The sequence below is a fragment of the Neomonachus schauinslandi genome, chromosome 1, assembly GCF_002201575.2.
Source record: "Neomonachus schauinslandi chromosome 1, ASM220157v2, whole genome shotgun sequence".
In the NCBI taxonomy this organism is placed as follows: Eukaryota; Metazoa; Chordata; class Mammalia; order Carnivora; family Phocidae; genus Neomonachus; species Neomonachus schauinslandi.
This window is the reverse complement of record NC_058403.1, coordinates 66,588,254-66,732,432: the sequence shown is the minus strand read 5'-3', so window position 1 is coordinate 66,732,432 and position 144,179 is coordinate 66,588,254. Positions and strand designations below refer to the sequence as shown.

General features: G+C 41.9%; 2 protein-coding genes across 2 annotated transcripts in view; one reads left to right on the top strand and one right to left on the bottom strand.

Annotated features, from left to right (window-relative positions):
• Positions 1 to 30,826, top strand: part of ADCY5 (adenylate cyclase 5) — a 148,451-nt gene extending 117,625 nt beyond the window's left edge. The window contains exons 12-22 of the mRNA XM_044920387.1: positions 951 to 1,048; positions 4,198 to 4,285; positions 16,608 to 16,724; positions 17,113 to 17,277; positions 18,881 to 19,056; positions 21,018 to 21,047; positions 22,419 to 22,551; positions 26,384 to 26,647; positions 27,627 to 27,831; positions 28,765 to 28,889; positions 30,559 to 30,826. Of these exons, the coding sequence (XP_044776322.1) occupies positions 951 to 1,048; positions 4,198 to 4,285; positions 16,608 to 16,724; positions 17,113 to 17,277; positions 18,881 to 19,056; positions 21,018 to 21,047; positions 22,419 to 22,551; positions 26,384 to 26,647; positions 27,627 to 27,831; positions 28,765 to 28,889; positions 30,559 to 30,687 (1,530 nt within the window). The 3' untranslated portion in view covers positions 30,688 to 30,826. The remainder of the gene's footprint in view (positions 1 to 950; positions 1,049 to 4,197; positions 4,286 to 16,607; positions 16,725 to 17,112; positions 17,278 to 18,880; positions 19,057 to 21,017; positions 21,048 to 22,418; positions 22,552 to 26,383; positions 26,648 to 27,626; positions 27,832 to 28,764; positions 28,890 to 30,558) is intronic.
• A 10,759-nt stretch (positions 30,827 to 41,585) lies between these two features.
• SEC22A (SEC22 homolog A, vesicle trafficking protein) lies at positions 41,586 to 114,345 on the bottom strand. Its single transcript, XM_021692364.1, has 8 exons — positions 114,339 to 114,345; positions 113,499 to 113,633; positions 107,081 to 107,281; positions 94,396 to 94,559; positions 93,052 to 93,246; positions 68,279 to 68,394; positions 54,490 to 54,555; positions 41,586 to 43,990 (listed from the first exon to the last, which is right to left on the bottom strand). The coding sequence occupies exons 3-8, from the start codon at positions 107,260 to 107,262 to the stop codon at positions 43,790 to 43,792; spliced, it is 924 nt and encodes a 307-aa protein (XP_021548039.1). The 5' UTR covers positions 107,263 to 107,281; positions 113,499 to 113,633; positions 114,339 to 114,345; the 3' UTR covers positions 41,586 to 43,789.
• Between the last annotated feature and the right edge of the window lie 29,834 nt (positions 114,346 to 144,179).

The window sequence follows — 144,179 nt, the reverse complement described above, 5'->3', positions numbered from 1 at the left end:
AATGCCACACTATTCAGGAGATGGAGATTTTAGGGAGGCTTTTCACGGTCAGAAGGGATAAGTCTTAACTTCCTCATGCCTCAGTTTCCTTATCTGGAAAATGGGGTTCCTTACCATTCCTTCTTCAGAGGGTCATAGTGAGGGTTAAGCAAGTCCATATGTGTAAAACACATAAAACAGTATCTGCCACATAGATGTTCAGTGATGTTAGTTGCTATCGATTTTATTTTTATTGTTGTTACCATTATGAACATCGTCACCAGTGGACCTCCCAGCTGCCTTTGGCACACTGGCGAAAAGTCGGGACAGTCGAGATCTCTCTGTCCCATCTCCTGACGTTGTGACTGAGAGGCTGGGCAACTTGCTGTAGGCCACCAGTGAAGTCGTGACAGAGCCAGACCCGACCTCCGTCCTGTGAGGCAAACTCGTTGACCAGTGAGAAAGGGACCTGAGCCGAGAGTGCCCTCTCTGGTGACTTGGTGCCAGTGCGGCCTCTGTGGGTGACGCTGCTTGGCGTCGCAGGAGGAACTGGGGGCTGGGAGATGAGCTCCGTGATTTGGGGCTGGGGCGAGCCTCCTGTCCACCCTGAGCCCCAGCCCGGGCTCCTCTGTGAAGTAGCAGTTACATAGGTTCTGTTTCCGGGGCTTTGTGAGGATGCAGGACAACTCGGACCGGTCGCGTGTCCTAGCGGGTAGATGGTGCTCCGTGATTTGAGCCAGGATCATTATGAATGACTCTTGTAGTGACCCGACCTGCAGAAAGTGTCTGGTTTGACACATTTCAGCTGCCGTCCCCACAGGCACCACGTTAGGGTGCTTTGAACTGGTTTTCTTGAGCACGAAGGCTAGTGCTGGTTCTTCCAGGTGTTGGGAGTGGGCTGCCCGCATGTGTCTGGGGTGGAGCGCGGCTGGAGCACACAGGGCCCCTCTCACCCCGTGCCCTCCTCTCAGTACTCCAAGCAGGTGGATGACCGATTCGGTGCCTACGTGGCATGTGCCTCGCTTGTCTTCCTCTTCATCTGCTTTGTCCAGATCACCATCGTGCCCCAGTGAGTACCGTCCCTCTGGCTGTGGGGCTCCAGGGGTGGGAACGGAGGTCATGGAGCAAGCAGAGGCAGGGGTCGGACTTGCTCAGACAAGGAGAGGCTTCCCCATGTGTCCTCGGTGGGACTGGGAAGCCACGAGTCTGAGTCCCCTGTGACAGGGCGGGAAACCTCCCTGGGCCTGCCTTGCTGCATGAGAGACTCAGCACTTTATCATCTCGCCCCATTGTCACCCACACAGTGGTTGCCCTTAAATCACCTGAAGTATTCACCAGGTTTGCTTCCGTGTGACCTTCGGTTCTTGCAAAACCATTAACACATCTTCAAAAGATAAAGGTTTTCTGCTACTCTGGGTATTTCAAAGAATGGATTTCTGGTTCTAAAGGCTTTTCTCAGAGATATTCCTGAACGCTTCCAAGGACTGGCCGCGTCCCTGAGAGAGGCCTGTGGCTTCCGAGGGGACCACTCTGAAGTGGGCAGTGGGCTTCCAGAAATGAAGTGTTAGGTAGATAGTCAGAGTCACATGTAGACAAGGAAGATAATTGCTTGTGTTATCTTTGTTATGTTTGTGTGTGTGTATATACATTTGTATGTGCACGTGTGCATGTATCTACACATTTGTGACTTTATTATGCAATATTGCAAACACACAGAAAAGCAAAGTAATTAATATAATCAGCACCCATCCCCTAGATGTAACTGTTGTTGATGTTTTACTATTGTTTCATCTATTTTTTTCTGATTATTTAAATTTTATTTTATTTTATTTTTTAAAGATTTTATTTATTTATTTGACAGAGAAAGACACAGCAAGAGAGGGAACACAAGCAGGAGGAGTGGGAGAGGGAGAAGCAGGCTTCCTGCTGAGCAGGGAGCCCGATGTGGGGCTCGATCCCAGGACCCTGGGATCACGACCTGAGCCAAAGGCAGACGCTTAATGACTGAGCCACCCAGGCGTCCCTGATTATTTAAATTTTAGATGAAAGGACATTTTCCCCCAAAAGCCCTCAATATATATCTATTTTCAGGGCATTTTCCTTCTTAACCACAATGCTTTATATACCAAACAAAATTAACACCAATTCTCTGCAATCATGTAACACCAAATCCATGTTCACATTTCCAGAATTGTCTCCAAATGTCTCCTACTTTTAGTTTATTCATAGCCAGGATTTACTCAAGATCCACTGGTTGTGTTTGGTTATGTCTCCTAAGTCCAACTGAATCTAGTAGAGTCCCCTCACCCCGACACCTTCTACTTTTCATTTTGAAGTAATTGTGGACTTAAAGAAAAGTTACAGAAATACCAGAGAGAGTCTCTGTACAGCCTTCATCTAGTTTTCCCTAATGTTGACACTTAGGTAACTGCAGTACGAGGGTCAATGGCACGAGATTAACCCTGGAATGGCACTATTACCTAACTGACTGTAATCTATTTCCATCAGCGTTGCCCCTAATGGCCTTTTTGTGTCCCAGGGGCCAGGCTAGGATCCCGCATTGCGTTTAGCTGTTCTTTCTCCTCAGTGTGATCTAATCTGTGATGCTTCCTCAGCCTTTATTTGTCTTTTGTGGCCTTGGAGCTTCTGATGAGTGCTGGCCAATTAATTTGTAGAATGTCTCCATTTGGGTTTGTCTGATGTGTACTCACAGGTTGAGGTTATGCAGTTTTGACAAGAATCCCACAGAAGTGATGTGTCCTTCTTAGTGCATGTTATCGGGAGGTACGTGATGCCTACCTGTCGTAGTACTCAGTGCCTTTTATTTTTGATGACACATTGTTGCAGAGATGGTCCTGACATTTGTGTCCGCTGTGACTCTGTAGGATACCACAGACACCAGCCCTCTGGTTGTGCAGCTAATCCCCATTGCCCCCCACGCTGAGGTGGTGCAGAGCTGGTGGGACTGTGGGTCCTTATTGACACAGGACCCCATTTTTTTCTATATGGAAATGGAGCTACAGGTATAAATAAGCGACCTAGCCTTTCTGTCCCCTTGCTGCTCTTGACAGTCTGGTTAGCCTGGGTGCCTCTAACCCTGCCTCCGTGCCACTTGCCTTTCTGTTTCTGCAGCATGGCTGGTGGGCTGGGTTTCCCTTGGTCCCTGCTCGGCCTGCAGTGGCTCCCTTCCCCCTGGCCACAGCTCCAAGCTGCTAAGGCATTGACGGAAGTCTTTCTCCAGCAGTCCTCTCTCTACGGAAGCATTCAAAGCTACTTTAAAGGTCTTTCTTTCCCTCTGAAGAGAGTTCTCTACCCTTGTTCTGCTTGTTTAAAGCATCTAAGTGCTGGCTTCTGGGGGTGCCTGGAACAAAGACGCCCTTTGAACGCCTCTCTAGAGGTATTCCCCTGCCTTGTCAAGCCCTCTGCTTGCCTTTAACCTGCTAACGACGCCTGACATCTCCAGGCCACTCTCACTCCCCGGAAGGGAAAAGGGATTTCTGTGACCTCCTGATATGATGGGGTGTACCTTAGGCCAGTCCCGGCCCCAGGAGGGCCAGTGGGAGGCTCCAGATGGAAAGTCACTGGCAGCTCTTTTGTCTGAGGATTCTGGCCCTTGGTGAACGTTAAGATCACCTGTGATCTGCCCCTGGCAGCAGGGACAGGGGGAGTTCCTTGCATTTTCGTGTTGAACTGGCAAGTTGAGTAGGACTTGTCGTGGGGCCTGGCAGGGTACAGGGTTTAGGGACTCTGCCTCCAAAGGGACGCATCTCTGCTGTTTCTCAGAGTGTCTGCTTGGGCTGCTGACAAATGCGTTTTAGAAATGATGGCCCTTTATCCCGTTTTCAGCCTTCACAGTTCCTCACCTAGCCGTGAGTAACTGCTGGGAGGGAATAACGAGGTGACTTTTAAAATAGGTCCTTCCAAGCTAAATGAAGTGAGTCTGTGGATAGCTAAGAATTAGGCAAAACATTGAGCAGGTGACACTCACTTCTCAGTTCAGCCCCTTGCGGGTTTCTGCTCCATGCCGGGAGATGGCAAGGACAGGAGCCGGACCACCATGGAGGGGCTCCTGAATCAGTTCACAAGGCTGTGTAAGCCCCCTTCTCAGTGAGGGGCTAGGAGAGACTGGACAGTGGGTTCAGGGGAAATGGAGCAACCTCTCTTTCCTTCCAGAGGCTTTCAGAGCCCCAGAATTCCCCACCTCCTCTCTTTTTCCAGCTCCGTGTTCATGTTGAGTTTCTACCTGACCTGTTTCCTGCTGCTGACGTTGGTGGTATTTGTGTCCGTGATCTATTCCTGCGTGAAGGTGAGTCTAGCTCGCACCTGAGCCCCCTGTCGCCTTCTTCCTTCCCTTCCCAGACCACGGATAGGAGCTCCTCCCAGAGCCTGATGGGATCGGGGTGCATGATGCTGGGGTACCACCCTTGATTGGCATCGGCAGCAAGCTAGACTGCAGGGAGTGCTTTGTCAGTGGAGACTTGGTGGTATCGGCTATTGTAATCTGCCTTTGCAAATCTTTGCAATGAGAAGATCGTGTCACTGCCTCTCCTGTCTGTCCCCTTGGTGTCAGGTAGGATGAAGGAAGGGCATCTAGCACAAAGCAGTGGTCAATAAACATTTGCTGAATGAGTGAGTATGGAAGAGATCTCTCTCCACACCCCCTTCAGTGTCCCCATGTGCCTGGAATTGGCCCTGGAGGGGACCAGAGGGATGATGGCTTTTGAGCCAATCATCATAGAGATGAGGAGAGTGGCCCAGAGTGGTTCAGTGTTTCAGACAGGGCCACACAGCTAAGAATGTGGGCATGAGACCCTGTTCTGTGTTTTTCTCCCATATCTCCTCTTAGGCATGCTGTGCGCTACCCCCCCCACCCCCCTGCAAGGCTTCAGGGGGACCTGGCCACAAGGCATTCTGGTCTGTGGTGGAAGCCACTCAGGTTCCCCTTTGCCTTGTCCACCAAGCCTTTCCCTCATTTCCTTCCCTAGTGGTTTCAGACTTCCCTGACAGGCCAGCCTGGTCCCAGAAAGCGCCCTGTCCCCAGGCAGGTACGAGCCCCTCCAGCTTGTGCTGGAACCATTTCTGTGTTCCTCCTTGATTCTCACTTGGAGCCAAACCCCAGGAAGTGTGGGGGGTAGGCTCTGCCATCATTCTCTACTGTGGGCACCACGTTCTTCTTCTGGGGGGATTAGACCTTGGTCACCTCCAAAGTCACCGTTCTCTTTCTACCCTCCAAGCAGGGTATTTCATTAGACTGATCATTGTTTAATTATCTGATGGTCGAGGTCTTGGTGGACTGATTGTCAGAACGGGAAGGTCCCCCGGGAATCATCTGGAGTGGTAGAGGATTTAATCCTGGTTTCCAGCTCCTTCCTCAAGGCTCTGTGTTCAGTCATAGCCTGTCTTTTGGTCTTGCTGTTGTCATCCCCCCTACCCCCCTTCCCCCCCAAAAAGGCTGCTTTGTCCCCAGGGGGCCGTTCCACTTTCTTCATCTCATGGCTATCGAAGCACATGGTACATTCACAACAGCCAAAAGGTGGAAACGACCCAAATATCCATGCACAGATGAACAAACAAAAATGATACATCTTTGTGATGGAATATTATCCATGGAAGGCAATAAAGTTCTGACACACACTACAAAATGGACGAACCTTGAAAACATGCTGAGTGAAAGACATCAGACCCAAAAGGACATAGACTATGTGATTCCACTTATATGGAAGATCTGGAATAGGCAACTTCATAGAGACAGGAAGTAGACTAGATGGTCCTGGGGTTGGCAGGAAAAGGGATGGAGAGTTATTGCTTCACAGGTGCGGAGTTTCTGTATGGGGTGAGTGACGGAAGGGTCTTGGAACTAGAGCATTTTGGAAATGGAGCGGTGATGGTTGTTTGACGGTATGCATAGAATTAATGCCACTAAATTGTATGCTTAAAAATGGTTAAAATGCTGGGCGCCTGGGTGGCTCAGTTGGTTAAGCGACTGCCTTCAGCTCAGGTCATGATCCTGGAGTCCCGGGATCGAGTCCCACATCAGGCTCCCTGCTCAGCAGGGAGTCTGCTTCTCCCTCTGACCCTCCTCCCTCTCATGCTCTCTGTCTCTCATTCTCTCTCTCGCAAATAAATAAAAAATTTAAAAGAAAAATTAAAAAAAAAAAGGTTAAAATGCTAACCTTATGGCACATATGTTTTACCACCATAAAAGAAGTCACAACAACCAACCAAACAACAACAAATGGTACACCGTAGTTAAAAGGGCCTTGTAAGCATTCTTTTTTGAACGTCCAGAAGACTCTTTTCTCTTTTTAAGTTATAAACTGAGGCAAAGTCATTGTCTCTTTGAGGTACTTAATTAGCTTATTCAAGTCAGAATCAAAGCTATATGTGGTCTACAATTTTAAAACTAGAACCTAGATTTCTCTCTTTCCTGTTAGCTGCTTTGGTAGGCCTGAGCTACCCTGACTTCACCTGGTTTGTGTTCCCTGATTGGCACGTATATCTGGGGGTAGGGGAGGAGGAGGAGAGGGGGAAAGGCTCATCCCACTACCACCCTGGCCATTTTGAGTCCATACCTTGGTCCAGTGACTTCTCTTTGCTACTGTTCAAGATTATTTATGAAAATCATACCTGGCTCCTTGTGTTTCATTGGATCTATCTATTCTGTAATCAGTGTCACATTCAATAAGCTTATTCTCAATTCCTTTATCCAGCCCACTGCTTTTTCTGACGGTTCTGAGGAGGCCAGGGTCCCCGCAGCGGAGGCTGGGGAAGGGAGTGCCTACCTCCTGCCCCCACTCCATCCCTCGCCCCTCCGCGCACACACACCCCTCACCCAGGGGAGGCTGCTGCTTCTATCTTGCAGTGGGGAGCTTCTGTAAACTATTTATTTAGGAAAAAAGTGCTCCCTGGCTTATCAAGTCTGGCACCTGCTAATTTGGGCCAGGAGTCAAGTAGACTCTAATACCCGCCTTGAGGTCCTGGCTGCATCCTTGCGCCCAGCCCCCGCCCGCCCCCCACCTCTGATGCGCCATCTCAGCCTTTCTCCACCTTCTGCGAAGTAGACCCCAACCTGAGAAGTTGCTTGTAGTATGAATCCCTCTCCCATTTCATTATTCTTTCCTCCTCCGTGTTGTGGATGAACTGTTTGCACACTAAGACATGAAGGGGGTAATTGTCCTCTGGCTTCTGTGTCCCCACCGCGCAGCCCGTCATGGAGCACTGCCGCCCCCCACCGCCTGCAGGCGGACGGATCACCTTTGCGGGGACGGCCGTGATGCTGACTAGACTGGGACTTCCCGGGTCATTCTGTTTTCCCTTTGAAAACATTTGCCCTGTGCCAGAACGCAGACATCTCTCATCTTCCTTCCACGGTTTTTCAGGAGTCACAGGTGGTGGCTTTCTGAGGAGATACGACAGTCCCTAAATTACCCGCGGCCTGGGCTCAGCGGACCCGCAGCCGGGCGGCTCTGTCAGCCACAGTGGCTTTCTCTATTCCATTTGTTTTCCCATGTCCCCCAAACAGCATGGACGTAGTTGCTCAAATGTCCATAGTTTACCCTTTTTGAAGAGAGAACTGTGAAGAAAGTGTCGACTGAGTTAGTTGAAAGGAGCCAACTCAGTGGTCTTAGCTGTCTGGCAGGCGGCAGCTGCCTGGGTCCTTCCTGTGGGAAGGTGTTGGGAAACTCACTCCTGAGGGCTCTGATGGCCCCTGCGTCCTGGGCCTGTTTGATCTGACATGCGAGGCCCAGTTCACACTCCCGCCTCGACGTGAGGCTAACCGGGCGCCCACGTCTCCTGTTCCCGCTGCTCCCGCCCTTCAGGGCCCCGCTGTCTCTGCGCTGCTTTGCCCAAAGTCTCCTCCCTCAAGCACTTCTTTTCTTCTGGGGCTGGGCTGAATGAACACCTGCACACGTCATTCCTCCCTTCCCTCAGCATCTGCGCTGACCTGGGCACCAGAGCTGCTCGTCTTAGAAAAAGCCATGCTGAATCCCTCCTTGCCATCACACGGGGTCCACAGACTCTGGTAATCTCAGATTGGAAATGGCTGGAGCAGTGAAGCAGCCCAGATACCCACCTGAGGTTGGACTCTCTCAGCCTCTGCTTGATTACCTCCAGGGATGGTGAGTTCACTCACATCTCCTGAGTACAGCCTCTTCTCTTTTGGGGCACCTCTGACTGTTCCATCAGCTTCCCTATGGCTTCTGCCCCATCATCCAGTGAAGCAGCCCAGGCCTACTACTTCTTCTTCTTCTTCTTCTTTTTTTTTTTTTTCTTTTTAAGATTCTATTTATATGTTTTGAGAGAGAGAGAGCATGAGCAGAGGGAGAGGGAGAAGCAGACTCGCTGCTGAGTGGGGAGCCCCACTTAGGACTTGATCCCAGGACTCTGGGATCATGACCTGAGCCAGAGGCAGATGCTTAACCGACTGCGCCCCCCCAGGCCTGCTTCTGACAGTGCCAGCATTTTTGCTACCACCACCCAGATGGGTAGAAGAGGGTGGCTCCCTCCTTTCCCCACGTTCTGGCCTGGACCCCCCTGTCTTCAGTGTGGCTCATTAGCACTTCCTTGCTTGGAAGCCCAGCCTCCTCTCCTTCATTTTGAGGCTTGGGAGTAGTAGATAGGCACAGAAGGAGGACGTGGCACCATAGTTCTCGGTGTGTGTGTGTGTGTGTGTGTATGTGTGTGTGTGAGTGTGCGTGCACACACTCGTGTGCACAGGTACATACATGTGTATATTTAAATCTTCCTCCTCCTGACTGCTGGCTCCCTCTTAGTTGCCTCCCATGGACTTCTGGGACCCGGCTGTCTGAGCTCCTGGGAACTGTGAGCAGAGCTGCATCTAGGCTCTGTATGCTCTGTGCAGTCACTAGAAACCTCTTCTCCCTCCCTGCAGCCTGAATGTCCTCACCAAGTCCCCCCGCTGTGCTGACTCTCCTTTCCACCACCGCAGCCTGACTGCTGTCCCCGGTTTCTGAAATAGGGTCTTACTACACAGCAGTACCTCTGACCTCTTAGGTATCTTCTGTCCTGTGAGGACTGTAGAACCCCCACACTCAGCTTCCACCAGCATGCTCGGGGTCACACTCTATTAGCGGGAGGGGGTGTTGTGGCCAGACACATGTTCCTTTGGGGATAGAGAATTCTTCATTCCGGGAGGCATGTCTCAGTTCCTCCCATGGCTTCTGAGTCCATCAGTCTAGGGTCTGGATCCCAGCTCTGCCCCTTTGAGCTCTGTTTCCTAAGCGTCTGAGGTGGCTTTTATTACATCCACCCTGCAGATGATGACGATGAGGCTCAGAGGTCAGGCAGCATTCCCGAAGCCTTGAGGCTAGGAAGTGGTATAGCTGGGATTTAAATCCCAGTGGTTCTTGACTTCCGAGCCCATAATCCTTCTCAAAGACACTGCCTTTGTTAATATGTCCATTTAAGCCCTGGGAGAGCAGTGGTGTGGGGCTGGGTCAGCTTCTGCCTGCCTTGGTCAGCCTCTGAAGTTTTCATATCTCTAAAAAAAATTTTATGTAGTAGGAGCTACTGCTTTTTCACATTGTTTTTTGTCAAAAAGACAGTTTTAAGATTTTTTTCCCATCAGATTTCTTTCTTTTTTTTTTTTAAGATTTTTTTTTTAATTTATTTTTATTTGAGAGAGAGGGAGTACATGAGAGGGGGGAGGGTCAGAGGGAGAAGCAGACCCCCTGCCGAGCAGGGAGCCCGATGCGGGACTCGATCCCCGGGACTCCAGGATCATGACCCGAGCCGAAGGCAGTCGCCCAACCAACTGAGCCACCCAGGCGCCCCCCATCAGATTTCTTTTTTTAAGATTTTATTTATTTATTAGAGAGCAAAAGTCGGGGGGCAGAGGGAGAGGGAGAAGCAGACTCCCTGCTGAGTGCAGAGCCTGACATGGGGCTCGATCCCAGGACCCTGAGATCATGACCTGAGCCGAAGGCAGATGCTTAACCCACTGAGCCACCCAGGTGCCCTCTCCCTCCCATCAGATTTCATCACTTTTTTTTCATCTGTGCAATCCCCTGACCCCACATCACAGACAAGGAACCAGAGCCCCAGGCTGGTCATTGATTTGCCTGGAGGCTTTCAGAGAGGCCAGGATCAAAACTGTCCTTCACCCCAGTCATGATTTATTAATTATGTCCCCACTCCTGTTTTTCATGTTGAATTGATTTGAATTAATCAGACTGGGAATGTACTGGTTGGGAATTTTTAAAAAATCAATTCTTTTTCTGAGCTGTAATTGTGAGTGAGCAGCATCGAACAATTGGTTTGCACGGGCACAATTATCCTGTTGCAAAAAATGGTCTCCAGGATCGCTGCAGCTGTGGTGCGTCCCCGTGAGAGATGTGCCCCCGGTGAAGAGTTTCACCATCCACACTGGGGTTAGTGAAGATGGGATTTAGGGCAAACATACAGATGAACTTTTTGATTCCAGGTGATGAGATACTCTATAAAGTGTTACTAGAGCAGGATCTCAAATCTTCTGGAAATTTCAAAACCGCAATTTTTGGGTTCCTGCCTGAGGTTTTAAAGTCAAGAGCGGGTCTTTTTAAAGGGTGACAAAAGGGATGCCTGGCTGGCTCAGTTGGTTAAGCATCTGCCTTCGGCTCAGGTCATGGTTCCAGGGTCCTGGGATCAAGCCCTGCATTGGGCTCCTTGCTCAGCAGGGAGCCTGCTTCGCCCTCTGCCTCCTACTCTCCCTGCTTGTGTTCACTCTCTCTCTGTCTCTGACAAATAAATAAATAAAATCTTTAAAAATAAATAAATAAATAAACAGGGTGACGAGAGAAATCGGCTTGTAGCAAGCCAGTGCATTAAGTTGAAAATAGAGCTACCCTATGGCCCAGCAATTGCACTGCTAGGTATTTATCCAAAGGATACAAATGTAGTGATCCGAAGGGGCACATGCACCCCAATGTTTATCACAGCAATGTCCACAATAGCCCAGCTATGGGAAGAGCCCAGATGTCCATCGACTAATGAATGGATAAAGAAAATGTGGTACATATAGACAATGGAATATTACTCAGCCATCAAAAAGAATGAAATCTTACCATTTGCAATGACATAGATGAAACTAGAGAGTATTATGCTAAGTGAAATAGAGAAAGACAAATACCATATTATTTCATTTGTGGAATTTAAGAAACAAAAGAGATGAACATAAGGGAAGAGAAGGAAAAATAAAATAAGATGAAAATTGGGAGGGAGGCAAACCATGAGAGATGCTGAACTCTAGGAAACAAACTTAGGGTTGCTGGAGGGGAGGGGGTTGGGGGTAAGGGATAATTGGGTGATGGGCATTAAGGAGGGCACTTGATGGAATGACACCAGATGTTATATGCAACTGATAAATCACTAAATCCTAACTCTGAAACTAATAAAAATAAATTAATTAAAATTTTTTATATATATACCGCGGCGCCCCCCCCCCCCCCCCCCCCGGAAGTCAATCATTCTTTAGAACTACATTCTGGATTGAATTTTAAAAATAGCCTGCAGTTCTTCTCCTGACCTCTAGGTGGCGCCATGGGGCCCCTGCTCCCACCATCACCAGGAAGCCCATGTGCATAGCCTGTCCCCCAGCCACCTTCCCTTTAGCATCTACTAATCACCTTTGCTTGAATTTTACTGGTGGGTGCAAAATGATAAAAGCAACCCTTCAACTGATGGATGGGATGATCAGAACTGAAACGATTTAAGTAACATGGGTTAAGGGGGTAGGATGGAATGGCAAAGTTTTAGTTGGACACAAATTAGGAACCATCTGTCATACCTTTTCAGAGCAAGCTCCTCAGGCTAGTGCCAGAACAGTTTCCCCAGCTGTGACACAGAAAAATTCCTTTAATAGGAAACAAGGACTTTCATTCCTATTGGCAACAGAGCTCTTTAAAAAATGCAAATATTAACTGAATTTTCTGTTGAATTTCACAGCTTATAAAGCACTTTAAAATGCATCATTTCTTTGAGTCTTCATAGCCACCTTGGGAGAGAGAGATCCCCCAAGTATCGATAAGAAAACTGCGCTCAGAGCCCTTGATAGCTTCCCCAGGGTCACACAGCTAGTAAGAGCTTGCGCAGGGATTTTTAGTAAGTGCTTTATTGAGATACAATTCACATAGAGAAGATTCACCTTCATAAAGGTGGATGAAGTTGTAATATGGATGTAGTTGTAAGAGTTTTTAGTATATTCATGCAGTTATGCAACTATTACCACTAATTCCAGCACACTGCCCTCATCCTGAAAAGGAACCCCAGACCTCTTAGGCGTCACTATTTCTTCCCTGCTCCCCACAGCTCCTGGCAGCCTCAAACTCCGCTTTCTATATGAATTTGCCTGAAATCATACAATATGTGGCCTTTTGAGATTGTTTTCTTTCACTTAGCATGATACTTTCAGGGTTCACGCATGTTGTACCATGTGACAACATCTCATTCCGTTTTATGGCCAAATGATGTTCCGTTGTGTGGATATAAACCACTTTGTCTATCCATTTATCAGTTGATGGACACTGGAGTAGTTTCCACTTTCAGGCTATTATGAACAGTACTGCTATGAACTTTTGTATACAAGCTTTTATGTGCACTTGGTTTTCAGTACTCTTGGGTAAATACCTAGGAGTATAGTTGTTGGGTCATCTGGTAACTGTTTATCATTTTGAGGAACCACCAACCTGTTTTCCAGAGCAGCTGCGCTACTTTGCATTCCCACCAGCAATGTATGAGGGTTCTCATTTCTCTACATCCTCACCAACCCTTGTTATTATCTGACTTTTGATTATAGCCATCCTAGGGAGTGTGAAGGGGTATGTCGTGTTTTTGAATTGCATTTCCCTGATGACTAATGCCAAACATCCTTTCATGTGCTTATTGGCCATTTATAGAGATTCTTTGGAGAAATATCTATTCAAATCATTGTCCCATTTTTAAATTGGGTTTTTTGTCTTTTTGTCGAGTCGTAAGAGCTCTTTGTATACAGTAAACCTTATCAGTGGTTTCACTTTCTGTGGTTTTAGTTCCTGTGGTCAGCTGCAGACTGGAAGCAGATAATCCTCCTCCTGACGTATTGTCAGAAGGTCAGGAGGAGCCTAACGCTGCGTCCCAGTGCTGATGTCACTATGTCCCATCATGTAGGCACTTTATCTTACATCACCAGCAGAAGGGTGAATCCTGTAAGCTATTTTGAGAGAGAGAGAGAGAGACCACATTCACATAACTTCTGTTACACTATATTGTTGTAATTGCCCTATTTTATTATTATTGTTATTAATCTCTTACTGTGCCTAATTTATAAATTAAACTTTATCATAAGTGTGCATGTATAGGAAAAAGTATAGGACAGTCTGCAATTTCAGGCATCCAGTGGGGGGTCTTAGAATAAGACAGATAAGAGGAGACCACTATATTCTGGTTATAAGACCCTTATTAGATATACAGTTTGCAACAATTTTCTCCCATGCTCTGGGTTTCACTTTCCTTTTTAAATGTACATAATACAGAATTTTCCATTGTAGCCTTTTTTAAATGTGCAGTTCAGCGGCATGAAATGCATTCACATTGTTGTTCAAAGGTCACCATCATCCACCTCCAGAACTTCATCTTCCCAAACTGAAACTTTAGACCCATTAAACAGTAATTTCCCATGCTGCCTTCACCCCTGGAAACCACCATTCCACTTTCTGTCTCTTTGAATTTGACTGTTCTAGGTGTCTCATAAAAGTGGAATCCTATATTGGGGTGCCTGCGTGGCAGTTGGTTACGTGTCTGACTCTTGGTTTCAGCTCAGGTCGTGATCTCAGGGTTGAGGGATCCAGCCCCGCATTGGGCTCTGTGCTCAGTGCGGAGTCTGCTTGAGATTCTCTCCCTCTCCCCCTTCCACTCAATGTCTCTCTCTCAAATAAATAAACAAATCTTTTTTTTTAAAAAAAGTGGAATCCTATAGTACTTATCCTTTTGTGATTGTCTTCTTTCACTCAGCATACTGTCTTGCAGTGTTATCCATGTTGTGGCAGGTGTCAACATTTCATTCCTGGAGGCGGAATAATACTCCATTGGATGTATATTCCCCGTTTTGTTTATCCATTCATCCATAGATGGACACTTGGGTGTTCCACCTTTTGGCCCTTGTGAATAATACTGCTATGAACATGATTCTGCAAATAGGTGTACAAACCTCTGTTTTCTGTTCTTTTGGGTGTATATCCAGAAGTGGAATTGCTGGATTATATGGTAATTCTGCTTTTAATTTTTTTGAAGAGCCTCCATACTGTTTTCCACATCGGCTGCATCATTTTTTGTGCCCGCCAGCAATGCATACAGGTTCCAATTTTTCTATATCCTTACCTTTTTTTTTTTACTTTCTTGGTGGTGGTATTTGAAGCACAAAAATTTTTAAATTTTGATGACATCCAACTAATCTTTTCTTTTTACCTTTCTTTTTTTTTTTTTGCTTGTGCTTTTGGTGTTCTAAGAACCATTGCTCAACCCAAAGTCACAAAGTTTGGCTTGCATATTTTCTTCTGCAAGTTTTGTAGTTTTAGCTCTTACATTTATGTCTCTGATCCATTTCAAGTTAATTTTTGTATATGGTATGAAGTAGGGGCCCAGCCTCATTCTTTTGCATGTGGATATCCAGGTGCCTCAGCAACTTCTTTCTGCATTGAATTATCTTGGCAACCTTGTCAAAATCAATTGATCAGAAATGTAAGGGATTATTTCTGGATTCACTCTGTTCCATTGAGTGGAATATCCTAGTGTCTATGTCTGTTAAGCAGGATTTTCATTAAAGCTTATGCTCTCCAAATCACACATAGCTCTCCTTCTACCATATAAATGGGTTTAATCTGAGTGTTCTTTCTTACTCCAAAAGGAAGTGTTTCAGAATAATGCCACAGACTTGATGATACATGAACACAGGTTGGGGGGCGCCCCTGCTGGAATCCAAGGTCTTCACTGGCCCACATATAGCGTGAGGTTGTCAGGCTTCTACAACTGCTGTGGTGTGTCCTTCCCTGTGGTCCTCTCTTTCCCTCTGCTGAATAGGGAGTGGCCTTGTTGGAAGGCTGGAAGGGGATTTGGGTAGAAAAGATATACTTCCCAGCATGTACACCCAGCTCAAAGCCCAACACCAAAGGGTGAGCCAGGGCACTTACTTGATGGCAAGAACAGTGAAGGGTCTGAGATTTGGTTTCACCCTACTTGCAAGCTAGCAAGTGAGCCTTACTATGTCATGGATGCTGGCAGGAGACATGAGACTCCTGGGTCAGAGACAAAGGACGCTATGACTCCTAGCACAGCAAGCAGCATATTAGTGTCGGCTTCCCAAAGCCCCGCGGGGTTAGATGTGATGGGCCCACGTGGATGCTTTGCATATAGTGAGTGGGGGTCACAGCTGGGGAACGGGAGACCAAGGTCCCCATATGTGCCAGCAGGAAACACTATAGCACACAAGCCAGTCTCCTGCACAGTGGGAACGAGCAGTCACCTAGTGATCACGCGGTGTCCTTTTGCCTGTTTATTGTGTGTGTGACCATCCTGTCACTATCAGAGGAGGGATAAGCCTTGTAGTCTGGTGTACTCAGCCGGAATGTGCACAGATGCTCAGGGCCCCGAGAGTCCTACAGATGGGGAGCCTTCAGAGAAGGGATGTGACTTGCTGAGGGCCACACAGGAAAAGCCATGTCTCGAAATTTCCAGGCTCCTGGTCCAGTGCTTTTTCCACCACCCTCCTCTGCCCTTCTGGGTTTCCATAGGACACCTGGCATTTGTGCAGCAGACCAGCCTCACCGGGAATCATCGAGGTGGGGGGACAGGGGAAGCCCAAGTCCACCCCTTTGTTTCTCTGTGTCTGCCAACATCTTTTTAAATCTAGGCTGCTTTGGAGATGAGGAGGGCATGATGGACAAAGCCAACCGTGTCAGATATGGTGGAGCGGGTCATTTAATTAGCAGAACTGCAGTGGGTCTTTGAGTGGCCGTGTAGTTTGTCTAGTTGAAGGAAATGTCGGAAGGGTTAGGTGAGGAAACAGGAGATCAGTGAGAGTCCTGGAATAAAGGTTCACTGAACTCACTTGTCCAGGGCCCCACCCTCCTGCTCACACGCTACTCTGCCCTTTCTCACAAGCCTGTCCCCTCCCTCCAGACCCCAGGTCCCTTCCGAATCCTCAGACCCACAGCTCCCTACTGCCCAGAAGCTCTGACCCTCCCTGGGAAAGTTCTGGGCCCCTCCAGCAGGCTTCCCCACCTGCCATCTCCTGCCCCCCCCCCCCCATTGTAATCCTGACCAGCTCAGCATTCACACGGCAGATTCATGTGTTTTCCTCCACTCCGCTGGGGTTAAGAGAGCCTCTTTGCTTCCATCCTGCCTCTCTCTCGTGCAGGCTCCCCAGGCAGATGGGCCTGCTGTGGATTCTGTGCTGTTGTCGCTGGAGGCAGGGGTGCATGGTGTGAGCCTGGAGTCTTGCACCCTGTGAGGGTGTTCAGGGAGGCCCTGGGGTGAGGCTGGCCAGAGGCAAGGGGGGGCGGGTTCAACCAGCTCCCCTATGGCGCTTGCAGAGTCCCCACTGAATTCTGTTCTCTCTCTCTCTCTCTCTTCTCACCCGCCCCCGTACCTTGGGGCAGCTCTTCCCGGCCCCCCTGCAGACCCTCTCCAGGAAGATTGTGCGGTCTAAGATGAATAGCACTCTGGTCGGAGTGTTCACCATCACCCTAGTGTTCCTGTCGGCTTTTGTCAACATGGTAGGTGGCTCCACCTCCCAGAACCTTCCCAGACTCTGGAGTTCTCCCTCCCCAGGATTTCTTATTAGGGCTTCACCTCAGGTCTCTGGAATCAGATTTGATTCCTAAAGCCTCTCACACAGACTTTTAGTTCCCTGCTCTCAAGGCTGCGGATCCAGACTCCGAGAAGTCCCCAAGGGAAGTTTGCGAGCCTATGCCCTCCCCTGGGCAGCCGGGCGGACCTCGTCAGTTCCTCAGCCTCCGCCAGGCTCCTCTCCTGTCCCCGCTCTGTGGCAGGGGGCACCCGAGCCCGGGGTCGGGGGGTGAGGGGATGAGCACCCACCGCCCTGCGGAGACGGGCTGCCCCGGCCTGGCCCCTGCGGCTGACCCTGCCCTCCCCTGCCCCCAGTTCATGTGTAACTCCAGGGACCTGTTCGGCTGCCTGGCGGATGAGCACAACATCAGCGCCGGCCAGGTCAACGCGTGCCACGTGGTGGAGTCGGCCACCAACTACAGCCTGGGGGACGAGCGGGGCTTCTGCAGCAGCCCATGGCCCAACTGCAACTTCCCTGAGGTGCTGGCAGGGGGAGGCGTGGGGGGTGGTTCCGGGCGCAGACAGACACCCTCCCACTGCACTCCCCCTCTGCCTTCGGCGGCTCTGAGGGGGTCAGGGGCTCTCAAGCTCGCAGCCATCCCAGAGACCTCCTTTCCCGTCTCTCACTCCATGTGTGGGACACCAGTGAACAAGGCCAGCCTTCTCGTAGAACAGTACAACAGCAGGGCTGTCGTTTATATAGTGTCGCAGGCACTGTGCCGAGGACTTGACGGCTTCCCTCATTCAGTCCTCAGACACAGTATCTTTTTTATACAGGTGACCCTGAGGCACAGAGAGGGTAAGTAATTTGCCCAGAGTCACACAGCTAATAAGGGATAGAGCCAGAACTCTCACGCAGGTCGTCTGGCTGTAGAATGCTTGGTCTCAGCCTGAGGGCAGAGCTGTTTCTGGACCCTCAGCTTTGGCAGCAGGCCTGCCTCAGGAGAAACGGCCCGAGCTCCTCTGCTGTGGGCCAGAGAGCAGGGAGGGAAGAAGGGAACCCTTTTTGCCATCAAGGTCACCCATTCAAAGTGTACAATTCCGTAGTTTTTAGTATATTCACAGATGTGTGCCACCATCAGCATCCTCATCTAATTAGAACATTTTCATCGCCCCCCCGAAGGAAATCTACCCCTAGGTTACTGGGTTTAAGAACCATTGCCGAGAATCCTTAGAGAGCGGCATGCATTAAGCGCCTATGGTATGCGAGGTGCTTCATTCACCTTTTTCTTGGGGAGCGGCTTTCAAGCGACCAACTGAGCCAGCCCAGGGCGTCTACTCCATGCACGGGGCAATCCCCACACCCCAGCTGCCTGGGGGTGAGACCAGAAGGGACTTCCCTAAACTAAATCATATAGGGCCACAGTCCCTCATCTGAAGGCTTCCAGGTCAAATGTATTTTGAATTTTGGAATTTTTCAGAGTTTAAAAGGGTGTTTCACACCCCCAGTGTAGTTTGGGCAGCACCTGATAATGACATACAGTAATATTTCTGCAGCAAAATGTATGCAGAGTCACAAGAAGCAGGACAAAGATGCTAATTAGTAGCACACAGTTGGGGCGGTTTTTGCCACCAAATCAGGTCAGCTCAGGTGTTGCCACCCTATCAGTCATGAAATACTTCGGTTTTCAGAACTTTGGATTTAAAGTTGCAGACCCGGGGGCTGGGGCACCTGGGCTCCCCACAGTTCCTGAGGGCACCAGGCCCAAGCCACCAGGTGCTTTCATGTCATGGAACTGTAGCCGTGAGCCCATGACATAGGAGCTTTTGCAGATGGGGAAACTGGGGCTTCGAAGGGTTGAATAAATGGCCCAAGTCCCACAACCAGTCCATAGTAAATCAGGGGTGAAACTCAGGTCTGCCCGAGCCTGGAGCCCTGCTCTAACCATGGGGCTGTATTGCCAACTGGCCAGACAGCCTGGAGACCCATCTCCTGGTTCCTACCGGGGCCCTTCACTTTCCCTCGCAAGTTTGCATCAGCAGAAACACCGGCAGAGTGGGCTTCGCCTGCGGCCAGCTCCGATTTGGGGGGGATGCTGGAGGGTGGGCCGGGCTGCTGAGGCTCGCCAACCTCTCTCCACAGTACTTCACCTACAGCGTGCTGCTCAGCCTGCTGGCCTGCTCCGTGTTCCTGCAGATCAGCTGCATTGGGAAGCTGGTGCTCATGCTGGCCATTGAGCTCACATACGTGCTCATCGTCGAGGTGCCCCGTGTCATGCTCTTTGACAATGCTGACCTGCTGGTCACTGCCAACGCCATGTAGGTGGCACCGCCCCCATCCCCCACTGGGTCTGGGGCATTGCAGAGAGGCCGGAAGAGTGGGTGGCTGGGAGACTGGGCCACGGGGGGCTTGCAAGGAGAGTGTTCTGTTGCTCTCCAGCTGACCGCCTGGGTAAAGCACCACAGTGTCTTACTTCCCTCTCTCCCTTCCCCAGTATGGGGGGGGTGGCCTCGGGGTGACTAGGTCCTGCTGTCCTTCTGCTTCCAGTTTGCTACTCAGTCCTGCCCTCAGGCCTCAGTGAATTGTTCCTCATTTGTTCAGGGCAGCCTCTGATGAGCTGTTTTCACTTAACTCCATCTGCCTGTGGCACCTCAGGCCCAGAGAGGGGTCAAGATTGAACAGAGCTGAATAGCAAGGTCTGTGGGAGCAGAAAAACAGACTTTGTTCTTCTTGAGCTCTGTGTCCTGCCTTGAGCTAGGCACTGGGACATACATTATCCCTTTTCATCCTCATAGCAACCCAGTGAAGTAGGCAGGGCTGCCACGGATGGTTGTGTAGTTTGTGCACTGCTCAAAGGCTCCTAGTTACGATGGTGAGCCATTAGGTCCCACATCTAGGTAGCAGGCTTGGGAGTTGTACCCCAAGCTATCTAGCTCCCAGTAAAATGGGAATAATATCCGTAGTAGTAAAATGTTCATAAAGTGCCTGATGTCAATACCCTTCTCTTCCCATCACCCCACTACACACACACACACACACACACACACACACACACACACCAGGAAGTGCAAAAATGTGACAGGTCTGTGTCCCCTGAGAAAATGCAGCAAACTGTGTTTTCTCCAAGTTGTAGGAAGGGATCCATTCATCCTTCTATCCATCCATCCAAAGATATTTATTGAGGGCCTCCCATGTTCCAGGCACTGAGCCAGTGGTGGAACAGTCATGGATAAAACAGGCCATAACTCTGGTGTCAGATATGTCACTTTCTGGTGAAGAGAGTGTCACCTGAGCAGAAGAAGGGGTAATGAAGGATCTACGGCTTAAGGCCGGCCTTCCCAGCGGCTGCGCAGTGCTGTGGGCAGACAGCCGGGACACCCAGTAGCCCCAGGAGCGGGGCAGCCTGCAGTCCTGTGAGGACCAGGAGAGGGAGGAGGTCCAGGCCTTTCTACTCCCCGATCAGGGCAGGAGCTGGGAGCTTTGCCTCCTTTTCTTATGTGCTCCTTCCCCGACCCCCAGCTTCTCCTCTCCTCCCGCCGGAGCAGCAGTAGAGAACGGAGATAATTTCTGGTTTCGGAGACCCTGGCTTGGCCCTAGGGCAGCACTGTCCAAGAGATAAATAATGCAAGCGACGTAGGTCATTTAAAATTTTCTAGTAGCTGTATTAAAAAGGCAAGACATGTATTTTAATCTTAATATTTAACCAATATATTCAAAATATTGTTTCAATTGTCAATATAAAATTATTAATGAAACATATTACATTTTTTCCCACACTAATTCTTCAAAACCTAGTATCTATCTTACACTTCCGGGACATTTTAACTTGCACTAGCCACATGTGAAGGCTCAGGAGCCCCACGTGGCTGTGGCAACCACACCGGACAGCACAGGGGTAGTGTTTCTCCTCCTCTGCATGCAGCAAAGGGCTGGGGTGGGAGGTGGGCTGGCTTCTGCCCAGGTGGATGTGCTGGGGGCCCCCAGGGTCCCAGGTAAGGGCTGGTGATTTGTGGTCATGGTGACCAGACGCCAGTTGGGGCTGGGCTTTCTGCAAGCCTCCCATCCTGAAAATATCCCTGGATCCCGAGGGGTGCTGGGGGTGGGGGATGAAGGAGCAACAGTAGCGGGGGCGCTAGGAGTGGGCGTGGGGTGGCAGGGCTAGGAGTGGGGGGCATGGCAGTGCGAGGGGGGCAGAGCAGGGTAGGGGAGCGCAGCGGGCATGGAGACTGCCCATGCAGAAGAGCAGCTCCAAACAGCCCTCCCCACTTCCTGTTCACAGAGACTTCAACAACAACGGGACCTCCCAGTGGTGAGTGGATACTCTCCAAGTTTGATACAGCCGCGCCCTGCCCTTGGCCTGGTGCAGCCAGAGGCCAGCCGCCCTGGGCCCAGCAGAGAAAGCAGTGGTGCCCGGTGGGGAGGGGGCCTTGGCGGCAAGGTGGGCAGTGAAGGAGGAGGCTGGAGGGGGCCAGGAAGCCCTTTCCTCACTGGGTACCAAGGGGGCCTCACTGGGTAGATGCCCTTCTTTTCTCGTATGATTCCCACCACTCCAAGATGACCTACAGACTCAGTAGCTGGGTCATCAGGACCTGCAGGCCATTCCACAGGCCTCATCTAAAACATGTGGCCTCAAGCTCTTCCCCAGGGGCATGTGTGAGATCCCAGGCACCAGAGAACGGGAACTGGTGACCTCACCCCCCTGCCCCCTGCCCTCGCTGCGGAAGAAAGGAGCCAAGGCAAGGCCTGTGGGGTTTGTAGCGTAAGCCCCGCACTGGGCTGCTGCTGGGCAGGGAGTCTGCAGAGTTCAAGGTTTGGGCTCTTTGCTGGGACAGGGAGCAGGGTTTGGGATAGCTGCTTGGTTTTGTGTGGGCTTTTTGTTTGGGTTTTTTTTTTTTTGAAACAGAGAGCATGTGCACATGCGTGCATGTGGGAGGGGAGGGACAGGGGAGAGGAAGAGAGAATCTTAAGCAGACGCCACACCCAGCTCGGAGTCTGACATGGGGCTCAATCTCCCGACCCTGAGATCGTGACCTGAGCCGAAATCAAGAGTCAGCCGTTTAACCAACTGAGCCACACAGGCGCCCCAGGATAGCTGCTTTTATTAAGAGTATTTATTAATAATGTTATTAGGAATGTAATTAGCCATTATTAGCTACCAGTTTTGGAGTTCCTACTGTTTATCAGATGCTATACAAGGAATTTTATATACAGTATCTTTAATTCTTAAAATGTGGGTGTCATTATCCCATTTTACAGATTAGGAAACTAAGGTTCAGAAAGGTTAAGAGACTTGCCCAAAGCCCAGAGCTGGTCAGTATGGCCTGCCTGGCTCCCTTGTTACTGCGCCCCACGGCCCCTATCTTGTCCACTGAGAGAGACCTGGGATGTACATACTGCCTTTTACAAGCGCCTCATTGATCCCTTGATGTGACCAGAGAGAAGTTTCCCAGTGATGGGGAAGAGGGGGGCATCAGGAGAGGAGTCATGACTGCTGAGCTGCTCGTGGGAGCAGGGGCTGCGATGGGGCTGCCAACCAAGAAGGCTTCCTGGAGAAGGCCCTACCTCAGGCAAAACTTGAGCAGGAGGGTGAAGAGAAGGGGGAGTAGTAGAAGGAGGCAAAAGGCCTGAGGGGGCCTTGGAGCCTGCCATGAAGTGCCAAGGCATCTACCTCCCCCCGCAGCCCTGAGCACGCGACCAAGGTGGCACTGAAGGTGGTGACGCCCATCATCATCTCCGTCTTTGTGCTGGCCCTATACCTGCATGCCCAGCAAGTGGAGTCCACCGCCCGCCTGGACTTCCTCTGGAAACTGCAGGTGGGTGGCCTTGGGGCTTGGGTGGGGAGGCACCCAGACCTCACAGCATTTTGTGAGTGAAAAAGTTTGTCACCTGGGCTGGCTGGGCCTTAGTTCTGCACTGATGGGGCATCCTGCTCAGGCCACAGCCCAATTACCCAGTGCTCCATGTCCCAGCAGGTCTGCTCCCTGCTTTTGGGAGCCCAGACACAGAATCCCAGAGCTTATGCCAAACAAACCCACCCTTGACAGTGCTGGGACTTTGGTGGGTCCCAAATATCGACCAGACATTACTGTGTGCGTCCAGAGGCAGGGACGGGGGCTAGGCATGGCCAGCTGCGGTTTGTGGTGTGGGCAGCAAGGAGTCAGGAGGGTGGGGAGGAAAGAGTGGCAGGAGGTGAGGAGTATGGGGAGCGCAGGCGCCGTGTCATGGAGGCCGCAGTGCGGGAGCTGGCCCACCAGGCTGCTGAGCAGGGCTTGATGTGACCAGAAGTGGCTCTTCCAGGGGAGAATGGACGGAAGGGGCATCAAAGACCCATCGACAGGAAGCCTAAGCAGGTGGATGTGCCCCGGCCCTGGGGAGAGGTGGCCCAGGCAGGGGCAGAGGCAGTGGGGTGCTGGGAGCCCCGCACTCCACCCTCCAGGCTTTGTGCCCTGTGTCCCGATAGTGTCCACCTGGAAGAGGGGATGCCCCTGGGCCACACGGAGGATAATGCTCCAGGTGCTAGCAGGAGACCGAGTTGCTCCTTGTTACCTGCTAGATGGCTTCAGAAGGTCTGGGGAGGGCACCCAAGGGCATTCATGGTGAGAAAGCCACCTTCCCTGTGGGCAGCCTCAGACCGGTTATTCCAGCCCAGCCTCTTTGCCTCGCCTGGTCTGGCCTCCATCTCCAGACCCCTTCTCCAGCTCACCTGCAACTCACTTAGGCCTCCTCCATCCTCAGCTTCTTACTAACACTGAGATTCAAGTCTTCAGGCTGGGGCAGGAGGTCCTGAGTTTTTGTTAAAGATGCGGGCATCCAGTTGCCCCTGTTGCTGGATGTCTTGCATGAGGTTGACTGAGGTCCCCACTGAGCAGATGCCCTGAGGTTGGAGGGAACTGTTTTGCATGTGGAAGGCCCCTGGTCAGCCCTGGCTTGGGAGGGACCTGGGAGATATCCAGCGTGAGGCTCTACCTTCTTGGCTCAGACTGCTGCCTCCCTGCCTTCTCTTGGCTCTCTCACACCCCTCTCCTCTGGGGAAGCTCCCCGGAGGTGCCAGCTCCCCTAGGGGCTGACCAGGCTCCGTGGGCTCTAGGGCTGATGTCCCTCCACTTCTCTGCACACACACACCCCACCTCCCACATGAGCTCTGAGGAGGTCCCCTGCGCCCTAGACTGTTGCTGTTGTGCAAGTCAGTTGTGTTGCAGAGATCTCTAGAAAGGGGTGGAAGCAAGGGAAGGGTGAGCCTGCCACTCAGCCTGCCTGTGACCTGCTGCCCTGTCACCCCCGCCCCTGTCTTTGTCTAGCTCCTGAGTGCCCAGGGTCAAAGTGAAGCTGCCTGCCAGGGCTGAGCCGAGCAGCCTGAGGCTTCCTCACAACCCCACCCCAGTGCCCAGGCAACAGCAGCTCCTCTCCCACTTTGAAAACGATTAAGAAGGCCTGTGCACAGATGTGTGGGGGTGGGGCGGTGAGCATGTCTACCTGCCAGGTGTGTTGGCCTCTCTCCACTGAACCCCTGCAACAGGCTTAGGATGCTTATACATCCCTCCATCTCCCGTCCTCCTCCAGGACTTTTGGGAGGGGGGAACAAGATACCAATAAGCAAAAACTTGAACACAGGCTCTTGGGATGGGTGAGTGATAATCTGTTGCCCCACCCCTAGACTAACCCAGAAGCCAGTTTTGCTGTTGGATCTTTGGTCCTGGTGGGTGGGTGTGGTGCTGACAGGGAGGTGGGGAAGCCCGAGGTCCTTAGCGTCCCTGAAGCATCTGCATGGGGCATCAAGTCTGCTCCTGGCCAAACCCGTGGGTCTCCGTTCTTGGGAGAGCCCACTCCCGTCCCTCTCCCACAGCACTGACCTTATTGGGCTCAGCAGCGGGGCTGTGGCACCTGAGTCTTCCTGCCTGGCCAGAGCCCAGTCCTAGAAACAGCTGGCTGTGTTGGGAGCTGCCCAACATCATGTCTCAGGGCAGAGTTGTCCCGATGTGGCAGGAGTTCCTGGGCAGGACTTGGTCTGTGTTCCCAGCAGTCGCCGTGCTCCCAGCGTCCCAACCCTAGCCTCCACCACCACCTGCCTGCCACTGGGTGGATGCGCTAAGGGAGGGCATGTGTTAGGTTTCTGCCACCTGCTGGGCTGATCAAAGGAGCTGCAGGGCCCCTGGGTGCCCAGGCACGGGGTCTCAGCGGGCAGGACTGTAGGCGGCCAGCGCACTTGCAGAGGCAAATGCACCAGCTGGGGCTCCTCCAGGGCGCAGCCCTCCAGAAGCACAGAGATTCCCACTCCAGGTGCTCTGGCACCTCTTTCAGAGCTAGGAGCAGGTGGCCCCGTTTAGGAGTCTCACCTCACCGGGGCCGGAAGGTAGCACGTGCCCACTGGGCCCACCTGGCATCCAGGAACTTCCTTAGGCGTGACCCCATTCTCGAGGCCGTTTCCAGTTGCTCTAGGCGTAATGGGTCCTCTCACTTCAGGTGTAAGGCTAGGCCAGGTCTCTGAGCCTTGGGGTCCCTGCTGGACCCGGGTCCTGTGGCCTTGGCTGGTGTGCCAGCAGTTTCCCCACGAGCAGCCACTACCTGCCGGGAGCACCAGGGACGTAGTCCTGGCCCTTGCGGAGATCCTTGGTGCGGCCAGGGACGTAGTCCTGGCCCTCGCGGAGATCCTTGGTGCAGCCAAATAGAAAGGCCTCCACATTTAATTAGAGAAGGCCCAAGCAGGCTGGCTGGATCTTTTCAACGGCCCTGGTAATGATCCTTTACCTGCCTGTTTTACCAACGTGGTCACTCCCCGTTAAAGGGGCCATTTTGTTTGTCGTCGAGGGGGAGGAAGCCAGCAGACTGCACTCTGTCCCTCCTGTGTCACATGGCTCCTTGCACACCTTAGTGCAGGACTATCTCTGTGTTTCAGCCTGCGGGCCACTGTTGGCCTCTTGATTCGAGGGCTCTGCACTGTCCCTCGTGAGTGACCACAGACCTCAATTTCCCAGACCCAGGACCCAAACTGGGGGAGAACCAAAGTCACTGGTGGTGTCCCCATCCCGCCCCAGGGAGCACTTTGGGGCATCCGCACCTCCTGGCTTTGGGATGTGTGCGTGATAATCCATTGCCCCACCCCTAAACTAATCCAGAAGCCAGTTTTGGCTACATTCCCACACCCCAGTGGGAATGTAGGGCCTGGGGTGAAGGATGATGGAGCTGGGCTGGGGCTGTGCTGGAACTGGGGAGAGTGGGCAGGGCTTTAGGACGTTTTCCCGTGGAGTCAGTCTGTTAAAGTCATCTTATCAAACTGCATTTCCTGATGTGAAGAGGAAAATGGACAGTTGAGGAGCGCTTGGTAGCTGGAGGGCCGTTGGTGGGGGATGTGTGGTTTTGGACCATCCCTGTAACCCCGTGCCTCGGTCTAGCATTGGGCAGACAGGGTGCTTTCAACCTGTCCTCCAGGAGGTTTCCAGTCGGGGGCTCCCTCCTTCGGGGCCCGCGCCCTCCGGTGCGTCACATTCCTGAGGGGCAGGCAGGGCAGAGGCGGAGGCATACACGTCTCTCCCTTTTCTCATGGTCGGAGGCGCTAGCTGCTCCCTGCGGAGAGCCGCAGGTGGGGACGGGGGGATGGAGGTGCGGGGGGCAGAAAGCCCCTCCCACTGACCGGGCGCCGCGTCCTAGGCCACGGAGGAGAAGGAGGAGATGGAGGAGCTGCAGGCCTACAACCGGCGGCTGCTGCACAACATCCTGCCCAAGGACGTGGCCGCCCACTTCCTGGCCCGCGAGCGGCGCAACGACGAGCTCTACTACCAGTCGTGCGAGTGCGTGGCCGTCATGTTCGCCTCCATCGCCAACTTTTCCGAGTTCTACGTGGAGCTGGAGGCCAACAATGAGGGCGTCGAGTGCCTGCGGCTGCTCAACGAGATCATCGCCGACTTTGATGAGGTGCGGCCAGCGGGGAGCTTGGGCCCCTGGAGTGGGAGGGACGCCAGGGCACCTGAGCGTAGGCCCCTTGCCTGCATTTCCTCCCCTAGCCTGTTACAAAGGAGGAAGCAGGCACACAGATGGGGCTTAGCTCATGGGCAGTAGGTGGCAGGGCGGGCATCAGCCCGGGCCGCTGGGATGTCAAGTCTCTGCGCCCTGGCTGCCCCCTTGAGACCTTGCGCGGCCGTCTCGCCAGTCCTCCCCATTCGCTGCCGCTCCTCTCGTGCCACCTAAGGCTGGGCAGGCCCCAGGGTGGGGCCCAGCTTTTGTGAGAGTCCAAGGAAGGAGGGACTCCCAGGCTAAGGGAGGAGGAAGGACAAAGATGCAAAGCCCTGAACAGCAGGGGCAGAAATACAAACATGCACCCTCGCCAAGTCCCCAGTGTGTGCCAGGCACCGGGTACACTGTGCCCAATAAGGCATTTCGACCCTGGGAGCTCACCGAGTGAGGAGTGTGAGGGGGTCAACCCCAGTGGGAATGTAGGGCCTGGGGTGAAGGATGATGGAGCTGGGCTGGGGCTGTGCTGGAAGCAGCCCATGAGGCTCCTGGGGCAGGGGGTAACTGAAGTTGGCTGAAATGGGTCTGGGCAGGCTTCTGGCTGGCGGGGCCTGGAGACAGAAGAAGGGGGTCCCTGGGAGGGATGGGGATGTGAGCCAGAGAAGGGGGGAGATGGCCACCAGCCCCTGTTGGGGGCAAGAGGCTCTGAAGTGACTAGAGAGCTGGCCCGGGGCTCTGGGTGCAGGGCGGAGGGTAGCACCCAGCCACCACACATGGGTGAGTACTGGAGGCGGCCTGCTCTGTCTTGTACCGAGTTGGTGTGCAGATGGGCCCCCTGTGTGAACGAGGGGGGGGCACATGGGGGGCCATGCTGCCACCCTTCCCTGTAGACCTCAGTGCGCCAGCCTTGGTGGAGACCCAGGTTTGGCCTCCTTCCATCCAGATCATCAGCGAGGATCGGTTCAGGCAGCTGGAAAAGATCAAGACCATTGGCAGCACCTACATGGCTGCCTCAGGCCTCAATGATTCTACGTATGACAAGGTGGGCAAGACCCACATCAAAGCCCTGGCTGACTTTGCCATGAAGCTCATGGATCAAATGAAGTACATCAATGAACACTCCTTCAACAACTTCCAGATGAAGATCGGTGAGCTTGGCTTCCGACCAGTCGGGCCTGGGAATAATAGCAGGTGGGGTGAAAAGCTCCATGTGGCTTGGCAGGACCGAAGAGGAGGGCTGTGGAGGACAGAGTCTTATGGATGGACAAAACTGCTATTTGGGAGATTCTGCAGTGTGTGTGGTCCCACGTCTCACGCCACAGTGAGGCTTCATGCAGCCCCCTGTGAGAGAGGCCATTTCTGTGCTAAGAGGGAGCACCCAGGGGCGTGGAGACGTGGCAGAGAATGTCTAGATGATGTCAGTTGAGCCAGGTGTGTTGGGGAAGGCGCTTGCCTGGAGCAGAGGGGAAGCAGCAGAGCGAAAGTGGAGTGGCAGGGTGATCGGGTTGGTGTGGGTAAGACTGGGACGTGGATAGACTAGAGCAGATGTGCCAGGAGCGAGACAGGGAGCCCGCGTGGAGGGCAGCAGCCTTGCTTCCTGGAGCTGGGTCCCGGCGACATCCCTGCGCTGGCTCAGACTGACACCAGGGGGAGGAGCACTTGGACAGAGGAGACTGTGGGCTAGGAGCTAGGTTCTGAGAAGAAGAGGAGAAGGGCGGTGCCCGACAGAAACAGAGGCGGTAGGAGGAAGAGAGTCTGAACGGACAGTGCAAACGTAAACGCCACTGAGTTTAACCACTGGGTGGTTAAGGAGAGGCAACTGGATGATGCCGCAGGTCACTGGACACTTGAAGAGGGCGGTCCTGGTGATGGACTGCAGGAGCTGCCAGCTGACTGGGTGGCAAGTACTCAGGAGCAGTGCTGTGTGAACGCACCTCTGTGGTCTGGGTTAGCGGGCACTTGATGGCAGCCGCAGGGCCAAGCATGGCCTCAGGCCCAGAGGACCTTGAGCGTCAGGGAGGAATGACAGGGTGAGCGCTGGTCTGAGCCCTGACAAACGTGCTGACGTCTGTCCCCTACAGGGCTCAACATCGGCCCCGTGGTGGCCGGGGTGATCGGGGCTCGCAAGCCTCAGTACGACATCTGGGGCAACACGGTGAACGTGGCCAGCCGCATGGACAGCACCGGTGTGCCTGACCGCATCCAGGTGAGTGCCGGCGCATCCACATGGCGGGGGGGGGGGCTCTGTCTGATGCTGCATGGGCTTGGGGGCAGGCCGCCCACAGTTCCCAGCCAGAATTTCTGCAGCCAAATTTGAAGGTGGTTGCGCCTACGTCTTGGGAGCTCGGAAAACACAATTGTGTTTCAAGCCCTCAGGACCTTGGACAGATCTTCACTCCTGTGCCAAGCCCTCTACTGGCCACAGAAGGAAAGGGGGGCGTCTAGGCGGGAGCCACCGCCGATGCTAAGCCAGGAGTGCTCATGCCACAACCCACACATACAAGGGGACACAAAGATGGCTGCAGGGAGCAAGGTCTTGCCGAATGGAGCACTCGGGGCCTGGTTCAGGAGAACCAGGCAAGGCCACTCGTCCCCCTGGGATGGTACCCCCAGCAGCCAAGGGGGCTGGCCAGAGACCCAGAGACTTTGGCTCCTCTCTATCCTTTGCAAGCTGGCTCTTGTGATGCCCAGGCCTGCCTCTCTTCAGCTGCTTTTTCTCAGGCCTTCCTCGATTTCCTCTGCTCCAATCTGACAACAGCGAGGCCCTGGACGGGGCTCTCTTCCTGTACCCTCCACCCGCCCAGTGCCCCATGAGGCCGTGGGTAGGTCACTTAGTTTTCCTGGCCTCCATTTTCCCAAGTTTGAACTATGCTCTCTTTACAGCCCTCTGCTCGCACTGACACTGCTTAAATGTCCCTTAAATTCTCTCTCCTGCGGGACCTCTGAACAAAGGGTCAGCCCAAAGCATTGCCCTAGCCAGATCAGCCAGGCCTGGCTGGCGTGCCGATGCTGTCGGAGGGACCGACCAAATGGCTTTCTTGTGCCAAGAGGAGAAGGGACAACAAGATAGGAGAGGCACGTGTGTGCAGAGCTTCTGACCCCACCCACAGACAAGTGAAGGACTCTGTGCAACCACACAGTGGCCTGGCACCTCCCCTTCGCATAGGGCATTCCCTTGATCACACAGCAGGGTCACCTTCCAGCAGCCCAGCCAGAGATTCACGGCCTGCCAGCCAGGCGGGGCCAGGATCCTCAGCAGGGGTGTTGCGGGGTGTGCTCAGATAGCTGTTGGGTCACCTCGCGAGACGCGCGCTTGTCTTGCTGCTCTGGTCAGCCTGCTTTCTCCTCCGCCCGGCAAGAGTGCAGTGATGACTGGAGCCACCGGTGGGGTTCCCCTCTCTGTTCCAAAAGCTACAGCAGATGGTTGTCTGAGCCTGAGATAAAAGCGCTTTCCTCACAGATTAAATGAGGTAAGCAGTGGCTCTCAACCTACCTGCCATGGAGTGAGACTTGAGTGAGCACACTGGTCGCATGCTCTGTCTCGATGGCAGCAGGGTCAGATTGCTATGGACGCGCCCAAGCGCTTCCGCCCAGCTTCTGCGCTTCTCAGTGGGGACAGGCAGTTCAGGGACCATGAGCCACACTTTGAGCAGCAGAATAGCACAGGTGAGTGGCTGGCCACACTGCCTGGCACGGAGTAGGTGCTGCCACTCTTCTGGTTTCCAACAGGCAGTACGAGCGGCTGTCAGTCCCTGGGAGCCCCTGCCCGGGAGGTGCTGCCCACCGTCTGTGGTGGGGACAGTCAGGGAGAGCCACCGGTCAGTGGACTCACGGCTTAACCATGACCTATCCTTTCTCCTCCGTTGCCTCCTCAGGTCACCACGGACATGTACCAGGTGCTGGTTGCCAACACATACCAGCTGGAGTGCAGGGGTGTGGTCAAGGTCAAGGGCAAAGGCGAGATGATGACCTACTTCCTCAACGGGGGGCCCCCGCTCAGTTAGCAGCTGCCACCTGGTGATGCCAGGCAGCCTGGCCTCCAGAGAAATGGAAATGGCTTCTTTGGGTGCCAGTGGGCAGGTGGAAGCCTGCGCTCCAGCCCACGTGGCTGCACCGGTGAGATTTTCCACTTTGACTCCAGAAGCAGCTTCTGGTTTGTGGGCAGGCAGCCGCCTCCGTCCCAGGCCCCGGGGTGCCAGCGTCCTGCAAGCACCAAGCTGACCAAAGATGTTTCCTCCGTAGAAGACTCCACTAGGCGTGATCTGAATCTCGAGTTTTCTAACGGGCGCTGCTGCTGCATGGGTAGAAAGGGGCTGCCAGAGCTCTTACGGTGCGGGGCAGCCCGGCGTGTGACGACAGGGCTGAGGGGGAGGCCTCGGCCTGGGGCGGGTGGGATAAGGCGCGACTCCGGCCCCCGGGAACCTAGGGGCCTCGGGGGTCCGCTTTCCCGTGTGAGCCTTTCAACTGCCGACAGAGGCCACAGCGCCTGCCCCATGGAGGGGCTTTCTGGCAGGAGTGCGGGCTGTGGACGGACTTCGGCCTTCTCCACAGTCCTCCTCCCGCACCTCTTCGAGGGGAACAGAGCGAATTGCGAAGGGGAGGCGAGAGGACTCGAGGCAAGGAGGGGTGGTTCTGAGAAAAAGAATATTTATTAAATAAAACAACTTTCTGTGTCCTTTAGACTATGCTAGTTGTATGCGTATGAGAGACCCACAAGCAAACGAAGATGCCACTGGGGTGGGAGGGCAGGGATCCCAACGTGTCTTTTTTGTATTTTTTTTTATTATTGAAATCCTTGGAGATCTAACAAATATACTGAATTCTATATTTTGTAAATGATATTAGAAAACAGCTGTGCCCAGCATTTGTACTGTACGTATGTCAGCGTGTGGACTGGTGTAGGTGTGTGTGCGCTTAGGCTGTGGAACTGGTCACATACAGGATGCCTGGTGCCCTCACCGCAGACGAGGCAGTTTGGGCTTTTCCCAGGTCCAGCCAGAGCAGCAGCATGTGTCCTTTTGGGGTGCCCTACATTCAGATTAAGTGGGAAGATGCACGCATACATTACCCCATCTCTCTAACACATCACTTCCCTTCAGTTAAATGCAAGTGGATAATAAAACAAAAAGCTGTTTTCCCATCTCAGGCCCCGCTGGAGCCTGCGGCAAACCACTGTCCCCTCTTCCGTTCCCGGAGATGTCAGCCATTTGCTGCCTGCAGAGACGCAGCCCTGAGAGCTCAGGGACGGCCACGGGCGCTCAGCTGCTGTGGGGGTGGTAGGAAGCCTTACCTGCCTGCCTTGCTCGGCTGGCTACTGTGCAGGTGGCTCTCCCAGAGATAAGGCCTCAGACTTGGGGTAACAGTGCAGCCCTCAGGTTCAGGGAGGGTGGTGGCTTTGCTCTCCATCTGCAGACCAGACAGAGAAAAGGGGAGAGCCCAGCTTCAACGTCCAAAGGGCAAAGCTAGCAGAAATTTTGTCTGGTTTTTGTTTGTTTTGGGGGGAGGGGGCAGTTAAATATATAGGAAAAAATTATTTCTTATACCCTACAAGGGTATAAAATGGAAATGGGCATGAAAGTGAAAAACGATCATCACAGAGATATATTCAAACAGAATCCTTGGGTTCTGTGCCCAGATCTTTCTGTTGCTTCTCAGGGCAGAATTCTTCTCACCTCCAACATGAGCCTGAAGGGGGGGGGGGGGCGCAGCTATATACCAGCTGCGAGATGTTACTTTGATGCCGCCCTGCACCGCCTCTCACTGCACCCTAGCGCCGGCCTCCCCGTTCCACACACCATCTCTCACCCCAGCTTGAGCACCTCTCTGAGAAGCAAAGCTTACAGACCTAAAACTGCCAGCCCAAGTCTGTCCACGCTTTTGCTGCTCCATCCTTTAAGTTCTGCATCGCCCCCCCTTTGCATCTGTTGGGCGGGCTGGTTTTCTCCATGGTGGTGTTCTCAAGTCCCCTGCCCCTCCATAGTGCCTGCCAGTGGTGCCAGGTGTTAATTTTGCTTCCAACCTGAGTAACGTATGTGTGCTGCGTTCCTCCGGTGGTCCCCCTGTTGGTTACGGTCTCCTCGGCCTCTTGGGGGCCCATCCCTCCTATCCCAGCAGTGACTGGTGACACCGTGCAGTGCTAGCTCTTCATTCCCTCCAAGGGTGTGCACTCTTTTTATTCCTGCTCTTGCAAAAACAGATACGATTATGATTTCCCATGGAAATTTAAAAAGTCTATTTAAATAATTTAACTATTAAACACTTTCACTGGTAACGTGTCCTGGTCTGATTTGCGGCTTGGGCCATGGGCCTGGTTCCAGTCCGAAGAACAGTGCACTCGGCCCTTGGTGGGGCACTGGGGAGGGAGCCCCAGAAGGCAGAGACCTACTCTGGGTGGGGAACGGTACACTGCTACGGAGAGAATGTTGGCTAAGGACCGCGGTCATTGAGAGAGGACGTTCGTGTTCTTGGCAAGAGGTAGTTCACTGGACTGAGGAGCAGGTATCAGGATGCAGGAGGCTGAGGAATGAGGAGAGACACCAGGAGTGAAAGGGGACAAGGGATCAAGGATGGTACCAGAAAAGATCCAGGGATGAGAAGAGGATGTTTTAAAACAGGTGAGCCAACCTTGTTTCTATGCTAAGGGGGGAAAGAAAGTAGAAAAGACAAGGACACCGATCCCGGAAGGGACCCAAGTAGCAGGGAGAGGAGAAGAGATGCTGGCTGGAGGCATACTGATTTGACCTGGATAGCTAATAACCATGGCTACCATCTATTGGACACTCTGTGTGGCAGACACCGGGATAAGCACCATACAAACTTTATCTCCTTTGTTCCTCCTGGCCACCACATGTCACTGATGAACACACAGAGATTGAATTATTTGCCTAATTCACACAACTGGTAATTAAGAGATGAGATTCAAAGCAGGCCTGTCTGCTAAGCTCATGCAGGTAACTTCGTGAGTTGTCCTCCGTGCCCCAGGACGACTCTTACCTCGCTCGAAGAAAGGAAAGGTGGTAGAAAAGCAGTGCCTGCCTGCCACACCCATCAAATGCAGGGTTCTATTTGGGTTCAGGAAATAAGACCAGGGCGCTTGGTGACGTGAAAATGAAGGAGCCAGGGAAAAAGACTTCACTGGGTTCATTGCAACAATGGCCACATGGGGGCACAGATATGGCAGTCCTGCTCATAGGCAGGCCCCCTGCTCCAAGGAATTGGGACAGCATTGGTGAGGATTCCACTGTCTATGGTGTAGGATGCAATTGTATAGAGCTCATGTTTGACTCTGAGAACTTTTCAGGCTAGGGTCCATCAATTAGAAAAGGAAACCAAATGAAAAGGCCAACCTTTAGGGGCTGATTAGACTAAGGTAGCATGTCAGCTCCTGAAGAATCCCCACCCTGCTGTGACGAGTGGGGGGGCAAGCCTCAGGCAGGCCCAGGAAACCGCATGCACATATGTGCACACCCAGTGCACACCAGGGCAGCCAAGGAATGCAACTCAGAACTTCCATGAGCCCGACCCCTTCCCATCTCCATTGAGCTCATTCCAGAGAACACATCTGTTTCTTTTTTGCAAAAGCATATCCATACCTGGGATGTTAATTAGCAAAACTTACTAGCAAAGACACCATTGATAGGTGTAGTGAGTTCCGGACAGCGCTTAAACATCCACTGACAGCAAAGACTGGACTTCAGCCAGCATGGTGATGATTTGATTGTAGAGCGGGGTTAGCAACATTGTGGGAAGGCACGGTGAAGCCTGGCGCACTGAGGAAGCTGAAGCTACATATTCACCAGGCAGTCGTGTTAAAGACTTTGAAAAAACATTTACAGAACTTTTCCAAAAGCAAGTATCACCTGAGTGGCATATAGTCGAATGATGCCCAGAGCTGTGGTTTTTACATGATAAAAATTATTTTCCATCACGTTGCAACCTCACCACGAGTTGCTAATTAGCAGAAACTGAGCCTCTAGAGCTTGGAAAAGATGCTGAGCCCGAATCACTGCAGGGCAGGACAGTATTCTCGGGCGCTGGGATGTACGATGCTCAGAAGGAAGGTGCCGAGCAGATCCTCGCCGCCACCTGAACAAGAGGAGGCAGTGGCGGGGACACACTGTGGAAAACCCACAGCTTTTCAATTTGTCTAAATCAAAACAATTCCTCACTGAAGACAACAAATGCTGTACAGACTGTTTCCTGAAGGAAGGGGCTGTTAGTCTGGGCCGTGCTGGCCGTGGCTAGGTACCACTTAGCGCAGGGGTCAGCAGGAGTGGGAAGGGCTGGTGTGATCTGTGGGGATGGGTCAGGGGAGGGCACAACAGACCGGAGAACACCATGCCCCCACACCCTGCCTCCGGACGAACTTCATCCAGTGTATAAAGAGCTTTCCCATACACGTTCTCACTTGTGCTTGCCCCCAGGCCCAGGAGGCAGTGGGAGAAAGGACGGGCCCATCTCCTAGGCTGCTCTGATCCCCCCGGGCAAAAGCTACGGCTCTAGCCCACAGGCACTTCTGCCCATTGTGCCTACCTGGCTGGGCACTCATGTTCCTGCAGGGACAGAGGGCCTGCCACTTCTCAAGGTTGACAACAGATGAACTGAGGTCCACTTACTATACTACTATAGCTTTTCTGAGCCTTTCAGATTTTCAAAAAAGCCCTTTGGTGGGGTGCCCCCCCGCCACCGTCTTAGAATGAAAAAACATGGTATTTGCTGTCCTCTTCTTGCGTCTCTTTCCTTCCCACTGGCAGGGTCACTGCTTCTCAAGACAGACACAAGAACAAAGCCAAGTCAGGCCACTGGAATGGCTGACCTCCGAGGCTCCTTTCTCCTCTGGCATTCTCGGATTCTAAATATTTGTGGGACCCGGTCCAAATCTTCAAGTGCCAGACCACAAGTATGGCACAAACATAAACACAATCGAATTAGGATTTTAAGATTTTAAAGCCGAAGGCAGACAAATGAGATAAGCAGCATCACACCAGGGGGGATCTGCGGGAAGGTCACCTGCAAGCCAAAGGGGCCAAGCCTTCGCTCAGGCCCCCTCCGGGCAGCGCGCCAGCAGGAGCGGCCGGCGGCCTTGCCCACCACGGGCCCCGGGCCATGCAGTGCGGAGGGCCAGGTGCTCAGTCTCGGTTCACAGGCCCAGCAGGAGGGCCGGAAGGTGGGATGCAGGGGAAAGACAATAAAGAGAAGGAAGAGCATTGTCTAGGGCTGAGGGTAAAGTAGGCACCCCGTCCCAGTGCTACACCTCACCCACCCGTCTGTTTCTAGTGAACGCAACGGAGCCACCCCCTCACTTGCTGAATGCATCTTCATCCTCAAGGCCCCTTTCCTATTGCTGGTCTATTAGGCCTGTGAATTAAAGAGTTTTTACTGGAGTCCATGAGGGGCCTCATCACTTTTTCTCCCTCTCAGCCAATTTCTAATTTAGACCTGCCTGGAATCTCTGGTTTGTCAGCATCTCTATTTTCCAATTTTGCAAAATTTGCTTCTGTGCTTTGACTCTGTCAGTTAGCTAGACTGGCACTTCCTGGCTCATGTGGAATTTTTTTTTTTGGAGGGCTGCATTTTGCATCAGACTAATCTTTTAAAAGCCATGTTGCATTTGCACTTTTTAAGAGTGCCTTGAGCTTCACATCCCCAGCACTATATGTTATTTCTGTATCATGGGTTGGAGGCTGCTGGCTTCATTCTGCCACCCTCTGCTTCCCATCAGAGCAGAGACCATGAGACCACACACACATGCACACTCATGAAGGCCCTTACACAGTGGTGGGCCCTAGGGCAGCCACCGTTCAAGAGTACCCACTAGATCAGAGTGTTCAAAGCAAACAATGATGGGGCCACAGCGCTAGGGCCACACTGAACAAGTGAGGCTCCCAGAGGCACCTTCCCCCTTGGACAGCGCTCCAGCGCCTGGGAGACTGTGGGCTCCTGGAGAGCGCAGTCTGCCACTGCCAGGCTGTGTGACACTGGACGACGTCATCCTGCTCATTGACCTCAGATGGATTCTGTCAAGCTCACATAACCTGTACAGAAAGCACCTGATGTGCAGCAGGTGCCTGGCAAGCATGAGTCTCTCCAAACCCTTCTCCTCTCTTGGAATGCATCCTCACTGCCCTGCCCAGAAGTCTGCACCCAAGGGCTTGCCAGGGCAGGTAACATGCCTGCTAGACAGTTCAACAGAATCCTCACTTAGCTGATCTCTGAAAACTCTGTACAGTGACTTCTATTTAGGGGCATTTACAGCGTAAGAGACTTACTATCTTAAAAGTAGTAGTAGCACCAACAAGACAGACCATAATGCTATGGACCATGCTGTCCTAGTACTCACTGTGCCAGGCTCTAAGTACTCTATATTTATTGACTCATTTAAATACTCACGGCAACACTTTGCCCAAGGTAACTATTATCATCCCCACTTTACAGACGAGGAAATGGAGGCAAAGAGGTTACGTGGCTTGCAGAGGTCACAATGCTAGTACAAGGGAGAGCCAGGGAGTCTGACTCCAAATTCATAATCACTATTCAAAATTGCAAATAGTAAATGTTCTATTTTTCGTTTAGCGTTTTCAGATATAGGGACCATTTAATGCAGACTTCCCATAAAATTACTTTATATCAAAGAACCAATCGATTCTGTCCTTCAGTTAGAAAAAGTAAATGTTTGAGGGGCGCCTGGGTGGCTCAGTCAGTTAAGTGTCTGACTCTTGGTTTCAGCTTGGGTCATGGTCTTGGGAATCGTGGGATTGAGCCCCATGTCGGGCTCTGTGCTCAGTGGGGAGTCTGCTTGGGATTCTCTCTCTCCCTCTCTGCCCCTGCTTATGCGCTAAATAAATGATTCATAAAATGGGTCCTTAAAAAAAATAAAAAGGGAAAGTAAATGTTTATAACAAATGAATCACCAGTGAAGCTTTAACATTCTACATCAAGAATCATTAATTCATGAGTTAGTCTTACTACAAAGACCAGACTGTATAGCTCCTTGCCCTAAAATCTAAGGCGCGTTTAAGTTTCACTATACCTCCTGCAGCCCCATGTCCCCCCATGTACCGTTACAGATGCAGGAATTTTAGGAAACTACTCAGTCTAGAAAATCCACACTGCAGGAGTTAGCACTGACCAATCTCTTATTTAAAAAGTAATGTAGATTACTTATATATACATTCCAACATATATTCCTTATATATTTCAACATATTTCCATTTTGTCTAGCTTAATATTACATGGTGGTTAAGAACATGAGTTCTGGGTAAGGCTGATCTGGATTAAAATCTTGGTGCCACCACATGAGCTAGATTGTGACTGAGGTCAAGTCCTTAAACCTCTTTAGGCCTCAGATGCTTCGTCTATAAAAAAGAGAGCCTAGGGGCGCCTGGGTGGCTCAGTCGTTAAGCGTCTGCCTTTGGCTCAGGTCATGATCTCAGGGTCCTGGGATCAAGCCCCACATCGGGCTCCCTGCTCAGTGGGAAGTCTGCTTCTCCCTCTCCCACTCCCATTGCTTGTGTTCCCTCTCTCGCTGTGTCTCTGTCAAAAAATAAAATCTTTAAAAAAAAAAAAAAAGAGAGCCTACAGAAAGGCTTTCTGGGAGGATGATGTGCTTATCATACACAGTGCCATTTCCCCTCCACGTCGGCTTTGTCTGTTCTCACTGCTGCTAGAATAGTAAGAGCCCAGTGGTTGTCGGGAACACACAGACAAACTCACAAGGAATATTCTTCCTGAGATTCTGTGGCACAGAAATATGACCCCAACTTTTGAATCATTTAAGCCTGAATCTCAGGTTTGAACGTGAAGTTTCCTCAGGTGAACATGAGAGAGTGCTAGCCCATCCCCCAGGCTGCCATAAGGATTAACCACGTCGGAGGACCTAGCCCTGGCCCACAGACGGCGCTAAGAATTCATATCATTAGTCCCAGGCACTGGAGGAATTCAAAGTAGAAGGCCACGTACTGTTTGCTCACCTTTAGGCAAGGTCCTTGACAACCCAGCTTCACAGAAAAGCACTGGCACAAAACCAGCAAACAATCGGGGCAGAGCTGGGGAGGGGCTGCCAGGACTGAATGGGAGAGAGAAATGTTGAGCCCTGCTTCCTACTCTCAGACGGAGCCTGACTGCGCTTCCATGCACTGACACTTGCACGCTATGCTGTGGGATGCGGGAGCCAAGCGCAAACAGGACCCGTGTGTAAGGTGGGGCTGAGAATACGGTTTGTTACCAAGGGAAGAGCAGGAACAACTGATTTCAGGAACTCTCTGAGAGCTAAGCCTGTTCTCTCCTTGAGTTTCCTATAGTCTCCGCTGTGCTAAGTAAGACTATTTATTACACACCGGCACTGCCAACGCAGAAGAAAACACGTACACACGACAACAGCAATCACTGCTCACGAGCGAGGAGGATACCAGCCGCATGGCTTGTAACCACACAGCGCTTCAACACTGTGACTTCACCTGTGAAGTAAAGTAACCTAGAGAGCCTGGCCACTCAAGGAAGAGGTTTCAGTAGTGGCAGCCACAGTTGCTCTTTGAAAAGTTCACTGCTCAAACGGGAGGCTGCGATACGCCAACATTCAACAGCAGTCCCAGAGCACCGATGGAGATGACCAGACACCCCCAGCCCTCATCAACAGAACCATTCGAGTTTCAATTCTCAGCCAACACAGCCTTTACAACACAAACTCATTCATCACCCTTGGAGTAACTTTTAGGTAGCATATTACTAAAGCCAATTAAAACTAAAAATCAGATTTGATCAGCATTTCCTTAGAGCTGATGAAGCAGAAAAACACAAAGAAGGCTTGCCCACAGACAAAGATGGCAGCCCTGAGGAGTCACCTATAACTGGTGGTAAGGCCGAGTGTTCAATTCGATCCGCGTGCTGGCTTCTCTGGAAGTACAGTTGATCCTTGAACAACACAGGTTTGAGCTGTGCAGAGCCACTTACATGTGGACTTTTTTATAATTACAGTATTACAAATGCATTTTTCTTAAGATTTAAAAAAAATTTTCTCTTACTTTATTGTAAGAATACAGCATATTATACATATAACATATAAAATATGTGCTAATTGCTTATCAGTAAGGCTTCCAGTAAGCTGCAGGCTATTACTAGTTAAGTAGTTATACATAGATTTTTGACTGCACGAGGAGGGGTGGGTGCCCCTAACCCCTGCACTTGATGTTCGAGGTCAACTGCAATTTATTCGTTCTTTTACTACATACTCCATGATAGCTCTAACTTTTAAAATGAAAAGTTTCTTAAAATAAAAATCACTCACATACACACGCGCGCACGTGCGTTCTGTTGTATCTCTTGGAAATCCAACAGCTCAGAGTGGGGTCCCCAGTTTCCTTAGTAAAACTTTTGGAATAAAGGCCAAGCAACTCCCTTTTTGGTGGGCCGCTAATCTGAGCAGGAAGCACTTCCATGACACGGAGCTGAGGCTCATACAACAAATGTGCTCCGTGGAGCCTTGACAAATCAAATCTAATGAGATTCCAGACATGGCCTAACAGAAATGGAGCCAGACATTTGTCCAGACTGGATTCTACTATGAAAAAGACCACAATTAATACAAAATAAATGTGCTAATCCAGGGACAGCACATTCACTTTATATAAATTATAAAATTACAAAATTAGGTAAAGGTTCTCCATGTCTCCAGACATTTGTCTCAAATGGATTTTCAAGCTTTAACACATACCTAATTTTAGCTTAGGATAAGAATTTTTCCTAATGGAAACAAAATCCTCTATTAACCACACCAAAAATTCTTAAATGTACCTCTGAAAGCTGGTACAAGTTGAGGATTCAAGGCACAATCACAATATGCAAAAACAGCTGAGGCTTCTGTTCATTTTAACATTTCACAGGAGCCCCAAGTGCCAACATTTTTACGAGAATCCCTCAGGAAGAAGTCCCCCCTGAGGAAGTGGTGTACTCTGACTTACAGAGCAAGCTAGTGCGATGCAAAATTTATTCCCCTTCTTCTAAGCCGTGACTTGCAGGAAGTTCAAGAGTCAAATTTTACACTTGATAACAGCAACATGTTCCCTTTTCCTTTCATTTTCACTGATCTTGTTTTTCTCCCTTTCTGTTCATATTATTACCATTGCTGTATAGGTCTTATTTTGGTATCGTGCTTCAAGTTCTTTTGGGAAAGAGGCCAGGTATAAATACATTTCAAATACAGACCAAAAAAGCAAGCAAATACTGTAATTATTTTTAGGATATAAAAGACAGCATCTATGCCTTCACAGCACACCTTAATAAAAAAGCAGTATTTCTGAATTACCTTAAGAGACCCCTAGGTTTGACACTACCAGGCCTGAGCTCATTAAGTCCCCAATTCCCTGATTTTACCAAGAACAGACCTATTCCCTGAGTACAACCTTAGTTATCTTCATCAGTTCCCACTCTGGTGGGGAAGAGCCCCAAAGCTAAGGGATAAGAAGTTGTATGTGCTTAGCTCTGTGGCCCTAGATAAGTCATTAACATGTGACAAGAAAGCAACTGGGGCGCTTGGGTGGCTCAGTTGTTAAGGGTCTGCCTTTGGCTTGGGTCATGATCCCAGGGTCCTGAGACTGAGCCCCGCATCGGGCTCCCTGCTCGGTGGAGAGCCTGCTTCTCCCTCTCCCACTCCCCCTGCTTGGGTTCCCTCTCTCGCTGTGTCTGTCTCTGTCAAATAAATAAATAAAATCTTAAAAAAAAAAAAAAAGGCAACTAATTCTCCTACACTACAAAACTCATTATAATTAGGTAAATGCAGACTTGTTCTTAAAAGTATAGTATAAATGGAAGATATTACTATCATACATACATATTAGAAGCCTAATGAGCTTAAGAACTTTACACTCATGGCAAAAATTTTTCATTCCAAATTCATAATAGTTTCTTTGGCAACAACATGATAGAGGCAGAGAAGTCATATAAACACTCAGCGATGCAGACACCAAATAATGAAAGAAAGCATTTCTGTACATAAACATTATTTATGCCTATTTTCATTTTTTACACTAAGATGTAAACATCCCATTATCCAAAATAGCGGTGAAAAAACAACAAAAACAAAAAACAAATTAAGCCTTTAAAGACAGCTGGTGAGTTTTAAAGTGTCCTTGTTGAATGATCCAAACACCAAACACTATAATTCAATAATTCAGTAATATGGAGAACCAAACTGAACCAACTGGTAAGAGAGCTATAAAGTATCAATATATAGCAAAATCGCAGAATGCTCCAACTTCTTGGTTAACTGGATATTTACAAGAAAACTCTTCCTGTTTTAACCATTAGTTCAGAAAAATTTTTCTAAACTGAACCACTTCACTCTCCTGGCTCAGTAAGTACAAAATGCCAAACATAAATCAACTTTATTTTGCTGATTTAGGATCATGTAGTATATCTCTTGGGGTAGTTCTCAGAAAATACATAATTTCTGTGCGGTTTTGTTAGAGTCAGAAAACTGAAATGGAATTTCCCGTTTTAATTAAATCACTGACATTACAAGCTTATTGTCTTCCTTTTGCCTCATTCTCCTAAAAGGTTCTAGTTAAGCAAGATTTTACAGTTGCAGACGTATCTGCATATACAGGTTCAGGCAAACGTGGTGGTTCAATGACTTTACCACTCTGGATTCCTCTGCTTAATAAATACACTTAGTAACATGAATTATACGTATTGGGTTCACCGTCTTCTGGGTATCAAATTTTAGTACCTTATATATACTTTGCTTGGAATCTTTTCTTTCAAAACAAAAGAAAATCATTAATGAAGTTACCTTCCAAAACCAGGAGAGTTGCAGATTTTGCTAATGGAATCAAACTGTGCTTCCTATATTATTAATTCATAACTGCTTGAACAACCTTTATAATGTTATCAAAAAGCAAACAAATTCTCTAAAAGATACTAGGAGCTGAACTCCTCAAAGACACAAAATAGTAAGAGCTGCTGGAAGAAGTTACCTTCTGATTCTCTCAGTACAGTTCAGTGTTTCCACAGAGCAGGACTCACACCACTGGTAGCACACAAGAGTATTTAAGGTGGTACACAACACAGCAGTAAATAATACAGAATCACAGTGAAAATGTCATTCCCTTTACAATTTCATCCTTCTGATAATGCCACAGAAAGCACCCCATTTTGGTGCTGGGTAACATCTATCTCACTGCACCAAGCAGGCTTCTTGGATTCAGAGCCTCGGGAGGCATTAGGATCTAGTTAGAATTTAATAACATCTTTTGTTTTATTTTGTAGTTATTCCTGCTAAATCGATGCTGGTTTTCCTCTCGGAGTAGAGATTAGTTTGTTTTTTAAACTATTTGAAGATTTAAAAGATAAATACTAAGAAATAACAGTATAGGTAATACTCAAGTGATTGAAGTATGGGGCACAATGGCTATAGAATCTAACAAATCACATGTTTAAAAAGTAATTTCAAAAGGAACTACAAACATGGTCTAGAAAGGAAACATATGTTACTGTGTTTTCAATACTTGTGATGTTCTAGAGATAAGCTCAAAAAAGCCTTCTCCTGTATCAAGTGGTTTCCAGATTAGATTCAAGCGAAAATATAAAAGGAAAAAGAACCAATTCCACACCATCCTGGACTTCATAAACTCCTGGTACCAGAAATGTGCAAATAATCGGATATTTAGCAAGTTGTCTGAAACATAAACTCCACGGCATCTTTTTATTTAGGCTCTACTTATGTCTCACAAAGGCGAACCCAGGCTGCAGAGTTCCCGCTTGGTCCTCAGAGCATGTACCACACACGTTTTGATCGAACTCTTCAGAAGGATTCCGGACCGCTGGCCAATTCTTCCAATGGCTTCTGACCGTTCCTCCACTGTCGTGGCCCTGTAGAGGGAAGTCTCCTCCTCCTCTGAATCATCATCTCACGGCTAACATGAGGAGTCTGCCTAGCAGGTACTGCACGCTCCCAGGCACGCCATGCTGACTTAAAACAAACGGGACGGTTGGACAGAAAGAAAGCAGAGCTTCTCGAATGTGGGGAACAGTTTCTTCATCACAGTGGCAGTTAAGATATGCTCCCTCTTCCTTTTTCCCCGGGAGCCAGGGCAACATGTCTGAAGGATAGTGTCAGACATCATAATCAGGAGCCTTGCCCTGGGCTTGCCTGAGCCAGATCTGCAGTGTAACAAACGCCCCCACAGTCACATGAAAGAAAAGCTGCCACAGGTTGCGCAGTTCATAGAGATACATGTTGCACAGACAGATTAAACCAAAAGTCAAAAAAGATTTGACATTCCGCCAGTTGGTGTAGTAGACAAGTAAATAACACTGTTCAAAATATAAAATGAAAGATGATTAGGCTTACAAGAAAAGAAATAGATGCTTCTACTATCAAATTTTAACAGGCCACAGAGTAAAATTTAAGAGTGGAATAAAGGGATTTTTCATCTACAGATAAGATAATGTAGCCTCTTTAAGACATTCAGCTATGAAAGCTCTACAGCTTGAAAGGAAAACAGATTTTTCCTTTTATGTTTGTCATTTGTCAAAAGACACACCACTTTGTATCATATTTAAAATGGAGTTACAACTGGATGACTCCCCTGCAAACAGGCTGAACACATTCCTCAAGGTGACAGGCAACTATGAAGCATTCTCAGGGTCTGAGGGGATTCCATTGCTCATTCTCACCCCAGAAAAGTACAAAAAAACCTCAAACAAACCATGGCAAAATGGTCTCATATAATCTGAGTCTGCATATTAATGAAATCCACAAATATTTACTGATCCCCCATTAAGTGCCTAGGAACTAATAAGCAAGGTAGAGTATCTGAGATAGATAGAATTCATTCAACAGATGTTTATTGAGGGCCAGCTACAAGTTAGGCATTGTTCTTTAGCTTCCAGTAAACAAATAAAGCCCTTGCTCACATGGAGCTTAAATTCTAATGGAGGGAGAAAGATTATATATATAAAAGATCATATATATGTATATAAAATACCAAATAGTTATGTCTTAAAATAAAAGATGGAACAAGGGGACAGAGAATGTAGTAAGTGCTATTTTAGAAAATATAATAAAGAAACTACCCCCCACACGCCCCAAATCCTGGCATTCACCTTTTCCTGCTTTATTTTTCTCCACAATATAACCATAAACACACTTCAAAAATATGCTTGTTTTGTTATATATATATATATTCTTCCAATAGGATCTAAGCTTCATGAAAGGAGAGATTTTTTTACTGTCTTGTTCACTCATTTATCCAGGGCCCAGAACAGTGCATGGCACACAGTAAGTGCTCAATAAAAATTTGTTGAATGAAAGAACTGTTTTCCAGAAGGTATCTAAAATTCACAATCTGCTAAATACAGGAATTATATGTGATTACAGTCTTAAGAAAGAAGCAGAGTCTTTGTGTGAAATTCTATCCAGGCTTCAGTACAGGAAGGACTTCAAGGTGTTTGCAACAATGCTGAAAGAACGTGGAAATGTTCTCTTAAATCTTTTTATTTCTTATACAAATTAGGACTTTGCTTACTTAAAAAGAAGACTGCTATCCGAACAAAATGAACTGTAAGGACTTATTTTGACTGATTTTCATTGTGTAAAAAAAGTTGGAAAAATAATTTTTCCTTTTGAAATAATTTTAGACCTAGAAAAGAGTTGTAAAAATTGTAGAGTTTTTTTTTTTTTTTTTTTTTTAAGATTTATTGGACAGAGAGAGAGACGCAGCGAGAGAGGGAACATAACAGGGAGAGTGGGAGAGGGAGAAGCAGGCTTCCCGTCGAGCAGGGAGCCCGATGCGGAGCTCGATCCCAGGACCCTGGGATCATGACCTGAGCTGAAGGCAGACGCTTAACAACTGAGCCACCCAGGCGCCCCAAATTGTAGAGTTCTTATACATCCTTCATCCCGCTCCCCCTAATGTTATCTTCTTGTATAACCACAGTATAATCATCAAACTACAAAATTAACATTGATACAATACTGTAGACTAATCTACAGACTTTATTGGAATTTTGCCAGTTGTCCTAAGGCTCTTTTTCTGATCCAGAATCCAATCCAGGATTCCCTATTGCATTTAGCTGTTATATCTCTTCAAATCTGTCATAGTTCCTCAAGTCTGTTTTTCATGACCTTGACAGTCTAAAGAATATCAATCGGTTATTCTGTAGACTGCCCCTTAATTTTGGTTTGTCTGATATTGTCTCAAGACTGAAGTGAGGACATGCAGTTTGGGCAAGAATACTACAGAGGTGATGTGCAGTGTGTCTTACAATTGGTGATGTTAACTTTGATCTCTTGGTAAGGTGGTGTCTGACAGGTTTCTCCACTGTGAAGTAACTATTTTTCCCTTTGTAGTTAGTAAGTTGTCTTGTGGGAGGAGAAATAAAGACATTCTCAGGTGAAAGACTAACAGAATTTGACATCTACAGATACACCTTAAAAGAATGGCTAAAGGAAGATCTCTAAGCAGAAAGGAAACAATAAAAGAAGAAACCCTGGAACACTGAGAAAGCAAAAAGAACAGTCAGCAAGGGGCGCCTGGGTGGCTCAGTCGTTAAGCGTCTGCCTTTGGCTTGGGTCATGATCCCAGGGTCCTGGGATCGAGCCCCGCATCGGGCTCCCTGCTCTGTGGGAGGCCTGCTTCTCCCTCTCCCCCTCCCCCTGCTTGTGTTCCCTCTCTCGCTGTGTCTCTCTCTGTCAAATGAATAAATAAAAATCTTCAATAAAAAAAAAAAAGAACAGTCAGCAAAATAATGTAATAGGTTCTCCTTCCCCTCTTCAGATTTCTAAATTGATGACTGAAGTAAAAATTCGTAACACTGTCTGATGTGGTTCTAAATATACGTAGAGGAACTATTTAAGACAATTATAAACAGAGGAGGGCAAAGGGACATAAAAGGAGATACAATTTCTATGTTCCACTTGAACTAGTAAAATGACAACACCAAAAAACTGATAAGTATGCCTAACGCAATACCTAGAGCAACCACTTAAAAACTATACAAAGAGGGGTATGGGTGTCAGTCAGTCAAGCGTCCCACTGTTGATTTTGGCTCAGGTCATGATCTCAGGGTTGTAAGACTGAGCCCGCGTCGGGACCCAGGCTGGGTGTGAAGCCTGCTTGGGATTCTCTCTCCTTCTCCCTCTGCCCCTCCTTCCCAATCTTGCGCACACGTGTATACTCTCTCAAAAAAAAAAAAAAAAACCAAAAAAAAACTATGCAAAGAAATAAACTCAAAAACACTACAGATAAATCAAAATGGAGTTCTACAAAATGTTCAAGTAACCCACAGAAAGAAAACATAAAAATGAAAACCAGAAAACAAAAAATAAGATGGCAAACTTAAACCCTAATATATTAATGTTACATTAAATGTAATGGCCTAAATACAACAATTAAAAAACAGAGATCAGCAGAATGGATTAAAAACAGCTTTTAATCTGTCTACGAGAAATTCACGTCAACTGATATAGGCAAGGTGAAAGTAAAAAGATGGAGAATATATTATGCAAACATTAAACAGAAGAAAGCAGAAGTGGCTATATTAATATCAGATAAATATATTTCCAAAAAAGAATGGGCTAGAGAGGGATATCATTATATAAGATATTATATAATGATATATAGTGATAAATGGATCAGTCCACTAAGAAGGCAATATATCCTAAATGCATATGAGCCAAATAACAAAGCTACAAAAACTGATAGAACTGAAATGAGAAACATACCAATCCACAATCATAGTTGAAAACTTCTAATACTCCTCTCTCAACTGACAGAACTAGACAGAAAATCAACAAGGATAGAGAAAAACTGAACATCAACCATCGCAACCTAATTGACATTTATAGAGCACTTACTCAGCTACAGTAGAATACACATTCTGTTTAAGTGCTCATGGAACATATACCAAGACAGACCATATTCTGAGCCACAAAATAAATTACAACAAATTTAAAAGAACTGAAATCACACAAAGTGTTTTCCAACCACAATGGAATCAAACTAGGTATCAATAATGGAAAGAAAACTGGAAAATCTCCAAACTCTTGGACGCAAAACACAATTCCAAATAATCCATAATCCATAGGTCAAAGAGGAAGCCACAAGGAAAAAAATTTTTAAATACACTGAATTAAATGAAAATAAAATGCAACATATCAGCCAATGGAAAGAGCCAAATATCAACTGACTGATGAATGGATAAAAATGACATGGGGTGTGTGTGTATCCCATTTTATATATATATATTCATTCCATTATATATATATTCCATTATATTCCAATATATATATTCCATTATATATATATTCTATTATATTCCTATATATATTCCATTATGTGTATGTAATATTCCATTTTTATATATATATAAATTTAAATATGTGTGTATATATATATATATATATATTTATAATGGAATATTACTCAGCCTTAAAAAAAGAACGAAATCTGACCATTTGCAATGACATGGAGGGAGCCAGAAAGTATTATGCTAAGCAAAGTAAGTCAGAAAAAGGCAAATACCGTATGATCTCATTCATATGTAGAATTTAAGAAACAAAATAGAAGAGATGGAGGGGGTGAAGAGAGGCAAACCGGGAAACAGACTCTTAACCACAGAGAACAAACTGAGGGTTGCTGGAAGGGAGGTGGGCAGAGGGACGGGTGAAATAGGTGATGGGTATTAAGGAGGGAACTTATTGTGATGAGCACTGGGTGTTGTATTTAAGTGATGAATCACTAAATTCTACACCTGAAACTAATATTACACTATGTTAACTAACTGGAATTTAATAATAACTTGGAAAGAAAAAAAAAAATGAAAAAAATGCAACATATCAAAATTTATGGGACACAGATAATGAAGTGCTCAAAGAGAGAAATGTATAACACTAAAAGTATATATTACAAGAGAAAAATTCAAATCAGTTATCAAAGCTCCCATCTCAAGAACCTAGAACAAGAGCCAAATAAACCCAAAGCAAGCATGAAGAAGGAAATAATAAAGAGCAGAAATCAGTAAAAATTAAATATATGAAAAAACAAAACAAAGAGCAGGTTCTTTGAAAAGATCAATGAAATTAACAAGGAAGTCTGACAAAGAAAAAGAGCAGATACAAATTATCAATATGAGGAATGAAGTAGAGGATATCACTACAGATCATACAGACACCAAAAAGAGAGATAGTAAGGGGATACTACAACCAACTCTACACACACAAACTTGGTAAGATGAAATAGACCACTTCCTCATAAAATACAAACTATCATAATTCACATATTATGAGAAAGATAATTTGAATAACTATTAAGAAAATGGAACTTAATACAGATTATATAGTCACAGTAATCAATACTATGTGGTACTGGCAGAGAGACTAGGTACATAGATCAATAAAACAGAATACAAAACTCAGAGATAGACTTACACAAATATGTCCAACTGATGTTTGACAAAGATGCAAAAGCAATTCAGGGGAGGAAAAAAGCCTTTTCAAAAAATGGAGCAACTGGCCATTCATTCACAAGCAAACAAAACAAAACAACACAAAACCAAAAAAACCAAAACTCAAAACCAAAAACACAAACACCCCTCAATCTAATCATCTAAGTCTCACATTTCATACAACCTTATACAAAATTTAATTAAAAATGGATCATGATTTTCAAAGGTGTTTTTTTATAATTTTTTTAGTATGTTAGTCACCATACAGTACAACATTAGTTTTTCATGTAGTGTTCCATGATTCATTGTTTGTGTATAACACCCAGTGCTCCATGCAACACATGCCCTCCTTAATACCCATCACCAGGCTCACCCATCCCCTGTCCCCCTCTAAAACCCTCAGTTTGATTCCCGGAGTCCATAGTCTCTCATGGTTCGTCTCCCCCTGTGATTTCCCCCCTTTATTTTCCCCTTCCTTCTAATGTCCGCCAGGCTATAGCTGATGCCAGAGCATTTATCTAAAGACAGTCTCTTTGGAGTCTCTGGCCAGTGCTAGGATGACTTCCTGCCTGGAAACAAGACAGGGAAGTGCTGGAAGGGGTGCATGCCAAAAGGGCTGGGGCCTGAAAGCAGTAGGGCTCAGTTAGTGAAACCACCAGAGTCAGCTAGGGAGCTTTAGAGAACACATCAGTGCTGTCCTGCCTTAGACCAATTAAATTCTAAACCTCTGAGCAGGGTGGGAGAAGGAAGAGAGCAAGCAGTTATATTTTTCAAAGCTCCCCAAATGCTTATAATAGGTAGCCAGGGTTGAGAACCCCACCATTCCAGGGCTTCCTTTAAAACTTGCTTCTGCCACTGGACTGGGCCTCCTCGTGAGAGGCTTCCGGAAAGAACAGGGGAAAGAAGAGGACATTGCCCAGGAACCTGCTCCTCATAGCACCCTCCTCAGGAGTTGGCCAGGGCTTTCCCTCTGCTCAGCACTTGGCAGAAACCAAGTGGGAAGAGAAAAGAAGATTATGGTTAGCATTGCCTGCCCTCACAGAGCTCTCAAAACAGCTGGGGAGTCCATATTAGCACATGAGAAACGGTGGCAGAACCATGAGGCATTAGGCTGCAGCCAGGGTTCAAAGGACAGATTCTGAGAGGTCCACGGGGCGGGGGGGGGGGGGGGGGGCAGGAGGTCGACATGGAGGAGATGGAGCCTCCTAAAGATGTGTAAGAGAGGGGCACAAAGGGAGTACGAGGAAGGCAGTTACGAGAACAGTGCACAGAATGAGCAGAGTCACAGAAAAGGCCTGGGGTGGCACAGTGACGAGACCACTCTAGGGTGCAGGATGTCCCTGGAGAGTAGCAGGAAATCCACTTCGATGATTTAAGCAGAGTGGGGCCAAATTATGGAGGGCTGATGTACTAGCCTGAGTAATGTAAGCATCATACGGTAGAGAGTACAAAGACACTGTGGAGTCTTGAGTAATGATAGTGTTTTCCAGTAATCTAACAGAGTATTCAAAGAAACCAGAGGTGGCAAGACTGAGTAATACAACAATCCCAATGTGAAAGACAAATAAAGGCCTATGTGGTCACTGTGGAAGCACAAAGAAAAAGAATAAATCCTAGAAATAGGTTTACATTCTAAATAAATAAACAAATAAAAATGGATCATGAACTTTAATGTAAAACATAAAACTAAAACTTTTAGAAGAAAACAAAGGAGAGAATCTTCAGGGTCCAGGAGTAGGCAAAGAGTTCTTAGACTTGAATCAATGGAATTATAATGGTGACAGATGGTAGTTACATTATGGTGAGCACAGCATAAGGTGTAAACTTGTGGAATCACTATGTTCACACCTGAAACTAGTTAACACTATGTGTCAACTATACTTCAATTAAAAAAAAAGTTCTTAGACTTGATACCACAAACATATTCCATAAAAGAAAGAAGTGATAAAATGAACTTTATCAAAATTAAAAACTTTTGCTCTGCAAAAGACCTGGTTCAGAGGATGAAAAGACAAGCTACAGACTGGGACAAGATACTTGCAAATTACATTTCTGACATGGGTTAGATGGCTAGAACTCTCAAACCTGACAGTAAAAACCAAATGATCCAATTAGAAAATAGGCAAAAGACATGAAAAGACATTTCACCCAAGAGGACACACAGGTAACAAATAAGTACATGAAACAATGTTCAACATTATTAGCCATTAGGGAAATGCAAATTAAAACCAATATGAGGGATCACTACACACCTATCAGAATGGCTAAAATAAAAAATAGTGATAAAAACAAATGCTGGAGAGCATATGGAGAGACTGGATCACTCACACAATGCTGGTGTGCGTGATGTAAAATGTAAAATGTGTATGTTAAAATGGAATGCCACTCTGGAGAACTGGTTCTGTTTCAATAAAACTAAGCATGCAACTACTACAAGACCTAGCAATTGCACTCTTGAGCATTTATCTCAGAGAAATGAAGACTTATGTTCACACAGAAACCTGTACATGAATGTTTATAGCAGCTTTATTTATAATAGCCCCAAATTGGAAACAACCGAGATGCCCTTCAATGGGTGAATGATTAAACAAACTGTGCTACATCCATACCCTGGAATACCATTCAGCAACAAAAAGGAACAAACCATTGATGTACGCAACAACCTGGATAAATCTCCAGAGAATTATACTGAGCAAAATAGTGCCAATCACAGAAAGTTCATACTATATGGTTCCCTTTATATAACATTACTTAAAATGAGGAAATTTTAGAAACGGAGAACATATTAGTGGTTGCCAGAGATGAGGGGGCAGGAGGGAAGTGGATGTGGCTCTAAAAGGGCAACTTCAAAGGGGTGCTTGTGGCAATAAGAATGTTCTATATCTTGCCCCCATTGACATCAATATCCTGGCTGAGATAATGTGTTATAGTTGTGCAAGATAGTACTACTGGGGGAAACCCAGGTAAAGGTTATATATCTCTCTTACAACAATCACAATTACCTCAAAATAAAAAGTTTATTAGGAAAAACAACTGTATACTCACATATGTGTCTGCAACTTACTTTATAAACTAATAAACATACTATAGGCATGTACATACAAAAAGAGAGTGAGATATAGAAAGTGTTGCAAAATGTTAATAATTGGTGGCTGTAAGTGTACTCGTCTTTCAAGTTTTCTGGAAGTCTGAGAGTTCTCAAAATAAAGCACTGAGGGGAAAAAAGAATAGTCTCTAGTTTCTAGATCCTTTGATTTCCTCTTTCAGATGTTCCATAGCAAGATTACTCCTATTTGGCTGAGCTCTGTGTGTCCCTAAGTACCCACAGCCTGGAGAAAAAGACAACAAACTATGTAGCCTTAGCCTCTGAGGACTGATCTAAAGGGGATTAAAAAACACTCTGACAACTGGAGACGGAGCATGTTATAGGGTAAAATATAATCACGTATGTTTTATTGTGGAAAAAGCCAGCGTCATTATCACTCTGCTCAGCATATTTGGAAAGCATGCAGTTTCATGCCTGTCAATAAGAAAACTGGCTTTTTGCTTTTCTTTTTTAAAGCATGAATCCATTTAACTTCTCTCAAGTACAAGAACCCCTGAGTGACAGCGCTCCTCTGAGAACTCTCTTCAGCTGTTCCGGGGAAGGCAGCAGAGGTGTGTTATCTCCCCCTAAACAACAGCACTGATCTGGAGTCCTGCAGACCCGGGCTTGAGCCGCTGACTGCACAAACTGGCTAGATGGGCCTCAGTGAAAAATGGCAATCATAACAAGACTAGCATGGGATTTCCTGTGAGGATTTCCCGGGCACACGGAATATAAAGGGCTTAAGCACACAGTAAGAGCGCAATACAGTTTGCTATTATAAGTAGTCTTTAAAATTATTTCATTAAGGCTCTTTGATAAAAAGTAATTTTTAAAATATAAATAAATAAATGAATAAAATCATTTCATTAAAGCCAAGCAGCCAAAAGTACATTTTACAAGAACTCCTCATAAAATTATTTTAAAGTTAACATTTACCTCACATTGTTTTAGAATCATATGAAATAATGCATATAAGAGTTATAAAATTATAATTTTATAGCTTTATGGAAATTATACAAATATAGGAATTGTGCTTACAAACAGCATAATATAGTGGAATGAATACAATATTTAAAATCAGAAGACCCAGAGTTAAGTCCTGACTCTACCGCTTACTGGGCCATGTGCTTTCTGGATAGTACTCAAACTGCCTCAGATTTCTCATTTTCAAAAATGAAATAATATCCTCTATGTGATAGAACTGTAGAGATTAAAGTTTAAAATCTACACAAGAATACTACATAAAATTAAAGCACTTGTGACATTAACAAGTGTTCACATTTCCTGCATGAAATGTCATTCATTACAATTAAATCTGTCAAAGTGTGTAGAAAATTTCTAAATACAAATGATTAAGAAACATTAGGGGCTTTTAAAAAACAGGGCCACTTGAAACTAAAATCTCTAATCTACCTTTACATAAAGTCAAATGCATATATTCAAAGTATTTCACTAGAGACTTCTACTGAGTTTTTTAGGTAGCCTTACGTTTGCAGTCCTGAATCTTTCTAACATTCTTTCTATGCAAGCCAGAGAAATGTGTCGCTTACAAAAGTTAGGTCAAAAGGTATTGCTTGCTGTACCATGTTTCAGCAAAGACATTCCTCAGTTTGAGTTACTGGCATGGTTACCCCTCCCGTCCCTACAAATCTGTGCTTCCTGTCTTCTCAGGAATGCCAGTACCCATCTCCCTATCAACAGCTGCAAAGCCTCCTGGCTCTGTAAGTCTTCAAGTCCTAGTAGTCTTCCTCCTCAGTGTCACTCCCTCACCCCCGATCGCTACTGCCATTCTCAGAGTTCACTCTCACTGCCTTCTGCCTTAAGTAAAAGAATCACCTCCCAGCTAATTTCCTTTCTTCTAATTTCTCTGCTCTGGCAATCCATCCTATTCCTCACTACTAAATTAAATATCCTAAAGTCCTGCTTTTGCTGTTCCCTGTTCAAAGACTTTCCCAAAAGTACAAAATCCTCACGCTGAAGTATAAGCAGAGCCCCGAGACTCAGTAATCAATCCCCAAAAAATCTGGAAATAGCCTTTACCGCCACAGGCAGATGACATACTACCACGGAAACCTGGCACAGAAGAGTGTTAACATTAAGTACACTGGGATCTAGGTCCATTCAAAATAGAGATGTAGATCATAAAGCTAACAGAGGCTCAAAGAGAGGCAAAGAACTCAGACATTATTTTTATTTATTTAAGTGCACAATTAAGAGAATTAATACCTGAAACAAACAATAATAGGAAAGTGTTTCTCAAAAATTGGAGAGAACCTACCTGGTAAAGGCAGGCTGCTGTTCCAAGGAAAAATGCAACAATGTAATTAAAATCTTCACCATCACTCTGCAAAAAACAAAATTAAAAATTACTTTTTTCCTGGTGGAAGCCCATTTCCAAAAATAATCCATCGATACGGCAATGTTTATGCACAAATGGTCAAATTTTTATCAAAATGGCATATAAAAATTCTCAAGAGTCCTAAAAGTTCCAAGGAGTGTGAGGTACAGAGACTACCAGTCTTCCTCTATATTTTGGCCCATCAATTTCATCTTACCCATGTGTGAAAGGTGAAATGAAAATGAAATCACTTATGTCAAGGGGTTTTAAAATGGTGTCAGAGGCCATCTCCTCTAGATTTACGCACGTCCTCACCTGATGAAACCATGAACTTTGAACTGGGCCAAACTACAAATATTCCAAGGACTCTGCCCGAACCCCTGCAATTTGCTACAGTAAGAGAATTTGCTTAGGGACAGCCTTAGCAACCAACTATATTCAGCCAAGATTAGTTTTCTGATGCCAACACCAAACAAAATTCTTTGTAAACAACACATACAAACATTCCTTTCTGTCTTCTTTAAACTCTTGATTTTGTACCCTAAAGGGACACAATTTGGGTTGCTACCCAATCTGTGCTCCCCAAGTTGCAATTCTGAGACCCCAAATAAATGCTCTTGTTTTATTTCAGCTCTGCCTCTTTTCTTAGTCAACCCAAGAAAAGATGTAAGCCAATGGGAAAGTTTCCACATAAAGTAAAAAACCTCTCTTCTCTACTGGAAAAACAACAACAACAACATACAAAAATGTACAACCCCCCAGTGGCCTACAAAGTCAGTCCTGCTCACTAGGATCACCACGTGACTCAAATAAATATTGACAAACCTTACTATAAGGTAAGTACATCATTGAATCGTCCAATAAAGTAATTTGACATGATTAAAAAAAAAACAAAAACTGAAAAGTTACTGTCCACTAGAGTGTGCTAAATCCCAATGAGAACAGTCACACAGGCTGTGCAAGAAAAACAGCCACCCAGAAGAAAAAGAGATACATCATACGCAGAATGTTTCTTTTCAAAGAAAACTAATGGAAAACTAACAGAAAACCCAAGTTTTTCTATTCTCTTTTGATTCTTCTTAAATATCTACATTAAATTTCTTTCAGTGTTTTATGAGGTAAAACATAAAGCCCAGGCAGGAGCGTTACATTTGGCCCTTATTTTAGAAAAAATATCTTTACACAATGAAAATTTTCACAAGACATGGGAGTGTCTCTCATGACCATATCTTCATGAAATAATATAGAGAAAATTCCTTTTCCACTTGCTATTGGGCAACAGAACTGACCATAAGGCAGAGGGAGAGTTGCTTATCTTAGTGAGACGATCTTAAAATAGGAACCATTAATCTGTCTGGGATGCTTAGGTCTGTTCTACCTCAGAGGCGTGGAAGGTCACGAAACCTTTCTAACTTAAATAAATCTAAGACTTTAAGTTCTGCTTTTTTCTTAATCCTTTATTTTTTAAATGATTTTTTTTCTGATTATAAAAGCATATGTTCATTGTATAGAATCCGGAAAACAGACTGTTACAAAGAAGAAATTCATATAGTCTATAATACCATAACCCTGGGATTATTACCAACCATTTCATGTATTTCCTTCCGATCTTTCTATACAAAAATATATGTACATTAAAAAAATGGAATCATACTTTTATATATTGCTTTTTAGTACTACACATTATATCATAAACACTTTCTCAAGATACTGAATATTCCTCAACCACATGATTTGTAGCGATTATATAACCTTTCACTGTGGGGATATAACATTGATTTAATTACCCTATAATTGGATATTGTTTTTTTCCCTTAATTTATAACATCACTTTATAACTCTCCTAATTGCCTTTGGAACACTTAAGAGCATGTTCCTGGAGTCAGTCAGACCTGGGTTCAAGTCTTTACTTACTATCTGTATGGTCTTGGACTATTTAACTTCAATTTCCTTTTTTAAAAAATAAAAGTTGTAGAGATTAAATAACATTTGCAAACACACAGAACGCTAACCGCACACAGTAAGTACTCATTCATTCACCAACTTCTCTCTCCCTGAGGTTACTGTCTGCATCATTTATCAGATAATTAGATTACCTTCTAGTATTGTTTAAACCTGTAGTATACTGGCCTTATCTTCTCAAGTAGACCCCAACCTTTTTTTTTTTTAATTGAGGTATAAGTGACGTATAACATTATATCAGTTTCAGGTGCACACCATAACAATTCTTTATTTGTATATATTGCAAAATGATCAGCACAATAAATCTAGTTACCCTCTGTCACCAAAGTTACAAAACTTTTTCTTGTGATGAGAACTTTTTAAAAGTTCTCTCTTAGCTATTTTCAATATACAACGCAATATTATTGACTATAATCACCATGTTGATGTTACATCCCCATAACTTATTTATTTTATCACTGGAAATTTGTACCTCTTGATCCCCTTCACCCATTTTGCCCACCCCCCCAATCCCACCACCCTAACCTTTCTTCAAGGCAGAAAATCAATCTTAACTACTTGCACGAAACTGCACATAGTAGGAATTCAACAAATGCATGCCAAGTTGAGTTGAGCTTAAAAAAATCTATTTCTACTTGCCAAAGATTGTCTATAAATATATTTTCCATTCAATAAATACTCATTAAACACTTAGGAGTCAGGTATTATATTACTAGACCTAGAATAGAAGACAACTAAATCCATATGAACTCAAGGAGCTTACTTTCTGATTAAGAAGACAGATATATTAACCAACAATTCCCATTCAGATAACCGATGGGACAGGTGTGTATACAGGGTATAAAGGAGACTACTGGAGACACATCTAATTCTGCCTGGAGAAAAAAAGAGTCAGAAAAGGTGCGCTCGAGGAAGTAAAGCTTAATCTGAGTCTTGAAGAATGAACTAGTGGAAAGGTAGAGAAGGCAGGGAGAGAATTCCAGGCAAAGGGAGTAGCACACACAATCTCAAATAGGAAAGAGCCTAGGATGACTCCAAGTCTTCTTGTTAAGGAAACATTTGAATGATACCATTCACTAAGTTGGGAATACAGGAGGAAAAGGAGGTTTGAGAGCAGAAAAAAATGAGTTCATTTTGGACGTGCTATTTTGGAGGGGCCAGTGTGATATCCAAATAATTACATTTCATAGATTTAAGTCAGCTTCAGGAAAGAGTTGGATCTAGAGATCCTACTTTAGTCATCTATTTAAACAGTTGCTAAATGAAGGCCTAGGACAATCAAACGTGAGTCTTAATTCTTGACTGGCTCCTAGAATGGAGAGAGAAAAAAAACTATAAAAGATATTTAGTCAGTTGTAGAAATTTGAATATGAATTTTATATTAGATAATACTGCACTGATCTTAAAAATCTTTGGTGTAATAAAGGTATTGTGATTATGTAGGAGGATTCCTAGTCCTTAAGGCATACATACTGAATAATTTTGAAATAAATTGTCATGATACCTACAATTTTACTTTCACATGATTCAGGAAAGAAAGAAAGAAAGAAAAAGAACGGTAAGGAGGTATACAGGTGGGTGCTAATTATATTGTTTTTTAAATCTTTTTGTAAGTTTGAATTCTTCCAAAACAAAATGCAGTGGGAGGAAAGGGGAATACAAATTTTTTTTTAATGCTATGCAACCACTAAAATGAATGTAACAGATCTCCATACACTGATATAAAGTCATCTCCTACATACTGTCAGGTGGAAAAGATCCAACTAAGTATGGAGTATACTGCCATTTATATAGAAACACTTTGAAAACAATTATATAAGTAAAGATATAAATTCGTATGTACTAGCACATACACATTATCCCTCTAGGAGGATAACCCAGTGGTTGACTCTAGGGAAGAGAGATGGGAAAAGAATGACTTATTGTGACAACAGGCTTTGGAATTATAGGTTTTGAAACTGTAGGCATGTGCACACTTTACTGTGTGAGGATGTGTGGGTATGTGCACAGATTAACTTCTTTTAAAAAGGCCATCATGAGGGCGCCTGGGTGGCTCAGTCGTTAAGCGGCTGCCTTCGGCTCGGGTCATGATCCCAGGGTCCTGGGATCGAGTCCCACATCGGGCTCCCTGCTTAGCGGGAAGCCTGCTTCTCCCTCTCCCACTCCCCCTGCTTGTGTTCCTGCTCTCACTGTCTCTGTCAAATAAATAAATAAATAAGATCTTAAAAAAAATAAAATAAAATAAAAGATAAAAAGGCCATCATGAAAATACCGAAAGAGAAGTTGAAAAGTTAAGAAGAATATAAAGCCAAGGGCAGAACTTTGGAGAATGCCACTATTTAAAGGACAGGTGAAGCAAGGAAGTTTACCAAATAAACCGAGGAATAGGAAGACAAAGAAAAAAAATACAACAGGAGAAAATGGTTTCACGAAAATGAAGGGATAAGAGAATGTCAAGAAGAAAATGTAACAAACTATTAATAGTGATTTATTGGCTTCTAAGTTTTCGAAAATAAGTCTTTCTGAAATTAAAAAGAGTTACTTTTAAAAGAAAAAACTGAACAGCATGTGAGGTGAGGCAGAGAGGCCACATAAGACAAGGCCTCAAGAGTGGCGGCAGCGTTTGGCAATCAGAAGGATACCAGAGAGCTTACTGGTCAGTATGTGAAAGAATTGAGAGCAGAAAAGAGGTCACAAGAGACTAAGAGAATAGAGGTAAGGGAGTGGGCACAACAAACACAGTCTATTCTTTCAAAAAATGAGAAGGGAACATACATCAAGAGGCTGGTTTGTTTGTAAAGATCGGCAAACTGTGGCATGTTTATGAGCTAAGAGAGCCAGTAGAGAGGAAAATGACATGCAAGTGAGGGAACAGCTAGCGGTTGGGGGAAGGTGGGACAGAGGTTCAGAGTGGGGGACAGAAGTGAGTGTATGTGGTAAGGGATGAGGCAGGGGTGGAGTAGGGCTGGGAAGGAGGAGGCAGACATAAAGAGTTCAAATAAAAATTTTTAAAAACATCACTTTCACCTGTAGGGGAATGCTAGGATACCAATATATTGAAGTTGTCTGTAGTGGCTACTACAAAGCAGAAGTAATCAATTGGGAAATATTCACTTTTTAATCTTAAGTGGAAAAAAGGGCACAAACCTATATAATGGATATGACATGTATACGTGTTTTTGTATATATGTATATGTTTGTATGTATGTGCATATATATATACAGAGAAAATTTGGAGATGATTTTTATTTTATTTTATTTATACTTTTTCCCTCTATTCTTTAACAATGAGCACAGAATCAGGAAAAATACTTTTATTTCTTTTGAAAGCCAGCAAACAAGCACTGCATCTTAGTATAAATATTATGCCACTAAATAAATAAAAAATTTCTGCTGAGCTTTAATAGGTAGAAACAAATATATGGGAAATAAAGAACTCAAGGAATAAAAGCAAGCTGATTACTTCTGCTTTGTAGTAGCCACTACAGACAACTTCAGAATCAGTCTTAGAACGCTAGTATTGAAGTGGTCCTTGAGGCTCTGTAGTCTAAAACCTGCATCTTGCAGAACAGGAAAATGAGATCCAAGAAGGTAAAATAACCCATCCAAGGTCACTAAGTTAGTTACTGGCAGATGCGACCCAGGCAGACTGAATTCCAGGCCAGCATTTCTACTCCTGTATCAGAATCCTCAATTTTTTCCTAATGCACCACATGCAAATTATTTCTAGGGTGGTACCAAGCTTAATTAATATCATTGTCTCAAGGTTCATCATTAAAGGAACACAGGCACTATAAACCTAATGTGATAAAAGCTTATTTATTCACGAGGTGCCAATTCACAATAAACTTATTAACATCTCTAAACTCAGAACAAAGTTAGGAAATGAGTGAAAATAATCTAATTTACACATTACTGTGAACACCAAATCAAATTTACCAGCTTAATATAAAACTGTACTCATCCTACACCTCCCCAGTTTGAACTTACATTCCAAAGAAATGCTTCAGTGCTATATATTTCAATAAATTCCTCGTTTTTACTCTAAGAGGCAGTTATTAATTTAGAAGAAACAAACGTGCTGAATCTTCAAACAATGTTAACAATATACAGGAATGTTGATTCATGCGGGTTCTCAAATTTAAATGTGCCTCAGGCACCAACTTACATACTAGAAGATAAATGTGGCAATCATTTTTTGCATTCAGGAGTTAAAATTCATGGCCTTAAAAAGGTAAACTTTAATATCAATATACTGCTCACACTCAGCAAACAGAATACATATTTTCAGCTAGATCTGAAAATAGGATCCCCAAATAAATCCTTGGCTCTTCAATCAAGTATTAAAGAAATGCTGAGGCCACTTACTCTGTGTACTGCCTTCCTGCCTCCTCTCTGACCACCATGATTTGAGTAACTCCACGATAGTTAACTTCCAAACAGGTTAAGTTTAAGTCCCATGTCCTGGAATCTGCACTTGAATCTACATAGCACACCATCTCAAAAAGATCTTTTACTGACCAAAAATTATCTACAGTGACTCTAGGGATTATTTCTAACACAAAATACAATGATGAACCACAGAGAAGGCTGAGAGTATGTCTTAAATTCAATGGCTCTAGTGAGATTAAAAAGGACCCTTTTACCCAATACGAGTCATGAACAATAATAAAATAGATTCCAGTGAGAGAAAATTAAAAGCAAGTCCCCAATTCTGTATATATTTCCAGGTTAACTTGGGCTGAAAGGATGTACTTGTTGAAGTTAATCTAATTTGTACCCCTAATTCTATCCTGTTTAAACTCTAAATTTATCACAGTGCCCTCTGCAATCTGGCATTCCTTTCTCTCCTTCTGTTTTTTTGGGTTTTTTTTTTAAGATTTTATTTACGTATATGAGACAGAGAGAATGAGAGAGAGAGAGAGAGAGAGAGAGCACATGAGAGGGGGGAGGGTCAGAGGGAGAAGCAGACTCCCTGCCGAGCAGGGAGCCCGATGAGGGACTTGGATCCAGGGACTCCAGGATCATGACCTGAGCCGAAGGCAGTCCCTTAACCAACTGAGCCACCCAGATGCCCCTCTCTCCTTCTGTTTGACTACTGTCCAGTCCATCCTTTAGGACACAGAATCCTTAGAAGATAGATATTTCCAACGCTACAGAGTGCTCCTTCATTATTCTTAGAACAAGACATGGAAAAATATTTCCAAGCACCAGTAACTTACCAAAACATTTTTCCTCTATACTGATCTAAAATTCCCAATGACTGGAGTAATAGGAATCTCTACTTTTAGTCCAATGAATTTCCAAAAGCAGTGATTCTCACTTAGGTGAGAAGATCAGAATTTGCTGGAAAATCTTTTTAAACCACCTATGAGTGACAAACTACCTGTGGACTAAATTCCTCCCAACTCTGTACTGTTTCCTTATTCCTTTCTGTGAGCATCCCTGTTTTAGAAACCTCAATTATTGATGAGTGTATGTGGAATATGTAAGGTGGCTACGACAGAACAAAGATTTAAAACAATCCTAAAGGAACCAAGTAACCAGGTGTCCACAGTTTCTAGACAGCTAAAAATCCCATATGGACCAATTTACAGTTCCTTGGATCAGATGAGAAGGAAACACTGTTGGAATAAATTTAGTCTAGGACAACAGTGAAAAAGAAAGAATTCTGTATCAACCATTAGAAAGACACATCTCAAAGATATAAACATCCATTGAGTGCCCAAATTATAAATGATCTACTAATAAAAAAAAAACCAACTTTTTCCCTACTTGTAATTTACCCCATACTTCCTTCACACTCCAGCACCACAGTTTTAAGGAACCATTTAAAACAATCAAAAAACCTTGAAGCGTCTAGGGAAACTGTGGACTCTAAGACAGAGGCAGTAAGAAGCTACAAAAACCCAGGAAAAATGCTCAGGCTCCCTTTAACCCCTACAAAAATATTTACCTTTACTTTACTGAAATGTTACTTGAAAATCTCCTTATTAGGTTGGGTTAACCGAAGTTGTCCTTTTTTTCTTTAATGCTTAAATAATAGGTGCTAATACTCATTTTTATTACTTAAAATCTGAATAGTATATTCATATGGTTCAAAGAATAAAAATAATATACAAGGCATATACTGTGAAGAGTCTCATTCCTACCCTGCTTCCCATCTATCCAGTTCCTACTGCATTTTTTAGTCTCTTATTGTTCCAGAGTTTCGTTATGCAAATTAAAAGATATTACTATTTTCCCTGGCCATCTTTGGTGTGGGTATTTGGGGCTGAGTTGAGAGGGACTAGTGGGTGCAGGGTCAGGGGATCTCCACTGGCTTTCTCAAAATGGCCAGCATTCTCAGAGGGCACAAAATTGTACACCTGACCTACAACATGAATCACATTTCTAGACCCAGGTTCCACCCTGGCCAGGATACTGACATGCCCTCCCGGCCTGTGTGAAGGGGAAGGCTCAGCCCCTCCATGAGAAGAGAAAGCCAATCCACCATTTCCTAAGAGGTGGCTGGGTACAACAGGCTGTACTTTAACTGCTAAGTGGAGCCACACCTCATGAAAAATCAAATCCCAGAGGCTGCTCCTCTCTTCCCGGTCTTTGTTTTAATGTTGGTGTGTGGTATGCATGTGTGTGTGTTTAAATTAATGGATTTTTATCTTTAGAGCAGGTTGACAGAAAATTAAGCGGAGTGTGTACTACAGAGAGTTCCCATACACCCAGCTCTTTCCCTGCTCAGACTTTCCTCATTATTAACATCTTACATTAATGTGATACATCTGTTACAACTGATGAGCCAACAGTGACACATTATCACTAACTAAAGTCCATAGTCTACATTAGGGTTCACTCTTTGTGTTGTATGTTCTTTGGGTTTTGACAAATGTATAATGACATAACCACCATTACAGTAACATACTGAAGAGTTTCACAGCCCTAAAAACCCCGTGCCCCAACTATTCATCCCTTCCTACCTCCCTCCAAACCCCTGGCAACCACTGATTTTTTTTACTTACTGTCTCTATAGTTTTGCCTTTCCTAGGAGGTCATATAGTTGGAATCATTTAAGTATGTGGTTTTCTCAGACTTCTTTCATTAAGCAATGTGCATTTAAGGTTTAGCCATGCCTTTTTGTGGCTTGAGAGCTCATTTCTTTTTATTACTGAATAATACTCCATTGTACAGATGGCCAGTTTCTTTCACCTTTTGAAGGACATCTTAGTTGCTTCTGGTTTTTTGAAATTACAAGTAAAGCAGATATAAACATTCATGTGCAGGTTTTTGCATGGACATAAGTTTTCTATTCATTTTAGGTAAATATACCTCGGAGCATGATTGCTGGATCATACAGTAAGGCTATGCTTAGCTTTGTGAGACAGCCAAACTGTCTTCTGAAGTGACTGTACCCTTTGGCACTCCCACCAGCAATGAATGAAGAGTTCGTATTGTTACATATCCTAACATTTGGTTTTGTCAGTGTTTTGGATTTTGCCATTCTAGGAGTTTAGTGGCATCTGATTGTTTTAATTTGCAATTCCTTAGTGACATATGATGTTGGACATCTTTTCATGTGCTTTTTTGTTACCTGTATATCTACTTTGGTGGGGTGTCTATTCCATTCTTTTGCCCAATTTTTAATTGCATTATATACTTTCTTGAGTTTTAAGAGTTCTCTGTATGTTTCGGACACATGCCCTTTGTCAGATGTGTTCTGTAAATACTTTCTCCTAGTCTGTGGCTTATCTTTTCATTCTCTTAATGTCCTTCACAGAACAAAAGTTTTTAAACTTCCATGGATATTTTTGGCGTTGTATCTAAAAAGTCATCACCAAACCCAAGGTCATCTCGGTTTTCTCCTGTTATCTTTTATAAGTTTTATATCTTACATTTAGGTCTGTGATCCATTTTGAGTTAACTTTTTTTTTTTTTTAAAGATTTTATTCATTTATTTCACAGAGAGAGCGAGAGAGCACAAGCAGGGGGAACAGTAGAGGGAGAGGGAGAAGCAGGCTCCCCGCTTGGCAGGGAGCCCGATGACGGGCTCAACCCCAGGACCCTGAGATCATGACCTGAGCTGAAGGCAGACGCTTAACCATCTGAGCCACCCAGGCACCCCTTGAATTAACTTTTTTTAATTAAAGGTATAAAATCTGTGTCTGGATTTATTATTTTTTGCATGTGGGTATCTAGCTATTCCAGCACCATTTGTTGAAAAGATTATTCTTCCTCCACTGAATTGCTTTTGTTCCTTTGTCAAAGATCAGTTGACTATACTTGTATGGGTGTATTTCTGGGCTCTCAATTCTGTTCTATTGATCCATCCATCTATTGTTTTGCCAATGTCACACTGTTTTAATTGTTACAGCTTAACAGTAAGTCTTGAAGGGGTGCCTGGGGGGCTCAGTTGGTTAAACACCTGCCTTCTGCTTGGGTCATGATCCCAGCCTGGCATAAGGCTCCTTGCTCAGCAGGGAGTCTGCTTCTCCCTCTCCCTCTGCCTGCCACTCCCCTGCTTGAATGCATGCTGTCAAATAAATAAAATCTTTAAAAAAAAAATAGTAAGTCTTGAAGTTGGTTAGTGTCAGTGCTTTGATTTCTTTTTCCTCAGTACTGTGTTGTCTATTCCAAGTCTTTTGCCTTTCCATATAGGATCATTTAGTCAATATCTACAAAATAATTTTCTGGGATTTTGTTTGGGGTTGTGTTGAATCTACAGATCAAGCTGGGAAGAACTAACATCTTAACAATACTGAGTCTTCCCGCTCATGAACTTGGAATGTCTCTCCATTTATTTAAATCTTCTTTCTCTTATCAGAGTTTTACAGTTTTTCTCATATAGATCTTATTTATGTTTTGTTAGATTTATTCTTAAGTGCCTCATTTTTGGGGATGCCAATATAAATAATATATTGTTTTAATTTCAAATTTCAATTGTTCCTTGCTGATATAAAGTAATTAACTTTTATATGTTAACTTTGGATCCTGTGACCGTGGTATAATCATTTATGAGTTCCAGGAATTTGTCAATTCTTTGGGATTTTCTACATAGACAATCAGAACATCTGTGAATAAAGACAGTCGTATTCCTTCTTTCCCAATCTGTATGCCTTCTGTTTTCTTGTCTTACTGCATTAACTAGGTTTCCCAGTACAATGTTGAATAGGAATGGTTAGAGGAGACATCCTTGTCTTGTTCCTGATCTTAGGGAGGAAGCATCTAGTTTCTCATCAAGTATGGTATTAACTGTAGGGTTTCTGCAGATGTTCTTTATCAAACTGAGGAAGCTCCCCTTTATTCGAGTTTGTGGTGAGTTCATGAACAGGTACCGGATTTTGTCAAATGCTTTTTCTGCAGCCACAGACATGATCATATGATTTTTCTTCTTTAGCCTGTTGATGTGATGGATTACATTAACTGTTGAATGTTGCACCAGCCTTGCATACCTGGACTAAATCCCACTTGTCTGTGGTATATAATTCTTTTTATATATCGTTGGATTCAATTTGCTAATATCTTGTTGAAGAGTTTTCCATCTGTGTTCATGAGTTACACTAGTTTGTGATGTCTTTTTTATATGTCAACAGGCTGAGAAATCTCAGAGCCATCAGTCAGTTCCATGTAAGTGGTAATCAGTTTAATCAGATTATTGTCCTTCTAAAACCTAAACAACAACTGTGATGAGGCAAAGACGTTACTGTGCAGAGGGAAAACATGAAACACTCAGAAATCAAGGCAGGCATCAGCTAGCTGTAGCAGCTCAAAAGCATGAAAAGCTGTAGTTTATACTATTTTCCTTACTTTTGAAGTTGTGAATCAGAAGAAGGAGAAGGAAAGAATCAGTCCAGGAAGATGAGGGATAAGATATCTGAGTGCCTGAAAGAAACTATTTTCTTTAATAGGTTTTGTGAGATAAAACAGCCTTGTCAGATTTTTAACTTAAAAATAATGGGGGTCAAAGCCCCCAGCTCCACACTTAGACACTGTCTTCTGGGTCAGGGATGGTAAGGCTCTGTAACACAAAAACTTTTCTACCCAGATCTGCTCCCTCCCCTTATTTATCAATTTGATAATTTCAAACAACCTGAGAATTTTTTTTAACCACAGAAAACCATCTTCACAATTTTTGCAAACTCTAAATTATACCATTATTTACTTAATAAATTCCATAAAGTTATTAAAATTAATTTTAAAAGGAAAATTTTATATCTCTATCATTAATCTTACCCAATACAGAAGCTACACATTAACATACACTAAAAACATAACTCCTAAAATTAAAAATGTTTATCCCTCTACCACCTAAAGTCATCTACTGTGCAACTAGTGGTAAACGTGCCTCATACTTTGAGAAATAATCATCAAATTCAGCCTTCTCCTTCATTTTATAAGTAATGAAACTGAGGACCAGAAAGTAAAGTGAGCTATTTAAGGTCACAGAGCTAATCAGGAGCTGAGCTGGAGCCAAACCCCTCTCTCTTTCCTCCACAAACAAAACCCAACTCTTCACCCACCTACACTACTGTTCTTTCCACTTTTTAAAAAAAAGGAAGAGGATATCTTATTTATTAACTTTTCAGTCTGCTTTCTCCAAATTGCCTTTTTTTTTGGTAGGTTGTCTAACTGGCTCAAAACTGAACTCTTGCTGGAATAAAGCTGACCTGGCTAGAGAACAGGGACAGGAACACCAAGGGACAGTAGCCAGCTGTCCTGTGCCTGAAAGGGAAGAGGGGTTTTACCTCAGGGTCCAGGATGTTTGAAAAAAGAATTGAAAAGTCATGAGAAACCTACCCCTACCCACTCAAGGGATAGCTCAGCTGCCTGGAACCCGTGATGTCCTCTGCTATTGGCTTCATACAGCTCAGGACATTCGGAGGGTACTCAGAATGGTACTCTCAGAGTGTTCCCCAAACTAACAAGCAATTTTAAAAAAGAATATAAGGTGTGTTAAGTGGGTTTTTAAGAATGGTATTCTGAGCTTAATGCTGACCAAAAACAGAGAACTAATTTACATGTGGAAGTATCAAAAAAAAAAAAAATTTTTTTTTTTTTTAGAGGGAGTAGAAACAAAGGTAAGGAAAGCTGTCCAGTCTGAAATGTGCTAAACTTTAAGAAAGGAAGTTTCAAAAAGTTTACAAAAAGAGAAAAATTTAGTATATTCTGATAGCCACAGTCTCTGGAAAAAACTTCACTGGAGAACAACATAGTTGTAATATCTGAAAAAAGTAGTGGTTTCAGGTAGCCACCAACAAAAAGGAGAAAGAACAGATAAAGTGGAAATACACAGAAGTAGGACAAAAACCTGCCCATAACTGCCCCCTTTTTTCTTCCATTCCTCTCTGTCCACTCAGATCCTTTTAGGTCCAGCTCAGACCTTCTCCACAAAGCACCTTTCTCCTATGCTGACTTACACTGACTACTCCTCTTCCAAACTCTACATACTTGGCAATTATTCACATGCTGCTTTGCCCCCTCCCAATTCGACTCTAGGCTCTGAGACGGCAGCACTCATGTCAGACATACCTTGGTGTCCCCAGAGTACCTAATAAACTGTGCCTCTTGCAGAGTCGATAAATAAATACATGCTGAGTCAAAGAAGCCAACTAGAAATCATCGTTCTTAGAGGAAAGGGAAACTAGGGAAGGCATAAAGAATACAGAATCTGAACATGCACCACAAATTGTACTATACCCAAATCAATTCAAATCAACTTAGTTACAAGTAGAATCAACAGGCACAGTCACCTGAAATTGCAAAAATAGTACAGTACCTGCAAAAGACTTTCTATGGCATGAAAACCTCGAATTAAATTCAGAGCTCCACATAAAAGACTGAGGATAAATGCCACAATCCCTGACAGAGTTGCTGGTTCCAGTCGCTGGTGAGCTGGAAAAGAAATGGTTAGAAATGAACACCACTATTGCATGTCAATACCTAAACTTATGTAAAATGAAATTCCCTTCTCAATTTAAATGGGTCAAACACGGGTTAATCTTCATAAAGTTATTTATTAAGATATTAGTAATTATTGTTTTAAAATGCAAAATGTCTGACAACATGATAGCTTCATTGCCCTGAACTCAAGTTCAATCAACTTCTTTTTCTCTACTTTTTAAAGAGACATCTAATGTGCACTTGGGGTATACAGGCTAAGGAGTGCTCACATCTGGCAGTGAATCATGTAAAAAAAAAAAAAAAAACCTTACTGCCTAAATAGGTCTGCCATTTGCAAGGAGTTGCAAATATTTGCAAAGGTGACTCTGCCTGAAAGATCACTGCATAATTCCTACTTTTTCTGAAAATGCTTAGATAACATTTTTAAAAACAAACATAGCTTGCTTTTTTTAAGCAAAACTCTCCCTTATTTGGGTTCCAGGGCTATAAATATCATGGGATATAGGTGAAAGTTCCTGTATAATCACCAATCTGAACTTCACAATAGAATAGTCTTATAGCTATGAAGTTCCTGATCTCTGAAAATCACTTGAGGACCACGACAAATGAAAAACACGAGCTGAAGAAGTGACCACTTCCTCTTCACAAACGCATCTCCTTATCTATCAGGGCTTCAGCAGTGTAAGATATTTACTTATACAACAGTTTCACTTTATCATCATCTTGGGCTTAACAAAATTAACTGAGTCTAAATGAAAATACAAAACTAAATACATAATTATCTAGACCTCAAAAAAGAGACAGAAGGAAAGAGAGGACAACAGAACTACAGTTAAAATCACTGAAGTGTAAAAGCCCTAACAATGAAGTTAATGGGGTGGAACATTAATATAAGGAAAGGCTTAAATCTTTGCAACTTATATTCAGCCATTACAGCAGAAAAGCTTCCCTAAACAGTTCACAGAAACACAAAACCCCACATATCACAAAAAAGTATTTGTTCCTCAAGTTCAGCAGAAAATGCTAAGATGGGAAACATTTTCTTTACTTTCTTCTGTGCCTAAGCTGATTGCTGGGTCTCTCAATCAATTTCCTTGAGATTTTAATATGAAAACAAAAAATTAAATATCTGTAAAGTATTAATACCAAGTTTTATGTCAGTAGGGGAAAAAAAACCTCACAATTTAAAAATCTATCCAACTAGTCTACCAATTAGTCATGTTTTGTATCCCCTGTCCATCCCACCCCATACCCTCTCAGTAGTAAGGGAAAACTGGCCTCTAATAAAAAAAGAAATCCTTAATATGGGCCTCGAGCATAAAACTACCTGACAACTAAACAGATTACATAAATCGTACTTCTAAAGTACACAAGTTTACCTTACCAAAAAACCCAAATAATATTCTGTATTATAACTAAAAAATCTTAGCTGTTTATGGTCAAGTATGGCCATTCTTGAATGGGAAAATATTACCATTTTAATGTGCTGATCAATGTCTATTTAAGAAATAAATAATTGACTATATAAATTAACATTTCTAATATTTATCTCTTGGCCTTAGAGCACTCTCCTTATAATTATAATATACCATTTATTATTAAAATTATTTCAAAATGACCAGAAATATTTTTAAAAGCATGAAAGCAAATGACAAGCCTCTTTTAACAAAGACAAGGCACGTATTATGCTGAAGGACAGGCTGGAGCTGTGCCAAAATCACTGTGGGAAAGAAATTCTCAAGTGGAGATTCACCCACTCCCACCCTATCTCCTTCCCTAGGATCAGTGGGAATGGTTACCAAAAGAAAACTCCATCTGCATACAACATGAGGGTGACGCTCCCTAAGGACAATTTCTCATGTTAACAACTGAACAAAATATTTAATCACATTTTAATGTATTATGTGATATCTGCTACTTTCTATTTCAGTGAAACAAATTTTAAATTCATTGTTATCCACAAATGTTTACTTCACACTTCAATTTGGCACCATGATAAGTACTATTAGGTAGACAGTAGATTTCGAACAATAACAAATGCGAGGCAGTGTAGAAAAAAAAGTTACTGAATCCAAAATAGTGTTACCTGGTCAGTTTTTGTTTTGTTTTTGCTATTACTGTCTTTTGCTACAATGCCTTTTCTTTAATTAGTCTCCTTGAGCCCAATAATGGCATTTTCATGACAAAATTAAATTTTGTATAAACCAATAATTAATGAAGTTTAGAAAAGTTCCTAAAGAAGTAAATCTCTTGGAACCAAAAGGCTATTGCTTATAGGGAACTAATATATTTACTCAGCAAATACCTTTTAGCATGATTCTGTATAAGACGTTGTGCTTTAGAAAATACAATAAACAATCTGCCCTCAAGATACTTCTAGCCTTTTGAAGGGAAAAAAACAGATAAGCCTGTGAAAGTAATAAGCATTCTAAACTAAAAGAGTTAAGAAATTCTGAAGAGGAGGGGCACCTGGGTGGCTCAGTCGGTTAAGCATCTGTCTTCGGCTCAGGTCATGATCCCAGGGTCTTGGGATCAAGCCCCGCATCCTGGGATCAAGCCCTGCATCAGCTCCCTGCTCAGCAGGGAGTCTGCTTCCCCTCCCCTGGTCCCCCTGCTTGTGCTCTCTCTGTCAAATAAATAAATAAAATCTTTAAAAAAAAAAAACAAGAAAGATAAAAGAAAAAAAAATTCTGAAAAGGAAAGATAACTAGGGGGAAGGTGGTGATACAGGAGTGGTAAGAAAACCAGGGAAGATCTTTAAAGATGGTTAAAATTTAGACAGGCACAAATGGGAAAAACTGCATTTCTGCAGAGAAAAGAATGTGAGCATGGAGGTGGAAATGAGATGCAAATAATAAGAGCATGAACAACTACTACTACTACTACTACTACTACTACCTCTGCTAATCCTACTACCTCTGCTAATCCTACTAATAGTGGCTATTCTCAACGTACCAGGCACAAGTGCTTATATACATGATCTCAGTCACCCCTCCAAGAACCCACTGCAGTAGGCACTATAATTATCCTTATTTTTTCAGATGAAACTAAGGTTTAGGGAGATTAGGTAATTTGCCCAAAGTTAAGTAAATGAACTGGGATTTAAACCCAGCTAGCCTGACACTAGAACTCATGTTCATAACCACTTTGCCACTGGGCATTGTTACTGGTTTTGTTTGGCTTAAAAGGATGTTTACGAAGAGAAGGAAGAAATAAGGTCAGAAAGGGGGTTGAAGCTAATTAATAGACAGTTAGAAATACTAAAAATTATGAACAAGTTAGACAATGGGGAAACACTGAAGAGCAAGAGACCAATATAATTAACGCTATGCTTAAGGAATATTAATCTATCAATGGGCTGTAAGGAGATTAAAAGCAGGAAGACAAATAATATTTTTTCAGTGCTTTCTTGGTAGGTACACTTTGTCCTGCTTATCCTTCAAAATGCAGTACTTCATAAGGCAGGAATGACTAACTTCTCGGTGTCTGAATTTTTTCATCTGTCAGTGGAGATGTTAAATAATTTGCTATAAATCAGACAGCTAGTAAGTGTCATCTTCACAATTAGCACTTGGGTCTACAAGACTGCAAAGCCTATGCTCTTTCTACAAATCTACCTTAGGGAGTCATTGCAAAAGACTGGCTGATATGAGGACCTGAATTTGGATAGTGATAGCGGGAATGAAGAAGAAAGAGGTGAGTGATACTACTGGGGTTAAAACTAGTAGACATAACAACTATTTATATACGGGAAACAAAAGGGAAGAAAATTAAATAAAATGTCAGGGTTTTAAGTGTGGGTGATTGGAAAGTTAATGGTGCTACCAACGAAGCCACTGGAAGAAATTCAGGTTTGATCAAGAGTGGAGACATTTTAAACGTATCGAACTTGTAGTGATAATGAGGCGTGTTTAACAAGCAATGGAAGAATGGAAGAGTAGCAGAGCTGGGGAAACAAATGAGGTCTGTATCTGAAAGGAAGGGTTGGGATGAGATTACTAAGGAAAGAAGTAGGCCAAGGGCAAATCTTTGGCAAACAGTATCTTCACAGGGAGGATGGAGTCAGGAAGACAGATTTAGGAGAAGAGGAGGAAGAAAGCCTCAGAAGCCTAGGAAGGGGAGGCCATCTGGAAGAAAGATATGGATATCAATGTCTGTGGACAGGCCAAAGACAATCTGAACTCAAAACAACAACGAAAAAAGATTAGATTTACTGACTAAAAGATGGTTGTTGACCCTTTATAAAACAGTTTTAGAAGAGTGAAGGCAAAATTCAGACTGCAAGACGCTAAATAACTGTTAATGGTAAGAGAGAGCAGTGACTGAATGCTACTGCCGTTAAAGAAAACCAGGATGACAGCCTGACAGATATACTAGGACTGAGAAATAATTATTTTTCCACTGTAATGCAGTAGAAGAGGGCGATCTGAATACATTTGTAAGTAAATGAAAAAAATTCAGTGAAGAGGAAATAAGAGTCAAGAGAAAGGGAAAATGATGACAGAGAATACCAGAACAATCATTATGAAGATTCAAAATGATGGTACCATTCTAACCTTCAAACATCATCGTAATACCACAGTGCCTATGCTTTGAGTGAAAACAAAGTTCAGGAGGAACAGTCATTCAATGATGCCCCAAATATCTGGAGAAACAGGTTTTAGAACATACAAGAAAAATTTCAGGTCAATTCCATCTAAATGAGCATAATTTATGACTAAATTATGACTGAGGCTAATTGTATGGTATTAAATACACTATTCTTTTCACCAGTGAGGCCCTTTCTTACATCATTACCTGACAAAAGCCTGTATGTTCTTCAAGGCCCTGGGCTTAAAAGTGGTACTTCCTATTTATCTCTGTTTATCTCTTTTGGAACATGTATCACATTCTATCTTGTATTTTACTTATTGGTGTGTGTGTGTGTGTGTGTGCATGTGTGTGGGAGAGAGAAAGAGAAAGAGGAAGGGAGAGAGAGAGGAGAGAAAGAGAGATTAGGAAATTTATTTGCCTTGTGGGGCAACTGCCGTATAGAGTACCATTCTCAGCCAACTGACAAATTGTCTATAAAATTACAAAGGTGGAAAAAAAGGCTGATTAACCTAGTGTTTATCCTAAAAATAACGTGTCAAAGAAACAGAAAAATGTATTGAATTTAGAGTTTTGTTAAGTTTTTTTAAATAAAAGCAGAATATAAAATTAAAAAGATTGGCAACACTAAATGTTGGTGAGAAGTAGAGCAACTGAAACTCTCATACACTGCTTGTGGAAATGTAAAATGGTACAACTACTTTAGAAAACCAGCAATTTCTCAGAGTCAAACATGTACCTCACTTTTGACTTGGCAAATTCCACTGCTCATATTTACTCAGAAGAAATGAAAACATGTCAACAAAAGACAAATGTTTGTAGGAGTTTTATAACCCAAAACTGGAAACAAGCTAATGTTCATCAGCAGACTGTGCCCTGTTCATACAATGACTACTACTCAGCAACAAATAGGATCAAAGTACAGAGACCTACAACATAGGACATTGTACTAAAAGAAGCCAAACACAAGAGTCACACTACATAATCTTGTTTATATAAAGTTCTAGAACAAACAAAATTAAAAATAACTAGAGTGTAAAAGATTAGAACAATGGTTGTCTGGAGGAAGGGTGGAGATTGGGAAGAGACATGAAAGAACTTCCTGGGGAGATGGAAATATTCTACATCATGATAGCAGTATGTATTAGTTTTTTTTCTTATATTCTGTATTTTGATGCTTTGATATCTTGGGGCCTTGCTGGTCCTAGAGGACAGACCTTCCCAGGGCTATCTAATTCCTAGAGATAGCAAACAACTCACCTCTAAGAGTGCTTTCCAAAAGCAAACCCCCTAATCCAAAGCCCACACGTGACCTCCTATATGGGGCTCTCACACTCAGGGCCACTATCCCCCTGCCTGAATCACCCCAAGGTCAGGTACCAGACAACTAAGGGCAGCCCTATATCCCAGAGCCTGCTGTAAGTAACTCAAGCTAGCCAATCTAAACCTGCTTACCCTGCCTCTTCAGTTCCTTCCTAGGGAAAGCACAATAAATGCTCTTGCTCACGTTTTCCTCCCACTCCTTTACCTCCTGACCAACACCTGCACTTTCCCCGCATTGCCTTGGGTGGAATAGTGTGCACCCTTCCCATGGGATCTGAGAATAACAAACTACCTTTGCAGTGGCGGCTGTCTCCTAATCTGTTGGCCTTATCATATGTGAATAAAATCTATACTTTTAAAAAGAGTGGTTTATACAAATGTATCCGTGTGTCTAAACCATACAGCAAAGATTTGTGCATTTTAATATGTGCAAATTTCCCTTAAAAAAGAAAAGAACCACAGGGGCGCCTGGGTGGCTTAATTAGTTAAGCATCTGCCTTCGGCTCAGGTCATGATCCCAGGGTCTTGGGATCATGTCCTGAGTCGGGCTCCCTGCTCCACGGTGAGCCTGCTTCTCCCTCTCCTCCCGGCTTGTGCTCTCTCTTGCTCAAATAAATAAAATCTTAAAAAAAAAAAAGAACCACAGAAGTAAATTATAAAATAGATGAGTGGATAGTGGGTGGGGATACAGATGAAACAAGAACGGCAAAATGTTGATATAGTTATTATAATTGGGTGACAGGTACATAAAAGTTCATTATACTGGGGGGCGGAGCAAGATGGCGGAGGAGTAGGAGACCTGGATTTCGTCTGTCTCAGGAATTCAGCTGGATAGGGATCAAACCAATCTGAACACCTACGAACTCAACAGGAGATCGAAGAAAAGAATAGCAACAACTCTCTGAACAGAAAAGGGACCACTTTCTGGAAGGCAGGACATGCAGAGAAGCGAATCCGAGGCGATATTCGGGAGGATAGACGGCGGGGGACGGGGCCTCCGTCGGCCGCTTCTGGCAAGTGATAGAGAGCGGAGCACAAAATCAGAACTTTTAGAAGTTGGCTCCACTGAGGGATGTCGCTCCAGTGGCTAAGCCGGGGGTGGAACCCTCGTGGGACAGTGTGGTCTCAGGAGCCTCGGGGTCACAGAAAGACCGGGGGTGCCTGAGTGTGGCAGAGCTCCCAGGTATCGGAGCAGGGAAGCTGGCTGCAGAGACGGAGCTGAGGAGCGGGCCCTCAGCTCAGGGTTGCCATAAACTGTGATTCGCGGTACAGTCAGACCACTGCTCTTCCAGCAGGGACCCAACAAGCGACAGATCCGGGGAGACTCCCCTTCCTCCCCCGGGAGGAGCGGCGCGGGAGTGCACCACACGGATCTGCTGGGTTTGGAGACTCCACCCAGGGTTGGGTGTCAGAGATAGAAACACTCAGTCACAGGCCGGATGAGCACGGAGTACGGCCGGAGACTGGGGAGACGGAAGTGATTGACGGCTTTTCTCTGGGGGCTCACTGAGGAGCGGGGTCCCGAGTTCTCGGCTCCTCCAGAGTGGAGATTGGGAGGCCGCCGTTTTCACTCTCGTCCTCCAAAGCTGTACAGACAGCTTGCAGGGAACAAAAGCTCCCGAGAGCAAACCCAAGCAGGTAACTTAGCCCGGACCTGCAAGGGCGGGGCAATTCCGCCTCCGGCAAAGACATTCGGGAACCACAGCAATAGGCCCCTCCCCCAGAAGATCAGCGAGAACAGCCACCCAAGACCAAGTTTACCGATCAATGAGAACGGCAGAACTCCAGCGCTAGGGCAATACTGCACATAGAATCCATGGCTTTTTTTACCATGATTCTTTAGTCTTTCAAAGTTAATTTTTTTTTTAACTGTATTTTTCTTAATTTTTCTTTTTCCCTTTTCAACCAACATCTTATCAATCCCTTTTTTTAAAAAAAATTTTTATTTTTCATTTTTAGAGTCATATTCTATCCCTTCATAGTAGTTACCCTTATTTTTGGCATATATATATAAGTTGTTCTCTCTTTAAAATTTTGAGATACAGGGCGCCTGGGTGGCTCAGGCGTTAAGTGTCTGCCTTCGGCTCAGGTCATGGTCCCAGGGTCCTGGGATCGAGCCCCACATCGGGCTCCCTGCTCAGCGGGAAGCCTGCTTCTCCCTCTCCCACTCCCCCTGCTTGTGTTCCCTCTCTCGCTGTGTCTCTGTCAAATAAATAGATAAAATCTTTAAAAAAAATTTTTTTTTGAGATAGTTTCTTCTAACAGATCAAAATATACCCTAAATCTCTAGTGTATGGCTTTGTTCTAGTCTCCTGCCTAATCACATTCTCTCCTTTTTTTTGAAATCCTCTTCTTTCTATTTTCAAACAATTTCTTATCAATTCCTTTTATAAAATTTTTTATAATTTTCATCTTTACAGTCATATTCCATCCCTTCATCATATCAACCCTTATTTTTGTACATATGTAAGTTTTTCTTTCTTTAAAATTTTTGGGAGGCACTTTCTTCTAACAGACCAAAATACACCCAAAATCTAGTGTGTGGCACTGATCTATGCACCAGCCTGATCATATTTGATCATATTCTGTTTTTTTTGTTTTGTTCTGTTTTTGTTTTTATCTTTTTCTTTTTTTTTTTCTCTTTTCTCTTTCTTTCCCTTTCTTTTCCCCCGGCTTCAGGTCTTTTCTGATTTTTTTAGAGTATATTTTCTGGGGACGTTGTTACCCTGTTAGCATTCTATTCTCTCATTTACCTGTTCTCCTCTGGACAAAATGACAAGATGGAAAACATCACCTCAACAAAAAGAACAAGAGGTAGTACCGACTGCCAGGGACCTAACTCAATACGGACATTAGTATGATGTCAGATCTAGAGTTCAAAATCATGACTTAAAGATACTAGCTGGACTTGAAAAAAGCATGGAAGTTATTAGAGAAACCCCTTCTGGAGAAATAAAAGAACTAAAATCTAACCAAGTCGAAATCAAAAAGGCTATTAATGAGGTGCAATCAAAAATGGGGGCGCTGGGCGCCTGGGTGGCTCAGTTGGTTAAGCAACTGCCTTCGGCTCAGGTCATGATCCTGGAGGCCCGGGATCGAGTCCCGCATTGGACTCCCTGCTCAGCGGGGAGTCTGCTTCTCCCTCTGATCCTCTCCCTCTGATCCTCCCCCTCTCATGCTCTCTGTCTCCCATTCTCCCTCTCAGATAAATAAAAAAAAAATTTTTTTAAAATGGGGGTGCTAACTGCTAGGATAAATGAAGCAGAAGAGAGAATCAGTGATCTAGAAAACCAAATTATGGAAAATAAAGAAGCTGAGAAAAAGAGATAAACAACTACTGGATCACGAGGGCAGAATTCGAGAGATAAGCGATACCATAAGATGAAACATTAGAATAATTGGGATCCCAGAAGAAGAAGAAAGAGAGAGAGGGGCAGAAGGTATATTGGAGCAAATTATAGCAGAGAACTTCCCTAATTTGGGGAAGGAAACAGGCATCAAAATCCAGGAGGCACAGAGAACCCCTCTCAAAATCAATAAAAATAGGTCAACACCCCGACATCTAATAGTAAAACTTATGAGTCTCAGAGACAAAGAGAAAATCCTGAAAGCAGTTCGGGAGAAGAGATATGTAACCTACAATGGTAGAAACATTAGATTGGCAACAGACCTATCCACAGAGACCTGGCAGGCCAGAAAAGACTGGCATAATATATTCAGAGCACTAAATGAGAAAAATATGCAGCCAAGAATACTATATCCAGCTAGGCTGTCATTGAAAATAGGAGACATAAAAAGCTTCCAGGACAAACAAAAACTAAAGGAATTTGCAAACACAAAACCAGCCCTACAAGAAATATTGAAAGGGGTCCTCTAAGCAAAGAGAGAGCCTAAAAGCAACATAGACCAGAAAGGAAAACAGACAATATACAGTAACAGTCACCTTACAGGCAATACAATGGCACTAAATTCGTATCTTTCAATAGTTACCCTGAATGTAAATGGGCTAAATGCCCCAATCAAAAGACATAAGCTATCAGATTGGATTAAAAAACAAGACCCATCCATATGCTGTCTGCAAGAGACTCATTTTAGACCCAAAGACACCCCCAGATTGAAAGTGAGGGGGTGGAAAACCATTTACCATGCTAATGGACACCAAAAGAAAGCTGGGGTGGCAATCCTTACATCAGACAAATTAGATTTTAAACCAAAGACTGTAATAAGAGATGAGGAAGGACACTATATCCTACTTAAAGGGTCTATCCAACAAGAAGATCTAACAATTATAAATATCTATGCCCCTAATGGGAGCAGCCAATTATATAAGGCAATTAATAACAAAAAACAAAGAAACACATCGACAACAATAATAGTGGGGAACTTTAACAGCCCCCTCACTGAAATGGACAGATCGTCTAAGCAAAAGATCAACAAGGAAATAAAAACTTTAAATGACACACTGGACCAAATGGACTTCACAGACATATTCAGAACATTCCATCCCAAAGCAACGGAATACACATTCTTCTCTAGTGCCCATGGAACATTCTCCAGAATAGATCACATCCTAGGTCACAAATCAGGTCTCAACCGGTACCAAAAGATTGGGATCATTCCCTGCCTATTTTCAGACCACAATGCTTTGAAACGAACTCAATCACAAGAGGAAAGTCAGAAAGAACTCAAATACATGGAAGCTAAAGAGCATCCTACTAAAGAATAAATGGGTCAACGAGGAAATTAAAGAATTTAAAAAATTCATGAAAACCAATGAAAATGAAAACAGAACTGTTCAAAATCTTTGGGATGCAGCAAAGGCAGTCCTAGGAGGAAAGTATATAGCAATACAAGCCTTTCTCAAGAAACAAGAAAGGTCTCAAGTACACAACCTAACCCTACACCTAAAGGAGCTGGAGAAAGAACAGCAAATAAAGCCTAAACCCAGCAAGAGAAGAGAAATAATAAAGATCAGAGCAGAAATCAATGAAACAGAAACCAAAAGAACAGTAGAACAGATCAACGAAACCAGGAGCTGGTTCTTTGAAAGAATTAACAAGATTGATAAACCCCTGGCCAGACTTATCAAAAAGAAGAGAGAAATGACCCACGTCAACAAAATCATGAATGAAAGAGGAGAGATCACAACCAACACCAAAGAAATACAAATAATTATAAGAACATATTATGAGCAACTATATGCCAGCATATTAGGTAACCTGGAAGAAATGGATACATTCCTAGAGATGTATCAACTACCAAAACTGAACCAGAAAGAAACAGAAAACCTGAACAGACCTATAACCACTAAGGAAATTGAAGCAGTCATCAAAAATCTCCCAACAAACAAAAGCCCAGGGCCAGATGGCTTCCCAGGGGAATTCTACCAAACATTTAAAGAAGAATTATATACCTATTCTTCTGAAACTGTTCCAAAAAAATAGAAATGGAAGGAAAACTTCCAAACTCGTTTTATGAGGCTACCATTACCTTGATCCCAAAACCAGACAAAGACCCCATCAAAAAGGAGAATTACAGACCAATATCCTTGATGAACATGGATGCAAAAATGCTCACCAAAATACTAGCCAATAGGATCCAACAGTACATTAAAAGGATTACTCACCACGACCAAGTGGGATCTATCCCTGGGCTGCAAGGTTGGTTCAATATCTGCAAATCAATCAACGTGATACAATACATTAACAAAAGAAAGAACAAGAATCATATGATCCTCTCAATAGATGCAGAAAAAGCATTTGACAAAGTACAGCATCCTTTCTCGATCAAAACTCTTCAGAGTATAGGAATAGAGGGTACATACCTCAATATCATAAAAGCCATCTATGAGAAACCTACAGCGAATATCATTCTCAATGGGGAAAAATTGAGAGCTTTCCCCCTAAGGTCAGGAACACAGCAGGGATGTCCACTATCACCACTGCTATTCAACATAGTATTAGAAGTCCCAGCCACAGCAATCAGACAACAAAAAGAAATAAAAGGCATCCAAATCGGCAAAGAAGAAGTCAAACTCTCACTCTTTGCAGATGATATGATACTTTATGTGGCAAACCCAAAGACTCCACCCCAAAACTGCTAGAACTCAAGACAGGAATTCAGTCAAGTGGCAGGATATAAAATCAATGCACAGAAATTAGTGGCATTCCTATACACCAACAACAAGACAGAAGAAAGAGAAATTAAGGAGTCGATCCCATTTACAACTGCACCCAAAACCATAAGATACCTAGGAATAAATCTAACCAAAGAGGCAAAGGATCTGTACTCAGAAAACTACAAAATACTCATGAAACAAACTGAAGACACAAAGAAATGGAAAAACGTTCCATGCTCATGGATTGGAAGAACAAATATTATGAAGATGTCAATGCTACCTACAGCAATCTACACATTCAATGCAATCCCCATCAAAATACCATCCACTTTTTTCAAAGAAATGGAACAAATAATCCTAAAATTTGTATGGAACCAGAAAAGACCCCGAATAGCCAGAGGAATGTTGAAAAAGAAAAGCAAAGCTGGTGGCATCACAATTCCGGACTTCCAGCTCTATTACAAAGCTGTCATCAAGACAGTATGGTCCTGGCACAAAAACAGACACATAGATCAATGGAACAGAATAGAGAGCCCAGAAATGGACCCTCAACTCTATGGTCAACTAATCTTTGACAAAGCAGGAAAGAATGTCCAATGGAAAAAAGACAGTCTCTTCAACAAATGGTGTTGGGAAAATTGGACAGCCACATGCAGAAGAATGAAACTGGACCACTTCCTTACACCACACACAAAAATAGACTCCAGATGCTTGAAAGACCAAATGGGAGACAGGAGTCCATCAAAATCCTAAAGGAGAACACAGGCAGCAACCTCTTCGACCTCAGCCACAGCAACTTCTTCCTAGAAACGTCACCAAAGGCAAGGGAAGCAAGAGCAAAAATGAACTATTGGGACTTCATCAAGATAAAAAGCTTTTGCACAGCAAAAGAAACAGTCAACAAAACCAAAAGACAACTGACAGAATGGGAGAAGATATTTGCAAATGACATATCAGATAAAGGGCTAGTATCCAAAATCTACAAAGAACTTATCAAACTCAACACCCAAAGAAAGAAGAATCCAATCAAGAAATGGGCAGAAGACATGAACAGACATTTTTCCAAAGAAGACATCCAAATGGCCAACAGACACATGAAGAAGTGCTCAACATCGCTCGGCATCAGGGAAATCCAAATCAAAACCTCAATGAGATACCACCTCACACCAGTCAGAATGGCTAAAATTAACAAGTCAGGAAATGACAGATGTTGGAGGGGACGCGGAGAAAGGGGAACCCTCCTACCCTGTTGGTGGGAATGCAAGCTGGTGCAGCCACTCTGGAAAACAGTATGGAGGTTCCTCAAAGAGTTGAAAATAGAGCTACCATAAGATCCAGCAATTGCACTACTGGGTATTTACCCCAAAGATAACAAATGTAGTGATCCTAAGGGGTACGTGCACCCCGATGTTTATAGCAGCAATGTCCACAATAGCCAAACTGTGGAAAGAGCCAAGATGTCCATCGACAGATGAATGGATAAAGAAGATGTGGTACATATACACAATGGAATATTATGCAGCCATCAAAAGGAATGAGATCTTGCCATTTGCAACGACGTGGATGGAACTGGAGGGTGTTATGCTGAGCGAAATAAGTCAATCAGAGAAAGACATGTATCAGATGACCTCACTGATATGAGGAAATCTTAATCTCAGGAAACAAACTGAGGGTTGCTGGAGTGGGGGGTGGGGTGGCTGGGTGATAGACATTGGGGAGGGGATGTGCTATGGTTGAGTGCTGGGAATTGTGCAAGACTGTTGAATCACAGATCCGTACCTCTGAAACAAATAATGCAATATATGTTAAGAAAAAAAAAAAAAAGCAAGAGGGGAAGAATGAAGGGCGGGGAATCGGAGGGGGAGACGAACCATGAGAGACAATGGACTCTGAAGAGCAAACTGAGGGTTCTAGAGGGGAAGGGGGTGGGAGGATGGGTTAGCCTGGTGATGGGTATTAAAGAGGGCACATTCTGCATGGAGCACTGGGTGTTGTGCACAAACAATGAATCATGGAACACTACATCAAAAACTAATGATGTAATGTATGGTGATTAACATAACAATAAAAATTAAAAAAAAAAGATGAAGCTCACACACACACAAAAAAGTTCATTATACTATTCTGTTTACTTTGTAGCTATTTAAAATTTCTCCATGATAAAATGTTTTAAAAATAAAACAGGGTAAAAGTAGGACATAGTGTTTAACTTAACATATTGACCCTATGATGGATAGCAGAACATCTGTAGACTTCAGAAAATTATAGAAAAAATTCATGCTAGACTGGAGGGGGAGGGGTCAAAAGGTCAAAAAGAGAAAAAGTCAAGAAACCAAAAGTAAGATACTCTAACAGAGAAAAAGGCCTGAAAAATAATATGTCAAATAACTATTAACCAGATTCCAAAATAGAGTAAATAATTTTATTTAGGAAAACAAACTCAGAGACTACAGAAAGTATTACCCAGGCTTTGTCTGGATTAAAAGAAAATTTTGTTAATATTAAAATAAGTTCTAATTGTGAATTACTTTAAAAACTTTTCTTAAAACTTCTCTCTCTTTCTTAAAACAATTATCAAATGCCAGATTTCCCATTTTCCCAGTGTTTCCTGTCTGGTGATCCAGCAGACTACAGGTCAGAGTGGGGACTTAGGGGAGTCAAACATTACATGAACTTTCTAACAGAATTTGTCTCTTGGTATGTCAAGTTGGATGGACCCCTAAAGATTAAAATTAATCTTTAAAAAATTAAAGATTAATTTTCTAGATCCTGAGTGTGTACATTAATGGACAGATATTCTGGCAGCAAAACTGACTGCCAGACCTATGGAATTAGAACTATTAGAGAAGGAAAGGCCAATGGAAGCCATGGAGCTCCCCCCACCCAAACATCATCAAAATATTAATCCCTAAGGTAAATGCAGAAATCAGTGTCACCATCCAAAGTTTATTAAAATATGAACAGATAGTGATTCCTACTACACACCCATTTAACTCTCCAGTTTAAGGCTCCAAAATGAGAGTGCCTTAGAGGATGACAACAGATTACTGTGGGTTCCAACTGCACATGCTTTTCCAGATACAGTCTCCATATGGAACAACAATTAATTCCATGACATGTAGGTACTAATTTGCTAACACTTTCTTCTCTACCCTAATAAACAGAGAAAATCAGATGCATTTTACTTTTACCTGATAAAGACAGCAGTACATAGGGGCGCCTGGGTGGCTCAGTCAGTTAAGCATCTGACTCTTGATTTTGGCTCAGGTCATGATCTCCGGGTTTTGAGACTGAGCCCCATGTCAGGCTCCACACTGAGCATGGAGTCTGCTTGGGATTCTCTCTCTCCCTCCCTCTCCCCGCATTGCTTGAGCTATCTCCCCCCCCTCCAAAAAGAGAGAGAGAGAGAGAGATAGCAGTACATTTACTATATTGCCACGAGGTTATATCAACTCTAAGCCAGAGATGAGTCTATAGCAGGGGTTGGCAAACTATGACCCACAGGCTAAATCCAGCCCACCACCTGTTTTTGTAAATAGAGCTTTACTGCAACACAGCTTCACCTATTCTTTTACACATTGTCTATGGCTGTTTTATACTATATCAGCAAAGTGAAGTAGTTGCAACAGAGACCATTTAGCCTATAAAAGCTAAAATATTTGCTACCTCGCCAATTACAGAAAACGTTTGCTGACTCTTGGCCTACAAGGACTCAGCTTCTTAACACCCCATGGAACATTATACTGATCCACTTTGTTGATAACCTCATGCTGACAGGATCTGAAGAACAGACAGTAGATACCTTGGGATGATACATGTATGCCAGAGTGTGGAAAATAATAACAAAATTATAGGAGCCTACCACCTCAGTCGAGTTTCTGGTGGTTAATGGTCTAGAGTATATTGAATGTAAAGATCAAGTTGCAACTTGCAACCCATACCACTAAGAAAAGATGTGCTGCTGAGTATGCCTTTCTAGATTTCAAAAGCAACATTACGAGACTTGGGTATACTGCTCCAACATGTTTACTGAATAACAATGGCTGAAGAGGGCCAAAGCAACAGAAAGATCGAGACTGCATTACAGACTACTTTGCCACTCAGCCCTTACACCTCACAGATCTAATGGTGTTCAAAATATCTGTGGAAGACAGAGATAATGTTTTGAATCTGTAGCAAATTTGGAAAGAAGAATCATAAAAAAGGATCCTGGGTTTTGAAGCAATGACATGGCCCTTACGCAAAAAGAAAAATGTTTTCATTTCAAGAACTAGTTCCTGGCTTGCTTGTTGGCCATAGCAGAAGCTAGTGGCCCTACCATGAAATATGAGGTATATACTATAAACCCTAAAGCACCCATAAAAACAAACAAAAGAAATGAAGAGGTATAATAAGTCAACCAAGAACAGAAAATGGATCAAAAAATAATTTAAAGGAAGGCAGAAAAAGAGAGAAAGGTGACTAAAAACAGATGGGATAAAAAGAAAACAACCATAATGGTAGGTTTAAACCCAACCATATCGGGGCACCTATCTGGCTAGTCAGTGGAGCATGCAACTCTTGATCTTGGGGTTGTGGGTTTGAGCCCCATAAGTGATGCAGGGATTACTTAAAAATAAAATCTTAAAAAAAAAACCAAAAAAACCCCAACCACATTAATAATCACATTAAAGGTAAGTGGCCTAAACACCTAAAAAAAAAGGCAGATGTCAAATTGGATTTTTTTTTCCAACAGACTCAACCAAATAATACCTAAAAGCAACCTTTGTAAATAGACACAGAAAGGTTAAAAGAAAAAAGACAGAAAAAGATACACCATTCCCATACTACTTAAAGAAGTTAGAGTGGCTATATTAATAAAGTAGACTGCAGAACTAAGAATATTACTAGGGATAAGGAAGGTCATTTCAAAGTGACAAAGGCATCTATGCACCAAGAGAACGATCCTAAATATTTAATAAGCTTTAAAATACATAAAATAAAAACTGACAAACCTAAAAGGAGAAAGATATAAATTCACAAATATAGTCAGAGAGTTCAACACCACTTTCTCAATAATTGAGAGTCGACAGAAAATCAGAAAGGATATGAAAGATTTGAACAATATCAACCAACTTGATCTAAATGACATTTATAGAACTCCACCCTACAATAATAGAATACACATTCTTTTCAACACAGAACACAGAAAAATGGCTAAGACAGAACATATTCTGGGAGAGTAAAACAAGTCTCAATAAATTGAAATGAATTAGAATCATACAAAATTTGGTATCTGACCACATGGAGTTAAGTTAGAAATCAAGAAATGAAAGATACCTGGAAAAATCTCTAAATACTTAAGACTATATAACACATTTCTAAGTAACTCATGGATCATAAAAGAAACCAAAATGGAAATTAAAAAGCATTTTATTATTTTTTTTAGATTTAATATTTATTTGACAGAGAGGGACAGTGAGAGAGGGAACACAAGCAGGGGGAGCGGGAGAGGGAGAAGCAGGCTTCCCACAGAGCAGAGAGCCCGATGCGGGGCTTGATCCCAGGACCCTGGGATCATGACCTGAGCTGACGGCAGACGTTTAATGACTGAGCCACCCAGGAGCCTCAAAAAGCATTTTAAACAGTATGAAAATGAAAATACAATATATTAAAATTTACGAATGTAGCTAAAGCAATATTTAGAGGGAAATATATACTACTAAATGCCTATTAAAGAAGATCTCAAATAAAAAATAACCTCCACTTTTTTTTTTAAATAACCTCAACTTATGCCTTAAGAACCTAGAAAAAGAAAAGCAAATTAAACCCTAAGTTAGCAGAAGACAGGAAGTAATAAAGATCAGATCATAAATCAATGAAATAAAAAACAAAAACAATAAAAAGTCAATGAACCAAAAGCTGGTTCTTTAAGAAAATCAATAAAAATGCTAAGCTCTAATAAAAATAAGAAAAATGCAAAAGACAAAAATGTCCAATATCAGAAATGAGAATGGTTGTATCACAACTCTACAGATATTAAAGGGATAAGAGATTATTAACTTATGCCAAAAAATGCATTAACTTAGGTGAGATGAACAGATTCCTTCAAAAAAACAAACTACTAAAACTCACTCAAGAAACAGATAACTTGAACATCCGTCAAAGAAATTGGTGTGTAGTTAAAAACCTTTCCACAAAGAAAACCAGAGGCTCAAAAGGCTTCACCGTACTGAACAAAGAAGAAGAAATAAAAATTCTACAGAAACATTTCTGAAAAAATTGAAAATGGAGTATCTCCCAATTTATTCTGAGGCCAATGTTATCCTGATAGCAAAACCAGACAAAAACATTACAAAAAAGGAAAACTATAAACCAAATCCCACATGAAAACATACATAAAATATCTAAATAAAATTTTAGCAAATTGAATCTCACAATATATATACAAAAAGGATATTATGACCAAGTGGGGTTTATCACAGAAACGCAAGGTTGGTTTAACATTTGAAAAGCAATCAATGTAATTTACCACAGAAAGACTTTAAAAAGAAAAATCATACAATCATCTCAATAAATAAATTTAGACAAAGTATTTGACACACTCCAACTTTCATTTATGATACAAACCACTCATCAAACTGGGAATATAAGGCAATTTTATCAACTGGATAAAAAAGCATTTACATAAACCCTAAGTTAACATCATATTTAACTATGAAAGACTGAATGCTTTCCCTGCTAAGATCAGAACACTGCAAGGATAGCCACTCTTGCCATTTCATTCTTTCAGTATATTTTTGTTAAGCACAGAATTCCACATTTGCAGTTATTTTCTTTTATCCTTTAGAAGATACCATTAAGTGGTCTTCTGGCTTCCAGGACTCCTATGAGAGAGAGAGAGAAAGAGAGAAAAAAGAGAGAGAGAGAGAGAGAGAGAGAGAGAGAGTGTGTGTGTGTGTGTGTGTGTGTGTGTGTGTAATGGTTTGTGTTCATGTAATCCAAGTGCCTGGTGATTTATGCCTGGTTACTTCACTGTTTACCAAACATTCTATTTTCAAAATATTATTGTAGATATAATTTGAAGCTTATGTGACAATTTCCTCTAGGAAAGATGTTTGTTTGCTTCTGCCAGATCTTTGGAGCATAGCACTGTGGAATTTTAGAGATCAATATGATTCAAAACTAAGCTGCAGTCCTCATAAAAGACTTTCTACTTCATATTCCTGTCAACCCATATTCCTAGAGTGCTGACATCCAAACCCAAAGCTAGGGGGTTGTTCATGAGGTCCATCAGCTTGGTGGACCCTGCTTTCTAATACCTGTCTCCCTAGTCTTGAGTGGCTGCCAGCTGTTCCCTCCAGAATTGGTAAAAGCCCCAAAAGAAAAAGTAGCTCCGAACATTAAGCTCATCTCCATAGGCCTCCACCCTCTTCTGTATCCCAGTAATTCTTAGTAATCTTGTTGGATATCCAAAGACTTCGGTAAGACTATATTTTAAATTAAATTCTGTATCATATTAGACCTACATATTCTTTTTTTTAGACCTACATATTCTATAGAATGTATACGTTCCATTCAGCTTTCCTACATGTATTTTGTGGAACTACTGGTCTGAACTGCCTACTCCATCACTACTGGAAGTAGAAGTCTCAAAGTAATAACCCTCTCATTTATTACTGATTTTAAAAATTGAAATATAATTTGAATACAATAAAATTTGCCCTTTAGAAGTATATAATTCAGGGGCACCTGGGGGGTGCAATCAGTTAAGCATCCGACTCTTGATTTCGGCTCAGGCCATGATCTCAGGGTCAAGAGATCAAGCCCCACACTGGGCTCTGTACTGAGCATTGTAGCCTGCTTAAGATTCTCTCTCTCTCTCTGCCCTGCCCCTACTCACAAGTGCACATGCGCGCTCCCTAAAAATAAAAGTATATTAAATCAGAAGTTTTTCGTATTCACAGAATTGTGCAATCATTATCTAATTCCACAATTTTCATCACCTCAAAAAGAAATCTCAAAACCATTAGTAGTCACTGCCTATTTCCCTGTACCCCTCCAGCTCCTGTCAACCATTAAGCTACTTTCTGTCTCTATGGATTTGCCTATTCTGGACATTTTGTATAAATGAAACTATAAATATATGGCCTTTTGTATCTGGCTTCTCTCACTCAGCATAATGCTTTTAAGGTTCATCCATGTTGTATCATGCATCAATACTTCATTCCTTTACTCCTTAATATTCTGTTGCATGCATACACCATATTTTGTTTATTCATTAGGTGATGGATGTTTGGGTTATTTCAACTTTTTGGCTTCTATGAATAACAGTGCTATAAATATTCATGTACACATTTTTATTCACACTTACATTTTCAACTCTCTGGGGTACGTACCTACGAGTTGAATTGTGAGGTCATATGGTAACTCCACATTTACCTTTCTGAGGAACTTCCAAAGTATTTTCCAAAGCAGCTCACCATTTCGCAACCCTACCAGCATTATAGGAGGGTTCCAATTTCTCCATATCCTTGCTAATACTTGTTACTGTTTTTTAAAACTACAGCCATCCTAGTGGGTGTGAAATGGAATCTCCTTATCACTTTGCTTTCCATTTCACTATGACTAATAATGTGGAACATCTTTTCATGTGTTAATTAGCCAGTTGCACATTTTCTTTGTAGAAGTATTTATTCAAATCCTTTTCTCATTTTAAAATTGGATTATTATCTTTTTATTGTTATTGTTGTGTTATATATTCTGGACACAAATCCCTTAGGAAATACATGATTTGTCTGTGGATTATCTTCAACTTATTGACAGTCTGTTGAAGAACAAAATTTTTAACTTTGGGGGTGTCTGGGTGGCTCAGTCAGTTAAGTGTTAAGTGTCTGACTCTGTCTGACTCTTGATCTCAACTCAGTTCTTGATCTCAGGGTTGTGAGTTCAAGCCCTGCATTGGGCTCCACACTGACCGTAAAGCCTACTTAAAAAAAAAATTTTTTTTTGAACGTCAATCAAGCCCACCTTAATTTTTTTTTTTTCACTGTGCTTTTGGTGTCAAATCTAAAAAAACACTGTCTAATACAAAGTCACAAAGATTTACATCTATGTTTTCTTCTAAGAGTTGTATAGTTTTAGTGGTTAAATTTAGGTCTTTGATCCATTTTTAGTTTTTAAAATTTTGTGTATTTCTAAGAATATGCCCATTTCATTCAAAGTTGTCTAATTCATTGACATAAAACTGTTCACAGTGTTCCTTTAAAATCCTTTATTTTGTAAGATCAATAGAAATGTCCTTTCATTTCTGAGTCTAGTAATTTCTTTTTTTGTCAATCTAGCTAAAGGTTTGTTAATTTTGTTTATCTTTTCAAAGAACTAGTTTTTGGTTTTATTGATTTTTCTCTATTCTATTTTCTATTTCATTTTCATTTCTGCCCTAATCTTAATTATTTCCTTCCTCCTCTTTATTTTAGGTTTAATTTGCTTTTTTTTCTAGTATCTTTAGGCAGATGGTTAAAGTATTCATTTGAGATCTTCCTTCTTAAAAAATATAGGTATTTATAGCAATAAAATTTCCTCTAAGTACAACTTTAGCTGCATCTCAGATTTTGTTATATCATGTTTTCATCTTCATTCGTCTCCAAGTATAAATTCCCCTTTTGAATACTTCTTTGACCCATTTATTATTTAGGTGTACTGTTTAATTTCCATATATTTATGAGTTTCCCAAATTCTTTTGTTATTAATTTCTAATTTCATTCCACTGTGGTTACAGAATATACTTCGTATTATTCTTAGCCTGTTAAGTTTACAAAGTTTTTGTTTTATAATGGCTTAGCATAAAGTCTATCCTGGGGGAGAATGTACCATGTACGCTTAAGAATATATTTTGTAATATTGAGTGTTCTGTAGTCGTTAGATCTAGCTGGTTTATGGCGTTGTTCAAATCTTCTGTTTCCTTGTTTATCTTCTGCCTAGTTCTATCCATTGTTGAAAGTTGGGTATTAAGTCTTCAACCATTACTGTTGGCCTATGTCTCCCTTCATTTCTGGCAGGCTTTGCTTCATGTATTTGGGAGCTCTGTTGTTAAATGCACCTATGTTTAAAATTGCTACACATTAAATCGATGGACTTTTTATCACTATAAAATGTCCTTGTCTTTAGTAGCAATTTTTGTCCTAAAACCCATTTTGTCTAATATCAAAAAGCCACTCCACCTCTCTTTTGGTTGCTATTTGCATTGTATTTTTTTTTTATTCCTTTTACTTTGAATCTTTTTCTACCTTTTTTTTAATCCACTTTCATAATCTCCAACTTTGACTGGAATGTTTCATCCACTCACATTTTAAAATCCAATCTCATTAATTATTGACATAGCAGATTTACATACACCATTTTACTATTTCTATATGTCTCATGCCCTTTTTTGCTCTATTTCTCCTTGACTCTATCATTGCATTAAGTGAATGTTTTATACTGCAGCACTTTAATTTCTTTAATGATTTTCACTATTTTTTGAGTGATTTGCTTAGTGGCTATTCTAGGACTTACCATACACATCTTAACAGAAATAGCTTCGTATTTATACTAACTTAATTCCAATTAGCCATAGAAACATTACTTCTATAGAGCTCTACTCCTTTTCTTCCCTTTTTGTGGTATTGTTGTATACAAATTACATTTATAAACATTGCAAACCCCAAAATACATTGTTACAATTATTACTTTACATAATTTTATGTCTTTTAGCGTAGCTAAGAGGATAGCAATTATATTTTTTTAAGTTTTATTAATATGAATTCTTATCACTTCTGGCTTTCTTCATTTGTTCTTGTGGATTCAAATTGCTATCTGGAGTCATTTCTTTAGCCCAGTGTAGTTTTGCTCCCATCCAGCTCCTTTGTGCTCTTATGAAAAATATATATTACATTTCTATATGTTATAGGCCCAACAATACATTAGTTTTATACACTTGCTTTTTACATCAGTCAACAAAAGAGAGAAGAAGAAAAATGACTGTCTTATAATTACCTTTCCTGTTGCTCTTTGATTTTTTTGGTGTGGATTCAAATTACTGTCTAGATCACTTTTCAGCCTAAAGAACTTCCTTTAGTATTTCTTGCAAGAGGAGTCTGCCAGCAACAATTCTCTCAGCTTCTGCTTCTCTGTAAATGTCTTTATTTCACCTTAGTTTTGAAAAATAGCTTTGCTGGATATAGGATTCTATTTCTTTATTGATATTGTCTATTTGATACAACATCATTGTGATATTTCCTTTACTTCTTTAATCATGGTTTCCTTTAGTTCTCTGAACAGAGTTATAATGACTACTTCAAAGTCTTTGTTAAATCTGACATCTGGGGGCACGTGGGTGGCTCAGTCCTTAAGCGTCTGCCTCCAGCTCAGGTCACGATTCCAGGGTCCTGGGATCAAGCCCTGCACTGGGCTCCCTGCTCCACGAGAAGCCTGTTTCTCTCTCACCCCCACTCCCCCTGCTTGTGTTCCCTCTCTCGCTGCATCTCTGTTAAATAAATAAATAAAATCTTTTTAAAAAAAATCTGACATCTGATCACTCTCAAAGGGAAAAAGCAGGCAATAGAAACTGCCTCCAACAAAAAAATATACACTTTCCTCTTCCTCTGCATATCTTGTATTTTTTTTGTTGGAGATTGGACATTTTAGAAAACATAACAACTATGAGTACTGATCCGCTTCCTCTCTCCTGGGGCTTGTTACTGGTATTTGCCTGTTTCCGTGTTTGTTTCCTGATTGACTGGATTATTTTACTAAAAATTGCATCCCCTTTTCTCCCATAATTTGAAATAATCAACCCAAGAAATGTTGTGTTCAGTCCTGAATGCCTCATTTGAAGAATACTAACAAACTAAAGCACATACAGAAGCAGCTTCCAGGATGGGGAGGGTTTCAAAATGTCACAGAACAAAAGGCTAAGGAAACTGATTATATCTGAAGTCAATCAGAGTAATAGGATAGAAAGGACACAGAGTTACTGATTTCAAAGTTCTGAAGTGATATTCTGGCATAGCTGAAGAGCAGAGAAAAAGTCGCAGAACTTAGACAAACAAATTGGTACTACACGGAATTCTTTAAACAAGCAATTCAACAATGGCATATGCTACCTTAGACACTAATGAGGTTTCCATTTTTAAGCAGAAGATTTTTATCTGTCACAACTATTGAGTATGGTATTTCTTGTATGGTAGGATAGGTTTGGGTAGATAATTCCATTTTCTGTGATAATCAAGAAACCTGGCCTTGAATGTAACCATTCTGACATAATGCAAAGCACTTTACATGTACATAAATATATATTACAAATAAACTATTATTCACTTCTTGAAAACAAATTATGAAGAAATATTTAAGAAACAATTAAGAAAAATTCTTAAATGCTTCCCTAGCAAAGAGTTTCTCTGAGACTGCTATTTAAAAGTATTTTCCTGATTAGTCACATATCTAGTAGATTACTCTATAAACCATTGCAAGAATTACTTTAAAATTCTGTATTCTCTCATGTATTTGCTTTAAAATATTAAAGTAATTAATTTACAAGAATTACTCAGTTCTTACAAAAGTTTTTTTTAATGAAATAATTGAGATCCATAACTCACCAGAAGAAATCTTACCAGCACCATTATAGTCAACAGAAAATGCAGATGTGACTCCATTGGCCGACCCCAGTTCACACATGGAAATTTGATAAGGGGGCCTCAGCTTGATTTCCATCTGCATGTCAGACAGATTTATCTTTGTTGAAAGAGACCTGGGATTATTATATCGCTGCTTGGTTCTCTGAATGAAGTTATCTATGTAAAATAAAAAATAAATTTCCTTGCAGTCATTTGTTAATTGAATAATTTGAGAGTGTGACATTTATGGAATTCTGCAGATCAACAGTTTAATTTGTTGTCCAAAACTATTCAATTTGTCATTGAATATTCAAATATTATTTGTGTTTAATAGTTAATACATCGTGGAGTCATCAGTGTTTCATTCTAGAAATTATATTCTAGAAATAATTATAAATAAAATAAGGATTTAACACTACATGATTGTGAGACAATTTCTACTATTATATTCTCTTCAAGGAATTACTTTAAATTTTTAGAAAAAACAAAAACAGCTTGCTTTATTTTTAAACCAAAGTCTTAATTTTTATAGGGATTCATCTCTCATAAAATATTAAGTCTGTCAGTATTTACCAATTGTAATTACATAAGAACATATATGGTAAATTGCATGTTCTTATAAACCTGTTTTCTTATTTATTGCTTACACCATTAGAATGTATGTTTTAAACAACAAATTTAATGAAATCAATAAAAGACATTTTCTAAATATCTTCCAATTTTACTTTCATTACTTACAACTTGGTTTTACTTTTTTCTCCTCCTACACCAGAAGTCAAGCAAACTAATGCCCAGAGGCCAAACTGAGCCTGCTGATTGCTTATGGAAATAAAGTTTTATTGGAATATAACTATACTCATTCATTTATGTATTGCCTATGGCTGCTTTCAAGCCACAATGGCAGGGCTGACTAGTTGTGACAGCGACCATATGGTCCTTAAAGCTTAAAATATGTACTATCTGGTACTTTCCAGCAAATGTTTGCCAACCTCCATTCTACATTAAGCAGACTATAAAAGATTATCACATAAACACAGAACTCTGAATCTCTGGCTTATAAATTTCTCATTGAGAAACTGTCCTCTGGGATTAACTCTTTGTGCCAATAATCATGATCCCCTCCGCAGCCCAAACACATTTTTTTTCAAATAGGCACCTAAATGAAGAAGTTGCCATAATTTATAGACCATCTGTCAAATTATTCTATCAAAAGCAAGGTAGCAGAATTTTCTGAGTTCTTCCCCTGGTCCCCAGTATTACATGAAAAATCGCTTATGATTGGATGGAGACAGGATAATGAAAAAGAAAAAAAAATCAGGCCCTTACCAAATTCAATGAAACAGTATGGTCTGACAGCAGTATTTGTCTTCATCATGTTATAAGTAGTAATGAACTCCTTCTGAAGCTCATCCAGGAAAGAGAAGGCCAGAACATTCGGGTAATTTTCAGTGCACAACATCATGTAGCTCACTCCCAGAGAACTAATAAAACTACAGTGTAAAAAACATTGGTTTTAAAATTTCAAATTAAATCAAGGTAATTCGTTGCTTCAAAAGACTGGTTCTATACACCATAAACTGCTGCTACAGTGGCAATGAAGATATTAACATTTATTATATATTCCAGCAAAAAAAAATTAAAGAAACCAAAATATAATACTACTTTCAGTTGCAGTTAAAAACAGTAGACAAAAAAATGGAATGTACCTACAGAAGGACACATACTATAATTCTAACACTTATTTATCACTTGGGGTAGAAAGCAGGGAAAAGAATATACAAATATGTAAGGGTTACAGATAGCTTAACACTTAACTATTCAACCTAGTGGAACTTAATCTTGTTTGAATCAAGAACTCTTTAGAGATTCTGATTAAAGTTATGGACACTCTCCTCAGAAAACTGTCCAAACACGAAACCTGGCACACAATTTCAGGTTGGTCACTGACCTCCTGATGTCATCCACTGATTCCAGAATCAAATCCTCTACTTCACATAATAATGAATTATGAACCACTGGTGAAATAAGAGTAATTTAGGAGTTTATAACAACAACAAATAAAATAAGTGGGGTAGAAAGGAGAACTCTTGCTTACAGCAGAATGCTGAGTACCAACTGGTAAATGTATAGGTAGTCCTAGAACTGGAAAAATCAGCATTTTGCCACCAACGTAGTAAAGACTGAATCAAGCAAGGACAATGAATGAATGGTGAATCCAGGTGGAACTTTTGATGAGAAGCAGGAAATTTTGCATAGTTTTAAAATGTCTTATTTGTTGCAAGGGGAAAATATTTATTATACAGCAGAAACTAGAAAACATCTTGACTGAGCACTCTAACATTACTAATGAGGGGTAGATGGACTTCCTGTGCCTTCAGCTGTGATATCCTCAGAAAGACATATCAGCTATAAAGTATTCTAGCCAAGAATGCATAATCTGAATCTAATCATGAAAGAACATCGAAATGATCAACATTCTATTTTAAAAAGGGGAAGGGCTATATTCTTTAAAAATCTCAATGTTGTAAAGAAAAAATAAAGGCTGTGTAAATGCTTCTGATCAAAGGAAGCTAAAGAGACACAACTAAATGCCAATACCTAACCCTAGTCTGGATCCTGTGCCACAGAGGGGGAAAATGCTATAAAGGACATCCCTGGGTCAACTGACAAAAATGGAAAACAGGCGGTAAAGTAGGATATCAATATTACTAGAGCTGATAACTGTACCATAGTTAAGAGAATATCCTTAATCTTAGAAAATACACTTCGAAGTAGTGAGGAATAAAGGGGCATGGTATTTTAAGTTTCTCTCAAATGATTCAGACAAAAATAAATCAGATAGACAGGTAGGCAGATTAAAATGATAAACTAAATGGGGTAAAATGTTAACAAAAGGTGAATCTGGGAATAGGTATTATGTATATCTTTATTTATACAATTTTTCGCTAAGTTTGAAATTATTTCTAAATAAGTTAAAAAATTTTTTAAACTTCTTTTAAGTACTGAAATGTTCAAATTAGCCATGTTCTCTTGAAAAAAAAATTTCTGAAGTGTATAACCCCCTACAAGAAGCAGAGAATGGGACACAAATTAACCCTTCTTAGTCAATCTTCTAAACATTCTTTTATAGAACTGTCAATGTAGCTCCTCTAGATCAGGGGCAACAAACAGAGCATAAAGGTTATTATCTCCCACTCCTGTGAAAGACACTGCTAATCTATTGCAGCAATCCTTACTGAACAAACCCAGATCCAAACTGGAGTCCCCCTCCCCTCTTTCTTCTCTAATAATGTAGAAGCAAAATTTATTATTTTAAATTTAATATACAGAATATATTCACATGGTTCAAATTTTAAAACAATGAAAAATGAAATACAGTAAAGTGTCTTTTCACTACCTCCACCTAAAGATACCCAATTCTCTGTCCCTCAAGCAACTCATGTTATTTTTTTTAAGATTTTTTTTTAAGTAATCTCCACACCCCATGTGGAACTTGAACCTACAACCCAAAAATTAAGCCATACGTATACTCCACTGACCAAGCCAGCCAGGCACCCCAACTTGTATTATTAAATTCTTACGTATCATTCAGTGAGAGTTCATGCATCCCTCCCTCCCTGCCTCATTTTTTTCTCTCTCTTTCTTTCTTAAAAGACCATCCAATGCAGCCAGATGATATGGGATTGGCACCTGTTAATCACCTATTATTAATGGTGTGGAATATACTACTAGGAAAATTGTGCTGGTTTTATACCTTCTGGAATAACCTGGAATTCCTTTCTGAAGTTCAATTAATACAGTCATTTGATGCAGTGTTTTTCAAACTGCAACTTGTGACCTATTAGGTCATAAAATTAGTGTAAACTACATAAAGCATTTTCTTAAAAATTGAAATAGAACATAATAGAAAATACTGGAAATGTATATTGTTTCATAAAACTTTTTAGTTTCCTATTTGTATATAGGTAATGTTCACAAACTAAAATGTATCTCTTGGGATGCCTGGGTGGCTGCGTTGGGGTCCTGGGATCGAGTCCTGTGTCGGGCTCCTTGCTTATAGGGAGCCTGGTTCTCCTCTGCCTGCAGCTCCCCCTACTTGTGCACACTCTCTGACAAATAAAATCTTTAAAAATAAATAAATAAAATGTATCTCTTATGAATCATAGTCAAAAAAGTTTAGTGATACATACTGCATTTTTCTATGAATAACTAAATCAAAGGCAACGAATGTTCTTCCCAATTTTCTCTTTCCAAAAAATCTTCACTATCATTTTAAAAATTCTTTGACATGTCATTAGCATTCAAATATACTCCCCAGTAACCTGAGTTGGGATAAAACACAATTGGTGATTGCTTTCCACATACTCAGAACACCCAAATAACTACCTAGGAGTTGTTTCATTATCCTCCAAAAATATAACTGAAGCTTTTGGACTTTAATATTTTGTGTTACGGTAAAATTTGGCTGTATTTCCATATTAATAATAAAGTGAACCACAGACACATACACAACGGTTTATCCCAAACAGTTTCTCTTGCTCGCACTTAGTTAACTACAGAATTATTTATGAAATAAAGGGAAGCTTGTGTTTTTAAGATTATATGTCAGCATTTTCAGAGAATCTTTCTTTCAAAGCCTTTACTTTACTATAATTATGTGATATTCTCTGAAAAGGCCATAAAGTACTCTATTTTATTATGGCTTTTCATAATGAATTTAGGCTTATGCTATTGTCTTTCTTTGAAATGCAAAGCCAGTTTTCCAACAGTACATATAAGCCTTCCATCATCAAAAGACTTCTGGCTTTCAACTATCATGGGGACAAACTCAAAGACTCCCACCCTTTCACTGAGAACTCCTCATATGAAACAGTCTAAAGTCACTACAAGCATGCCAGTCTGTGCATGCATTAGCCTGTCCATTAGGTTCATTTAGCTCACATTTTATAGACAATCTGGCTGTTGTCCTTCTGCCTTGAGGAGGAGGAGCAGGAGGAACAGCAGCAGGTACAGTTTACTGACCATTCAGTCTGAACCAGGTCCTCTGCTAAGTGCTTTATGTATGTATTTTATTTAATTTCATTCTCACAGTAAAAGGGCACCACTATCTCCATTTTACAGATAATGAAACAGAAGCTCAGGGATGTTTAGGAGCTTACCAGGGCCACAACCACCACTAAGAAGCAGAGCAGGGTCAAACTTAGTTCTAACTCCAAAGCCCACATTCTTTCCCAACACAACACCCAACTTCCCTATGTTATAGATAAACCAATTATGTGCTAATTCATCAACTTTTCCCCCACACTTTTTCAAGTCACAAATCAATCTCTATTTTTTCTTCTAATTAAGAGTTAATGAAACTTGAGAATTTGGGAACTTGAATCAGGATATTCAAGAAGCCCTGCCAACTTCTCTACTTCTTGTGCAACTCTACTCCTCCCTCTCTGCATTTTAGCCACACTAGTGTTATTTCAGATCCAAAAGATACCAACCTACTCCCAGTCCTCCAACTCCCAATCTGACAAACGAATTCTGTCTTCCTCACTTGCAATGCTCCAACCCAACCCTATCTCTACCATGCTCCAATTCTGACCTGGCTAATCCTATTCATCCTTCTTGGACTTAAAGTTCCTCCCAGAGCATACAATCTAAATTGATCCCACCCTCGGCACCTGGGTGGCTCAGTCCATTGGGCATCAGACTCATGATTTTGGCTCAGGTCATGATCTCATGGGTTGTGGAATCGAGCCCCGCATCAGGCTCCATGATCAGTGGGGAGTCTGCTTGAGATTCAACCCCTCTCTCTCTGCCCCTCCCCCCACCAGCTCACACACTCTAAAATAAATAAATAAATCTTAAAAGAAATAATATAAAAATTGATCCCACCCCTATGGTTGTTATATCATAGGAGCTGTTATTTTTCTTCATGTAATTAACCCAATTTGTAATTATGTATTTATATGTTTATTTGTTGTGATGTCTTTCACTAACATCTATACTCCATAGGAGCGGAGATAATTTCTAGAGGGCTCACCACTGTATTCTTACCAACTAGAATATTTCGTGTCTAGTATACAATAAGTGCTCAAAAAATTAGTGAATAAATGAGTACAAAGATGACATCATTCATTCACTTATTTATACACTAATTTGAGTATATTGTGTACACATAATTGTACAGCCCAGCAGTATCTACACAAAGTATCTACATAAAGAAGCAGCTCAATAAATACTTGACTAAATTTAACAGAACAGAATACAACTTTACCTCCTCTTCCAGAAGGCTTTAGGGTTCAGGTCCGTGAGTTTTCAACATCCCCCTACTTTAAAGGCAGAGATGTTCTCAGATCATGTAGAATTACTCACCTACAGATGGTTATATGTGTACGTTAGATATGTCTACTGTCCTTTTATCGTGGACATTACTAATCCTCACACATCTCTTCTCCACCTTGAGCACAATTTTTAAATTGCCATTGTTTTCTTCCTACTTCTACTCCTTTTTACTTCCCTTCTACTTCTTGGCTTTGGTACAGATGGGGTTTGGTCTTTATGGCTACTGTCTTTCTTCTGGCGAAGGAATTTATCCAACTGCATTACATCTTTGGTTCCTCCCCCAGCAGACACACCATGAACTTCTCCAGGGCGTTCCAGGACGAAATATGTCTTCAACAGATAAGACTGACAGAAGTTCAAACTCCAGATAAGGGGTATTTACCCCTTTCAATCACTTCATTAAAAAGCTAATTCGGGGCGCCTGGGTGGCTCAGTTGGTTAAGCGACTGCCTTCGGCTCAGGTCATGATCCTGGAGTCCCGGGATCGAGTCCCGCATCGGGCTCACTGCTCAGCAGGGAGTCTGCTTCTCCCTCTGATCCTCCTCCCTCTCATGCTCTCTCTCACTCTCTCTCTCAAATAAATAAATAAAATCTTCAAAAAAAAAATCATTTAAAAAAAAAAAAAAAAGCTAATTCTATCATGTATCCAAGCAGGCCAAACCTCAAGTGATTTCTAAGATCCAATAAAATAAGTGGTTTTTAAACATTAAGCATTTTCTGGTATGTGATTTTATTTATGAACTGTCAAAGAAATTTTGCACATCACCAATTAAACACTGACATTATTAGGACAATTTGGTACACAACAGTGTACCAAACTAAATAATTAGTGAAAGCAGTGATCTTCCCCACAGCAAATAACAAAGCACCTAGCATATGTATCACATTCTACTCTATAGGCTCTAGTTTCAAAAACAAAATCTCTGCCTGCTGGGCACCTGAATACAGTGCTGGGAATGCACTTAAAACAATATACAAAACAAGAAACAACACTGCATTTTTGTAGCATGCTAAATGACAACGTATACAGCGAACTATTAATAAATCGAGACAGTAATAATTACATTTACATTGCCTATAATGGTACATTCTACAATTGAACCATTACACATAGAAAATCTGTCTATCCTCTGTAGCCTCATTTGCCCAGTTAGCTTTCATGGGTGAAGAAAAGTTCTCCAGTAGGACAGGCCTTCTCTAATCTGTTAAAATTGTTAAGTAAAAGAAAAATATTATTTTTTAAAAATTATACATATGTATATATATATTTTTAAAAGTAATCTCTACACCCAACATGGGGATCGAACTCACAGCCCTGAGATCAAGAGTCACATGCTCCACCGACTGAGCCAGCCAGGTGCCCCAGGAAAAATATTTTTTTGAAACAGAGCTTCCACACTGAATTCTATTCTCCAAAATAAAGCATTTAAACTTTTAAATATAAAAATAAACTTGACAGGGATGTCTGGGTGGCTTAGTCGGTTAAATGTCTGCCTTCAGCTCATGATCTCAGGGTCCTGGGATGAAGCCCCAAGTCGGGCTCCCTGCTCAGCAGAAGTCTGCTTCACCCTTTCCCTCTGCTCCCCACCCACCAGCTTGTACTCTGTGCTCTCTCACATGCTCTCTCAAATAAATAAATAAAATCTTTTAAAAATAAATAAACCCGACATTATGAAAGTGAGTTTATCTTATGGATTTTATTATCACCAAGTATGTCTAATAGAAAATAAAGTGAAGACAAGACTTTGCCATCACTGGGACAGTAGTGAGGCAAGAACCAGAAAGAGAACACTGAGTGTCCACCATGCACAACATTCTCCTAGGAACTTCATATTTTCTCACTTCTTCCTCTCTTATGTGGCCAACTTTCAATTATCCTCCACTGGTGAAAAGCTAAATTATGAATACATTATCCCATGAATAAAAGACCCATTTTAGTCACTAATTTTAACCTCACTATATAAGAACATATTTATTAATATGCAATATGCCAGGTGATAGCAACAGTAAGCACAAGGAGAATCAGAGAATTTTAAGTGGGCAAAGGTGATTATACCATTGAGCCTTGGATAAAACACAGAGCAGAGCAAGCAACCTTTGCCAATGACATCCTTAATTTCCTTTTCTGCAGTTAATCTATATCCTGATTCACCCCTTCCCACTAACCCTAACACCTCACACCACAGAGAACGAAGATCTTGACTTTCTTAGATAATCAATCATAGATAATCCCTCATTTAACTCTATGTGGTATCCCCAAACTTTATTGCACCTAGAACTCATTTTTCCACAGTATGAGTAATGAGGTTCCTAAACGAGTTCATAACAGCCTATTTAACATATGTGGTGCTGAACAGCTGTAGATTTTACAGTAAGCAGTAGAAAACTAATATGATGCTGTAATGAGACAAAACAGTAAAGCAGGATACATAGGTTATCTTCTTCCCCCAAGTGGTTTGGTAGCTAGTGGAGGGTTGCGTGTCCCTGCCATGCCCCCTCTCCACCAAACAACTAGTCTCCAACAAGATAATGCTGTCTCCTCACCCATACCCTAGTCCTCATTATTTCTCAACCAAAAAAAGGAGAGGGGGATAACTTTCACTTAATTCTCTTCCCTGGTTAATTTTTCTCTCCATAAAAAGTAAAAAGAACTAGGAGAATTACACATACACCCTGTAAAGAGAGAGGCTAAAGGTAAAGGGAGGCAACTCTTTCTTTTACCAGAGAATAATGTGAATGCCGAAGCCAAAAGACTATGGTACAGATATACCACTTACTAGCTTTGTGACTATGAACAAGTTTCTTTACATCCCTAAGTCTTAGTTTCCTCATCTGTAAAAAAAAAGAAAAAGGCGGGGTGGGGGGGGGGGGCAGTAGTACCATAATGGCTATCTGCCCAACATCCCATTTCTCTTTGCCTTTGGGGAATTATCTCCAGCCCTACTATCTATTTTATATGACTTTGGTAAAGCTGCTCACCCACTGGGTAGACACGTGATCCAGGATCCAACTAAGAGTACCTCGGCCCTCTGACTACAATGCTATTCTAGACATGTACCATGACACAGCAAGGCTAATTAATTAAGTCCTTTCCTTGAAACATGGAGGAAAAGGGGCACTCAGCTGAAATGAAGTATGCCTGCAGTGCCCGTACAGTGTTTTCCATACATGGAGAATACCTATCTGCAAAAGGAGAGAAGTTGTTGAAGTTGTTATTCCTGTAATCAGAAAATAGCACCAAAGAGTGAAAGAAAAGCACCGCCAGAAACTAAAAACAAAAGGCAGGTAAGCCTAAAATAGCATTCCTGACTGGAGGTAGCAGTTTGTGGACTAATATGGAGAAAGTAAGGACTCAGGTAAAGAGAGAACCTATAAGGCTCACAGATATCATCAGACTTCAAAAGAATTGACAGTGGAAGAACTAAGAAATTTTACTTCTTGCACTAAATTCACAATAGAGTATGACTGACCTCCCAAAGCAGTTTGTATTTTCATAAGATCAGTATCTCAATGTTTAAAGAGATCTCAAATGTACCACTATGATTTTCAAATCCCCAAAACCAATCTCAAAATTTAAGATCTCATAGGACACAACTTAATTTCATATGGTTCATAATTATTGCTTTAGTCATCACTGTTTCCTAAGTTCTGACATAGATTTATATATTAAACATTTATGACAACTTTAGGAAAGTATCCTTCAACTTATAGAAACAGATAAATTCCTTAAAGTTTTACCCAGAAAGAACTGTACCATCACTATGTACAGCTGACCCTTGAACAATGCTGGGGTTAGGGATGCCAATATCCTGCACAGTCAAAAATCAGCATAATTTTTGACCACCAAAAACTTGACTACTAATAGCCTACTGTTGACTGAAAGCCTTACCAATAACACAGTCAACACATATTTTGCATATTACATACTGTATTCATACAATAAAGTAAGCTAGAGAAAATAAAGTGTTATTTAAAAAATCATAAGGAAGAGAAAATACATTTATAGTACTATACTGTATTTACTGAAAAGAATTATAAATGGACCCATGCAGTTCAAACCCATGTTGTTCAAGGATTCAACTGTAATATGAGAAGAAATCACAAAACTAGATTATGCATCCCCCAACCACTCACTAATCAATAAGCCAAACTGAAGTATTTTGGAGAAAATTAAGACTTAACTCCATGGCACTCTGAACATTGCCATACCCCCAAAACAACCTTCCCTCATTTAGCAGTTAGAATCGTATGTGCAAGGCACTGTGCCAGCCTAAGCGCCACAAAATGGGCTCCATTAGCTAAACTCAAGTATTTAGCTGCTACAATCTGATAAAGTTCATCATTTTCCCAACACACTGGGAGTGTGTGTGTGGGGGGGATATTAAAGGAATTTTCTTGATTTTTTCCTATTTTTTACAATATTTTTTTAAAGATTTATTTGAGAGAGAAAGAGTGTGCACGCAGGAGTAGGAGGAAGGGCAGAGGGAGAGAATCTCAAGCAGACTCCCTGCTGAGCACAGAGCCTGCTGTGCGGCTCAATCCCACAATCCGTGAGATCATGACCTGAGCCGAAACCAAGAGTTGGATGTTAACCAACTGAGCCACCCAGGCACCCCGGAATTTTAATTTTAAAATGTTATTCTAAGTTTTCTCTCAAACGCTATGGTCTTCCTCTACCTATTCAACTAGAATCCACTGTGAGGTACCATCTGATTTAGCATATAACTACATACTTAAGCTACTTTATTTTGGTTCTCAGTGGTATTCTGCAAAGAGCACCTCAATTTTTACAGAAATTTGAAATGCAGTGTTAAGAGATGAGGAATCACTTATAAGCCAGAACAGATCAAGTATCTCAGTAAGTTATCTAACTACAGAGGAAGGATACAAAAATTTAAAAATAAATTTAAAATAAGAAAAATATAAATGATAAAACAATAAAACAAGTTCTACAGGCAATCTGTGTAAGGAGTGAGATCATGAGAGAAATGAAATAGTAGTAGCAAAAAAGGTGATTCAAAAGAAGTAGGCTCTAGGCCAGGCTTTGACAAGGCAGACAGGCAGCCTGGTGCCAGTTCTGGGCTGTGCTACGATGCTACAACTGCAGATCTGTGAGTTTTATCTCACAAGCTCATGGGCAGTTAGAAAAAGAGGTGTCACAAGAGAACTTTAACTCAGTAGGGGCGCCTGGGTGGCTCAGTTGGTTAAGCCTCTGCCTTTGGCTCAGGTTGTGATCTCAGGGCCCTGGGATCGAGCCCTGCATCGGGCTCCCTGCTCCGCGGGAAGCCTGCTTCTCCCTCCCTCACTCCCCCTGCTTGTGCTCCCTCTCTCGCTGTGTCTCTCTCTGTCAAATAAATAAATAATCTTAAAAAATAAAAAAATAAAATAAATAACTCAGGTAACATATAAATTCCCAGTTTCAGAGTGACTTTATAATTCAGTCTAAATGTACTGTCATACAGCATGAAAACCTCGATAAACTAGGAATCAATCAACAAGTCCTCTAATCAATGATAGAAAACATATAAAGTCCAGGTTCTTGTCAGGAACTAGAACTAAAACTTCTCTGTTGTTCAATCCTTTTTAAAAACTTAATTACAGGGCGCCTGGGTGGCTCAGTTGGTTAAGCGACTGCCTTCGGCTCAGGTCATGATCCTGGAGTCCCTGGATCGAGTCCCGCATCGGGCTCCCTGCTCGGCAGGGAGTCTGCTTTGCCCTCTGACCCTATCCCCTCTCATGTGTTCTCTCTCATTCTCTCTCTCTCAAATAAATAAATAAAATCTTTAAAAAGAAAAAAAACTTAATTACAAAAATAACATGCATAGAGGCTTTTCTCTGAGTGGTTCCGAAGGCCATGTAGTCTATTTATTCCTTTAGACATTTCTAAATTGTATTCTTAGATCAGGCCAGATTAGACCACTGCTGATCCATCTCACTCCTAAACTGTCTCATAAAATTGCTTTTTTGTATCGTGATATTTGCTTACACTAAGGGATATTAAGAAAAATCATAAAAAGCTCATTATTATGGCTGCTGGAAGAATGCTATCCAAATGCTGTCCCTCTTTACGTACATCAGGTCTCAGGAACATGAAGAGCAATGTTTTTATCCAATGGACACCGAATCCTGTAAATGATTCATTATCCTCCTTTGTTTTGGCCATGAGGAAGCTCAGAGAAATATTTCCAGCCCTTTTCCAACAAATGAATGGACTATGTAGTTGCATCTCCAGAAGGAAATGTTACTTCAGTTTATTATTCTCCTATCTTTATCTCTACTTTCATGTGATTCTCTTTCCTGTGCTCTTGAATTATTTTTTTTTTTTTTGTGAACTGCCTCACATCCTTTGTGGAATAAGATGGGGTACAAAGAAATAATACATAATCTAGAATTCAAAACAATTAGAATTGGAGGGGTGTTAAAAATTTACCACATGATACTCTTAAGAGAGTAAGAGAGAGGAAGAAAAATATTTGCAAAAAATTGTTCTTTCAAGTCCAGGGTATCTGTCAGAATTAATATATGTTCAAACAATCTTCTATAATGTTGACATAGGTCTACAGTACTATACAGTATCAACTGAAACTCAGAATAATGACCAAGGGTACTAAAAGAGCCTATTAAAAAGAATATTAAAATGTTGCAAGTTTTTCTCCATAAAACAGAAATAGGTTAGACATAATTTTAGATACATTTTAACCATCATCACCACATCTTCCAGTTAAACCCTTTAAAAACCCAGTTTAAGATAAAAGCTCATTATCTTACCATTACCTAGTGAATCTAAGTAATTATGGACATTCTCTAAGGTTCTATTCTGGCCTCTCAGAAACTCAGTGGGCATTACTACCCTCACAGTTTCAACTTCTATGTGAATGATTCCAAAATCTCTGTCCCATCTCAATTGGGCTGCCTAGTCACAACCTCAAGTAAAATATTCAAAATCGTGCTTAGTTATCTTTCTCTTCTTCTTCACCCCTATAAGCAACCCTTCCCAAAGAGCTCATTCTGCAATTCCAAGGCTTCAAAGTCATCTTTGGCATTCCATCTTATCAGGCTTAACCATTTCTTCTTTTGAAGTGTCTTTGTGACTGGCATTTTCTTTTTCATTTGCACTTACATCTTACTAGGTCAGGTTCTAATTATAAGTTAATCTCTCTCAGACTTTCTATTTCACCTTATATTTCACTGCCTCAGCATTGTTTTTTAGCAAGTCACTTCCCTCAAACCTGCAGTAACAGCTTCCTATAACCTATTACATCAAAGTGACATCCCTCAGTCTGAACTTGCAGGGAAATCCAGGATCTGGCCCCACACTAATTATCTCACATTTCCCGTAACTATCCCTAAATCACCATTCACTACACCAAACAGGTGAATACACCCCCAAGGCCAAGTCATTCTTTACTTATTCTGCTTCTCCTCTCTATACTTGGAATGCCCTCTTCTCTGTCTTAGCCAAATCTTACTATTCTTCAGGACATGGCTCATGCGTCATCTCAATAACGAAGCTCTCTCCTACATGATGACTACTGTTTAGTTCAGAACCACATGATTCTTGACTTGAACACTTTCCTAAACTAACCAATCACTACTTTTGACAGCAACCACTTAAATTTCATGCAAAAGGCAACCACTAGGCAAATGATTCTAATGGAGGAAACTGAAGTCTTACTTAATGTTATAACGTCCAGTTTTCAGTGTACATCTATCAGGAAGCTGAGCAAGTTTCTTTGAGAGCATTTTAAAATACTTCCTGCACTCCTGCACGCCTGTGCCTTGTTCATAGTCAGTAGAAGCAGAAAGCGGCAGCCCATCTCTGACACGAATGACTGACGCAGATAAAATCATAGACATTTCAACCAGCAGAGGATACCTAAAACAAAATGAACAATTTAGGTTAGATAAAAAATGAAAGCCAAACCTGATAAACAGTGCAAAAATGTTCAACTCACTAATAATCAAAGATTCACTAATTAAAACAATGACATACTACACTTTCCTTAACAAATTAGCTTTTAAAAAATAAAAACTGTTGGGGCACCGGGGTGGCTCAGTCGGTTGAATTACCTGCTCCTGATTTCAGCTTAGGTCATGATCTCAGGGTCCTGAGATCCAGCACATCAGCCTCTGCACTCAGGGTGGAGTTTGCTTGTTCCTCTCCCTCCCCCTCTGCCTCTCCCCCAGTGCATGCGCTCGCTCTCTAAAATAAATATTTAGAAAAAAAAATTTGGGGGCGCCTGGGTGGCTCAGTTGGTTGAGCGACTGCCTTCGGCTCAGGTCATGATCCTGGAGTCCCGGGATCGAGTCCCGCATCGGGCTCCCTGCTCGGCAGGGAGTCTGCTTCTCCCTCTGACCCTCCTCCCTCTCATGCTCTCTCTCATTCTCTCTGTCTCAAATAAATAAATAAAATCTTTAAAAAAAAAATTTTTTTTTAAATAATACTTGCTTCTTTTTGGCATTCTTATAAGTATTTGCAGAAGTAAATATTGGAGTAAACACCATTCTCAAAATAATTTGGTGATATTCAAAAGAGTATAAAAATACTGATGCCCTTTGACCACAAGAGCAATATAAATATATAACCATACCCTAAGGGAAGTAATCAGATTCAAACAAAATTTTAAACAGATTATGCTAAGTGAAATAAGTCAAGCAGAGAAAGTCAATTATCATATGGTTTCACTTATTTGTGGAACATAAGGAATAGCATGGAGGACATTAGGAGAAGGAAGAGAAAAATGAAGGGGGGGAAATCGGAGGGAGAGACGAACCATGAGAGACTATGGACTCTGAGAAACAAACTGAGGGTTTTGGGTGGGGGGCATGCGTTAGCCTGGTGATGGGTATTAAGGAGGGCATATACTGCATAGAGCACTGGGTGTTATACGAAAACAATGAACCGTGGATCACTACATCAAAAACTAATGATGTACTGTATGGTGACTAACATAATAAAATAAAGTTTAAAAAAAATTTTAAACAGAAAGGCATTCTTTCACAGAAATAACCAAAAACAATCTAAACATCCAACAATAGGGGAATGGTTAAATAAATTATAGTACACCCCTATGATGGAATATAATGAAGAACAGTTATGTTTATGAAAAAGAGTTCAATAATGTAGTAAAATGCTTACATATAAATCAGAAAAAAAGCAGGATAAAAACTGCAAATGTTGCTTTCTATAAAGACAAAGAAGAAGGGAGGGATAAATGGAGAAACAGATATCAGAAGGAAACATGCTAAAATTATAATAATGCTTATCTCCAGAAAATAGTATCATGGGTGATTGTTATTTTCTAATTTCCTAAATTTTCAAAATATTCCATAGTGGGCATATATTACTTTTTTTTTTTTTTTTTAAAGATTTTATTTATTCATTTGAGACACAGAGATACAGAGAGAGAGAGAGAGCATGAGCAGGGAGAGAAGCAGAGGGAGAGGGAGAAGCAGGCTCCCCGCTGAGCCAGGAGCCCGATGCGGGGCTCGATCCCAGGACCCTGGGATCATGACCTGAGCCGAAGGCAGACGCTTAACCATCTGAGCCACCCAGGCGCCCCGGCATATATTACTTTTATAATCAGAAAAAAAGTTTTATTGGGGTGCCTGTGTGGCTCAGTCAGTTGAGCGTCCAACTCTTGATTTCAGCTCAGGTCATGATCTCAGTGTCTTGAAACTGAGCCCCCTGTCAGGCTCCCCACTCAGCAGGGAGTCTGCTTGGGATTCTCTCTCTCCCTCTGCCCCTCGCCCCACTGATGCACACACTCTGTCTCTCTAAAATAAAGATATCTTTAAACAACAAAAAAAATTATAGTAAGTCTTAAAGCTAAAGGAATACTGGTTTTAATATTGCTCTCAATGTCTTTACCAGAAAATAAACCATAATGGCTTATTTTATTATATTCTGATCAAACTTCACAAAAGTAGATAAAAGGACTTCACAGGCTGGGTCTGAAAGAAATTAGGTAAACAGAAACTTTGCTAAAAACTATACAATGTTGCTCAAATTTTAGCTTGTAGAAAAACCATTGGAAGTTTGCTTAGAAATGCAGATTTCTGAACCTCCCCCTGCCCCCAAATTCTGATCCATTGACTACGAGGTAGAGCTTGAGAATCTTCCATTTTTAACAAATTCCCAGGTAATTACTATGCTCAGTGTCTACGGATCATACTTTGAAAAACACTAAATTAAAACATGTTCACAGCCTGAAATTAAGTGCTAACTCTTTCTTGCCAGGTCTTCTGAGAACAATGCCACTAAGTACTGCTTCACTAGCAGTAGGGTAAATGGTGAAAACTGAAAATTCTGAAAACAATTTCATAGGCTTTTTTCAAGATATTGTATCCCAGAGACTAAATCTTCACCTGTCCTGTTCAGATAGCTCAATATTATCTCATTCCAAAAATGAAAAACCGAGTTTGTTATGTAAATGCCAAAGAAAACCAACTGGTACCGACTTTGGAAATTAGTACTATAGTACCTCGTTTTGAGTGCTGTGTAAAGTTGCAATCTGACTGTCTACTCATGATGGTAACTGAGTGACACAAAAAATTAACCCAAACGACAAAGTTTATGCATTAAATTTACTCCCCCTTTTCCTCTTTTCATGAGGAAAGGAAAGGAATAGCTAGGTATTAATATATCATTACTATTTTTCTCCTTCATTCATTTAAAAGGAAAAAAACCCAACAGGAATTAAATTAGCCTTTACCATAATGGGATCTTCTAATGGAAGTCCAACATAACATATTCAAATCATTTTTTTTTCCTATTCAATCAGTTTCCTTTCCAAAAGCAGTACCAAGAGAAAGCTGGGATTCTTCAAGGGATAATACTTAAACTACAAACCCATTTTAAATTTACTATGTTTTATTAATTAGTAAACCATAATTATGAGATTTAGCCTAAGTATAAGTAGGAAAATGTCTTACTTCGTACCCTCAGGCATTTATTATTTAAATATAAAATTTTTTCTTCCTGAAGTTTACTGCAACACAATGATTACTCTGGGAATTAACATGAGGGCAGGGTTGTGACTTAATAGTTTTCCAAACACCCATATTCTTAGTATTTAAAAGTAGACTGCATTCTTTTTTTTTTCTTGCTATAGCTTTTTTTAATTATTATATTAATCACCATACATTACATCATTAGTTTTTGATGTAGTGTTCCATGATTCATTATTTGCATATAACACCCAGTGCTCCATTCAATACATGCCCTCCTTAATACCCATCACCAGGCTAACCCATCCCCCACCCCCCTCCCCTCTAGAACCCTCAGTTTGTTTCTCAGAGTCCATAGTCTCTCATGGTTCATCTACCCCTCCGATGTCCCCCCCCTTCATTTTTCCCTTCCTATCTTTTTTTTTTTTTTTAACACATAATGTATTGTTTGTTTCAGAGGTACAGAGTAGACTGCATTCTTTTATGCCTGATCTTTCTAGGATTACAACAGAAATATTAGGAGTAATCTTTATTATAGAGTGCCAATTTTCATGTAATCTTGTTACTTTTTTCTTTTTTATGAATTAAAAACAAAGGATATGATTCGTATTTCCTAAAACATATACTAAGAAACAAATACCAACCTATAAGTTCCATTCATTTAACAAATATTTATTGAGTAGGTACTATATGCCAGGGACTATGGGAGACATTAGGAATACACAGTTCCTACCCTCAAGGACCATCAATCCAGAATTAAAGAAATTCAGATGAAAAGAGCAAACACAACACAAGTTGTGTCACCCACCACTTAACTAACTGGAAAACTATAGACAAACTTGCATTTCAGATATTCCTAACACACTTAGGCTTGTAACCAAACCCACAACACAGCATTGATAGTCCCTGTCAAGATTCTTAAAAGGTTGTCAGAAAACTGCTTCTATCAGTAGATAAAATTCCTCTGAGGAGAAAAACCTAAATTTCTTCCTCCCAGAGTCATTGGACGTAATATCCAAACCAGTGAGCTAGCAAAAGAAACTGTCATGACTGCCCAATGAACAATGTCAGGCTTGACTAATTTGGATTTCAATCACTTTAGGATAAGCAATCTCTCTTCTATCAACTACTACCTCTCCCCTCTTTCCTGTTTCTACTTTGGATTCTTAATGCAGTTCCTTAAAACAACGACAACAACAACAACAGCAACAAAAAACCCACTCCAATCTCATCTGGACTATGCTAGTAGAAAAAGGTATCTGTCCACATAAAGGCCGAGCTAGGGTTAGAATACCCTTAGAGTCCAGGCACGGTGGTGGTTGGGAAAACCAAGGAAAAATTGATGGGAACTGAGGAAATCAAGAGGTTACCATGTGCATGGGAAGATTCAGGAGCAACAGTAGTTTTATCAGGGCCACAGATACATTTTTAGGCCATGATCCATTTTTCCTCACCTTTAACACTGAAAAAAAAATATGTCTCTAGACAGCAGAAAACTCACGGGGAATCTGAGTAGTGACCTGTACATCCTTTCCTCAACAGCAACTGCTAAAGGAAAAAGCCCAAATTAGAATCTGAGTAAGTCTGGGAAAACATTTATGTAGACACTGAGGAAAATAAACTCCCACTATGCCAATGCTTAGCAACTGTTTAGTCCCAGGATAACAGGATGCTGACCTCTTCTTCAGAACCTTGTGGGGTAATGACTGTGGGCCACCAGGAAGGCACTTTCTCAAAAAGTAATTAACAAAACCCAACACATATTTTATATCTACTTTCCAGCAAGATGTTTTCATAAAAGATAAAAACATTTCATATCGGGTTAACCACTCATATCTTATTTTAGTTATTTCCCAAACTTAAATCATCCAAGTACCATTTTCAGAATTATTTTTTTTTTAAGATTTTATTTATTTATTTGAGAGAGAACAAGCGAGGGGAGGGAGAGAGGGAAAGAGAGAATCTCAAGCAGACTCCACACTGAGCTTAGAGCCTGACGCAGGGCTCAATCTCACTACCCTGAGATCATGGTCTGAGCCCAAATCGAGAGTCAGCTGCTTAATCCGACTGAGCCACCCAGACACCCCCATTTTCAGAAGTCATACCATATCTACATCTTACCTGTATTATTATTTACCTAATGAAGGTCTTTCAATTGACTTATTTTTTTGCCCCATCCTTAGCAAAAATATCTGTGAAATCAGTTTTGAGATGTTAGAGGTTTTTCTCCTAGAGATTTTTTTGTTGTTGTTTCATCCAAATATGTATGTGTTGGTTCCATGGTGCTGTGCTACATCGGTCTCCTAAAACCCACAAGGGGCAAGAACCTGGTGATACAGAAGCTATCTAGCTACTAATTTTGAAATAATAAAAGACCACCTTACATTTTCTTTAAGAGGCAGTATAACAGTTAACAGGATGGACTCTGGAACATACACCTGGGTTCAAAAACTGGCTCCACCCCTGTGCTGTGAACTTGAGCACCTGTAAAATGTGGTCACTAATATTATGTATCTCATAGGATTGTTTGAAAAATACTAACAGTATCTACCTGATAGGGATACATAAAGAACCTGAAACATCACCTTGAAGAACAAAAATACAATATTGTTTATTATTATATTAACTGACTGCCCTCTATTTACCAGGCACTTTATACACTACCTCATTTAAGCCCTCCGATAACCTGTGAGAGAGATATTATCAGTTCTATTTTACCCTTGAGGAAATTCAAGCTCAGAAAAGTAATTTATTCAATTCCTACATCCGTAAGTGACAGATTTAAATGCAGGCCTAACTTTAACCACCCAATGAGACACGGCCTCACAACATTTCCAAGCTTCCTACTCAAGTATATGGATACTTTGATAAGACCTATGCTTCTTTTAAACATCAATATAAAATATAGATTTTTAAAAATCAGTTCATACACACACACACAAAAAATCACTAAACTGATATCATGGTTCTCAACATAGAAAATGCCCAGATGTCCCATTAACTTAGGTCATGGTCACATATCAGATTCAAATATTGAACTACCTTCAATAATGGAAAGTACAGGTACTATTTCAAGTACTGCCTAACTCCTTATAATCTCAGCACGTGAGCAAATTCAGACTTTAGAAAAGTAGTTGTTCCACCTGTTAGCTGGGATCACAACATCTCCCGTCTGGTGGCTGACTGATACTCTAGCCCCGGACTTTGCCTTGGCTGTATACGCATAGGAGGCACTGGTTCTCAAGCTCTCCAACCGCCCCAGCGGATGATCCAGGAAACTAAGGCGGAGAAAAGTCCAAAGCTGTTTTCGCTGGCAGAGAGATTCAAGTCAGCTGGAGCTCGGCCTCCTATTCCGGAGCCCTCTTCCACCTGCCGAGCCAATTGCTCAGGTCTCCTTTAAGCCACATCGCTTCCAAAGTGCCATTAACAGGGCCTTAAAAGGTTTCTGTTGGCGAACGCGGGCAAATCTCTGGGCTCAATGCCCATTAAATCCCCACGGAACGCGAAGTAAGCCACTGGTTCAAATCCCACCCTGCGTTTAAAAAATAGTAAATGCCACGTCAAGCTCTCTGGGCCATCTAAGTAGCCTAGGTGGATTACCGTGTCTCTAACAACTGGGCTCCAGGGAATGCCCCCCACTGCTGGCAGCCCACAGCGACTGTCCCTCCCCCGGAACCCTCTGCTTAGCCTGCCCCATACCCAAGAGAGGTCAGCCGAGGGGCAACCGCCGCTCGCGCGGACCCACAGTCCCCTTCAAGTCGAAGGGGACGAAGCCCCCGCCATCCCACCTCTCCAGAGCTCCGCGGCTCCAACCACCGGGCTCCCGCCCCCACGGCACGCGCTGGGTTCCTGTCCTGGGGGAGGTCTGTAGTCCCGAGGGTGAGGGCCGTGGCGGCTAGCAGGAAGAGCGAGGGGAACGCCTACCAGGGGTTCGAGCGACCCTAACAGGGGAGGAACGAGAACTCCGAAAGATCAGATCATACCTGCCGAGCCGGGACCCGCCGCTCCGAGTGACGCGACCCGCAATGCATTGTGGGGCCAGGGAGTGGCCTTTCTGCGGGGCAGCCCCGCGTTCAACGTGGCTGGCGTCCGACGGGATCAAGCTCCGCCCCCGTTTCTTTGGCTCACCCGGGCCAATCAGGTTCTGTGGGAAGGACACACTGACCCGCCCCCTCCTGGGGCCCGATGTAGTCCCGCCCCCATCCAGGAAAGATTGGCAGCTTTTCACGCACCTGCGCCAAGAGGTTGCAAAGTCCTCTGGTGACACTGACAGCTAATGCTGTCTCTCACAAATAAAGCTAATCTCTTCTGCCTGCCGCTTGTGTCTGGAGGCAGTGTGTCTCTCACGCGGCCCTACAGCAAACACTTACCCAAGCAGCAGGGGGGAAAAGCCCCCTCTGAGTGAGCAAGAAAAGGACTTGCCCCATCTATCACCACACAAGAGGAAGCACCTAACCTTGGCAGAGAAATGGCAGATGCAGACCCTGCGGCCCCTTCCAACCTTTGCATGGGTCATGCATTGTTAAATAAGCACTTAATGACTGTGTACCACGTGCAAAGCACGGTGTTAGGCATTGGGTTACAGGAACAAACATAACCACTGGATGGAATCTAAAGTGCAATAGGAGAAAGAGACGTTAAAGCATAAATCATTACATAATTATAAATTGTCATCAGTACTATGAAGGAAAATTAGTAGGTATGATGATGGATTAATTCTGGACTATCAGGGAAGATGTCTTTGAAGAAGTGCCTTTTAAGTTCCAGGCATATGAAAAAGCCTAAAAGAATGTTTCAAGCCAAGAGAACATTAAGTGTTAGGTTGTTGGGGGCATGAAAGAACTTGGTGTGTTCTAGGAACTGAAAGGAAGTCAGTGTGGTTGAAATGTAGGGAGCGAGCTTGGGCAGAGATGAGACAGAAGCCAGACCATGCAGGCTCTTATTGGCCACATAATAGATTTTAGATTGTATTTTGGAATGTATCCTAAGGTTAATGGGCAGCTAATAGAGAATGTTAAATAGGATCTGATTTACATATTTAAAAGCTCACTCAGGCTATTTGTGGGAAATAGTTTAGAAGAGGACAGGAAGGGTTGCTGAAAGGCCAGGTTGGAGGCAGTTATATTAGTCAAGGCCAGAGATGATGGTGGCTTGAACTAGGGTAATGGCAGTAGAGACAGTGAGAGTTGGATAATTTCAGGACATGTATAAATGAGAGGTGGAATCCAAGGGACTTAATAATGGATTGGTTTTCTGGGAAGAGAAAAGAAAAGAGCATTAAGAATGACTCCTTAAGGCGGGGGCAGCAGCGCGGCAGGCGGGGGCCGAGACCCAGACTGCCAAGCAGTGGGCACCCGGGAAGCCCAGAGCGGGGCGAGCGCCATGAGCCGCAAATGCTACGTGGTCGTGGTGGGGGGCAGCATCTCAGGCATGGCAGCGGCCAAGCTTCTGCATGACTCTGGCCTGAATGTGATTGTTCTGGAAGCCCAAGACCGGATGGGAGGCAGGACTTACACCATCAGGAACCAAAAGATTAAATATGTGGACCTTGGAAGATCTTATGTTGGGCCAACTCAGAATCGTATCTTAAGATTAGCCAAGGAGCTAGGACTGGAGACCTACAAAATGAATGAGCTAGAGCGTCTCATCCACCACGTAAAGGTGGAAATGAGCAGTACAGAGACATACTCCTCACTGGTAGAAATCATCCCTTTAGAAGACAGAAGTAACTAGCAGCAGTCAACTTAGATTTACATTAACAATGTTGACACCCTTATATTATTTGTGAGTGATAATATCAAGAAGGACAAAAAGCAGACTGTACATTATGAGTCATTTAATAAAACAGGAAATAAACATCTGTCTAATTTGGTAAAAAAAAAAAAAGAATGACTCCTTAAGTAACTAGATGGATTAAGAAGCCATTTACTGATTCAGGGAATGTAAAAAGAGGAGCAAATGGTTTTGGATATGAGTTTGAGATGCTTACAAACAGAGGGGTCAAACAGATTTGAATGTGGAAGTCTGGAGTTCAGAAGAAATGTCTGGACTAATTATATAAATTTGGTGGTTATTGAAGTGGGTTAACCCAGCAATTCTACTCCTAGGTATATATGCAGTAGAAACATATCCATGTGTTCACCAAAAGACATATATAAGAATGTTAATAGGATGGGGGCGCCTGGGTGGCTCAGTCGTTACGCGTCTGCCTTCGGCTCAGGTCATGGTCCCACGGTCCTGGGATCGAGCCCCGCATCGGGCTCCCTGCTTCGCAGGAAGCCTGCTTCTCCCTCTCCTGCTCCCCCTACTTGTGTTCCCTCTCTCGCTGTGTCTCTCTGTCATATAAATAAATAAAATCTTAAAAAAAAAAAAAAGAATGTTAATAGGATGAATAAGTTTAGAATATTCACATAGTAGAATGGCATACAGGAAAGAGAAAGAACAATTTACCAGTATGCACAAAACATGGATGAATTTCACAGTCATAAAATTGAGTGAAATAAGCCAGATACGAAAATCATATATTATATGATTTTACTTTTATAATATTAAAAATAGACAAAATAATATATGGTAATAGAAGTTGGGATATTTGTTATCCTTAAACAGTATTAATGTTTAAAAAGGGCCACTAGGGGGCTCCTGGAGTTCTAATACTGTTGTTCTAGATCTGGGTGTTGATTACACCAGTGTGTTCAATTAATGACAATTCATCAAGCTGTACACTTAAGATTTATGCAATTTTCCAGTATGTATTTTATTATTCAGTAGAAATTTTACATTTTAAAAATGTTATGGGTGATCTAGCCATGAATAAGTTACTGGTACCAGACTAACCTTCCTATAACAAACAATAGAAAGCTGGACCAAATCTATGAAAGAAGTGTTTTCAAACATTGGACAATAGGCATACTGGAAAAAAAGGAAAACAAATAAAATGAGCCCAAAGGTTTCCCCAGATTTCTTTCTGGAGGTATTTACCTAAGCACAGGATAGAAAAAAGCCAAACAGATTATATTATTCCTCCTAAATGAGAGAGAAATTGGAATTAGGAGACATTGAGGCAAATGAAATTTGCAGGGCAGAATACCAGAGAAAGAGCCCCAGAAATATGCATAAGGGTCTCCATGAATCTTTGGTGTAGGTTTAAGGATAGACTTCATGAGGCTAGTTAAGTAACAACTACTGGGGGAACTGTAAGCTGAACAACTACTAGAGCTTGAATAAAGTTTGGAAACATTCAAGTTCCGACCAATTGGAATGAAGACACCTTATTAAACACCTGGGGCATTTGGTAGGGAGTCCTCACAAAGGCCACACTTTAGAAATAAGGCTAGGGGTGCCTGGGTGGCTCAGACATTAAGTGTCTGCCTTCGGCTCACGTCATGATCCCAGGGTCCTGGAATCGAACCCTGCATTGGACTCCCTGCTCTGCGGGAAGCCTGCTTCTCCCTCTCCCACTCCCCCTGCTTGTGTTCCCTCTCTTGTTGTGTCTCTCTCTGTCAAATAAATAAAATCTTAAAAAAGAAAGAAAGAAAGCAAGAAAGCTAAACTAACCCAAGAGTAAAGCCTATTCTCTCCACTCAAACAAAGCGGAAAAAAGCTTATCTGCGAGTAATTAACTGCTTGCTTGAATGAAACTTAACAAACTTTAAATAAAGACGAAATCCAGGTGCCAAACCAGTAATACCCACAATGTCCATTATCCAATTAAAAAAAAAAAGTTACTGAATATGTGAAGAAGTAAGAAAATGTGAACCATGAACAGAAGAAAAATCAGTCAATAGAAGCAGACCCAGAAATGGTGAAGATGATGAAATTAACAGATAGGAACTTTATTTTTTTTAAGATTTATTTATTTATTTATTTTACAGAGAGAGAGAGAGTGAAAGCATGTGGCAGGGAGGGGCAGAGAGACAGGGAGAGAGAGAGAGAGCCCCAAGCTGATTCCCCACCTAGTGTGGAACCCCACATGGAGCTCCATGCAGGGCTCGACATGGGGCTCAACCTATGACCCTGAGATTACAACCTGAGCAGAAATCAAGAGTCAGACATTCAATCAACTGAGCCACCCAGGTGCCCCAGCAGATAGGAACTTTAAGGCAGCTATAATAAATGTGGTCAAGAATTCAAAGAAAAACATAAATGTAATTAAAGGAACTATAAAAAGAATCAGATAAAACTTCTAGAGTAGTAAAATATAATATCCCAAATGAAAATTTCATTGGATGGGTTTAAATACACTTTAGACATTGCAGAAGAAAAGATCTGTGAATGAGAAAACAGTATGAAAAAATGAACTATGGGGCACCTGGCTGGCTCAGTTAGTTAAGCATCTGACTTCAGCTTAGGTCATGACCTTAGGGTCCTGGTATCAAGCCCTGCTTAGGGCTCCCCACTCAGTGGGGAGTCTGCTTGCCCCTCTCCCTCTGCCCATCCCCTTGCTCCTGCATGCTCGCTCGCTCTCATATAAATAAAATCTTAAAAAAAAAAAAAAAGAAAAAACTACACCAAAGTACAGGGAGAAGTAAAGTTAAAAATAAAATGAACAGAGACTTGGTAACCGGTATAACAATAGTTATCTAATACATGTGTAACCAAGAGATCCAGAAAGACAGGAGAGGAGATTTTTTAAAAAATGAAGAAATAATAGCCAAAAGTTTTCTAAGTTTTACAAAAAACATAAAAACATAGGTCCAAGAAAGAAAACCAACCCAAAAAAGGATAAACACAAAGAAATCCTTACCAAGGCACACTACATTCAAACTGCTAAAAATATTCGAAATGGTCAGAGAAAAAGCCACATAGTATACAGGGAACAAAGAAAAGAATTACTACTGACTTAACATCAGAAAGAATGTAAGCCAGAATATAATAGAATACAATCTTTAAAGTCCTAAAAGAAAAAGCTCTGTCAATCTAGAACTTTATATCCAGCAAAAACTCTTGCAAAAAATGAAGGTGAAATAAAGGCATTTTCAGACAAACAAAAGATGAGAAAATTTGTTACTAGCATATCTGAATTATAATAAATGCTAAGGAAAGTTCTTCAGATTAAACAAAAATTATTCTAGATGGAAATATGAATTCACACAAAAGAAACAAAAACTGTCAGAAATGGCGAATATGTAAGTTAATACAAAGATTTTTTCTTTTACAATTTTCTCTAAAATATAAATAACCATTTACATCAAAAACAGTAACAATGTTTTGTGAAGTTTAAAACAAATGAAGAAGTAAAATACACATTAACAATATAAAGAAAGGGTGATAAACTTATAACTAGAGATAAACTGTTATAAGATTCTTATACCATACTTGAAGTGGTATAATTTGAAGGTAGAATGTGATAAGTTAAAGATATGTATTGTCGACTGCCTTCGGCTCAGGTCATGATCCTGGAGTCCTGGGATCGAGTCCCACATCGGGCTCCCTGCTCAGCGGGGGGTCTGCTTCCCCCTCTGCCCTCTTCCCTCTCGTGCTCTCTGTCTCTCATTCTCTCTCTCTCAAATAAATAAATAATATCTTTAAAAAAAAAAGATATGTATTGTAAGACAAATGACTAAAAGGAAAAAAAGAGGTATTTAAAATCTAATTAGCCAATAGAAGAATTAAAATCAGAATGCTATAAAATACTCAATCCAAAAGAAAGCAAGAAAAAAGGAACAAAGAACAGATAGACAAATAAAAACCAAATAGCCTGTATGAATAATTTACACAAAACACATATTGATAATTACATTAAATGAAAATCGTCTAAATTCTGCTTTAAAAGACAAATTGTCTTGGGGCGCCTGGGTGGCTCAGTCATTAAGCATCTGCCTTCGGCTCGGGTCATGATCCCAGGGTCCTGAGATGGAGCCCTGCATCGGGCTCCCTGCTCGGTGGGGAGTCTGCTTCTCCCTCTCCCTCTCCCCCTGCTTGTGTTCCCTCTCTCACTGTGTCTCTCTCTGTCAAATAAATAAATAAATAAATAAATAAATAAATAAATAAATAAATAAATCTTTAAAAGACAAATTGTCTTACTGGATTTGAAAATTACTCAAGACCCAACTATATGCTATCTATAAGAAATTAACTTTAAATATAATGACATAGATCAGTTAAAAGTGAAAAGATGAGGGCGCCTGGGTGGCTCAGTTGGTTAAGCGACTGCCTTCAGCTCAGGTCATGATCCTGGAGTCCCGGGATCGAGTCCCGCATCGGGCTCCCTGCTCAGCGGGGGGTCTGCTTCTCCCTCTGATCCCCTTCCCTCTCGTGCTCTCTGTCTCTCATTCTCTGTCTCTCAAATAAATAAATAAAATCTTTAAAAAAAAAAAAAAAAAAGTGAAAAGATGAAAAAAGAAAAACCCAATCACTAATCCAAAAAAAAGGTGAAGTAGTTGTATTAATATCAAAGTGAACTTCAGAACAAGGAATATTATCAAGGCTAAAGAGGGATATTTCATAATGACAAAAGAGCTATTTCATCAAAACAGGCATACATCTTAATAGAAGTGTATCTAATAACAGAATTTCAAACTACACAAAGCAAAAATAGATAGAACTGAAAGGAGAAATAGACAACTCCACAATTATAGTTGGAGATTTCAACACTTTCTCTTAGGAAGTGATAGAACAAGTAGACAAAAGTCCGTGAGGTAATAGAAGACATGAACTAGCAACCAACTTGACACAACTGACATGTATAGAACATTCCACCAAACAGCAGAATACACATTCTTTCCTAGTGCACATGCAATATTCACCAAGACAGACCATATGTTGGGCCATAAAAATAATTAAAAAAAAACCCATTATGTAAAGCAAAAGAAACCAGACACTAAAAAGTACATTCTGGGGGTGCCTGGGTGGCTCAGTCAATAAGCATCTGCCTTCGGATCAGGTCATGATCCCAGAGTTCTGGGATCGAGCACCACATCGGGCTCCCTGCTCAGCAGGAAGCCTGCTTCTCCCTCTCCCACTCCCCCTACTTGTGTTCCCTCTCTAGCTGTCTCTCTCTGTGTGTCAAATAAATAAAATCTTTAAAAAAAAAAAAGTACATTCTGTATTTTTCCATTTAAATGAAGTTCTAAAGAAATACAACTAATCTGTAGTGAAAAGAAAAATCATAAAATGGTTGCCTCTAGTGGTTGAGTTGACTAGAAAGGGGCATGAGGGAATTTTCTGGGGTCAGTGATAATGTTCTGTATCTTGATAGGGGTTTGGGTTGCACAGTGCATTTTTCAGAACTCATTAAATGGTACATGTGAGATTTTTACATTTCATTGTATGTAAATTTACCTCAAAAGTGACAAAAAGCATATAAATATTGAAGTCTAATTAGCAATTCTGAAACTACTTTCTGTATTTTCTAGGCTTAAGCAAATGAGTAACCACATTGAGGATAATGGAAGCCAGTTTCTCCTGACAGGGAAGGTAGCTAAAAATAAAGGAGTTATCTAAAAATAAGGGAGTTACTTTAAAAAAAGGGAGTTACTTGAAAATAAGGAAGTTACCTAAAAATAACAAACATAATGCCATTTCCACTGAAAGGAACCAGAGATTTTAGGAGGAAAGTTGATCTCAGGCCTGGGACACAGAAAGAATAATATGAGCCTGGACCACCTTGTGTCAGAAAGCAAAGAAGTACCAAAGAGTGACAGGACATAGGAGCCAGCTTGAAGGAATGCCCATGGATTCAGTCTGGGACAATATGAACATCAAATCAGTGATTGTAATGTTTTATACATTTATACTTTTATTTATACTGGAATAAAAGTAATGAGTTAAACAAATAATCCATAGTCCATACACATAAATGTAAATAATAAGTAAGTAAATAACTTAAAAAGTAAGGTGGGAAAGCTTTTCCTTATAGTAGAATGCCAAGTAGAAATACAAAAGGAATGATGGAATTAAAAAACCATTAATAGATGCCAATGCCAACATTAGTAGTCAGAAATTTAATGAGGAACAGGATATTTATCTATTCTCAAAACATCTTCCCAAATTGCCTCTTAAACAAAGGAAACACCAGGAACTTTACAGTGAAGAAGCCTGGCAGACAATGGTAATGGCAATGCTAATGCAATAAGCTAAAAGTCAATAAAAATCTACTCAAAGGCTCTGGGAGGATTACAAAGGGATGACGAACTGAGCTGGAGAGAAAAAAAAAATTGTACAAAAAGGAGGTGATGTTTGAGGAGACTTAAGGAAGAAGAAGTTTATCAGGCAAACTGTGGTGGAGCATGGAGAAGGGAATCTATATTTATAAAGACATGGACGTGTGGAACAGCATTAACGATATAGGGAACTGCAAGTGGTCTCCTAGTGCTAAAGTGTGGATGAAAATGAAGGGAAAAGAAAGGCCAGACTCCAAAGAGCTAATATGCCAAACTACCAAGTTTGACTTTTATCATGCAGGCAATAGGAAAGCAGGGAAGGATTTTATTTTTTTTTTTTTTTATTTTTTTTTTTTTTAAAGATTTTATTTATTTATTTGAGAGAGAGAGAATGAGAGACAGAGAGCATGAGAGGGAGGAGGGTCAGAGGGAGAAGCAGACTCCCTGCCGAGCAGGGAGCCCGATGCGGGACTCGATCCCGGGACTCCAGGATCATGACCTGAGCCGAAGGCAGTCGCTTAACCAACTGAGCCACCCAGGCGCCCTTGGGAAGGATTTTAGATAGAGAAATAGTAAATACACATATTCTTAAAAAGAAAGAAAGAAAGAAAGAAAGAAAGAAAGAAACAAAGAAAGAAACAAAGAAAGAAAGAAAGGAAAGGAAAGAAACCTTAGTGTTTTTAAAACAGACGTATTCTATTTTGGCTCAGTGGTTAAGCGTGGCCCAGTCGGTTAAGCGTCTTCCTTTGGCTCAGGTCATGATCCTGGGATCCTGGGATGGAGCCCCACATCGGGCTCCCTGCTCAGTGGGGTGCCTGTGTCTCCTTCTCCCTCTGCCATTCCCTCCAGCCCTGCTTGTGCTCTCTGGTTCTATCTCTCTGTCAAATAAGTAAATAAAATCTTTTAAAAATAAAATAAACTTATTCTCTAATTATAAAAAAGTTCAACAATAAAATAGCTGTAAGAAAATAAAGATGGATTTGGTTTTGGGATAAAGAAGCATTTCTATGCACAAAAGTAATGAGGAAACCACAAAGAGAAAGATTAGTAGACCACATTAAAATACAAAGTGTACATGAAAATAAATAAATGAGAAGTCAGACAAGAAACTGAGTGACATATACACCACATATGACAAAGAATGTTGACGTATCAGTAAGAGAATTAGGAACATGCCCATTACAAACAGGCAAGGGCACTTTAAAGGTAATTCACAAAGAACTATCAGTGGCCAACAAACATTTAAATGGTAATAAATCCTACTTTTCTAGTAGGAGCTGTATTTCAGAGTAAGCAAGTAGTCCCAGTCGATGAGAGAAAGCTCTACTTAATAGAATAATGAAAATAAATATAACAGAAGGGATGATAGAATTATAAAATCATTTTCAACTCAAACGAAAATACTAATTTAGGCAGAAATTAACTTGGTGGTAAAGTCAGTAGGTGAATGATGGATGGACAGAGGACATTCTTCTGATGCCAATGTACACCACACAGATTACTGTTCAGTTGCAAAGGGGAAAACCCACCTGTACAATGAAAACGAAAGGTTGCTCCACTCTACTCCAGGGGGCAATCTGAACATCCCCAAGGGACTCTTAAGATGTTATGGCTCAGTCCCCTGATGTGATGCAGTAAGAAGTACACATAACCTGTGATGGATTCCTTCCAAAAAAAATGTTTAGCTTGAATCTATCATATCTTTAGAGCTAGCTCCCCATTTACAAAAAAAACCCACATAAAATTTTAATTTTTAGACATATATAAAGTAAAAAAGGAAAAGTCATCACTTCACCTTTTTAAAAAAATAATCTTCCTCTTACTATTTTAGTGGGTATCTTCCACATGAACTTTTTTTTTTAAATGAGATCATATTCTACATATTGTTCTGCAACTTGTCTTTATGACAATATTTCATGGACAATCCTTCTTCGTACCCCATCTGTCAGTATCTGTGGATTTGCTTCATTTCTTTTCACAGTGGAAGATGGTAATATGGATGTGTGGTAAATTATTGAATCATTTTCTATTAATGGATGATCAGGTTCCCTTTTCATGCCATTACAAATATTGCTGTCACAAACACCATTATCTTTACATCTTTGTACAGTGTGTGTATTTAAGTAGGACAGATCCTTCGAAGTAGAATTTCCTGGTCCAAGGGCATGCAGGTTTAAAATTTTTAGAGCTATTGCCAAATTGCTCTCAAAAATCCTCTACTGTCTTGTATTACCATCACCAGTGTGTGCCTTTCCCCACAACCTCAACCAAAGCTGGATTTGTATCATCAGACTGTTTGATTTGTTTCCAATTTGAATAGTGGGGAAAAAAGGTCACCTTATTGTTAAGCTTGCAATGTTGATATGATTAGTGAGGATGGCAATTGTTTTATATGTTCCTTGGACAAATGCATTTCATCTTTTATAAACTGCCCATTCATCTGTCTCTTTGCCAAAACAATGTATGAGTAACTATTAATTTGATGAAACCCTAGAAGTAAAGTAGCTTCTTCAAATATCACAAACTCTGTTAACCAAAGATAAAATGTTTCCCAGACTCTTGTTTTTAATGTTTGCCCATTTGGATCCAAAAGTCCAAAAATCTTTTCGATGTTCTCCCTTTTAAAAAATAGACTCTCATGCTATCCTTTCCAGATAGTTATATTATCATAATCTTCCAGGTGGAGAACCAGAGCCCAAAAGTGTTGTACTTATTTAGCGTCACAAAGTGATTTGGTGGCGGACATGCATCTCAAATCCATCATTCCATCTTATTTTTCAATTATGTGCCCCACACTTTCCTTCTCCAATTCACTCCCCACCAGTCTCATTTACTGGAATAAAGAGCCAGTTAGTATTCGTAGGTTTTATTCAACACATAGATATGTGAGTTCATGAGAGAATGAAATGATCACACATAAGCTATAAATTATTTCTTGTTCCTGTTTACAAATAATGTTTTAATTACTGTATACTTCTTGGCTATAGGAAAAATGACTTGGAAATAATTTTCCCTCCAACCAAAATTCTGTAAGATATATATTTTAGTATGGTGGTGCTTGCACAGAGAAACCTCAATGTGACATTGCTGCTGTGGTTTAAGAAAAAAAAATTAGGTAAGCTGCAAGGAAAGGACTTTAAACTTTTATTACAGGAGAGGGTTTTAGGTGAGGGAAGTTCTCCAAATCCAAAATACAGTTTCCTTAACTGCTATAAATATATCCGTCATTTCTTCACCGCCCCCATACAGCAATGACCTTGTAGGATAGAGTGAAGAGAAAAGCCTGTATCAGAATGAGGAGTTGACTGTGTGGCATTAACAATACCTCCTCTTTAACCATTTCCTGGGGACTAGGAAATGTCGCTATTAACACTGATAAAAATGATTTAAAATAACTATTAGCATTTGTTTATTATGTGCTAATTACTTTGCACTCATCTCATTTAGTTTTTCTAGCAACTCTGTGCCTTAACTATTACAATTTTTATTATGTTACAGGACTAAGCCTCAGAAAACTTGGCCATGTTCCCATAGTTAGTGAATACGAGAGCCAGTATTCCAGTCCAGGCCTGCTGACTCACATGCTGGTTCTTTTCACTGTGCAGGCTTGCTGCCACTTGCAGTGGGTGGTTCTGTAGGGTGCTGGCCGACTGGCTGTTTTAGGCTTGCCCTCTCAGGACACTTCACATGTCACAGGGATCCAGCCACGTCTGGGTTTTCCTCTCAGCTGTGCAAGATCAGGAAGCCAACATTATGAGTTGGTTCATACTGGAGCGAAGTACTGGGCCATGAGCATCGTGAGCGAAAAGATCTAGCCGGACACTAGGAGAATATGAATAAGGACAAAATCCACAGGTCCGTGGAGGGAGGAGGAGAGAAAAACCAGGGAGGCCACCAAGACTGGAGACAGGGATACAAAAGCAAGACAAGACAAGGGGAGATGTCCAGTCCATGCCAAAGATCATAGCGGTCTATTGAGAGCCACATAACGGTGTGGTCAAAGTTCTCCCTGGCCGGACAAATGGCAGCCAGGGACAGAAAGGCCTGTAGGAGCTTTGGCTTCTCTCACTTGGGAAGAATCCAGACTGTGCAAATCTGGAAGCTAGCTGTGAGTGAAAGGCAAACTGTGGGCTGGGGCTGCAGGGACAGAGGGCAGGCCCAGCCTTTTGAGGTGCATCAATGGACCCAGTGAGGAGCCATATTAGAAACTAAGTTGTAGGTTACTTTGCCTGGCATATCCAACTTACCTTTCTAGCCTAAGTTTCTGACTCACATTCCTGGGAGGATTAGTCTATCAATGACACGATCCATTCCCACTTAGCCACAGCCAATGGAACCATCTGACCAAAGGAGCTGGCCAGCAACCAGTCAGCCTCTGAATCTGATCTAAGAAACATAGTGAGTTGGTCAGACACCATGGGCATGAAGCTGAAATGCCATGTAGAGGGCAGGCCAGCAATACTATGAAGGGCCACATGTGACCCAAATTACAGGGGAGAAAATAATAGAACATAGCAAGGAAAGCCCAAGAGAAATGAACAAGACTGTGAATTCCCAGTCTAGAGATGGAGGCAGATAACTCATTTTATGGTTTCCAATGAGGATAGGTGATTTCCTATAATTAAATGTCTGTGAGGTTCCCCTCAGTCTTGATTTTTTTAAAAAAATCTCTTTTTATGAGTTTCTTAGAGTGGACTTCTTACCAACAATTTCTGACTCAACATGGATTTATGAATAAGAACAACATTGTGGTACAGCATAGGGAATAGTCAATGGTATTGTAATAGTATTATATAGTGACAGATGGGAGCTACACTTGTGGCCAGCATAGCAAAACAAGAACTTGTGGAATAGCTATGTTGTACACCTGAAACTAATGTAACACTGTGTGTCAAAAATTTTTAATGAAGAAAATGACTACACACACACACAAACACACACACACATACTGCATGCATGGAAGACACAATTGTATTTTTTATTAGAGATTTATTTATTTATCTTAGAGAGAGAGCACACAAGTAGGGGGAGGGGCAGAGGGAGAGAGATGAGAATCCTCAAGCAGAATACCTACTGAGCGTGGAGCTCAAGGTGGGGACTCTGAGATCATGACCTGAGCTGAAATCAAGAGTGAGTCACTTACTGACTGAGCCACCCAGGCACCCCGACATAATTCTGTTTTTAAAAAAAGAATGCCATTGTCTTCATGAACAATGGGATAATCCTTTCCAACAAGAATTTTTATGTCCATATACATGGAAAATGGAATTAGTAATCAGAATGTGGCTTTTTGATCAGAATGCTAGAGCCCAGAGTATTGGGTCAAGCAATCTTTGAGCATCTACAAAGGGATCCTTGGATGTTACACAGAATTATATCATTTAATTCTCACAACCTTATTATTTAGTTATAGAAAGAATCTGAAGCTCCAAGAGGTTAACTAAACTTCTCAAGGTCACAAAACTAAGAAGAAATACAGCGGGAATCAAAGTCAGGCCACTTTTCCTTGTGGGTACCCTGTCTTCTAAAGACTAAAACACTAGCAGCCACCCATTACAATCCCATCCTCCTTGGGCAATATAATGGTTAATATTATGTGTCAACTTGGCTGGGCCACAGTGTTTGGTGGTTGGTCAAACATTATTCTGGATGTTTTTGAGATGATGTTTCTTGGATGAGATTTCATTTAAATCTGTGGACTTGTGGCACCTGAGTGACTCAGTTGGTTAAGCATCTGCCTTCGGCTCAGGTCATGATCCCTGGGATCAAGCCCTGCGTCAGGTTCCCTGCTCAGTGGGGAGTCTACTTCTCCGTCTCCCCACCCCCCCCAACTCATGCTCGCTTGCTTGCTCTCTCTCTCTCAAACAAATCAATAAAATCTTTAAATAAATAAATCTGTGGACTTTGAGATAAGCAGCTTGTCCTGCATATGTGAGACTCATGCAGATACCACAAGGTCTAAATAGAGCAAAGACACACACACACACACACACACACACACACCCCCTATTGGTTCTGCATCTCTGGACACCCCTGACTAATACAGGCAACGATAGATAGTTAATATTAGATTCTCTTTTTAGTCTGGATAAGTTAGGACCATTACTTCTAACATCTTGGATTCCTAGGAAAGCACACAAAACCACAAAACAGAATATGGTATAAAAACTCCCCTCCCTTGTATATTATTAAATCCCATTAGATTCCATTTTAGAGAGTGACTTTCCTGACCTTGTCTTCAGATTCCAGCTTAGCTCAGTGTTTCAAATAGTGGAAATATATAAATTCACCAGGATATTACTTGTCATACTTTAACACTAGCAATAATAAGTACTGATTCTGGACCTATATTCTTCGGCGCAATCACAAATCTCCGTAACCTTTATCCACACACAAATGTCACTGAAACCTGCAAGTGCCAGAGAGATGTTAATTTGAAGACTTTTATTGGCTGTAATTTGTTTGAAGATGGTGAACTGAATCACAAGTCAAGCTCAAGGTGTGCTTCAATACTCTCCATTAATATACAAAATTACTGGAAATGTACAGGGACGGTGAGTCAAAACTGAAACCTCAGATCATTTAGTCAATGACACATGTTCTATTTTGAAACACTTTCCTCATTTCAGGCAACCAATAACTGTTTTGGTGGGGAGAGTGAAGAGCAGATGGACAGTACTTATTAAAATTGTATTGTGAACCTTGCACTAAATGGCAATGATATTATTTAGACTATGAGAATGTCCATGTTTTAATAAAATAAAATTCATCATAATAAAAAATTATAGTTAAAAATTATATAAATCCTGTTAAATTATACATTTAAAATCATAAATATTATTTTAAAATTATATAAAAATATATCCCATATGTTTTGAAACAAAAGGCATACTTATAAATAACCCATGGATTAAAGGAAAAATTATAACAGAAATTATGACTGTTAAAATTGTACAACAATGAAAACACTACATATGACAACGTAAGAGATAAAAATAGAACTAGAAGCAAAACTATGCCCTAATGAGTGCTTCCATTATAAACAAGAAGGGTAGGAAATTCATGAGCAAGGTGTTCAATTCAAGAAGCTAGAAAAAGAGTCATAGAACAAACACACAAAAAAAGAAGGAAGAGAATGTGAAGTTAAACCAGAAATTACTGAAAATAGAAAACAAAGAATGACTAACAAAACCAAAACAGATTCTTTAAAGGCTAATAAAAAGACAAACCCCTTGCAGTCCTGATCAAAGGGGAAAACAGCAAGAGAAAGCATAAGTAAATAATAACATTAATGAAAAAGGGGCTATAGCTATAAACCCAACAAAAATTTCAAAACATATTGGAGAATAATATAAATGAATATCATGCCAATGATTCTGAAAGCATAGTTGAAATGGAAAGCTTTTGAGAAAAATTAACAAAATTGTCTAGAGAAGGAATAGAAAACCTAGATGGACCAATAGCTAATGAAGAAATTGACTCAATGATCAAAAATTGCCCCCCCCCCCCCGCCAAAAGGTATCAAGCCCAGGTTTCTTTAAAAAATCATTTTAGTTTGAAATAATGTTAGATTTACAGAAAAGTTGCAAAAATAGTGCAGACTTCCTGTATAATTCCCCTACTGTTAGCAATTTACATCATTACAGTACAATAATTCAAACCCAGAAATTAACATTGGTGTTATAACTAAAAACTACAGACTTGCAGAATTTTACTAGTTCTCCCACAAGTGTCTTTGGGATTCAATCCAGAATCCCCCTTCCCCAATGCATTTAGTTATCGTAATTCCTTATTCTCCTCCAATTTGTGACATATCCTTGGTCTTTTCTTGTTTTTCATAAACTTGATACTTTTGTTTTTGTTTGTTTGTTTAAGATTTTATTTATTTATTTGACAGAGAGAGACACAGCAAGAGAGGGAACACAAGCAGGGGCAGTGGGAAAGGGAGAACCAGGCTTCTGGGGGAGCAGGGAACCTGATGCGGTGCTTGATCCCAGGACCCTGGGATCATGACCTGAGCTGAAGGCAGACGCTTAACGACTGAGCCACCCAGGCACCCAACTTGATACTTTTGAAAAGTACTGCTAACTAATTTATAAAATATCCCTCAATTTCGGTTTGACTGGTGTTTTCTTGATTAGATTGCGCTTATGCAGTTTTGGCAAGAATATCCCAGAAGTCATGTTGTATCTTTCTCCGTGTACCATCACGCTGAGGGGTATGTGGTAGTGACATGTCTTATTACTGGTGATTTATTACTTACTGCTGCTGGGACAGCTCTGGCCCTTAAAGCTTGGTGGCTACAGGACGTGGTGCTTGTCACTTTCCTTTGCTCTGGGAAAGAGGGAACCTCATGGTTGCAGGCATGCCCATCTCTAGGTTCTGCCAGGGCCACACTTCCTTCCTGCCCTAACCTTCCTCCTATGTGTGAAGTCCATGCCTAAGCCCCAGTTTCTTCTCCAGGATCAGACTCCTGACTGTCATGTTTTCCTGAACCCTTGAGCATCCCTACTGCCCTTAAAGACAGCTCTAGTTTTTCCTGGGCCTGACTCTGTGCAGAAGCTGACACTGAGTTGGCTTATTGAAAGGTGTCTTCTTGCCCCTTGTCTTTTTTTTCCTGGAAAAGCCCCTGTAAAAAGTGCCTTATCTTTTTTCCCGATTTTATTTCTGCAGTATCCTGCTCATTCTGTGCCAACAGCTGGGGGGGTATTGCTTACAAGAGTCTCTGTTCTGACCCAGGCAGCTTGGCTCTTCCCTCTGGCTTGGGAAGTCCCTAATTCTGCCTGTCCTCCTCCTTGCTCTCCTCTATTAGATCTCTTAGAGGCCTCTCTCTTCCACTGGGGAAAATACTTACCCTGACTCTTCGCTGGGGCCAGCAGCTCAGAGACCCGTGTTCCCACTGTCCCAGGCAGCTCCCCCTGGCCTCCATAAGGACACCCAGCCCCTGGGAAACTGCCACGTCCCCACTGGGCACACTCTGGCCAGTGAGACCTGAGTAGCCAAAGTGCCTCACCAAAGGGCAAGACTTGGGACTGGTTCTGTGGCTTCATTTCAAATTTGAGCTTCAAATCACCAGCAAGCTTCTCCGTAAGACATGGTAACAAACGTTCCTTGTGATGGAGGGCATTTCTGGGTCACTGGAACCTTGAGACTGCATAGATACCCATTTTACTTTGGGGAGTTTCCCAGGTTACTGTATCTAATGTATGTAATCATTTCTTGATTGCAGTGAGGAGCTCAGCCTTGATTATTTCCTGGGATTCTCTGACCCTCAAAGAAATTCCTAAATCAATCTCCCATATCACTTTCCTAATGTGGAAATCAGCATAGAGGAGCTGCCCACCTTCTAATGCAGGCTCGAGAGATCAATGCCTGAGAATGTTGGGACATAAGAGGCCAACCAACAGGGGATTCCATGGAGATGAGCTCTGTGGGGCAATATTCCATGGGATTGGATTAAAGTGATGTATATTGGGGGTCAGATGACAGGGAAGGGCCCAGTGACAGAAAGTGAGGTCTAGTTGGTGAAGGTTTCAGATCCGAGTGTGGTCTAGGTGGAGGGAAGAAAAGGCAACTGTCAGTGGTGAAAGACTGTCTGTTAGGGGTATTGAGTCCAATTTTTTTTCTAGGTATATCTCCTCAGGCAAGGGAAACAAAAGCAAAAATAAACTATTGAGACTACACCAAAATAAAAAGCCCTTGTATAGTGAAGGGAACCATCAACAAAATAAAAAGGCAACCCACTGAATGGGAGAAGATATTCACAAATGATATATCCAATAAGAGGTTAATATCCAAAATACTTAAAGAACTTCTACAACTGAACACCCAAAACACAAATAATCCAATTAAAAACTGGGCAGAGAACCTGAATAGATATTTTTTCCAAAGAAGACACACAGATGGCCAACAGACACATGAAAAGATGCTCAACATCACTAGTTATCAGGGAAATGCAAATCAAAACCACAATGAGAATGGCTAGTATCAAAAAGACAAGAAATAACAAGAGTTGACAAGGATGTGGAGGAAAAGGAATCCTCGTGCACTGTTGGTGGGAATGTAAATTGGTACAGTCACTGTGGAAAACAGTATAAAGGTTCCTCAAAAAATTAAAAATATGATCCATATGATCGAGGAATTTGACTACTATTTTCCCAATGAAAAGGAAAACATTAATTTGAAAAGATATATGCACCCCTATGTTTACTGCAGCATTATTTATAATAGCCAAGACATGGAAACAGCCCAAGCGTCCATCAATAGATGAATGGATAAAGATGTGATACACACACACACACACACACACACACACAGGAATATTACTCAGCTATAAAAAAGAATGAGATCTTGCTATTTGCAACAACATGGATGGAACTAGAGGGCAGTATGCTAAGTGAAATAAGTCACACAGAGAAAGACAAATAAAATACTACATCATTTCACTTATGTGCAGAATCTAGAAAAAAAAAACCACAAAAACAAAAAGCAGAAACAGACCCATAAATACAGAGAACGAATGATGGTTGCCAGAGGGGAAGGGGGAAGGGACTGGGTAAAATGGGTGCAGGGGAGAGGGAGATACAGGTTTCCAGTTCTGGAATGAACAAGTCACAGGATTAAAAAGCACAGCCTAAGGAATAGAGTCAGTGGTATTGTAATAGCATCATATGGTGACAGAAGGTAGCTACACTGCAGTGAGCAGAGCCTAACGTACCCAGCTGTCCAATCACTATGTCATACACCTGAAACTAATGTAACATTGCGTGTCAACTACACTTCAGTTAAAAAAGTATGTGGCTTAATGGAATTAAGTGATTTGGTAGTAGAGAGGTGCCCAGTGGTGAGGGTGAACAAAAAGAAAGAAAGAGGGTGATTGGGGCACTGGTGACAGAAGGAGAACGTTGGCGGGAGGTGGATCTGGCAGGAGAGAGGATCCTGGTGACAAAGATAAGAAAGCTGGGGACAGGGGTGAAAAAAGGATAAGTGAAAAATAAAATGAGCCCAGTGGCGAGAAGAGCTTTGAGGCAGAGGGAATAAGAGATGGGTGCCAAGCTGATGACTGGCCAGCGTGTGGAGGGGTTCCTGCAGAGGGCTGCAAACTGCTCTCCCGGAGGGTACAGGGAGAGCCTGGGTGCCAGAATTAGAGAGGGGACAGTCACAGCAACTGTGGAAGCCAAGGACCAGAGGGTGCACCACCTTTCACACACTCAGCCACTGACACGTGGCTGCCCCCATCAGAAAATTTGCCCAGGTGGCTGCAAGACCCAGAGGAAAGAACTGCACCAGAAGCAGGATGAGCAAGGAGGGCCAGGCAGGCCTGCCAGGGAAGGAGCACCAGAAGCCATAATCTCCTCACTTCCAAGCATCCACTCTGAAAAAATCGCTCATGTACAGAAGAGGACATGCTCAAGAATGTTCATGTCAGCATTGCTTGTCATAGCGAAAATAAACCTCAGTCATGCAATAAAACAGGTGGCAATGGAAGTTAAATGAATCAGAACCACACATACTAACAAGAAAAAAAAAACTCCAAAAAAAGTTAAATAAAAAAGTAAGTTACTGGGGCGCCTGGGTGGCTCAGTCGGTTAAGCGTCTGCCTTCAGCTCAGGTCATGATCCCAGGGTCCTGGGATCGAGCCCCGCATCGGGGCTCCCTGCTCTGCAGGAAGCCTGCTTCTCCCTCTCTCCCCTGCTTGTGCTCTATCTCCCGCTATCTCTCTCTCAAATAAATAAATATAATCTTAAAAAAAAGTAAGTTACAAAAGGCTACTAAGAGTATGATATCATTTATATAGTTTCAAATCTGCAAAATAATATTGTTTTGGATGCATATAGGATGAATAAAAGTATAAAGACTTACATGGGAATGACAAACAAAATTCAAGATAATGGTGATTCTAGGCCTGGAAGGATAGATGGTAATTGGATCAGGAAGGTGTCTGCAACTCCATTTGAAAGATCTGAAGCTGAGGAATGGACACAGTGATTCTTTTTATATTCTTTTTTTTTTTTAAAGATTTTTTATTTATTTATTTGAGAGAGAGAGAATGAGAGAGAGAGCACATGAGAGGGGGGAGGGTCAGAGGGAGAAGCAGACTCCCCGCCGAGCAGGGAGCCCGATGCGGGACTCGATCCCGGGACTCCAGGATCATGACCTGAGCCGAAGGCAGTCGCTTAACCAACTGAGCCACCCAGGCACCCTCTTTTTATATTCTTTTAGTGCCTTTTATGTATCTGAAATAAATTATTTTTAAAGAAGAAATTCAGAGGCTTATGGTTTATTATTCTCTCTACTTTTCTGGAATTTGAAGGTTTTTTTCCAAATTAATAAAATACCACATTTTAATAATACTCTATGCACAACTCCCCCCCCTTCTGTCACCCATATTTTACCACTCAAATGAATTGAGGGGAAGATGGAATGAGGCAGTGATATTATTTTTGAAAGTAGTGAGCTAAAGCCTCCTCTACTGAGACCCAGAACTTGAAATAAATTAAGTCTGGTTCAGTCTGGAGTATTAATAGGATTTAATTATTAATAAACTATGTGTCATAATCCTTAAGGTCCATGATCCTTAAAAGAACTAATAACATTTCAAAGGGCATTGAAAACCATATAAATGTAATAAAGTTGCATAGTCTAATCATCAACTTGTTACCTGAAAGTCTGTGGAGGAAGTGGCTTACTTACTTACATTCTAGAAACCAGCCAGACTTTTGCATCAGATTTTGTAACAATGTCATTTAATATCCATGGAGAAGAAACAAAGATTCTACACACACACACACACACCAACCCATATTTTATAAAGATACATACATATTTAACAACATATATCAGATACATTGGTGGATGACTATCAGGGTGAATGGGTAAAAATAAAATTATATAAAACTAGAAAGGGGCCTTATATGGACGATAATGATAATTTGCTATGAATCAAGAGTAAGATTAACCCACTTCTCAGCATGTAAGATTAAAAACAAAAGAACCAACCAAACAAACAAACAGACAAAAAAACCAACCTGGTCCCTTGACTTTAAGATGCTTATGAATTAAAGGGAGAAAAATTGTAATATAAATGTGATGGCTTGTAAAATACTAAGAACTTCTGGATTCTTAGCACGAGAGACAGTATGATATTCTCTCTAAGGAATTAGTAATTTGGTTACCAAACAACTTTTTTTCCCAAAAGGGGCAGAAGACTATCATCCCATGTTCAGAGGAAGGCATTTCATAGAGTATGACCTTTTTCATGCACTCAACTCTTTTGAATTGTTGCACTTTGAGTGCAGTTTGCAGAGAGAAGCCCATAGAGAGAAAAGAGAGCTCTGGTGAAGGATGGTGCGTCCCTGGCATGGGTAAGCACAAGCCCTCTTTCATGTGGAAGTGAAAGAACGTAAAGGCAAATAGCCAAGTGATGCCACATGTAACATGGAAAGATACAGGCTTCCTGAACATCTGATCCTACTTATGCTCCTAAAAGCAGAACCATATATATACCCAAATGATTCCCAGCTAACATGATGTGACACCAGCCCTGTGATGGGAGAATTTGGGGGGGTTCTGTTAAAATGCAGTTTTAGGCAAGACAGCCAGGGTAGGCTTAAAATAATAAAGGTTTTTATTTTTCACTTATGTCACAGTCTGGTGTCAGGCTGCTCCCTTGGCAGCTCCCTCTCCAAAGAAGGACTCAGGAATCTTGGTTCCTTCATCTTGAACACGTGGCAAGTGGGGAAGAGAGAGCCAGAGGATCACATAGGAATTTTTAAGAGCCAAACTGAAGGCGGCTTACTTCACTCCCCTACATTTCACGGATAAAAGCCATAGACGCCCAGACCTGCAAGGGAGGCTGGAAACCCAGTCATCCTGAGGGCCCAAGAAGAGCAAACAGGATGAGGAATGCATTGTGCCACCTCTACCAGACGACTGGTATCAGGAAAATTATTGACGCAATAAAAAATCGTTAACTTTTGATGCATGTGACAATAGACAGCATGTGGCCACTTACTTACAGAAACAACTAATCCTGACTTTTCACACTGACCTCAACAGCAAATCTAAGTAATAAAAAGAGCAAAAATCCAATCCTATTTCTCCCAAGTTCTGTAAAGCTCAGTAAAATTGTAGAATTTATGCTGACAAGACAGATCTGATAGTGATAAATAAATCTTCCATCCCGTTAAGGTCTATTATTTTATATCTCTCAAAGTGTAGTTTTTGAACCCATGGTGAATTCATTTGGTTGAAAAAGAAACTCAAGTTCAACCATTTATTTGGATGTGAGTTCAAAAAGAAGAAAGAAAGGGAACATATTAATTGTGCAAAACAGCAAAACTAAAAAAAAAAAAAAAAAAAAAAAAAAAATTCTGCCTCTGCCTGGCTTCCCTCTGGGCTCCACAAAGCTCAGAGAAAAAAAATAACCAGTATTAGGAATTCAAAATGCCCAGAAACCCAAAAGAAGGCTTCTCTCAACATTTTCAACAAAAGCCCTGGGAGCTGGGGAGGTGCCCTCCTTGCCCTCCTCACTCACTACAACTGACCGACCTGCAGGGAGAGGGCCTGGCAACTGAGAATGGTGTTCTTAACTTTTTTTTTTGGCAGTGCAGGTCTCTTCTCACTACACCATTAGCCTCAAGACCACCTCTGTTATCCTACTGTGACTCCTATTACTAACCCGCACTTACTGAGTCTGCCCTCAGCCATGCACCGTGCTCTGCACTAACACAAACTTTCTATGTTATTGTTTAAAACAACCCAGGATGGAGGAATACTCATGGTATCTTCTGTGCAGAAGAAGAAACTGAGGTATAGAGAGGTCGGGTGACTTGTCCAACGTCGCACAACCTAGGTAACAGCAGCCATGAGCAAGGACTGTGACCCAGGCCCTAGCTGAAGCATTTAGGAGGTTTGCCTCACCGGCCCTCTGATAATACGTAACAGTAATTATTGAGATGAACACCAAACATAGGGGGGAAAATGATAATCACTTGTCATTCTAGAGGTTACATCAAGAGATAACTATCATTAATTTATTGCTGTATTTCCTTTAACCTTTTTTTTCACACCCTTGGGTCAAAATAGAGGTGGCATTATTTTTTTAGCCACCTTGTCGAAATATAATTCACATAACTACGTTAAGTGGCTCATTTAAAGTGTATGGATTCAATTCAATTCTTAGTTCCTGCGAAGAAGTGTGCCATCATCACTACCATCTAATTTTAGATTATTTTCATCACCAAAAAGAAGCTCCATATCCACTCCCCTACACTCTTACCTCCCAGCTCTGGGCAACCATTAATGTACTTTCTGTCCCTATAGATTTGCCTACTCTGGACACTTCATACAAATAGAATCGTACAAAACGTGATCTTCTGTGATGACTGGCTTCTATCACTTAGCATGAAGCTTTCAGAGTTGATCCATGTTGTAGCACTTATCAGAACTTCATTCCATTGAATACTATTCCATGGTATTTATATACCACATTTTCTTTATCGATTCACCTGTTGATGGACATTTGGGCTCTTTGCAGTTTTTAGCTATTATATATGGCTATTTTAAAAGTTCATGTATAAGTTTCTGTGTGGGCATACATTTTCATTTCTCCTAGGAGTGGAATTATTGGAATTAAACATAACCCTATGTTTAATTTTTTGAGGAACTTCCAAACTGTTTTCCAAAGCAGGTGGACCATGTCATGTTCCCACCACAGTGAACGAGAGTTCCTCTTGCTCTGCATCCTCGCCAACACTGGCTGTCTGTCTTTTTGATTATAGCCATCCTAGTGGGTGTGAAGTTGTATCTCACTGTGCTTTCAATTTGCATTTCCCTAATGACTAGTAATGTTGAGCATCTTTCATGTGCTTCTTAGCCATTTGTATATCTTTGGAGAAGTGTCTATTTAAATCTTTTGTCTGTTTGAAAAATTGGCTTACTTGTCTTTTTATTGTTGAGTTATGAATTCTTTGCATATTTTGGTTACAAATCCCTTACAAGACATCTCATTTGCACATATTTTCTCCCACTCTGCAGGTTGTCTTTTCACTTTCTTTTTTTTTTTTAAGATTTTATTTATGCGAGAGAGTGAGAGAGAGCAAGCACGAGCGAGGGAAGGAACAGAGGGAGAAGGACAAGCGGACACGGAGCTCAACGTGGGGCCTGATGTGGGGCAAATCTCATGACCCTGAGATCATGACCTGAGCAGAAACCAAGAGTCTGTCACTCAACCAACTGAGCCACCTAGGCACCCTATCTTGTCACCTGCTCAATAGTGTCCTTTGAAAAACAAGTTTTTAATTTTGATGAAATCTAATTTATCTATTTTTCCTTTGTTATTTGTGATTTTCATGTCATATATAGGAAGGTCAAGGCTTTTTAAGATTTAATTATTTATTCTAGAGAGAGAGAGAATAAGAGGGGAGGGGCAGAGGGAGTGGGACAGAGAGAATCCCAAGCAGACTCCAAGCCAAGCATGGAGCCCCACTCAGGGCTTGATCCCAGGACCCCGAGATCACAACCTGAGCCAAAACCAAGAGCCTGATGCTCAACCGACTGAGCCACCCAGGTGTCTTGGTCAATGCTTATTTTTAATAAAATAGATTTTTAAAAAATAGGAATCATATTAGATAAAACATTTTTTCTCCATACATTTTTTCACATATTTCATCATGGGCCTTTCACCTGTAATTAACCTAAAATTTTCCACCAAAATTTTACTTTAAGCTTATACTATGTAGTTTTATCAAGCCTTCAGAGAAATAGGGGAATTGAAGATGCTGGAAAAACATTACCAAAAAAAAAAAAAAAAAATCCCACACTAGCAAACCCTTAGTCCAAAAATTTAGTAACACATTCATTTTTTTAAATAATATAATCACATCACAAAAATGCAGAAAGTTGAGAAAAGGAATAAAAGTGCCCATACTCTGATCACCCTAGTAGACCCATCGTTATCATCTTCATGTACTTACTTCTGGTACTTTTTTTTTTTTAGCATATCTTTGAAGAATTGCAATCATACAGCATATATAAATTTATGTTCTGCTGTTAAATTTAGCATGCCATTAGATTCTTTCCATGTTTCTCCCTAGTTTTCATAACTAGCATTTTTATCAGCTGCAGAATATACCAAATGAATGAACTATAGTTTACATAACTATTCTTTTATTAAATATTTGGCATCTTTCCAGAAAAATCTCCCTCTTTTTTTCCCCCCTATTATGAGTAATGCATAGTTGAATATTTTCTTTGCTTATAGCTGTTTCCATGTTTGGGATTATTTCCTTGGGATACATTCCTAGAACTAGAATTGCTAAATTGAAAGTTATAATTTTGTGTGTCTCTCAATATATATTGCCAGATTACTTTCCAAAAGGTTTGATTCACTTCAAAATGCTGTTGGTGATGATTGATGATGATGTTTTGGGTACCATCATTTAAAAAAATACTTCATTAATTTAAGTAAAAAAAAAAAGCTCCTTGTTTTAATTTGCATTTCATTTTATTAGTACTTAAATTCAACATCTTTCATAGGTGTGACATTCTAGTTTTATTTCCTTTAAGTTAATTATTATTGTGAGAAACATGGCCAGATCTGTCATATATTAAATATATAGCTATAAATAGCTATAGTTATATGAATTTGAATATATAGTTCAGGGGATCTGTTACTGAAATTTTATTGAAATTACTTGAAATTTTATTTCAAATTTATGTTTATAAATTTATGTTTATAACTTTGTCATAGAGATACAACTCCAGTAAATTTCTTCTGTACTTGATGAACCAGGGCCCATACATAAGTGAGGTTTTGGGTTTTTTTTCCCTAGGCAGAAGGGCAAGTGAGGTGAACAGAGAGATTAATAGAAAAAATATTCATTTAGATAAGGTATTATTGTGACTTGATATTGCTCATGTTAAAATTTTATAGCCAAGTTCCCATCATTCTGTAGACATCTTTTAGTATGTAATTATTTTAAATATAGCCTATTATTTTAATTATCTCTAATTAAAAGCACTTTTACATATCAATGTGTATTCTAGCAAAAAGGAACTCTGAATTCTTTCCATTTTATAATGCAGTCCCCTATTTCTCTCTGTAAAGTAATTTTATATGTAGGCACTAAGTCCCAGGGAGTTCCTTTAGATAAGCTATGAATTTTAAAACTAACCCACATTTTTATTTTATTGTGCTACAAAAATAATGCTAAAGGACTTTTCAGTAAGTGTTTTTGTGCCTTCACTAAGTACTTTTCTTTTATCTGATTGTTCACATGCTGCTTTCAATGAATACTAACTACTTCTATTTGGGATTTTATTCCACAGTGAGAAGGTGGATTCACCATGTCCTAATTATCATTATTATTCCATCACCCAGGTAGTCTTAGGAGACCGCAAGAATGTGTCCTGTTATTTGCAGTTATGGTCAATCATCACCATTGGAATTAATGCACAATTAGGTCGAGTCATGAATATCCTGACTGAGATGCCTCTTTTGAAAAACTGGAGTTAAGGCTTCGGGGGCAATTTCAAAAGGTATGTTTCTTCACTGCCTTTTAAAAGAGCCCATCAGAGGTTTACAAAATAATATCCATTTACTTACCACCTAATTTTGGATTTTTCCAAAATTTAGGAAGCTCTAAGGGCAAGCATTTATTTGAATCAAATGAAGGAAAGTCCAACTTGCTTAATTTGAAGGCCTTTGTTCCATTTCTCCTTCTCCATTATTATATTTGTCCTTCCCTGTAGTTGGTTTCTTCTTTCTTTCCTTATTACTATTTTATTTTAATCTCATCAAGGTCCGCATTCCCACTTTACTCCCTCCTGGGTGGCCTTCTTTTTGTCTTCTCCTGCCCTTTTTTTTTTTTTTAAAGATTTTATTTATTTATTTGAGAGAGAGAGAGTGAGAGAGAGCATGAGAGGGGAGAGGGTCAGAGGGAGATGCAGACTCCCCACTGAGCGGGGAGCCCGATGTGGGACTCGATCCTGGGACTCCAGGATCATGACCTGAGCTGAAGGCCGTTGCTTAACCAACTGAGCCACCCAGGCACCCTCCTGCCCTTTTTTGAACACCACCAAATATCTAGCTGCATCTCTAGTTAAGGGGACCTCATTTTAAAAAATAATTTCTGGGTTTTTTTCTTAATATTTCTTTTATTTATTTATTTATTTTTAAATTTTTTTATTCTTATGTTAATCCCCATACATTACATCATTAGTTTTAGATGAAGTGTTCCATGATTCATTGTTTGTGCATAACACCCAGTGCTCCATGCAGAATGTGCCCTCCTCAATGCCCACCACCAGGCTAACCCATCCTCCCACCCCCCTCCCCTCTAGAACCCTGTTTGTTTTTCAGAGTCCATCGTCTCTCATGGTTCGTCTACCCCTCCGATTTCCCCCGCTTCATTCTTCCCCTCCCGCTACCTTCTTCTTCTTCTTTTTTTTTTTCTTAACATATATTGCATTATTTGTTTCAGAGGTATTTTTCTTAATATTTCTTAAGACATTTTCTTAACATTTGTCCTAATTTTCATAGGTTATCAAAGTAATTCATGCCCATTACAAAAACTGCAAAAACACAAGAGTAAGAAATGAAAACTTCCTGTTATTCCAACTTCCAGAGGTAACCACTATTAATTTATTGCTGTATTTCCTTCAAGTCTTTTTTTTAACTAAAAAAAAAAAAAAAAAAGAGCAAAACCTGAATAAATCAGGATCACGATCTTATTAGATACATTTTTTAATATTTTAAAAATTTATATGAGAGAGGGGGAGATATCTAGGAAAGCAGGATAAAGGAAATGAAAATCACCCATAATTTTATCATCCAGAGATAATCACTTTTAATATTTTGACCTATTTATTTCTGGTCTTCTTTCCTATGCATATTCCTATGCATATTATTATAAAAACTGGATCATCCTCTACGTACAGTGTGTAGAATGTTGAATTCTGTGTGAAAATTTCCAAAATACTGAACAAACATTCATCGACCACTTACCAAGTTCTGAGTGTTGGGGCAATATGGAAAAGTAGACAGAAAACGTCTTTGCCTTCCCAGACCTTACATTCTAGTGAGGAAGAAAGACAATAAGCAAACAAATAATAATAGATATGACATCCCAAGAGACATGCGCTGTGGAATAAAAGAAAGCAAGGTAAGGGATGGAGACAAAGGGGAAGGGAAATGGCTCCTTTGTATGGGGAGGTGAGAGAGGAGGGTTCCCTGAGGAGATGATAGTTGAGCAGATCCCTAAAAGAAAGAAAGAAAGAAAGGAGTTATTTTTCTGGATTTGGTGTTATTTCTGGTATAAAAGTGTTTTGTGATTTCTCCTTTTCGTCTTGAATAAGTATTTGCCTTTGTCCCTAATTTTGTATTCTTTTTCTTAAAGAAGGCCGCTACATTGTATAAGCCTCAGTCCTCACCCATGGTGGATCCAGGGCTGGCAGTGCTCTCTGTCAGGGAGGCTGGTACATGTACCTCTTAACAATGGTTTTGGGCACCGATCCTTCATCTCTGGCAGTGGTGCGTGGTCACTGGCTCGGTAGATCAGAAGCCCAGCCTGGCAGGTGAAAAGCCCAGAAGCGGATTCACATTACAGAACCCTGGGCAGGTTTAGGATTCGGATTCACATTACAGAACCCTGGGCAGGTTTAGGATTTGGGGGCCCAAGGTATACCCAAAAGCGAGGCTGAAAACAAGAGGATGGGTGGAATTCACCCAGAGCAAAAGGTGTACTCCCAGATTCCCCTGCCACCTCATGGCGCTGAACAGCCCCCCTCCCCACCCTGGCTGATGCAGCTTGGCTTACTCTGGTCCGTTCTCTGAGTTCTTGCTATCAGCAATTTACCTGCTTCAGACGCCTCTTTTATTTCCCAACATGTTGAAGACTTCTGAAACCCCGTGTCTGCTTGCATTCAGATAAGCCCCTCTATGCTTTCACATGTTAGTTTATTTCTTGATAGAAGAATTTTGAAACTCAAACCAATTTCTTTCCATGCTGCAGAAAGTGGAAGGTTTGAAAGCAGTCAGATGATGACAGGAATTAAAGTCTTAGTCTGCTGAGGCTTTAACATCCTGTTAGAGGAGACATTTGCTTGGCAGACTCCCAGCCTGGTTGCCAGGCTGATCACCCAGTGATGTGGCAGCATTTGAAATGTCATGTTCTACATGTCCTGCTCACTCTATGGTCTGCACAAATATAGTGGTGTTGTTACCATCACTTACTTGGCTGCCTTTGAGTCGTGGAGCCAAGATATTTTAGCCTCATGGATCCTGCATTGCATTGATAATGTGGACAGATTTACATATATAGCTTCCTACTGAATGTTTTTTAGAAACAACTTTCAGGAGACTTCAAGGTAGCAATAGATCACAAGCAACTTAATTACTTAATCATAATGAAAATTTTCCAACTCTGGAGAATAACGTTGGAAAAACATCTCTCCCTTGATTTTTCCAAAGTCCCCTAGCCTGGCTTCCATATGTGTTAAGTAAGCTCAGTAGTGCACACCGGTGAAGCCTGCAGGACTCAACCCACCGGTTCTGAACTTCAGCTGCACATTAGAACAACCTGGAGATCTTTTAACACATATCAGTGCCAGGGACCCATTCCCAGAGATTCTGATTCAGTGGTTTTGGGGTGGGACCCTGGCCCTGATAGCTTTTCAAGGTCCCCAGGTGGTTAGTCATGAAGCCAGGATTGAGAACCA

Bases quoted from the DNA above. Each gene is read 5' to 3' on its own strand.
- SEC22A (XM_021692364.1), bottom strand. From the start codon at position 107,262: ATGTCTATGATTTTATCTGCGTCAGTCATTCGTGTCAGAGATGGGCTG. The intron at 94,560-107,080 runs GTAAGACTTCAG...TTTACACTGTAG, and splicing joins ACTGGACGTTATAACATTAA to TTTTATTAGTTCTCTGGGAG. The intron at 43,991-54,489 runs GTAGGTTCTCTC...TATTTTGAACAG, and splicing joins CAGCAGCCTGCCTTTACCAG to TGTTATTTACTTGTCTACTA.